Here is a 140,178-nt window from a genome sequence, read left to right as displayed (position 1 = left end):
GTGTTGCTCCGATACCCTAGTCCCCTAGGTGAAGTTCACCAGCGCCAGGAAAGACTCTGTTGCTCTCAAAGATCTGACGACAGTATCTCCTGGACTCTGTCTCGTAATTTTCTATATATTGTAAGACTGCTACGGACACACAGGAAACAGCCTCTCTCTCCTCGTACATCCAAACTCGAAATGAATTCATTTTTTTAAAGACCAATTTATTTCCTAATCTCTCTTGGAATCCAGAAAATCTAGGGTGGAGTTTTATGGGCCTGAGTGTCCAAGATCAATTGCAAACATTCTCCCCATTTCTGGTCTTTAACTATAACAGAGCTCTCTGTTGCCATGTGACCATACATACATACATACATACATACATACACACACACACACACAATACATACTAACATATACTAAGTGTTTTCCCAAAGCATAAATACCTATGATAAAGTTTGACTTATGAATTAGGCACAGTAAGAGGTTAGCATTACTTAAAAATAAAATAGAACTATATATCAGAATAAAACTTCCAACTTCTCTTGGGGTTTGGGGCTGTTATCGAGTACACTAACGATTACTTTCACATGGGGTTGAGGATTTAGCTCAGCGGTAAAGTGCTTGCCTAGGGAGCCCAAGTCCCTGGGTTCGGTCCCCAGCTCCGAAAAAAAAAAAAAAAGATTACTTTCACATAAGCACTGCAGCACAACGGTCATCCATGTGATAACCGAGATGACCTCTAAATATTGACAGGAAGGTAGTGTACACAGGATGGATACCCTGGACAAAATGGTGACTCGTGTTCTGCATGGAACAGAGCAGGATGGTGCAGATTCTCTTCGCACTACTCAGAGTGTGCGCAACTTTCAAACTTCAATTGTTTTTGGAACTTACCATTTGATATTTTCAGGCAGTGGTTGACCTCAGACAACTGAAACCACATCAGATTTAAGTTCTGGAGATGGTGGGGGACTGCTTGGAAAGTATTTGTGCTTAGCTCATACAGTTTAGTCACTTGTTAAGTAAGTGGGTGAATAATGTTGTGTGTTCAATGGCTGTATATATTCTTTAATTAAAAACATCATTCCCATTGTAGGTTTATTATAGGTATATATGCTTTGGAAAAACACTTAGGATTTATCAGTATGTATGCATGTATGGTTGGTTGGTTGTCAGGTTGGCTCCAGGGGTCTTTTTTTCTTTCTTTTTTTTTCGGAGCTGGGGACCGAACCCAGGGCCTTGCGCTTGCTAGGCAAGCGCTCTACCACTGAGCTAAATCCCCAACCCTAGGGGTCTTGAAAAGTGACCCTTAGGAATGGGTTGACTACTGACGATTGAATCCCCGGAGAACTCTTCACTGCCTAGCTGATTCACGTTATTCCTCTGAGATACCAAGTGGGTTCTCTATTACTTCTCATCCTGTGGCCTGATCTGTATGTAGGATTCTCCACCAAAACCTATGCCCTTTCTTTTTGTCCACTCTCAAGCCCTGCACTGGAACCTGCCGTGTTCAGAAGGTTGGGGCAAGGTCAAAGTGGGTTATGCTGTGCTATTAGGTGGAGAGGAGGTCTGAGCACAGTGGAGTCCTCAAGATGCCCTCTTCCTCAGGCATTAGCAATTGCTGAGGGTGCCCTATTTCCCAGGCTTTGTTAGCACTGACAGGACTTTGTGGTCCACATGCATTTATACTGCGCTTCCAGAGATGCTGAGATTATATGGCCTTTCTTTGTATTTACAGAGAGATACCTGGAGAAGTTGTGTTTGATTAGTTAACTGACACTGAGTGGAAACAGAGGAGAACAAGGCAGGCCATTCAGAAGCTCTCCTGGAACCTGAATGGAGTGAGGTTTCTAGGCTGAGGGATGTGGATTTATTTGGTGACATGAGCATCTTTTGAGATGCTGATGGGTTCTGGGGCTGGGGGCTAGGATTCAGAACCCCATTGCAACTGACTCTGAGCTTTGCCTCTTTGGTGTGTTGCCATTAACTCCTCTTTGAGCCATACACTGAGACTAGGAATATGCCACTAGATGGCACTAAGTTTGTGTCTCTGCACCTCTACTCAGCAAGGAAAGCCAACAGCAATGATGATAGAGTGAAGACATCCAAATCAACACCAGGACACAGTTTTTAGGGACAGTGAATGCATTCTTTTGGAAGAAATCCCACAACCTCACTGGACAGTTTTCCATGTCATTCGGTCCAAATCTCCCTCTCATTTCTACTCCCCAGAAGACCTAGCCACTAATGTCCCCGGTGTTTGACCCAGCAGGGCTAAGCTAGGAGGTTTAGCTCTATGTCCTGGATCCAGTCACAAGGAAAATATGCCCCCTACTCCTGCAGGGGGTGTGTCCCCATGGAAGGGTGTCTCGGTCTCTACTGAAAATTCAATTGTTTGTTAATTGTGCTTGACTTATTTGCTTGTAGGCAGAAGGAGCAGAGACTGGTTTGGGTTTGAAGGTTGGGTCGCACGTGTGTGTGTGTGTGTGTGTGTGTGTGTGTGTGTGTGTGTGTGTGTGTGTGTGTTGGGGAGGGGCAGCATGCCATGGTGTGTGCCTAGAGATCAGAAGACATCTTTATGGAGTTGAACATCTTCTGGCACTTGTACATGGGCTCCAGGGATCAAACCTGCTGAACGCTGGTGCCCAGTGCTCTTTTTTCTTTTTCCTTTTCCCCCAAATGACACTAGAAGTTCTCATCTGAGAGGACTAAAGGCAATACAAGACCTCATGTAGTGTGCATGGCCCAGTGTGACACTCAGTAGAAGCTTTCTCATGATCTCACTGCTACTCCTGAGGGATCCCAGTTCTGTTTATTTACATCTGTCACCTGCCGACCATCACAGGGCTTGTCATGTGGCTGTCCTCCTTATGTGCTTTTAGCAAATAATCAAACTTGTCACAACTAGAGCTCAAGCACATGGATTTTAACCAACTATTCTTTAATCGATGAAAATGTAAGATTTGTGGAGGATTCAGGTTATATTGGGCTAACTTGGTGGTGTATGCCTGTGGTCCCAGCAGAGGCAAGAGGATCAAGAGTTCAAAGTCACCCTGAGCTACATATTGAGACAAAGCCAACCTGGGCTTACAGGATACATAAGATCTTGTTTACCTTCTTCCCTGACAAAGAAGATTATATTATAAAATTCCCACTGTGGTTCTTGTTTGCTGTACCCACCAGAGAAGACTGCTGGGACATAGGTTTAAGCCAATGGGAAGTCCTTATTAGCCTGTCAGTGGCTATACTGGATGTTTGGGGTCCCACTGTAGTCCCAAGCTTTTGTCAGGGTGAACTTTTTTTTTTTTATTATTAACTTGAGTATTTCTTATTTACATTTAGAATGTTATTCCCTTTCCCGGTTTCTGGGCAAACATCCCCCTAATCCCGCCCCCTTCCCTTCTTTATGGGTGTTCCCCTCCCCACCCTCCCCCCATTGCCGCCCTCCCCCCAACAATCACATTCACTGGGGGTTCAGTCTTAGCAGGACCAAGGGCTTCCCCTTCCACTGGTGCTCTTACTAGGATATTCATTGCTACCTATGAGGTCAGAGTCCAGGGTCAGTCCATGTATAGTCTTTAGGTAGTGGTTTAGTTCAGGGTGAACTTTTAAGGACAAAAACCATGTTCTGGGTTGACACACTTCAGTTAACAAGAAAAGTTAGCCAGAAGAAGAACTACGGAAGCCAAAAAGCAAGGTTCACACATTTAGAAATTTCCCCGAACTATGGACTTTGATGGACTAGGTCTTTGTTTCACTTTTGGCAGGCGGTGCTGTCTGTGTGCTGAATTTTACAGCCGGAACGGCATCAGAGTCTGTTACACGTCACAGTTACAGTCACAGCTGAGGTCTGTGAACCTATGAAGGTCTGGGGTCCTGTCACAGTTCTGATGCTCTAACTGAAGGATACAAAATTAAGACGCAGCTAAAGGGACCAGAGCAGTGACTCAGCTTGCCCTTGTCATACAAACCGGGGACCTGAGTCTACCCCCAGGATCTAAAGAAAAGTAGAAGATTACAACTTCACAAAGTTGTCCTATGATCTGCATATGCACACACTGGCATAGCCCCTCCCCTGTCGTGCATACTTATAATAGTAATAGTTTAAAAAACCCTAAGAGTATACACAGAAACAAATACACAGAAAATGGCTAGAATGTGGAACCTGAGATGTTTAAATGAAACTGATCTTTTTTTTTTTTTTACCAGAGCTCCAGAATGAGCTTATGTCTGGACTTTTGCTGACAGTGAGCTGGGTCAAATGCTGGAAATTGGAGAGAAGGAGGCCAACTGTGTAGCACAGACACTGGGTGGGGGAGGAAGTTTTGAGGGTCTAGACAGTAGTGGGAGAGCACTGGGCTGCCTGGAGGTGGAGTTGGGGTGCCTAGACACAGAAAAGAGATGCGAAGGAGGCACATGCCATTGTCTTGGCACCATTTGGCTTTTGATACTTTTTCTCCTCCAAGTTGGAATAAAGTTGTATAATTAAAATCCAGAAGTGTTATGGCTGCGTCCCATACCCAATATAAGAGGTCTTCATATTACATCTCAAAGTTAGAGCCATCAAATGACTACATCATGAGGCCAAGGAACTCTCTCCCTAGGAGGAAGGTCCATTCCTGCACTGAACACTTCTAAGTGATATTGATACCAACTCTCCTCCTTGTTTTTGCTCAGGGCAGCTAGGGAAATTCCAGAACCATGGAGACTGGGTTTCTTCCCTCTTCCAGGATACCAGTTATACTTAACAGCTGCTTTCATATCTTAGCTTTGTGTTCACAATTGTCACCACTGCCATCAAACTACTATGCAATGACCCCTGGCTTTTCAGCCAGCACCCAGTCTGGTTGCATAATTGGGGTGTCTCCATCCATTCCCCCAACCCCCTTCCCCTGCATGCTTTCCCCTCTGCTTTTCTGCTATGGCATGATGCAGCACTAGGGCAAGACCCCATACAATGCCCCAGAACTAGGCAAACACACCTTGATGCGTCCTAGTCCTGTATTCTTGAGTGATCAACTCCTGGAGTGATTCAGAATGACTACCCTTGATCCCATTTTGCTTTGTGAGGTGATGAGCACATCAGGTGTTTGTCTGTCCAGCATCCAGCCCTCCGTTTCATGACAGCCAAAGAGTTTTCCTCTGAAGAACTATTTTCTCAGGGGATGTCATGTGGTTCTTCTGGACTCTGCCTCTTGCAAAAGTGCCCATATTGACCAGTATGGCCAGTCCAGCTTGGAGTGTATGCAGCTATTGGAACCAGGATGAAGCAGGATGGGGACCATCCATCTGGAGCTGCTGGACAATGTCTGTTGTCACCCGAGGAGAGGCTGCCTGAGAAGGGATCTCAGTCAGAGGACTGAAGACAAGAGGCTACAGGAGAGCTCCTGGGAGCATGGTTTGTGTTGTGTATCTAAACAGGACTGAAGCCAGGAGCTTCTGGTTAACCTGTAAACAAATTAACTCTTTTTTCTTTGGCCTAGTCTAGTTTAAGTGGCATTTCTGACGTTTGAACCTGAGGATCCTAACAGGAGCCCTTGAGTCCCCCACCCTTCCCTTCTGGGGTAACAAGTCATTATGCCCTCTTGCAGTGCTTACTGGGAGACCACCACACTCTCTTGTACTCCCCTCCCCCCTGCCAATACTCTGTCTGCCTCCTTCTCTGGGTGAAATCTGGCTTTTCCTTCAGGACACCAGCTCCTTTGAAGACTCCCAGAATACTATAGTTCTGTGATAGTCACTAAGACAGTCCCTTCATCATGAATGTAGGGTCCATCTTAGCATTTGCTGTAGTATATAGTAGAGAGAAATTGGGATTGGGGTTGAGAAGAAGTTCAATAACAACAGCTACAAGGGAAGGGGCATACAATGGGCCATTCTGTAGTGATTGAAAATTGTGATCAAGGGTCTGGGGAGGTGGCTTAACTAGTAAAAGTTCTCCCTTCACAAAAGCATGAAGACCAGAGTTTAGACACCCAGCACCTATGTACATGTATGTCCACCATTCTATAATTTCAGAACACAGGAGGGAAAATGGGGGATACCTGGAGCTAGCTGGCTGCTTAGACCAGCTGAATTGGTGAGCTCTGTTTGTGATTAAGTGAGAGATGCTGTCTTAGTAGAGAATCATATGGGAAGATTTGTGTTTCAATCTGACTTGCATACATACATCTAAACTTACACACACACACATACACACACACACACACACACACACACACACACACACCCCACATATACAGGGAAAATATGTTTTAGAAACATTCTTAATGATGTGGAGAAATACATTAAAGTAAACAAGTACAATCTTTACATACCAAATGGTTGCGGGATAACAGGGGAAGAAGGGGGTATCATCATGTCAATTTTTTGTAGCTACAAATATTATATTTATGGATTCAATTAACCTCGAGTGCAAACACAGGGGTGGGGGATTATATTTGCGTTGACTATGTAGTGATCTCTTCTTGTTATCTCTTAAAGGACACACTATGGCATTCACGTGGCATCTCTATTGCATTAAACATGGTGTCCTGACGTTCACAGGACAGTGAGCTTAGCTTATGGTCAAAACACTGTCATTTTCTGTAAGAGACTTGAGCATTAGACTGTACAGAGTATGCAGTCAGAGAGTTGTGATTGTTGTACATATACCCACCCCTCGAATAAAGGGATGACTTTATATGAAAGAATTAATCATTTTCAATGGTAGTATTATTAATCATTTTCTATTATTTTTATGTCTATATTTCAATGTTTACAATGAGAATATATTATACACAGTGTAGGAAGGAAACTAGAAGATATCTTGAGATGTCTGATACAGTATTAAGCATTTCATTCTTTTTTAATGATTTATTTCATTGTATGTGCTTTGGTGTTTTGCCTGCATGTATGTTTATGTGAGGGTGTCTGGTCCCCTGAGCTGGCATTATGAACAGTTAGTTATGAGCTGATAGAGGTGTTGTGAATTAAACCCAAGTCCTCTGGAAGAGCAGTCAGTGCTCTTAACTGCTGAGCCATCGCTCCAGATCCAAAAATTTTATTCTTATACCTGTCTTTGTGCTTTAAGTAGACATATTCCACCTTGGAGACTTCCTCTAAGGAAGTAATTGAAGGCATAAAATATGGTGTGTTAATATGACTGAAATAATCGAACATTCCGAAATGACAGAGTGTATCACTTTCTCCAGATCATAGGAAGACTCTTAAGCTTGTGTTATAGAGTGCCAGGCATGGTGGTGCATGCCTTTAATCCCAGCACTTAGGAGGCAGAAGCAAGCAGATCTGTCTTTGAGGACAGCCTAATCTACATAGTAAGACCCTATCTCAAAAGAAAACTGTGTCTATGAAGTTTTTTTTTTATAGCAAAGATAGCTTGTGAGTTACTGTGAGGTAAGAAAATGTAGATTATAATTACATGCTGAGTAACACTATTCCATTTTAAATGCTTATAAAAGCAAGGCAGCAAATGAATCTAGAGTACAGGTTATTTTGATTGGCATGACTCAGGGGGAACTGTAGGATACTCTTTTTATTCTTGTCAACATTTTCAGGTATGATCATTAGCCACTTTTGTAAACAGGAACAAATGTACAATTATTTGAAAACATGGCACACAGAGTTTATCAGTCTCTGGAGAACCTCCTAGGGTTGGGTGGAGACAGAGTGATAAACTACTGTTCTTCAGAGTCCCAGTGATCCCACTCCCACCTGAGAACAGAGCCTCCCCAAGCCACCCCTTATCATACAGAACATACGGATGCCAATCTAGCCTTGGCCCTAGAGCTCTTGCTCAGGGCTAAGATCCTTCCTCAGGTTGTCTACTACCTCGGAGAGCTAGAGCAGAGGCTTTTATCATCTCACTCCACCCAGGCAGCCCCACCACAGCAGGGTGAGAGAGAACTCTTTCCCCGTAGCTTAGTCAACATCACTGAACTCGAGCCTCACCCAGGTCTCCCCACCCTTCCAACAGAATGGTCCACCCAGCTGCTGCCATGGCCTTTCTTATCTCTAGGCCAAGCTGTGCCTTGAAGTGCCTTTGAGTCCCTTGAGCATCTTTCTGGGGGTGGAAGCAAGTTACAGAAGCAAGTTATAGGCTTGGCACACAGAATCAGCTGCCAGGGAGCAGGTGGCTGTAAGAGGACGGTGGTGTTAGGGAAAATCCCATCTACAGGTGTAGCAGGTGAAGCCAGGTCAACATAGACACTGACCAAAGCTCTGGAGTTTTTTGAAATAATAGCCTGTGTTCGAAAGCTGAGTATGGAAACCAGAAAGCCCCTCTACCCACGTTTCCTTAGGGATAGTGTTGGACTTACAGGCCACTTACAGCTATCTGTACGACCTTAAGCCTCATCCTGTTCATCAGTCAGTGTCCTCAAAAGCCCACTGTGGGTTTAGCCACTTTCAAGGGCAAGGGATGATCCTTACTCCTGGTGTCCTGTAAACCTCAATTTTCTTATCTGCAATACAGGGGGCTTGTCCAACAAGATCATAAAAACCCTATTTGCCTTCTTAACATGCTTCACTTGATGGGAAGGCTGGGGAACCAAGGCCCCTGGTTAGGACTATCCCATAAAGTAGGTGAGCACAGCCAGAAAAGAAGACAGAAAAACAAAAGACAGGGCTTACACCCTTGAAAGAAAATTGTTTTCTTACTAAGATTAGAACTTCACACCCTAGAAGGCTTCGATGGGTCCGTAGAAGAGAAAGGGGATGGAGACCTACCACACTAATCCTGGTGTGTGTTTCACCTTAGCTTTTGTATGGTAGGGAAAGGAGGGAAGGATTTGCATGTGTGTGTGTGTGTGGTGTGGTGTGTGTGTATGTATGTGTGGTGTGTGGTGTATGTATGTGTGGTGTGGTGTGTGTGTGTGTGTGTGTGTGTCCCCATGCATGCACGCATATCTTCATGGAGGGCAGAGTTAAATTTTAGGTGTCATTCTTCAGAAGTTAGTCTTTTATTTGAAAGTTCTTTACAATACAGTGATTTTTATAAAAGTTACAAAGTTTTCTATAAGACTTCTACTACTAAGTCTGTCTGTACCTATGAAGAAATGCTACTTAGTATGTTCAACAAAGACTAATACTATTAGCAAGTTAGGAATAAATAGGAAATTGACCCTGTGTTGCCTCTGTGTGCCTTTCCATTCTGATGGAGAATTACCCATATGTCTCTTTTTCATTTTTTAATTTTTGTTTATTTATTTGTGTGTGCACATGTGTATGCACATACCACAGCATGCATGGCGGGGTGTGTGTGTCAGAAAGAGTTGGTTCTCTCCTTATACTATGTAAGTTGCAGGGATCAAATTCAGGTTGTTAGTTCCACTGAGCCATCCCTCTGGTGCCTCCACCTTATATTTTGAGATAGGCTCTCTTACTGAATGAACCAGATGCCCAACATTTCATATGGACTGGATGGCAAGTGAACCCCTGGAATCAGTCTGTTTCCACCTTCCAGCACAGGGCTACGAGGATGGGCTACATGGTGGTTTCTCCATGGATGCTGGGGATTAGGCATCAGGAAAGAGCTAAGTAGTTAGGGCAAGGAAGGTGAGGATCCAGGTAGGGCTGGGTACTCATGGCCTCCCTGGTATTGTTCACTGGCTCTCTGGGGGCTGATGCCATTGTAGTATGAACACCATGTTGGACCAAGGCAGATAAATAGCTTACATCAACTGCTGAGTTAGATATGTGCACAAAAAAACAACTCTTTGCTTGCTTGTTTATATGTGTTTGTTCTTTTCCCAGAAAGAAGAGTCATGTGCCTTTCAGCTTTGAAATACCTCCTGGTTTCTTTGTGCTTCGTGGGTAATTATTATTTATAAAGATAATATGTGTTACACTGGTTAACCTATGGAAATGAACACTGACTATACAAATTGTTATTTGTAGTAATGACCAGACTATAATTCTTTTGTGGATAAATACGGGTTTGAACAATATAATCCCTACACCTAATTGCACAGTTGAGCACGCAAGTTATGGGTGCTACCTGCTTTCCAGAATAGTCAGCCAAGCTGCCAAAGTGCTCATTTAGCTCTCTGGTGGTGACAGCACAGAATGATGGCTGTGGACTCAGCATGCCATTCACGGTCATTTTCCTGGTGACAGGATACCTGGGTTTTCTTGAAACCCCACGTTGAGACAGGAGTCTTAACTGCCACTCCCTCTCCAACCATAGCTTTTACAGAGTGAAGCCACCACAGGAACAAACACTGGCTGCAACGTGTTGGTGTCAGGTTTTCACACAAGTGTGATGTCAGCAGGGCAGCTGGAGGAGGTTCCATGAAGCTTGGACCTAGCAGTTGAAAGAGACTTAGGTCACTGGAGAGTAAACACCCTAAAGATCTGGACTGGCACTTTGCGGGTAAGTAGAGGCCTGTATGTGACAGGCCAGAGCAGCATGGGTGTTGCTCAAGGTGCCTGAGGTCCCAGTGAGCATCTATCTTCCACCCTCTATCATGTCCTCCTGGGAGGACATACATGAATGTCGCCAGAATCATTTATGAAAGGTCTAACTGCTGCTGCTGCTGCTTGCCTCAAGAAAGTGGGGAGGAGGGGGTCAATGTCTCCTGTATCCTCATGCAAGGGACACACCACACTACACTCATTCCCAGTCCGGGCTGGGAAGATGCAGAATGCAGCTTAGAGTGGATCTTGGGGGTGGTACTCTTTTAGAATGACATCAGTTGAATCAGAAGCTGTCCCCTGACTCACTCCCATCACCTCCTCTGGATTTAGAGTCTATGAGATTAAACCATACTCTTCTGTGGCTTGACCCCTCTAGGCCCATAGGAGTAAGTACATCCAATCCCTTAATCTATCAGGGTACTGGGAATGGAACTGGGGTCTTCTGCAAGATTTTTTTTGGGGTTCTATTCCATCTGGGAGAAAAAGCATCTAAAGACCATTTGACTCTGAGGTCAACCAACAGACCAGTGTAAGGACTGGCTGTGGGTGACAGTCACTCAGAGAGCTGGTTGTTCCCAACCAAGCCATAGAGCTGCATTTTCTTCCCACATGCAGACTAACTTCATACATACATACATACATACATACATACATACATACATACATACATGGGACAGGAAGCTGATGTAGCCTGCAAACCCACCCTTTGACATCACCGAGTTGGAAGGTATCTCTTCTCCTATAGACCCAGAAGCAGCCAGCATGAATGGTAGGTTAGTTACTGTCCTGACTGCCTGACCCAAGTAGATATGAACAGGAAGGTCTAGCTAGACAGTTCTCTATGGTCATCTGGCAGAGATGCAGAACGCTCTCCTACTTGGAGTAAGAAAGTCTTTTCACCCTAGCAAGGCAATGGCCAGGGAAGACACTCTGCCTTGGATCCTGTAGCAACAAGCAAGGGGTGAAAGAAGCTCTTGGCCACAACTCCTAAAATCTACCCTGCTGTGAATTATCCCACTGTGTCAGCCTCCCGGTTGCTCATCAAATCCATCTGCTAAGCCTAGGAAAACGCTTGGCTGGCAACTGTCCCTATTGTCTTATCTTTCTCCACCTCCACGTTGTGTTTTGTTGTAGACACACTCATCGGGGAAGTAGATCAGGCCTGCCCAGCTGGGTTGCTTATCAGCTATGGCCATGTCTGCCGTCAAGGCTCACCCTGAACAGATAGCTAGTGAAACCCAGCGATGCTACTGAGGGCCACTGCTACACCGCAATCTGGAGTGGCCCAGCCACCTGTGGACCACATCTGATGGCTGGCCTCCTGCTCCTACAGATTGCTGGGGGTGGCTGATGAGCACTGCTGTCCCTGAGGCCCGGTTTCTTCTCCTGGGGCTTCCTGTTGCTCTGTAGTCAGTGGAAAGGCTCTGTTGTTATGTGACCTTTGTGGCCTTCAGGTTTTATTGATTGTAACACCTAACCCTGTTGTAGCCTGAAACCCCTCATAGCCCAGGGTCCCTACCTAAATCATTCAGTGAGGACAGAGCTCTGAGAGCAGGGAATTAGAAACAAAAGCCTCTCTTTAACTGTTTTGCTGTTTTCAATGTTATGTGTCTGAATGTCAATGTATGTGTGTGTGTGATAGTGTTTCCTGCCTTTAAACAAGTCTGTTCTCATTGGAGAGTAGTACATGCCCATCGTGTAACAAGTGGAATTTGAAGACACAAAAATGAAAACAGAATAATTTCTGTTTAGAACTGACAATATTTTGATGTATATCTTTGGTCTTTTTTAACAAATATACTCTGGCAAAAATAGTACACAGCCTCATGTTTGCATATTTCTCCCAGCTTTCCTCTTTTATATCAATCAGCGCAGACAAATTTTATAACAGTGAGACAGACAGACAGACAGACAAAATGTGTATATATGTGTACATTGCTAGGGCTCAAACCCAGGGTTTATGCATGCCCGGCCAGCACTCCACTATGAGGCACAGGTTCAGCTTCCTTTTTTATAGGACAACATAGACATGTGTTGCCTCTGGTTTAGCCAATCCCATATCTTTGATCTGTTAATTTGGTTTGTATTTCTCCCCATCCTAAACAAGGCTAGTTATTGCCAAACTTTGATGTTTTTCTTATTCAGTTGCAATACTCCTGAGGCCCCCACCACTGTTACCTTTAAAGTCTGTGGCGAGATTGTACCCCAGACTATGATGACAGTCGTATTGCTAGCAGGGTTGTATTGCTAATTTTATGTCAACTTGACACAGGCTAGAGTCACTTGAGAAGAGAGAATCACAACTGCGAAAACGCCCCCACCAGAATGGCCTGTAGGCAAGCCTATAGGGCATTTTCCTGATTAATGACTGATGTTTATGGGCCCATCCCTCTAAGGTGATGCTTTTCCTGGGCTTGTGGTCCAGGACTGTATAAGAAAACAAACTGAGCGGCCATGGGTAGCAAGACAGTAAGCAACACTCCTCCTTGGCTTCTAGATCAAGTTTTGCCTTCAGGTTCCTGCCTTGAGTTCTTGTTCTGACTTCCCTCAGTGATGGAGGGTGACCCAGAAGTTAGAAGCTCTTCTTCCCCAGGCGCTGCTGTTGTCGTTGTTCACAAACTTTATCCCAGTGAAAAGGCCCTAAGTGAGGCTGGGGTTGTCCTGGTGAGTCAATGTGGAGCAAATGTGTATGTGCTAAGGAAAGAGTGTCAAGAGCAAACATGTGGCATTTGTCACAGGCCAGTATCATTCAAAGTGCTTCCCACTGTTAACGGGATACTTGTTTGTATCTTAGTAAAGAGGACCAGAAGGCTCTGAGATATCCCACAGTCTCCTACTCAACGCCTCAACTTCCCATTCCCTAGTGCTGCCTTCATTACAGCTGAGGAACTTACAGGGACATCCTCTCTACCCTGAACCCACTTTACTTCTTTACTGCCTGCACTTTTCTAGAATGTTACACAGCTGGAATTATGCAATCTGTGTGCTTTTTAGATGAGCCTCTTTTGCTTGGTAAAAAGCATTTAGGTTTCCTCTGTGTCTTCTCAAGCCCTGAGAGCTCAGCTCTCGTTAGTACTGAGTAATATTCCATTGTCTGGTTGTAGCACTGCATCCTAACATATTTAATCCCTGTGGTACACCAGTGAGGTAAGCCTGTTGACTAGCTCAGCTTTAATATGATAGCTCGCTAAAGCATGTAGAAAGATAGCATCTTCCCTAAGAACACAGGGTTAGGAAAATGTGGATCACAGAGTCTTATGCAGCAATTCTCAACCTGTGGGTCATGACCCCTCAGATATTTGCATGGCGATTCAGAATGGTGCAAAATTACAGTTAGGAAGTAGCAACAAAACAATTTTATAATTGTGGGTCACCACATCATGAGGAATTGTATTAAAGGATGGGGTTCCCGGGATGGTGGAGGCACATGGCAGGCAGGCCTTAGTTCAACAGCCTTGAGAGTTTGGGTGATGGAGTATCTTGTCATGGGCATGCATGTACCATTTAAAACAAAGACAACACAAGATGCACTCTGTGCTTTGGGGGTTAAAATGACATGATTTTGTTTTAAAATTATCATTGCAGGGGAAGCACGGCTGAATAGATGATGAACGAATGACAGAAAATTAGCCCCAGTCTGAACTCACCAGAGCTTCTCTCTCTCTCTCTCTCTCTCTCTCTCTCTCTCTCTCCTCCTTCCCCTCTCCCTTCCCCTCCCCCCACCGTGTGTGTTGTGTTTGAGTGTATACAGGTACACTTTGTGTGTGTGTGTGTGTGTGTGTGTGTGTGTGTGTGTGTGTTGACTGGAGAACAGTTTTTTCTGGCATCTCTTACTGCCCATCTTCTCTTGCTTTTTAAGACCAGACTGGCCCAGAGGTCGCCCAGAGGATCTGTTTGCACCTCCACAGTGCTAGAATTACTCGTGTGCATCACTGTGCCCAGCTTTTTAATGTGGGTTCTGGAGATGGAGCTCAGGCCCTGGTATGTGAGGCCCTGCTCTCTCGTTTATTATATTTGGTTGAAGTGTTTCACCTAAGTTGAGATACATTTCAACCACTGGATGCTTTATAAACTCACCTTTCAGGAGACTTTCTATGCAGAAGTCAAACACAGCTGTACTGTGGCTTTCTCAAAAGCTTTGCTCATCCCCATTGGTCCAGGGAAAGAGTTAGAAAAGTCATACTTCCTCCTGTTGGATTTGTGGAAAAAGCCTTACAGGTTTGGTCCTTTTGGAGGGATGTTAATTTTTCATCATGGGGACCACTGTGTAAAAATAACTGGATTTGGGGTACTTTAATAGTGAGAAGTTAGATAACAGATTGCTTATCTGTCCAGACCTTAGGGAACATCCAGGCCAGGGCTGCTAATGGTCCGTCACTGTTCCTGCCCAGTGCTGAGCCAAGTCCTGTGGGGAACAGACAGGGAAGGTGCACTGTCTCTTTCTCAGCCATACCCTTTGCATGAGAGAGTGACAGGGCAATGAGGAGACCATGTCACTGGATGCTGATACTCCCCCATCTATTTCTATATCCATGGTCTTGGGCTCTGCTGTCCATGTTTCAAAGGGAGACTGACTTTTCATCTAGTGGAGCCCAACAGAGTCCTTCAACACCTCCCCTCAGCTTTACTGCCTGTCCAACGTTAAGAAAAGGCAGGCTGATTTGTATTTTGTCTGTGATTGAATTTGCCAGAAGAATAGCAGTGTAAGGGGATATGTGTAATGTACTCTGAAGTAATGTATCCTGGGAGAACTTACAGAAGACAAGCTCTTCAGAAGTGAGCAGCTGGGTCCATGGCAAAGAGTGAGTGGGAAAGGTGCTATCTTCAGGCTCTCTCGACCTTGTCTTTCCCTCACTCTGTTTCTTTATCTCCCTTGGAAGCCTGCTCATGGCCTTAGATAGCTCATCCAGCTTCTCTCTTCTATGCCAGGATTAAAGGTAACAGAATCTAGGTGCCTAGCCTTGGGTAAGTCACCTTATGAGCTTTGATCAGAGCCAACAACTTGCTCATTTTCCTGATCCTTTTAATCTGGAGCCAGCAAGGGAATGTGATCAGGTAAGACTAGGAATCCCCTACACCTACCCCTGCGTCTATTTCTTGTTTTGTTTTTTCCCCTTGTATTAAAGATAGATTCTTTCCCCATATACTATATCTGGATTATAATTTCTATTCCTCCCAGCTCTTCCCTGACCCCTTCCCTTTGGGATCCACTTCCTTCCTGTCTCTCATTAGAAAAGAACAGGCTTCTAAGAGATAACAACCAAAGATGACAAAACAAATTATAAGAAACAAACAGTGTCACATTAAAGTTTGAGATGACAACTCAACACTCAACAGGAGGAAGAGTCCCAGGAGCAGGCACAAGAATCAGAAACCACTCATTCTCTGTCAGGAGTCCCATAAAAACACTAAGCTAATAGCTGTAATCTATCTATCTATCTATCTATCTATCTATCTATCTATCTATCTATCTATCTATCTATCTATCTCTGTGTGTGTATGTATGTGTGTATATATGTGTGTATGTATGTATGTATGTATGTATGCATGCATATATGCAGAGGGCCTGGTGTAGACCCATGTAGGCCTTGTGCTTGCTGCTTCAGTCTCTGTGAATTCATTAGTGTCTTACTTAGTTGATTAAGAGGGCCTTGTCTTCCTGGTGTCCACCTTCTCTGGCTCTCATAATCTTTCTGCCTTCTCTTTCTTGGATTCCCTGAGCTCTGAGGTAAGGGATTTGATGGAGACCTCCAATTTAGACTCTCTCTGTCTGCATAATGTCTGACTGTGGGTCTCTGCATTTGTTCATATCTGCTGTCAGAGGAAGCCTCTCTGATGATGACTGGATAAGGCAATTATTTATGAGTATAGCTGAAAATCATTAAAATCATTTTATTAATACTTAAAAAAAAAGGCCAGTAGTCTGGTTTTGCCCTCAGTCTCTGGGTATGTGTAGTCTCTGGTTTTTGGTTCTCCAAGCAGTCTTGGGTATGGGTTCCTTCTTGTGGAGTGGGCCTCAAGTCAAATCAGACATTGGTTGGTCATTCCCACAAGTTCTGTGTCACCATTGCCCCAGCACACTTTTCAGGCAGGACAGATTGTAGGTCAAAGGTTTTATAGATGCCACTCCACATCTTGTTTTATCCTCCTAGGGTCCTGGCTCTAACAGTGGAGTCACCATGGTCTTTGTATGCAGGGCACCCCATCCTCAACCCTGGAGAACATCTGACAGTTGTTGAGAGAGAGAGAGAGAGAGAGAGAGAGAGATAGAGAGAGAGAGAGAGAGAGAGAGAGGCAGAGCCCTGTGCATCAAAAGGATGGACCTGACTCAGGCTTCCCAGGGCCTCAGGGACATTAGCCATGGGCAGCTAGTGTCATGAGTCCATTGCTATTGTGCACACATATGCATAGGTTGGATAGAGACAAGATGGACCTTGATAAAGACAAGTTTATCTTATTTATACTGCAGACATGAGCAGACTCGTCCTGTGTGTCATGAGAGCCCTGAAACTCTCTCCATTCATGAATGTCCTTTCCTACTGAGATTCTTCAAGGTTTTACCAAGGGGCTTTCCCCTTCCTTATCCTTGGCTTGGAAAATCCTTTACAAATGGTTTCCTCACCACGGCCAGTCAGGAGTCCATCCTCTCCCTGTAGATCACCCTGTAAAACACATAAATGGGGCCTAATGGCCAGACTAATGAGGAACTAAAGCCAGAGTTCACCAATCCCCAAGATAGATCAGCCGCAGATGCATTCAATCCTCAATGCTTTAAACCTCGGGTGCATTTGTTTCAAATAAGAAAGTATTTAGAACATAGAATGAGAGTCTCCAATGTATTGCGTCAGTCAGGTGGATTCTGCAAAGCTGTGTTAATGTCTGTTTCACCTTTGAAGGAATAATAAGCCATTTTACAAAGATTCCAGGAAGAGATACTACATACATCAAAAGTCTAAAATATGTGCTCAAATGAAGAATTTGGAGGAATCAGGAAGGAACAGATAACATCGAAGGGGCATGTAAGGCTACCTGCAATTCAGCAAGCATCTTGTCTGGTTCTTAAAAGAAGACAAAGGTCTGAAGAGAAAATACTGGTAGATCAAAGTTGGCGTTGTAGCAGCAAGAACTTTCTAGAAGTTAGACCTGTAGTTATGTGCTGCTTAAAAACAGATCCTATGAGCATGGTAGTCACACAAAACTCCTCTGCATAAAGATGTTCCCAGACGTCCTTTTTTGTGCTAGGACTCTCTGAAGCACAATGAAATTGCCCAATGTATTGCACTAAAAGCAGCTCTGTTATTAGGTGACATAAGAGAACATTGAAAAATGGTGAGAATCAGGGGCATGGTAAGCCAGGGCCTCCTTCAAGAGAGCCACCAGGGCTGGACAGCTACTAGGAGAAACACTACCACAGCACAAGCAGCAGATGAACTCTTTTCTCTGAGATCTAATTCTAGAAGCTCAAGATAGTGAAATAGGCTAAAACTTTCATGCACTCTTAGAAACATTTAGGCTTTTGTAAGTTTATAAATGCAAAAGTTCTAAGTGAATAATTAAAAGCCATGGTAATAGGTCTAGTTTACTTCCAATATTTTGCATGTCTTTATCTTCCACCCTGTTTTGGGTCACATTTTCTTCAGCTCTACCAACATTAGTACATCTTCTATCTCCATCCCCTTCTCCCAGTTCCCTTTCACACAGAATGTTTTTAATCTGTGCTTTGGTGGCAGGGTTTTGGAGCACACAGAGAAGTTTTATGTCTGGCTACCCTTCACATGTCTACATTGGTACCTTGGCTAGTCTAGTCTGGTTCCTCATGTTTCTCCTCTCCTCTCCTCTCCTCTCCTCTCCTCTCCTCTCCTCTCCTCTCCTCTCCTCTCCTCTCCTCTCCTCTCCTCTCCTCTCCTCTCCTCCCTTCTCCTCTCTTCTCTTCTCTTCTTTTCTCCTGTCGTGTCCTGTGGTGTCCTGTTGTGTCCTATCGTGTCCTGTCCTGTCCTGTCCTGTCCTTCCCTCTCCCCTTCTCTCTTCAAGTGATGTTCCCAGATATCCTGGTTTGAGTAAGGACTCTGATGTACAATGAAATTGCCCAATGTGTGTCACCTAAAGCATCTCTGTTATTAGGTGATGTATGAGAACATTGAAGAATGCAAAGAACGAAGGGCCTCCCTTAAGAGGGCCATCGGGGTTGGGCAAGTCATCAGGGCTGGACAGCTACTGAAAGAAACACTACTGAAGGGCAAAAAGGAAAAAATAAAATAAAATAAAATAATGAACACTAGATGGACTTAAATCAGTATATGAAGTTCTATTTAAAGTCTGATTTTTAAAAAGTGGCTTGTTCCTGAAATGGTGAACCGCCAGAAAAAGCTAGAAGCCCGTCTCAGTCTTCAGACTAGAGTAAATTTCCTAAATAAAACTATAGACGTATACAGAAATGGTATGGGAGGACATTTATGCAATCTTTGCATGTAAAATGTTCTTCTCAATCTTTCCATTAACTATTGTATATTGATGTGTGTCAGTGTGTGTAAGTGCTGGCACACATATGCCATAGCACATGTGTGGACCAGACGATGAACTTGGGCGTTAATTTCAACCTTCTGCTTAGTTTGAGATGAGGTCTCTTTTACAGTTTCTGCTGCCTACATAAGACTGGCTTGCCTGAGCACCTCCAGATTTTCCCCATCCGCAGCTTACATCTCACCTTAGGAGAGCTAGGGTTCTAGATGAGCTCCCTGTGGTTTTTCACTTGTGTATAGACTCTAGGACTTGGACCTCAGGTACCAATGATTGGGTGTCAATTGTCTCACTCAATGAGCCATCTTTTCAGTTAAAACTTTCTTTTTTAAAGCATTTTTCCCCTCAGGTAGGGTCTTCTTGTGTAGCCAAGAATGGACTGGAATCTATGATCTTCCTTCCCGAGTTTTTTTTCCTTTGTGTACACATTGATTTTATTGTAACAAAGCAACTTGTACACGGCAACATTTAAAATGAGCATCTTTTTCCTTCCAGTGAAAACCGAAAAAGAAAAAAAAAGAGGAAAAAAAAGGAAAAGAAAAAAATTAAAGATAAAAGTTACAACAGAGAATGCCAACTTCAAATAAAACCCTACAGCTTCTGCTGATTCTCCCACTGAGTGGCAGGGCTCAAGTCTTCATCAGGAGAGAGTTTTATTTTAAGTGTCACCTTAAACGGCAAGGATGTCTGTTAAACGTCACAATGAAACGTGCCAAAGGAGAAGCCATGTTGTCAGATGCCCACTACCCACCCAACACCTCAATCCAACCCTTGCTCACTGTCTATACCCCCCCTTTTTCTTTTTTTCCTTTTTATTAAACAAGAGAAAGTAGATAGATACATGTTGGTAAATGCTAACTGTCTATATTCACATAGAGACACAGTGTAATCTCTGAGCCCAATATACAGAGAAAAGAAAAAGCTAGAACTCTATGCACTACTACACAGGGGCCTAGTACCCTCCAGCCTCCAGCAGAGCCAAGGGAACTGGAGGGCTTTCCTTTCTCCCCACAGAGCATGGTGGTGGTGTTGAATCCACAGTTTGAGACAAGGATAAAAATGAATTTAGAACAGAAACGTGAAGATTCTTTTCCTGTTGTATTTTGCTCAAGGTATTTTCCCCCAAATTAGTTGAGAACCATGATGTTGAGACTTCAAAAACAGGGCGACTGAGCACAGAGGGACTGGGAGGAAAGGACTGCAACTCACTCCCAGGGACTGGGGAAATTTAAAAAAATAAAAATAAAATGAAAAAGAAGGTTGGATCCATCGGTCTTCTGTGCTAGTCATCCTCCCCTTCATCCTCCTCTCCCTCCTCCCCTTCATCCTCATCGTCATCTTCTTCACCTTCATCCTCATCTTCTTCTTCATCAATATCTTCCAACCCTTCCTCCTCTTCATCATCATCATCGTCATCCTCTGCCTCTCCTTCTTCATCATCCATCATCAGAACAGTCAGTAAACCAGGGAAAGGAGCTCTCTGGCTCTTCACGCTGCCTCTTCCTGCTGGCCTTATTCTGCATTTGACTTGAGCGTTTTGTCAAATCCTTTCCAGATTTCCATTTGACTTCGGTGGACTTTGAAGATGGGTCACCACTCTCATTCAGATGAAATTCTTTGGAGAGAACTTTATTTTCAAAGTAAGGATTTTCATCAAAATAAAAATCTATTCTGTAACCTGATTTAATGTCTTCAAATTCTGTTACTTCAACTCTGGTCAAATAATGCAGGGCCTCCTCGTCTTCCTCCCCAAGCAGTGCAGACACTTGTGGATGGCTGACAAATGTTGTTACCCAAAAATTTGGGATTTTGGCGATCAATTCTGACCTCTTCTGAAGAAAAAATGGTTGGCGGAGTTTGTTATATTTTTGTTCTACTTTCAAAATTTCCTCACTGGCTTGTTCATTAAGTCTGTCTATTTCATTTTGTACTTCATCAATATGTTCAATTGCTTCTTGCTATTCTTTTTCTCCCTTCGGCAGGCTGGAGAGGCTGACTTGTCCTCCATCTTTGGGGCAGCAACGGGTCTGGGTTTCTCGGGCTGAGGCAGGATCGCAGATTGCCGCTTAGGGGCCATGGTGCGAGGGAGGTGGCCAGGAGATGGAGGCCAGAGCCCTGATGTTCACAGCAGGAGGAAACTCACAGGAACTCCCTTCCCGAGTTTTAAAATTACAGATGTGTGCCAAGAATGTCTCCTCTGAAAACCAAATCTGAAATGAAAATTACATATATTTAATTAAAAGATTTCTATGTAAAAAAACCTCAGTTGACATAAAGGTAATTTGTACGTCAAAAGGGGAAATATTAAGAATACCACACAAACACTTGTTGCTAGTTTAGGCAAGGGAAAGTGGACATCCGTGTCTTGACTTGTAGGTGTGAACTGACACTGTTTTTAGATGTGTACCTGGCAATGTAGCTCATGAACTTTGAAACTTTCAGGATCTGACAAAGAAGCTCCAATTATAGGCATGGTTTTCCTCTTTCCCTTCATGTGTACATTCATACATACATACTTACTTATGTATTTAAATATTAATTATTTATAGAGTGTGTGTCTATATAGTGATATGTGTGCGCGTGCATGTGTGTGTAGTGATGTGCATGTGTCATGGTGCACGAAAAGAGATCAGAGGACAATGTATGAGAGGCAATTCTTACCTTTTATCACAAGTGCTCTGGGGATCTAACTCAGCAGGTCATCAGGATCAGCAGCAAATACCCTACCCATCTTGCCAGCCAAGGACATGACTTTCTAAAAAACACAACAACAAAATGGTCTTTAGAGCGATATGTTAATGTTAGCTGTAAGAACTTCTGCCCCAGTACATTTATGATGATTTGAAACTGGAAGCGAGGTTGGCGTCTAAGAAAGGTGATATTGAAATCAGTCTTGACCCAACCATGGAATGCAGTGGTGTTTAGGGCCCAATGCTGAGGAAGGAAGTCTGATGTTGTCATGGATACCTGACTGAAGCTGTTGGTATAACTGTCCTCTATTTATTGTGTTCCAGTTATTATTTTGACATGGAGTCTCCCTATATAACACAGACAGGCCTGTAACTTGTGATCCTCCTGCCTCAGTCTGTTGAGCACTAGCATGTACCACCACACCGAGCCTCATTTGTTGTTTAGTAATAAGTTTGGAGGAGAAGTGAGATTTGAATGGTTAAAGAACCAAAGCAGAATGGGGCTTCAGGGGTCCTTGGTACCTTAGCTCATCTGATGTAACCCTTCATTGAGGAGCAGTCTCTCACATGGAGCAGACAAGGTTAATAAAACTCGTTGGCACAATCTCTCTCTCTCTCTCTCTCTCTCTCTCTCTCTCTCTCTCTCTCTCTCTCTCTGGGTCTGGGCTCTGTGAGGGAAAGGCCTGTGGGCAGGAGGGCTACCTGGAGGTTGTAAGGTAGCACTCCTGGCAATGTCCAGTCATCTGACTTCCCTTCTCTTTCAGGCCTGGGGCTGTTCAAGACACTCTTCTGTGAACTCATTCAAATACCATCTGTCCCACCCTCCAGTTTACAGTAAATACACATTCTGGTACAGTCTGGAAACTGGCCAATGACCCCAGGTCAAGTAGTGAAAAGTAGCAGAACTTTCTTAATGTACTATCCCCACCCCCCACTCCACATCACAAACACAGACGTACACACATACTTGTACACTTTTATGCATCTTATAGAGAACCTAAGAACTACTAATGCCTGCTTTCTTCTCTTTGCCCTCCGGGCCTGTCTTCCTTTCCCTCCTCCCTTTGTTCTCCCCTCTCTATCTCTCTCTCCCCTCTTCCCTTTCTTTTCTTTTGTTCCTTGCCATTCACTTACAGGGAGGCCAACACAGTTTGGTGAATACAAAATTAAGAAATTGAATGTTAAGTACAGGGCCTTGAAAGACATCAGGCAGGTCAAGGACCTGAGGTTAGCTTTGCAAGCTGCATGACAAACCTGCCTTCTACACTGGCTGTGGCTTTTGTCATGTGCATGAATTTCCTTTCGGTTTTTCTAACCTATACGGGAATTCTAAATTATATTACATATTGTTTTCCATATGCTAAATTTGATATAAATAATATTCTCATTCTTTTTGGATACAGGGACTCACTATGTAACTCTAGCTGTCCTGGAACTCACTATGTAGATGAGGCTGGCTGTGAACTCAGAGATCTGACGACCTCTGCCTCCAAGTGCTGAGATTAAACAGATGTGCTACCACTCCCGGCTCTCCATTAAGTTTTTAAGCAACTTGTTTTCCCCATTCAGGGGAAAATTTTATTCAGGACGTTTATTCTTATGGATATATTTAGCTACTCTAGTTTTTCAAATTGCCATATAGGATCCCACTATGTGACTACCATAATTTACCTATTCTCTTGGTTCCATTTCCAATAAGAACAGTCCTTTGTAAGACGAGAAAGCAGACTAACCAGATCCACAGATGCATACTCATTCCCACTGTGGAGCAGTGAAGACAGCCTCATATTGTTGTAAGACTAGAATAAAATTGGGTCAGTCAAACTCAAGTGTTAAAAAAAAGTTCCAGAAACATACCAGCTGTGATGAACTCAAAAACCTAGTCCCAAAGGCTCAGGTAAAGCACTTGCCTTGAAGAAACTGGAGCCTGATCCTCAGAGCCCACCTAGAACCAACAAGCATGGTGGCGCATACTTGTATTGTAAATGCTTTCATGTTGGGATAGCAAGATGTGGGAGGCTGGGGCAGGAGGGTCAAGAGTTTGAGGTTAGCCTGGGACATATGGAGTTTCAGGCCAACCTAGGCTACATGACTCAATTTCAGGAAAGGATGAAGAGGATAATTTGGGTTTTCTCAAGCATATGATACACTCTAGTAGGAATTTAAAATAGAGGCACAGGAAGAGACAGAGGGTGTTTACTGACGTGCTGTTTGTGGTAATAAGAAATTGTAACCATATATTACATGTCTCTGTGCTAGGCTGTTTAACGCCTGTCTCCTCCACTGGACTGTGGGTTCCATGACAGAAAGCCTGCTTGTTTATCTCAGTCTTATGCTATTTCCGGGGTCTAGGATATCAAAACAAGTAGGACAAACAAAAGGAAATTGAAAAATTAATCCATCCTAGCTACTACTCAAGTAAAATCCTTTATACCCATAGACTGGAATACTAGACAGCACACAAAGGACACATACAATTACATAAATACAATTTAAAATTCTGACAGCAACTATACCTATATCCCGAGTGGTTGGTCTTGTGGGTGGAGAAGGACTTGGAATTATGGTAGTTTATTCTGTGAATAAATGTCTACTTCTTAAAAGGTGATTGCATTTATGTATGTCCTGCTCAATTAAACCTATTTTTAGTATAAAAGGAAGCCAGGAGAATGAATATTTATAGACATATTTCTTGAGAATAAAACAAATCATAATTTTCCCATCATGTTTTTTCCTATAAAGTTTTCTAGATTTTTTCCCAGTGTTTTGTCTATCACATTTTTGCAATAATAAAAAAAAGTTCAGTTTGAAGAGATTATTAAAAATTTCAAACATTCTCAAAAAACTAGCGCAAGATCACCTTAACCATTTCCACTCTGTCTCCTGCCGCTTAGTTCACAGAACTGTGCTTGCATGGGGTGCCAACTTTCACTGCAAAATTATACAAGGCCCAGTGTTTAGAAGTATAGAAAAAAGATCTCAAGATTCATTAGCCAATATTGCCTCCCCACATCCCACCTGCAGTCAAATGTTCCATTTTATTGCCTACCAACCAGCACACTCCGAAGATCCAACCTAGGATCGTATGATATTCACTGAGCGGACCTACTCTCTGGCTATGGCTCCCCTCAGATAACAATAGGGTTTATCCTTTGACCCTTTTATTGGCGTCAGATTTCAGGGATTTGGGAGCAGAAATCCTCACAGAGATTCCCTCCAGCCTGCCTCTGCAGAACAGGCATTTCTAAGGGCTGGTGATCACTGTCTACCATTGGTCTCTTCTTCTTTCTCTCCACACCATCATGGGCTCAAAAGGTAACACCGTGGATTGCTCATAAAATACCTAGAGGAAGGGCTTGCACCAGGATTCTCCAAGATGAAGGAACTCAAACTGTGGGCATTTCCTGTGGCTTTCTCAGGTAATGGCTGCCAGTAATGCGCCCCGTTTTGTGTGGAGACATGGCAATGAAAGAAACCCCAGGAGCAGGCAAGGATTTCTTCTCCAATCTAGTCTGATCATAGGTGAATATCAGTATTGTTCCTGGCCATTATTTGTAGAGGCAGGAATTATGCAGAATTAGAGGGTAGCCTTGTATCTTTTCAAAGGCTTAATCTCAGGCCCAATTGACCCTCTGAGGTGCAGTTCAGTCTAGGGCCAGATGCTGTGTAGATTTGAGACATCTGTAACTTTGGCAGTAGCAAGGGTGGTGGTGGGGCACTGTGAGTATGACCAAAGACTTAGGACAGGAATACAGTGCTGAAAGATGGAGATACTCATTCAAGGCTTGAACATCCCATGAGTAAGAAGCATGTTTCCTTCTAGATGCTATAGATGGGTAGTTGCAGGGGGGCTAACACATCACCTGGGGACATACAAAGAACAAGCCCAATTTTTACCACTCTGTGCCTTCAATTAGCCATGGTGTGAGGAATTAGCTTGATGTCCTTTAAGACAATGTCACAGGGTTGATCATTCACAGTAATCAAAGCTCATTTAAGAAATAAACCTTACCTTCTATTTTCCCTTTCTAGGCTATTTTTGCCCCCAGCTTGGCAGTGGGTGTGTTCTACCAACCAGTCCCTCCCTGCTTATCCAGACGCACCTGCCACATCTTGCTGCACACATGTGCCTCTGGCCTGAGAGCGGAATCCACCCTCTCCCTAATCAAGCACCAAGGATGAGCGAGTGTGTGGGAGATAATTGTGGCTGGCCTCTCACTAGAGGAACCTCTACCTCCTGTTATTCACTCTGGTGTGTGAACATTTGATGGTCAGGCCAGCAGCTCTCTCATGTATTCAAAAAGGGCCATTTTAAAAACTGTGATAGGCTGTTCTGGGTACTGTCAGCCAGAATTAAGCTCAAAGATAAAACCTCTGAACTGAGCTGTCTTCTGGCTCCTTTACTGCCCAGAGCCTTAGGGTGTATCTGGCTCCTGGTTCCAGCAGCTGAATGTCCCACCTGTCTCCAGGCAAGGTCTCACTGGATCCATGCAGCTAGACTGAGTCACCACATTAGCATGGGTGACTCTTGTGCTCATACATCCAAGTTGTGCACAACAAAGACAGAGCTGGGCCTCAGGAAGGGAACTACTCACCAAATGAACACTCTTGTTCAGCACACACCACAGAAGCCTCCTTCAGCCTGTAGCTACCTAGTTATTTTTTAAAATAAATTTTATTTCATTTAATTTGTACGGGTGTTTGCCTACATGTATGTTTGGGTATCATTTGTGTTCCTGTGCCTGGTGCCCACAGAGGCTAGAAGAGGCTGCTGGATTCCCTGGAGCTGGAGTTACAGAGAGTTATGAGTTGCCATGTGGGTTCTGAGAATCAAACCTGGACCCTAGAGGAACAGGTGATGCTTTTAACCACTGACCTGCCTTTTCAGCCCTTCACTTTTTTTAAAGATATCCTTGACATCTTGGGGTTGGAAACACATGTTATTTAAATTTGTCTAAGCTGGATTCCCAAGAAGTAGGAGCCTGGTAGCTGTCACCCTAGCTCAGCTCAGGCTGTACATTTTGAAAGTGCTCAAATACTATTTGACAAATGAGTGAGCCGCTCTTGGGTGTTGCTGAAGATGGTTACTTCCTTCTGGGTATTTTTTGCAAACCTTTTTGGTGACTGCTGATACACCATACAGAGTAACACTGCAGACTTTCTGGATTCAGCGGCCTGCTTTGGTGGGTGCACTGAGAAGACTTCAATTTCCATGGTGTGGTTTGTGCTCCAGATTTATAGTTGAGACTAGAAGGCAAGGCCAGCCATGGGTTTACAGAGAGAACCAAGTCTCTGGAATGTGGTGATGAGGAGGAGGAAGAGAAGGAGGAGGAGGAGGAGGAGAAGAATGTGTTGATGATTCTTTGTAGAGTGGCTGTGAACTTACAATTTTCTTATCTTAGGCTAATATGATATAATTTTTAGTGATAAAATACATGTGGCACAGCTATGACTTTCACATTCTAAATGTATAGTAATGGCACTAAGTACATTCACATTATGATGCAACCACTCCCATCAGTCTGTCCAGAACATTCCATCACATCAATCTAAAACTGTTTACTAAACATCAAGTGCTCATTCCCTCCCTTCTCAGGCCTTGGGAGCGACAACTGTTTCTGTGCTTGTGACTCTGACTCTTCTAGGTACCTCATGTAAGTAGACTCAAAACATTTGTTTACAAAGTGTTATTAATTACCATTATGCATGATTGCACTATGTGGGTATGGTGGATGTGCCAGGGCGAGCGTAGCCTTCCTGTAATGCACATCGAATGTCTTTGGGGCCCCACAGCTTCAGAGCTTCCCCTCCCAGAGGAATCACTAGATTTGAAGTGAGGACTTGAATTCTCACATCACCCTTCAAAGGCGCTGATTGTTCATAATTTCCATAATTTCTATTTGCCTCTGTGACTTAAGTCTTTGAGTTTATGTCAACTCACTCATCTCTTTTTGAGAAAGAATTAGCCTCAAACTAAGATGACCTGTACCTGCTCTGGGTACAACTTTCTTTTCTGGACACTTCACTCATGCAGTATAATAAAAAATGCTTCCCCCCCCTTTTTTAAACAAAATATCATTGATTCAATCATTAAACATCTTTTATTGGTTGTCTAGTGAAGGCAATCAATGTAGTACCTTGGAACTTGACTTCTGGACCCAGACTTCCTAGGTCAGGATCTAAGTTACATCCTTAACCATGTGTAACGTTCCATAGGCTTTTTTACTTCTTAGGGCTTCTGGTTCCTTATCTGGCCCACCTCATTGTGCTATTGTGCAGGTTAAATGATCTGCTGGATTGAAAACATCAAAGGGTTTGGCCCTCCATAAATGGGCTATTTCACTGCACAGATAGGGCATTGGCCTGGGTGCTGGAAATGACAGCCAGCCAGGTTGACCAGCAATAGACCCTTTGTGGTTTGCAGTCTAGTGAAATGGCTAGGCTAGTAAGAAATTACATGACAGCTTGGATTTATGCATAGGCAAGTGTGTAATTAAAAGATACATTTTTGTGCAAAGACCTCGGTCAGTTGCACTCGAGCAAATCTTAGGATTAGAGAATTATATAGTAAAAATGAACAATTGTTAGGTTTCTACGTGTATAGACCTTAGAAAATGTCAGTGAACCAAAAGAATCTTTTCCCCAAGAAGCTAACATTGTTTTGGTGTGGGGCAGGCAGCAGCAAACAATAAACATAGACATTCAAATTAATGATGTATGAATCAAGAAATGCAACTGTGTTGTATGAGAGGCTTTACTTAGTTATTGTGTGTGTGTGTGTGTGTGTGTATGTGTGTGTGCTTGTGTAGTGTATGCATGAGTGGAGTGTTTGTATGTATGTGTTGTGTATGTGGTAATGTTCCTGTAGTGTATGCATGGGTGGACTGTGTGTATGTTTGTGTAGTATAAGCATGAGTGGAATGTGCATGCGTTTGTGTAGTGTATGCATGAGTGTGCTATGTGTGTGCATGTTTATATAGTGTATGCATGGGTGTACTGTGTATGTATGTTTGTGTAGCATATGCATGAGTGGATTGTGTGTGTATTGGGTCATATGCCCAGGTATGTGTATATGGAGGTCAGAGGTTGATGTTAGATCTCCTCTTTTATCACTATATTCTCCTTTCCCTTCTTTTTCTTCCTCTTTCTTCTTCTTCCTCTTCTCCTCCTCCTCTTCCTCCTCCTCCTCCTCCTCCTTCTTTTCTTCTCCTCCTCCTCCTCTTCCTCCTTCTCCTCCTCCTTCTTCTCCTTCTCCTCCTCTTCCTCCTCTCCCTCCTCCTCCTCCTCCTCCCCCCCTCTTCTTATTTTCCTTCTTCTTTTTCTTCTTTTTGAGATAGTCTCTGGCTTATCCTGAAGCTTGCTGATTGGTTAGGCTGGCCATCAAACTCTTGTGATCCTCCTGTTTCTGCTCCCAGTTGGTTATAGACACACTTTTGACATGAGTTTGGGGGATCTAAAGGCAGGTTCCCATGCTTTCAGGGTGATCACTTTACTCAGTTCTGGTGTTATGTTGAACTCATGCCAATTTGATTCTTGATAGATGGGGTGAGTGTTTTGTGTGAATAGATTTGAGACTGGGGGATGATTCCAGGGTGTTTGTTTGAGCTACTAGAAGCAAGCCTTGGAGGTTAGAATGGCTTTCTAGGGGAGGCAACTTCTGTACTGGAAGTGGAAGGGGGATCTGTATCCACCTAGCTGAAGAGAGGCAGGAGAAGGGTCCTAGGGCTGGACACCCCACAAAAAACAACAGCAGCCCTGTATGGAGTCCCACCTATTCAGAAGTTCTTCGCCCTGCGTATCACGCTCCTTATGTTTGGATTGAAGTGGAATATCATATATATTTAAAACATATTTATTATGCTTTTAAACAGATGTGTGTATGCACATGACTATGCATGTGGATGTGTGTGCCTGTGCATGTGGAGGCCAGAAGACAACTCTAGGTATTGCTCCTCAGATGCTATCCACCTTCTTTGAGGCAGCATCTCTTTTGAGCCTGGAGTTCACTGATTATGTTAGACTGGCTAGCCAGAGAGCACAAGGAGTTTCTCTTGGCTCAGCCTCCCTACCACTGGGATTCTTAGCACGCACCACTATATGCCTGACATTTTTTATATAGTTTCTGGGGATCAAACCCTGGATTTTATCAAAGCCCTTTACTAAGCAAGCTATTTTTTTAGTCTGTATATCTTATTTTTTTTTTGAAGATTTAAAGACTCTTAACATCCCAAGAAGCATCATGTCCTCTAAGAGGCGTGTGAGTCTTAAATCCGTGACGCTTTCCAATAGTTGACCATGAAGACCAGACTAGAAGAGGGTGTCATCCCTTGGAGCTAGAGTATGGGTGTGGGGAATTGAGTCACCACAACACCCCCCCCCCCGTCCCCGAGATAGAGTCTCACTATAATCCAGGCTGGCCTGGAGCTCTTTGAATTTATTCCATGTGGGCCTTAACCTCAAAATGTTCTTCCTGCCTCAGCCTCAGGAGTGTAAGGATTACAGCTATGCACCACTACCCTCTGTGAGACGGTTACCATAGTTAACCTTTCTTCATCAACCCTGCTTTGTCAGAAGGTGACATGAGTTCCTTTGCCTGATATCTCCTGTGGATTCACAACTGGTCCTCTAGTAGCAGCTGAAAGCTGGGAGACACATGCTATAAATAAATAGATTCTACTGACAGAGGATACCAGTGTGAAAGCCACAGAGACAGTTGTAGGGGCTAACATCCCTGATCACCAGGGGACAGCTCCTCACAAGGACAGCTCTTAGAAGTAGAGGTGTCTCTTTACTAAGTCCTGGTATTGCCTCCAAACCATGTGCTTCTGAGTTTTCTGCCACTCTGTCTTCATTCTCCTAAAGTGTACCCCTTCTATGCTCAGCTGTCTGTCTGGGGCACTGGAAATGGTGTACCTATGCTGTCTGGAATACTGTAACTACTGATTGTCTTATTCAGGTGGAACCTTTGTGTAAACCATCTGGGGGAAGTCAGCCAACATGGCTGCACTCTGATGTGCTGTGTACTTGGCTGGAGTTGGCAATAGGTGACTACTGATTTGTTTAGAGCACATATCTGAGACAGGACTAATGACAGCAATAAAAGAGTCTGATCAGCCTCAGAATTTGTTACAGAAGTGAGGATATTGACCAGGTGGGAGTGGCTCACATTTATAATTTCAGCACCTGGGAGGCTGAAACAGGAGGATCACAGAAAGTTTGAGGCCACAGAGTGAATTCAAGGCTAACTTGTGGCTATAAATGTAGATCTTGATTGAAACAAAACAAAATAAAACCAATACAAAACAAACGAGGAGTGAGCAAGGGAAAGAGTTGGAATCTGTAAAGTTTGGTACCAGCAACCTTGTTTGTACTCCTGGACAAGTTACTTTATTTGGATCACTTTTGCTGGCCTACAAAATGGGATACAGAGAGTAGATGATATGCGAGGTCTCGCACAGGTCCTCAGTTTTGTAACTTCATGTTATCCTAAGAGACGTAGCCTCTTAATTACCTTTTGTAATAGAGACTTTGGAAGAATCAAGTATAACATTTCTGTATTGTCTCTCCATCCTTATTCGGAGCATCTAGACCTGAGTTACAGCATGGTGTTTCTGCTACGAACCATGGATACCTGCAGTACTTTTAGGCTATCATACAGGAATGGAAAACTCTTTACCAAAGATGTTCTCACTGCATTAGGAATATTTCTTGTTGACTCAGTGTGTGTCCAGGGAGTGGTTAGACATACCTGAACCATACCATAGAATGAAAGGTGTCAGGATCAGGGAAGAGACAGTGTCACGTGTCAGGGCTCATCTCTCTACTGAGATGTCAGAGAAGTTCTAGGGAACACGTGCCATGTGTCTAGTGTTGGGACTGGATGTTGACTGCCATTTTGATGGGTAGAGTTGTGTACAGGCTTTTATTTCTAAGATGTCAGGAGATGTAGGGAGATGATGGAGGATAAAAGGGAAGGAATGGCTGGGATTGTGGTGACCTACGTCCTGGCTTTCTCAGGACCCCCAGTGTATACTTTCTGACATGAAGTGATCAATGAGGGCATTTTTTTATTCCCAAGAGTAGCTCCATTTGGGGGTTAAGTTCCAGACTCAGTGTGGCCCCAAGGGATGCTGTTTCAGAGGCCAGAGACACATTTGGCTGATGAGATCTGAGGGGCAGAAAGGGAGAACCAGGAAGTCCATGCTTTTGGATGGTAAAAGCAGGTAAAGTGTGGGGGAAATGGTGCTGGAAGGATGTGGTACCCAGGCTGGTGATCCCAGCTACTTGGGAGGCCAAGACAGGAAAACTTAAGGTCAAGGTTTGTCTGGATAGTGAAGTGAGCTCAAGGACAGCTTAGGTAACATGCAAGACTGTGCCTCAAAATGAAAACTCAGAAGAGGCCTGGGGATTTAGCTTAGTGGTAGAATACTAGCCTTCTAAATGCTAGGCCCTAGGCTCAGTCCTTAGTATTCAAAGGGGAAAAAGTAATGATTGTGGAGAAAGGTGATATATTTAGTCTGAAAACAGAGCTGTAGTGGGTTGTGCACTGACTGAGCCCAACCCTAGGTCAGCATTTTTTTTAAGGGGATAAGGGTAAGAAATACTAATCAGCATTGGATCCCAAGGACTCCTGGATTCTGCCTGTACCTCACTGTTCAGAGCTGACTCATGTCCCTCTACATTCACACCCAGTCAGAACCCAGGAATGTGACTTTGGGGTCTTTGCAGGCATAATCAAGTTCTCATGAGGTCATAGTAGGATAGGATATGCCCTATGTCCAGTGTGCTGATGCACTTACAGGAAGAGCTAAAAAAGCACAGGAAGAAGAGTGCATCGGAGCAATGTGCTTGTGAGTGTAGTATTCACCATGGCCACAGCATTTGGTAAAACTCTCACATTTTGGTTACACAATTCTCCAAACCCAAATGATTTGGCTTCCAGATATGATAAGATATGGTAAGACTCTTGCCTTCCCATCCTGTTGACCCCCTGTCACGGCTGCCGCAGATGTTTATACATCCCCTGACATTTTATTTTAATCCATCACTCACATTATGCCATAGTTAATCATAGCAATGGCCAAACATGGAGAGGGGGAGTTAGTTCCTTTCTCCTGTTTCCTTTCTGTTGTATAACTACCCCAACCTGTAAGCAGAGAGGGGACTGTCTGGTTTCTTAGAGACCTCAAGCCTAGGTGGAGTGTTTTCCTGGGACTGTATAGTCCCTCTCCTTCATGATTCAACTCTTACCAAGCAGAGTTGCTGGGCTGAAGTGTCCTTCTTTTGTTTCTCCTTCCTTACTTGTCTCATTCATGGGCCACCAATCCTCTAAAACACCTAGCCGCTTCCCTTTGGCACTTTTACTCATACAGTTATCAACCCTGTGACTAAAAGGTTCTATTAAGTCACAATGTCTTGTGTTGTACTGTGCTATTGTCCTGGCCAAAGTACCACACTTGACAAAGGCTACTGTTGGCCAGAGGAAAGCATGCTTGACTGTCAAATTCAAAAGAACTTTGAAAATTTTCTCCAACCCAATGGAAAATGGGCCAAGTGTCCCTGTCAGCCTTTGTGAGTCTTTGTTCCACCTTTCAGGTCCTTCTGGTCTGACTGGACAGGTTCCCTAAGTCTTATTCTTCTCTTCTTAAATATGGACACCCTTTGATTTGCCTTTCTCCTTGGATTTTCATCCTGGAGATGTGACTTCTCACCTGCTATTGTCCCACCTCTAATGACAGCACCCTTTCCCCTGTCGCTCTCCACCTCCCAACCTGAGGAGACCACCCTCCCCAGGCCGGGCACTAAGGTTTAACCTACCAACCTCCCTTCCCAAGTCTCTGTCTGTCTCCCCCTGCCCTCCATGCCTCAGACCTGTTCTCTTCAACAGCTCCTCCTGACAAGGCTTCCTCCATTCTTATGCTCTCTAAGGTCACCTTCCTTAAAGGCCTCGTGTTTGTCCACATTCCCTTTTATGTTACACACAAAACAGAAATGTGTTTGAACCTCCTTTTCCCCAACCCAATGCTTATCACAAATGATGTCAACATCTTACCCAGTCCTTTGACCTGACCCAACATGACATATTTCACCTTGAGCACCAGCTCATAGCAACTCATGCACACGCCAACACTCCTCATGCCCAGGGTGAGGATTATAACCCCGTTGGTGCTGTGACAGTTTCAGACACCCACTGGAAGTGTCATGCAGTTCAGATGAATTCCTGAATGGCTGCATGGCTCCCAGCAAGAAAAAGGCTGATCTTAAGTCAGTCAATTACGACAAAAAAAGCAAAGACATTCCTCAGGGAGCTGATGAAAATCCAGCTTTCTTTTTCTCCTGCTTACTCAAAACCATGACCAAAGACACTGGTTTGCGCCCTGATGGGAGATTATATCTCTGCCTTCATTTTATCTCTCTGTCGGTACCCGCATTAGGAAAGAACTCCGAGTAGTAGAGGAATGCCGCTCATACCCTCAAAAGGACATTAGAAAATAGCCTTTAAGGTCTTTACCAACAGAGAGGAGTCTCTTAATCTTGAACACATGAACAAGATCAGGCAGAATACCAAATGCTGGCAGTAGCCTAACTCCAGGATTCATAGAGGATAACTCAAAACAGGGGCGTGACACCCGCCCCTCTCAGGGCTAGCCCACCCAGGGCCTGCTTTAAATGTGCTCAAAGAGGCCACTGAGCAAGAACCCACCTGGCCTACAACTGCTGCTCATCCCTACTCACATGAGAACAAAGGGAGAAAGGTTGCTGTCAAGAAGACAAGACATCGCATCCCAATCCCAAGACTAAAGCTCCGTGAATTTTCTGAGTGACAACCAAGCAACTGAATGGGCCCTTGGAGGTGCAACTTTCAAATGCCCCTCACTCAGTCTGGGGAACACTGGCCATAGCTGGTAAGGTTATTCCTTTTTTATTTCATACAAGAGTGAATTGCTCAGTTTTATCAGAATTTGCTGGATATCTCTCTCTCTCTCTCTCTCTCTCTCTCTCTCTCTCTCTCTCTCCCCCTCTCCCTTTCCCTCTCCCCCTCCCCCCCCCTCTCTCTCTCTGTGTGTGTGTGTGTGTGTGTGTGTGTGTTGGGGGGGTCCTTCCTCTATGATGGGGGTGAAAGTCATTCCCAGTTAAGGCTAAACAGACTCTTCAATGACTATGTAACCTTTTGGGTTATCTCTTTCCCTGATCCCAGTTGTCCAACCATTCTCCTGGGACATGGCATTCTGGAAAGGCTCCATGCCTCTCTTATCTTTCCATTACAGAGTCCCTTCAAAGTAACTTACTTCTTTTTTTTTTTTTTTTTTTTTTGGTTCTTTTTTTCGGAGCTGGGGACCGAACCCAGGGCCTTGCGCTTCCTAGGTAAGTGCTCTACCACTGAGCTAAATCCCCAGCCCGAAGTAACTTACTTCTTACTACTTTGAATCAGACCTTACTGGTCCCAGGACATCTTCACTGCTCTTTATTCTCCATTCCTCCTCTGGTCTCGGATCCTGCCTACCACACAGTCACTACCCGTCAAACCTCTATACTGATTAAATTGTAGGACCCCTTTGGGTTGCTTGTCTGTTTTGTTGTTGTTGTTCCTGTTGTTTTGTATGCAAGGCTCAATACCTTCTTACCCCTCAGGGAGTACCCCTTACTGGCCTCAAGGAGTTTAAACCTGTAATTTTCCGAGGCCTTAAAACCTATGTTTTAGGACTTATCAACTCTTCCCAGCACTCCTGTTCTGGCATTCTGGAAGCCAGATAGCTCTTGTCACCTAGTCTAATGCTTGCCTGATTAACCCAGCTGTAAATTTCATTTCCCCTGGTCATCCTCCATCCTTACAGCCATCTGTCCCACACCTCCCTTCCACCGTCCTTGCCCAGGCCTGGATTTCATAGATATTTTACTATCCCTCTTCCCTGTCTTTGTCAAGACCTTCCTGAATTCACTTGGACAGACTCTGACCTCCAAATGTCCACATAGAAAACCTTGGCAGTCCATCCCATCTCTTTGATCTTTAAGTTCTCCTCATGATTTGCTAAGCTTCAACCTCCTCCCTGCACACTTCAACATGTAGACAACCTTCATCTCTGCAGACCCTCTTCTGGCCTGTCTTCACAGTGCATCTCCATCTTCCTTAATTTCTTAGCTGATACTCAGGGATACCCAGGTAGTCTTCTCCCAGGTAACCTACCTTGGCCTGTTGTAACCTCCTCCTCCAATGGCACATCTCAAAGCTGCGAGACTATAATTCAGGACATACTCCATCCATCATAAAACAAAAAACAAAACAAACGGAAACAACAACAAAACTGAATGGGAATCTTCTCTCCTCTCTGAGACTAGTGGGTTACTTTTTTATATGGATTTCCAACTTTGGGGTCTTAGCCAAACCAATTTATCAAACTACTTGTAGTACTCTCTCAGAAACTCTGAACCTCTCCACAACCTATTCAACCTACTTTCTCCAAACTTAAAGAGACCCTTCTGACTTCTTCTGCAGCCCTGCCAACCTTTTGTTCTGTTTGTACACTTAGCCTTAGGTCTCTTATGTCAATTTTATGGAGAAACACCCCCAAATATTAGCCCACCTGACTAAACAGTTAAACTTAGTTTCATAGGATTGGCACTTTTGCTTAAAGACACTCAGAAACTCTCGCCTTAATGATCCAAGCTCTCAGAGTCACCCTCTAACTCATTGTACTGTACTGTACTGTGGAGACAGGCCAGAAGAGGGTCTGCAGAGATGAAGGTTGTCTAACAAGTTGAAGTGTGCAGGGAAGAGTTTGAGGCTTAACAGATCATGAGGAGAACTTTCAGGTCAAAGAGATGAGAGGTATTATGCAATCCTTGGGGAAGGACTGTCAGGGTTGTCTGAGTGGACATCTGGAGGTCAGGGTCTGTCCGAGTGAATGCAGGAAGGTCTTGATAAAGACGGGAAGAAGGATAGTTCGCCACTGTCTCTGCCTACAGCAATCTCCTTGGGATCATAAGTCGCTGATCTGTTTTGTTTCCTTTTCAAGTTCTGTAGATGTAGACACTCCTTTTTATCTCTCCACTGCTACCAGTCACCTTTCAAAGGTATGGAACTCTTAATCCAGCCATCCTCCTTCCTGCATAGTCTTCCTAAAGGAGACTTCATCCTCCTGAGGACTCCCACACTTGCACGGCTCCCTTGACTCTTTGCTCCCCACTTTTAGTCACCAGTAAGATGCTCTTATTGTTGGGGCCTCTAACTGGGTCATTGACGGGTCCACTTTTTAAGAATTTATTTTTATTATTTGTAATTGTGTGTAGCTGTGTGTGCGTGTGTGTGTGTGTGTGTGTGTGTGTGTGTGTGTGTGTGTGTGTGTGTGTGTGTGTGAATAGAGGTGCCTGTGGCCTGTGGAGGCTTAAGGCATTAGATCCCCTACAGGTGGTGTTTCAGGGGGCTTGTAGCCTGGGGTCTGGGAACTGAACTCTGGGCCAGCAATGTGCTCTTAGCCATTGAGCCATTGATCCATCGAGCCATTGTCTCTCCTGCCCCATGGGAGGAGCCCTTTTAAAGAATCCTATCAAGCTGAAGGTTGTGACTCTGTCACAAAGAAGTTCAATCTTTCCCTTCCCCCTCCTCCCACCTCATGACAAGCAGAACTCATTGCTCTTCTCTGCCACTCACATTAGCATGAAACCAAAGGCTAACTAACATCTACCTCAATTCCAAAGATGCACTCCATGTCCTAATTCTCATGCCACAATTTGAAAAGAGAGAGAAGCTGTCTGCACTCCCTCCCCCACGTCCCCCCCCCACCCCAAGAACTCCTATCATTATTGACGTTTTTCAAGCTGCCTGGATGCCTCTGACTGCCGCAGTCCTCTACTGCACAAGTCAGATAGCCAAAGGCAACTCTTGAAGCTGACACCCTTATTAGACAGGTAACACTGGCCTCCGCCCCGCATTCTTCCAGCCCTCTGGAGTCTGCTCATCCAGAGTCTGCCTTCTTTGTTTGTTCACTCTCTGGTCTTTCCAGCCCTTGTCCCCTCTCAACATATCCACTTCCTGTGTGTGCATGTATGGTGGTGGTGGGTGGGTGGGAAGTGGGTGCAACCATCCTCAAAGATTCTTAGGAATCCCATCACCCTCTTTTCTGTTCAAGTATGGGACCTCCTTTCCACCCTACAAGATGTGGGATATTCGCTTCTGCTCACCTTACTGGAAGCCTACCTCTACCTTCCCCACCTTGTCACAGACCTTCCACACCACGCCCCCTTCCTCACTCACCAAGCCCAGGGACATTTCCTGGGACAGAACTAGCAGATGGACTTCCCCCACATGCTGCCCTCCCAGTGTCTGCTCTGCTGGTAGATGCTCTTTCAGGATAGGCGGAGGCTTTCCCCACGGGGTCTGAGAGGACACAGAGGCTGCTCACACCTTTCCAGTTTCAAATCACCCCTTGCTTTGGTCTGCTTTCATCGACACTGTCTGACAATCAGCCCAGTTTTTTATTTTTAAGGTAATTCAATGCTTGACTACTTAACTCCCTTAGGCATCAAATACTGTTTTCTCATTCCCTGTAGACCTCAGTCCTCAGGGAAGGTGGGTCAAGGCTTTTCTCAAACAACACTTAGCTTGTGGTTGAAGTCAAACTGTCTTGGCCAGCTCTTCTACTGTTCTTTCTTTCTTTTTTTCAGGTTCTCTCCAGTAAAGCCCGTTGACCTCAGCCTCTTAGGATTCAAGCACAGCTGGCCCATTGCTACCTTCTCCTTAGCACCCCATTCCCATTTCTGGATGTATGGACTACTTTAGATCTAACCAGCCACATTCTGCCAGCATTTGGCTCACAAACACCTCCCTAAAATCATACTCATCCTGAGTCTTCTGGGAAGGGATCTTCCCAGGTAATTGTGACTACTCAATTCAACAGCAACAAAAGGTAAAGGGCATCTCTCACTGGCTGCACTACTCTGAGTTCAGAAGGGCTCGAGATCCTAACTTGAAAACTCAATCCTTCTGGTGACCCTCCTATTTATGCTCCTTCTCTCCCAGGTCTGACCTCTCACCTCATACCCTGCGGAGCCTGCAGCCACCCTGACTTTACCAGCCACCTCTGAACACCCCAACTGAACAAGTTTCAGGACTCAAGAGTCCACGGGATCAACTTCTTTTCACCCCACACTACTGCTGGCCACTCCGGAAGCACCATGACACACCTTTGGGTCCTCTGTTTTGTCCTTTTCCCTTCCTCCTTGTCCTATCCCGAGAGCTGGATGCCCCTTATAAACCTCACTCACCACATCCTACGGGATGCCAACTCTTCCCTGTTTCCCAACTGCTGGGTCTGCTTGTCCACCCAAACCCAACGGTCCCTGGCAGTCCCAGCCCCACTGTCCACTTGGACAGACACACCCATGAAGCTTCACCTTACCTACTCAGTCAAGGCCTTCCCTGGCTCTTTTCCCATTAGCGACCTTGAAAGACGCCTCCGTCTCTTCCACCCACTGATTGCCTCCTATCCCTTCCACAATCCTGAGAGAAGGGCGATCACTTTTCTTCAACTCGTCAGCTCAACAGGCATATTTCGGATCATCACCCGGATAACCTCTGTGATATATCCTGAGAAGGACCGTTTCTTCGAATCTGCCCAGCGCCCTCTCTGGGGACCACTCTTTACTGAGACCGTCCTCAGGTCACAGGCCCCACTCTGCATATCCCGCTTCTTCAAGGTCTCAGCTTATGCCACTTTTGTAGGCAACCTCTCTGCTTCTCTCTGCAACTACACCCTTCGTATTTCACCTTCTACCAGCCATGAAAACCTAGATCTTTCCATCACCCATCCATTCAAACAGGCAATGAAAAGGCCCAATGCCAAATGGAAAAACCCACTCCGTTTCTCCGGGCCCCCCTCCCTAATCTTCTCAAAGCCCTCTTACCATCCCTGCCCAGCAGACAAATACTGCCACACCTCCCCGGCCACTCCCTGGATGCGCTGTCCTCACGCCCCCTCTAGCACCTGCTATAACCTTACCTTATTTGAATCAGATAACTTAACCCATCCTGTCACCATGTCAGTGGACTCTACCCATTTCAAGGCCAAACTCCAGGGGCGCAGAGACCCTTATCCTCTCTCCCATTATCAGCCTATCCCGGGAGCTGCCCTGTCTGGACAGTATTCAGTCTGGGAGAATGAGATCACTATCCAAGAAAACTGGGGAGTCACCTCCAACATTTTCTCACATCTGCTCAGCTTCTCGTACATCTTCTGTCTCAACTCTTCAGGAGTTTTCTTCCTCTGCGGAACATCGACTTATGTCTGCCTCCCAGCCAATTGGTCCGGTGTCTGTACCCTTGTCTTCCAATACCCGGATATTGAACTCCTCCCCAATAACCAAACGGTGCCTGTCCCCCTTTTTGCTTCAGTTCTTTCCTCGGCCTCAGTTCTTCGTCCAAAGAGGTCTCCACACCTCCTCCCCTTCCTTGCAGGCCTGGGCATCTCTTCTGCCCTTGGTACGGGTATAGCTGGCTTGGCCTCCTCAACTCTATATTTCCAACGGCTTTCTAAGGCTCTCTCAGAAACCCTGGAAGAAATAGCTGCCTCTATTACTACCCTCCAGAACCAAATAGACTCGCTTGCGGGCGTTGTTCTCCAAAACCGCAGAGCTCTGGACCTCATCACCGCCGAAAAGGGGGGCACCTGTCTCTTCCTCCAGGAAGAGTGCTGCTTCTATGTAAACCAGTCTGGAATAGTCCGGGATGCGGCAAGGAAACTCCGAGAACGAGCATCTGAACTCAGCCAGCATTCTGACTCTTGGGGACAGTGGCCTGACCCTGGACGCTGGCTGCCCTGGCTGACTCCCTTTCTGGGACCTCTTCTCTTCATCTTCTTCCTACTGACATTTGGGTCTTGTCTTCTGAATTGTCTAACCCGTTTTGTGTCGCAGAGACTTGGCTCCTTTGTCCAGGACACTGCCAAAATGCAGGTGGACAGCATCCTCCAAAATTTCCAATATAAAAAACTGCCTCAAGACTCCCAAGATGAGGACACTATTCCTATGTAACAGGAAGAAGTTGTGAGAGCACCAGCTATACCCTTCCTTCTACCCAGTCAACCAAATCCATATCAGGAGTGTCAGCCGTGGCCACATGTTTGTATCAGTTTTGATCCCAGAAACTATAGTAATTTGGCTTCCAGGACTAAAGTTACTTATTTTTCTAGATCTGAGCTCCTTCTGCCTTATCAGTAGCCCCCCACCCCAGACATAGCCTCTAGAGATGTTTCTCTATCACCTGACATTCTTTAATCCATCATTCATCATTACTACTTAACTACTCTTAGCATTGGCCAAGTGGAGGCCAAAGAAGGAACGTTTTCAGTGTCCTGGCTGTAAGTGGAGAATGAACTCTCTTATATAGAGATCTCTGCTCCTCAGGCCTGTTCTGCCACGGAGTGGCTTGCTCCTTTGTCTGTCTTGTTTTCTGACCTCACATGAAGTACATTGAGGGGGTAGGGAGCTTCCAGAAGCTGGAAGGGGGTCAACAAAGATCCTCTATGACAGTTTTCAGGGAGAGAAAGTAAGACCCCACTCTCCCCTCAACCTTAAACTTTACCCCTCAGAAGATATAATAAACATGTTTCAAGCTGTTAGCCTAGCAGAACTTTGGTATAGCAGGCTCAAGACACCCGAATCAGCTCTGAGCCTTAGGTACAGTAGGATATTCAGGTGGAGCTCTCTGGGAGCACATGAACCAGGTTTGGAGAGTACTGGCTGAGATAAGATGTATAACTGAGTTGGACTTGGTAATTGGGATGGGCAAGAGGACCACAGGGAAGGGAGGAAAGGAGAGGAAGGAGAGGCCGAGGGATGAAAGAGTGGAAGGTGAGAGAGGAGTTCAGAGGTAGGAGTTCATGCTGGGGATGTTACCAGAGTTGTTAGGAGCAGAGCTGGGGCCCTGGCAGCCCTAACAAGCTAACAACAGGCCAATTATTGTCACAATTAATAGTGAAAAGCAGAAAAAACACATTATTCAATGTGGCTACCTTGGGAAGAGGAACAAAGAGGTCTGTGAAGCCCCTCTCTCCCCAAGTCCATGCTCTGGATCCTGACATGAGGTTTGGGTTTAAAGAGAAAACAAGAGGCAGGCATAAGGAAGCAGATCTGTCCAAGGCACAGCCCCTCCTCCCATCATTGTCCCAGTCTGGTCTCTTCTTTGGCAAGGTGGTCAGAGTTGTGTGAAATCTCTTCCTAAGAGGTACATTCCTCCTAACCAGCCCCAGCTTTTTCCTTCAAGGAGCACAGCATTTAGGAATCTTTTCAACAGCCTAAAGGCAAAATGGAGAGGTATAAGTGCCCCTTTAGAGCAGGAGGCAGGTAAGGCCTGGGAAGGGGGTTAGGGGGGAGGGCCTGACTTGGCATTGAAGTCATTGGTGAACCTTCTGAGATTGAGGACCTACAGAAAACTGCAGCAGTTAAAAATGACTGTGCAGAAGTTTAAAAAGTGTGCCTTAAGGACTGAGGCAGATGAAGTGACTCAAGGTCTTCAGGACAGTGCAGGGGAGGGGGATTGGCAACTTTAAAGGGTGAAGCTGGAAGAGAGATTTTATTAGGTAAAGGAAGCACCTGCATGCTTGTGGAAATGGGCTGGGAAACGGAAAGATTACGGAGGTTGAGCTGACACAGTGAGCAGATGGGGGATGGCCCATGGTCCACCATACTGTACAAAGACACATGGAGGACTTATTTCAGCCACAGTCCATCGTTACCTTGTCTCCTCCTAGTACCAGCACTGTTTTGCTATGTTCTTTGGCCACGCTGGGCTTTTAGCCTGATAGAGGTTTGGCTCTGGAGTGAGAGCAAGGACAACAGCAGTGGATATATGCTACTTCAAGCTGGTGTCTTCAGGCCATGCAGCATGGGAGAGGGCACCCCCATGAGCAGAACAACAGCTTTATCTTTCAGTACTTGAGCTTGGCTGATGTCATACGTGAAGTCACATGTCATGGTGACTTGTGCACTTGAGTGGCTGAGTCGGGTAAGGGGCAGGCTCCTGAGAGGTAGAGTGGGTTAACAGGGTTAACATCAACTACTGACAGAATCCTCAACCCCTTCCTGTCACCAGCTGCAATCAAAGCCCGGAAACTGAGGCAGTTATGTCTCACCTCTTCATTTTGTCTGTTTCTTCTTTCATGTCCTGGGGAAAGTTATCCCTTAGGGAAACTTATCCCATAGGTCAAGAGTCTATAAAAAGTACTGTTTTTGGAAAAGCAAGGGATTCTGGGGTTATAAGGACAGATATGTGCAGTTGTGAGAACTGTATATGTTTAGAGGTGTTTGTGGTCTTCTTGATACATATACACTTGAGTTAAAATTAGCCGACAAGTGCATGCTTTCATTCTTGATCTACTGGTATATTTTATTTAGTATGTGATTAAGTATCCATGGCAGTGGCCTTCAAAGGAAGTAGGCAAATTCAGAGGCCAGAGCCCTATTGTCAGTAAATGGTGGAAACAGAGCTGGTACATGTCTCTGAGGCAAAGTTAGAGGCTGTGCACCCTGCATGCTCAGTAACTTCCTCTTTCTAAGCTAAGCTTGGCTTCCAGTTGACCTGGAGCAGATGGCATGCTGATGTCTTCGGACCTTCAACAGTCAGGAACTTTATGCAAGACTCCACCAGAATCAGCAGCTTGTGTCTCTGAACCTGACCCTGGAGAGAATATCATCACCTCGGCATCCAGTTTTCTGTTTCTGAGCTCCTTTCTTTCAAAGAAAGTGCTATTTTCTCCTGTGCAGGGTGTGTCTAAAACAGGGTTCTAGAACTGGAATGTGGACGTTGTCCCAACAGGCCTTCCTCCAGAAGTGGAGGAGCAGGGCTGGCTGCTGGATTGCCATGTCCAGTAGTGAGTCCTTCACCACTGGGCCCTTCTACTGCTATGCATGGTATTGTTGGAGGTGTGGAGAGCAGACTCCAGGCTAGGCCTCTGAGGATAATTCACAGATGCTCACGGACAAGATGGTTTCTCGAGGGAACAGTTAACTCTCACATCCCAGAGGGTGAGGGATCAAGAGGCCATATATGATACTACCGTGAAAGGATTGGGTGGCTGCCATCAATTCTGCTATCAAAGACTCCCAGCAAGCATATGTCTGGTGGCTAGACATTGCAGTTCTATTGCAGAGGGAAGCCACTATCCTCCTGAGTGTCTGCTGCCTTCCCAGGGAGCAGAGAACGGCAAGCAACAGAAAATGGATCTGGTTGCACTTTCTGCTTTCCGGATCTCTCCAGTTCTATCGACTGGCAGAGCAGCACATCTAAACCCTTGGCTGCAAGTGCATCTTAGAGATGTGGCCACAGCAATACACTGAGTATGAGATTAACTTTGAGCCCACAATCCATCATAGAGAGGGGTAGGAAAAAATGCTGAGCACTTGTAGTAAACCCAACACAAATTCGCAATTGGTCCTGACTTGAAATTATTTTCATATTTTGACTTTTTTTAAAAAAAGATTTATTTATTTTGTGCATGTGAGTACATTGTAGCTGTCTTCAGACACACCAGAAGAGGACATCAGATCCCATTACAGATGGTTGTGAGCCACCATGTGGTTGCTGGGAATTGAACTCAGGACTTTTGGAAGAGCAGTCAGTGCTCTTAACCACTGAGACATCTATCCAGCCCCTATATTTTGACTTTTTAAAGATATATTTATTTTGTAGTGCATATGAGTATATTGTAGCTAGACACACTAGAAGAGGACATTGGATTCCATTACAGATGGTTGTGAGCCACCATGTGGTTGCTGGGATTTGAACTCAGGACCTCTGGAAGAGCAGTCAGTGCTCTTAACCGCTGAGCCATGTCTCCAGTCCTATTTTGATTTTTAACATTTATTTTTGTATGTATTTCATATGTAAGTATTGTATTTATATCATTTCCCCTTCTTCGCCTCCCTCCAACTCCTCTTGTGTTCTCTGCCGTACATACTTCTCAAATTCATGGCCTCTTTCTCTTTTTTGTTAAAAAGATTTATATATTTGTGTATCTTACGCATATGGGTGCTTTGCCTTTGTGTACCTTTTAACACCAGAAAAGGGCATCAGACCCTATTGTAGGCTGTTGTGGGTTGCACACGAGTGCTGGGAATTGAACTCAGGACCTCTAGAAGAGTAGCTAGGACCCCTAACCACTGAACCATCTCTCCAGCCCTGTCCTCTCATTCTTTATTATCGTCATACATACACATGTGCGTTTATAAATACACCCTGCTGAGATAACTTAGTGTTGCTCATATGTGGTTAGGAATGACCTCTTGGAACTGGATAGCCTATCAGGGGGCTCATCCCAGGAGAAGACTGATTCTCGGGTGGAGCCTTGTGAGAATTCTCCCATCCGTGCCGGAATGTCTACAGGTGCTGTCACTTTTCAGGTCCTATTTAGTCAACGACATGGTTGCCATTTCCTGGGTGTTGCTTCCCTGTCATGTGGAAGACATAGTCTTCCAGTAGATGTTCTTGGTCCTCTGGTTCTCATAATCTTTCTGTCCCCTCTACCTCTATGTTATGTGAGCCTTAGGTGTAGGGTTGTGTCATAGATGTATCAGTTTAGGTTGGGGCACTCTGAGGTCTGTTGTTCTTTGCAATTTAACAAACTGTGGCTTTCTGTAACGGTCTCTCTGCTTCAAAGAGAAGCTTCTCTGATGAGGGGTAAGAGCTACACCATAGCATTTTTTTAAAAGAAAAATTCAAACATCTTCTGACTCCAAAGATTATAGTCATATTTTCATTGGCAAGAATCTTTTTTTTTTTTTTTTGGTTCTTTTTTACGGAGCTGGGGACCGAACCCAGGGCCTTGCGCTTCCTAGGCAAGCGCTCTGCCACTGAGCCAAATCCCCAACCCCGGCAAGGCAAGAATCTTTAATTTAAAAAAAAATTAATTTAAAAATTTAAAAATTTCTAAGAACACTCCTTGTCACTGAAAGATTCAATTCCTTCCACCAATGTCATGGTTGCTGGTTTCAGATGGTTTCCTACCCACTGGCATGCGGTATATATACGTCCTTTTTATTTTTAAATCACAGAAATAATGTATTAACTGAAACTTGAAAAAAAAATAGTTGCTTGCCATCCCATCACTACGGCAAGTGGTTTCCCTTTCCTTTCTGTGCACAGTCATTTTGTGAGTGTAATGACCCAAAACTGTGCTTTGCTTTTTTGACCCAGCAGGGCATGAATCATTTCCTTCATGATTGCCCAATAGAATCACAGTTTTTACGGGGTGTGTAATATTTCACCAATATACATCGTTGTTTCTTCATTTCCTCTCTTACAGAATGTTTAGACAGCTTGTAAGTATTTGCTACTACAAAGAATGCTTTCAAAAAGTTTTATATGCATCCCGGGTCTGTCTTCATGTCTCAAATCCAGAAGTGGGATAGGGAGTCCATGTGTATTGGTTGAATATTTCCATTTTTGTACGTATGCAACAGGGTCTCACCCTGAGCTCAGAATGATTTGGAACTCATCATATAGCACAAACTGGCCTCATACTAGTGGCAATCCCCTTGCCTCAGACTCTTGGCTGGTGGGGTACATCCTGTGAGTACCAACAACTTCTGATCAACAGTTCTTAAAGCACCACTTTTGTCAGAAGCAGAGCCTTTGTTAGTGATCTGGTATCTACTTTCCTAGTCTCAGGATTCACCTGGAAGCTACCAGTACAGCTTCAGAACACTGGAAAATGGTGCCCTTGGTCTCGACACCTTTATTATTCTCTGCTGAATCCCTGAGGGCTGCTTGGGATGTGTTAACCTGAAGCTTGGCAGGTACAGTGTCTACAGGGTCTTCTGCATCCCTGCATCCCTGCATATCTCATTGCCCAGCCTTGCTGCTCAGAAGTCTTTACACAAGCGAAGGAGGCCCTGGCACTGCCCTCAGCCTTGGGATGATGTCCTAAATGCATCTAAGAACAGAGCAGCCCATAAGCAGGCAGACCTCTGCTTTTTGATTTCTAGTTTTAACTGCAGATGGAACAAGGCAGTACTAAGTTAAAATAAAGTATCCTGGACTCCAATTCATTGAAGAGAGTCAGCAGGGATGGCTTTAAGGAAAGGCAGTGTTGCAAAGCTTCATTCAGTCACTAGAGCACTCTTGCTGTGACATCAGCTAAAGATCTTACAAACCCCAAGAAAATGACCCAGGGAGCTGCTTAGTGAAGGGTTCTTTCTGTTCCTGCCACTATTGTCTTGATCCATCCTGGATAGGGTGGACTTGGATCTTTAAAGAATACGAGCAACACACACTTAGCCCCTTCGTGTTTTCAGAAGAGAAACGCACCTTCCAATCTATGAGGTTCTCCCCAAGCAAAGCTGACTAGAAGCGGGGGACCTTGACTACCTGGAATGTGCCCTAGTGGAGCACAAAACGTGCACATATCCGGGTGTATCCTCGATTCTAGATTCCTACGACCACTCCACCGTCCAACCACTCTGCTTCATAACTGACATTCCCAGTAACAGCCCTCATCTCCTACCAGATCCCCAGCCTTTGGAATGCTAAAGCTGATTAGCGTCTGCAAACCCACCAGTTCTGGGGACCCCCTTCTCCTGATCTTACAGCTCTGCGCATATCCCTTCTGCTGACTCTCCCCAGGGACCTGACTGTCCCTTGCAGATGGTCACCACCCCTTAGGTAGTACAACTTCCCGGGACACCCCAAAGTCTGCTCTCGCCCCCGTCCGGTTGCTTGGAAATGTGCAGCGGGCAGCGACGTCACACAGAGAGGTGGGTGCCCTCTGCTCGGCGCACCAATAGCGCGGCCACCGCCGGCCTCTTCTTCTCCAGCTATTGGTGCTTCTGGCTGCTCGGCTCCACCCCAGCCCGCCATGGCGTCAGCCGCCGCAACCCGGGGGAGGAGGTTCCCACTTTAAGAAGTGAAGTTTTCCTCCCCCTCCCCCTCCTACCCACCTCCTGCCGCCTCCCGCGCCCCACGGGGCCGCGGATGGAGCTCCGCCGTGGCGGCGTGGGGAGCCAGGCTGCCGGCCGGAGGATGGATGGGGACTGCCGCGATGGCGGCTGCGGCAGCAAGGACGCCGGGTCGGAGGACTATGAGAACCTACCGACCAGTGCCTCGGTGTCCACCCACATGACAGCGGGAGCGATGGCCGGGATTCTGGAGCACTCCATCATGTACCCGGTGGACTCCGTGAAGGTGAGGAGCGCAGAGGACTGTGGGGGAAAGGAGCCGGGAGAGCAGCCACAGCAGCGCGCGCGTTTGCATCCCGCGCAGCTCCAGCCCGGGGCAGAGCCACGAAGCCACGCTGCCGGTTCCCCGGGGCGCGGCGACAGGCCGGGACTCTCTCCCGGATTGGGTGCGTGCAGCCGGGGCTCCGGGAAAGCGTACCGTGTCGCTCCTTCCGCGATGTCTCGGGGGAGTGCCCCCAGATCCCGCCAGGGAGTCTTGCACTTCTGACGCCGCCGCAGTCTCTGGGGGACAAGTGGCGAGCTCTCAGTGCGCGGAGGTGACTGTGGCTCTGAGCTGTCCGACCGCGCGGGCACTGCACGTGCGCCGCTACTGAGGGAGCTGGTGGCCGGGAAGCGCTTGCGGCGCTCCTCCGAGAAACTTACACCCCCCACTCCCCGGCCTCCTCCCCTCCAACCCGCTCCCCGGCCGCGCGCCCTCTGGCCCCGGCGCGTGCCTGCTGCTCTGGGGTGGTTTAGGGGCTGGGGAAGAGCCAGCAACGCCTTTTCGCCGTTTCCCCAGGCTCCGGGCAGCTCTTTGGGGGATACTGGGTCAGCGACACTCTAAAGTGACACCTCCCTTCCCACCCAGTTCTACTAGAAGACAGTGGGGACAAACAGGGATCTTGGCTGTCTTTCGCTTGCTGCGACGTGGACCTGCAGACTTGTACTGTACGGCTGTGGGTTGTGTAATAGGCTTCCAGTTTGACCTGGTCACTTCCCCCAGGTAGTTTCGCATGCGCTTCTGTCAAGAGGCGGCTTGAACAGGTGAGATTTGTTAGACCCAGAGCTGCCTGTGCTGGACCTAGAGAGGCCCCACAGGAGTTGCAGGAAGTAATACCTGTACTGATACTGCACTCATAGAGCTGGAACACCGGGAGAGACTACCCTGGGAGTTAACATATGAATAAACCGAGGTGCAAGGAGTAGAGCGGAGAAACTTCCTCTGAGTCTCAGCCACTTGAATTCTGGGCTGCTGTTGCCACTCTGCTTTGGGGAACTTGGGAGCCTCACTAGGTGGCAGTTATTTTGTAAGGCAGGGTGCCAGGTCTGTACACACGGAAACTACCTTTTCGCTGATGTGGGCCCCACCTGAGCAGGTATGAATATCTGGGTTTTCTCAGAGGGGGCAGTCAGTGGCTGGACAGGCCAAGTCCAGTGAGCATGATGCTGGGCATGAGGCCAGCTCACTGCCAGACCTGAGTCATCTTCACCTCTGTCCCTCTACTGTCCTAGTGGGGAATCATGCAGTGCTCCTTGTCTGCCACTGTTGAGGGGGGGCACGGGACTTGTTTTAGATTTTTAAATCACCTTAGAAAGAGCTGGAATTAGTACAGGAAAGATGGATCAAATGTAAGGACGTTTTCTGCAGTCTAATGTATCTTGGTTAGAGACGGGAAAGTTAGGAGCTATATATGAACAGGTCACAGATCTGGAGATGACATTCCATCGAAGGAACCCTTCCACCTGTGAGGACTGGTGTCCCTTTGCTATGAGTTCTAGTTCATAACACTTTAGCTTACTTTGAAGGTTAGAGATAATTATTGTGCCTTTCGGTTTGACAGTCCAGGCATGTCTCTCCACATTGTAAGTAACACACTTTATGCTTACTTCTCCCACTTTCCCCTCCTACCTGTTTTGATTTAGACTCCCCCTTTGTACTTAGTATTTTCAAAAAAAATTTCCATCTGTGGATAGACAAACATAGGCTATAAGTGTGTGTGTGTGTGTGTGTGTGTGAGAGAGAGAGCGAGAGAGAGAGAGAGAGAGAGAGAGAGAGAATGTGTGTGTGAGCTGTGAGGCTGTGAGTGTATGTGTGAGTGTTCTTGAGTGTATGAGTTGTGAGCATAAACGTGAGTGTGTATGTGAGAGTGAATGTGTGTATATGTTTGTATGTTTATATGTAAGCTTGTGAGAATGTGTGAGCTGTGTGAGTACATATGTGAGTGGTCTTGAGTATATGAGCTGTGAGCAAATATACTGTGTGTGTGAGAGTGAGTGTGTGTATGTATATATGTATGTGTGTGTATGTATGTATGCATGCATACATATATGTATGTGAGAGAGTGTGAGCTGTGTGTGAGAGTACATGTGTGAGCGTTCATGAGTGTGTGAGCTATAAGCATATACTTCACACTGTGTGAGGGTGAATATGTGTGTGTGTGTGTGCATGTGTGAGCGTTCATGAGTGTGTGAGCTATAAGCATATACTTCACACTGTGTGAGGGTGAATATGTGTGTGTGTGTGTGCATGTGTGAGCGTTCATGAGTGTGAGCTATAAGCATATACTTCACACTGTGTGAGGGTGAATGTGTGTGTATGTGCGGGTGCGCTATCTTGAGTTGACACTCAATGACTTAGCAAGGATTCACCTTATGAGATTTGCTTGTAAAATGAAGTTTCTCATTGCCAGTCAGCAGGTTCTTCTAGTACTGAGGCTGATCCCATAAGCCAGTCAGTAGTGACCCTCTGGACTCTCTGCTGTTCTTAGACTCACAGGTTGAGGGTGTGAAGTTCCTTCTGTGTTTCCCCTGGAGATTTTTTTGGGCAGCAAGGATTTTTTTCGTTCTTCCTAGTTTTCAAAGACCACAAAAAGGCACAGAGAAAGTTAGTGTCACAAGCCACATGACTCCAAGTAGGCAGCAGGTGAGCCAGCGTCTCCCAAGATCATCACAGTTGTCTGTACCTAACCTGAGGTGGCAGGGCCCAAATATGCTCTAGTCATGGAAACAATTCATGTGGGAAGACCACAGCTGCGTCCATCTTAAAGATTTTGAATGATGAAGACAGAGTAATTGAGTCAGGAGGGCGGGCTTGGCTCATAGCCCTTTAGCTCACTGCTGTCTGCCTCAAGCAGGGACCCGAGCCTTTGTTTTATTGGGGAAAATGGGCAACTCCTTCACCTTTAGCCCCTCCTCCTTTGTATGGCACATCTATTTTCCTTTGGTGTTAATTATTACAGCTGAAACGAAGGGCATGTAAATCATATCTTGGAAAGAAGAAAAAGATTTCTATGATTTTTTAAAAGGCATTCATATTTTTTTTGAACTTGTAAATTGTCCAGTGTGAGTATTGAGTCCACCTGCTTTCTTTCAGATTTGCTATCTGAGGATGTGTAAGCTGTGGGACCCAGGGCGGGTCCTTTGTAATCAAAACCTGCTGATGTCCTTGGGTTTGTGGTCTTCCGTACAGAAAGAGGACTTATGGATGAATCTCATGATCAAATACTGAAGTTGCTTTTTCATGAGGTTCTGTCATTTCCCGATGCTACTTTAATGTCCAGTGTCTTTCAAACTGTGGGTTCTGATGTATTAGTGGGCTAAGCATTTGGAAGACAGATTGGTGACAGTCTGGTATATAAGCAGATATGATTTGGGTAGGAAGAAACACTGTTGAAGTTCTGTTTGAGTCATGTACCCCAGGGACCATGTGAAAAAGTGCATCTGGCCAGGCCAGATAGTAAATGTAAGGACCTGCAATGAATCCTGTGCTTGGACGATGAGATGGGAGGATGGAGAAGTTGAGGTCAGCTTGAATTTCATAGGGAGTTCATTCAAGGCCAGCCTGAGGTACTTAGCAAGACTCTATTTCCACACAAAGTCTGAGCATCATAGAATCTGATGGTCTGCAATTTCTCTCCCAGCAGCAATAGCCTGAGCTTCCTTAAGTTCATATTGGGAAGACTTGCATCAATTTCTCTAACCTTCCCTATTCCCTCTAGTCCTCACAGACTTGTATCAATTTCTCTAACCTTCCCTATTCCCTCTAGTCCTCACAGCTGCCCCATGATTGTAGCAACTGATAGAGGGATACCAAGTCAGGGATCTAGGATGCCCGGGTGTCTGCAGACTCTTGTCCAACTGCGGCTTCTCTCTAACCCAGGCTTGGCAGCATGTCCCTAGAAGCCTCTAACTGGTGGTGGCAAGCGAGTATGGTAGCTTAGACTGGTCCGTGGGGTGGAAGCAAGAACCCCACGTGGTCAGGAGTGCTGGCGACTGTAGGGAACATGCCAGGTGGGTGGAGGAGGAAATTCCATCCAGATTAGGCAGAGACCATGCAAGTCAGCTTGGTAAGCACAGGGAAGAAAGGAAACAGGAAAGATTTGAAGTGGGGAACTTCTGCTGACCCTTTCACAGCCCTTCTTTGAGTGACTTGTCAACAAAGCCCTGCTCTAACCCTTGCTGGGTGAGCCCTCTGTTCTCCAGGCACTGAAATGGCCAACACTGCTTACCTTACTGTAACTCCTCAGGGGGCCCTCATGGGTGTCTGTGGGGGTTGGGGGTGTCTTAAGCATGGATACAGGCTAAGCATGGATACAGCCTTTGGGGACAGTCCTGGTGAGGCAGGTGCCAGGACACCCCTCAGCCCTTGACTTTTTCCATTTGACTGGGAGGGAACACTGGCAGCTGCCAGATTCTCCTGCTCCCAGTTCCTCAGGCTTTAGAACAGAGTGTGGGACAGCTGATAGTGCAACTTCAAGGGGCCACGAAGTCCCAAATTACTCCATTCCCTGGAGCCATATGAGATAGTACTTTCTCTCCCTCTCTCTTCCTTTCCCTGCCCTTCACCGAGGAGCGCTTTTGGATAGGTGAGTATTAGGCAGACAGACATGGAGTCAAAAGAGTTCTCTTCAACTAAGTTCTTCCGTTCTTTCATGACACCCGGGTGCACTCTGATAACCAGATCTGCTGTCTGCATCCCTTTGCAAAGTTGGGACTTGACCCACACATATTCCCCTTGTCCAGGAATGGAGGGAACAAGCTGGGGGCGGGGTCACAAAGGTGGGAAAATAACACTCAAGACAACAGTGAGTAGCAAAGGGGTGTGTGTGTGTCAGCATTTAAAAAATAATCAAACGACCTTTATTTTTAAATTTATACATAAACTTTAGTTAGTTTCTTTATTTATTTAGACAAAATCCCTCGGTGTAGCCCTACCTGGCCTGGGACTCACAGAGTCACTTGACTCTGCCTCCTGAGTGCTGGGATTAAAGGTGTGCACCACTATACCTGGTGTGTAAGTTAGGGTTACAATTGCTGTGATTAAAAAACGACCAAAGAAACTTGAGGAAGAAAGGGTTTATTTGGCTTGCACTTCCACAGCACGGTTCATCGCTGAACAGGGACTCCCACACAGCAGGAACCTGGAGGCAGGAGCTGATGCAGAGGCTATGGAGGGGTGCTGCTTACTGGCTTGCTCCCATGGCTCGCTCAGCTTGCTTTCTCATAGAACCCAGGGCCACCAGCCCAGGGATGATGCCACCCACAATGGGCTGGGCCCCCTACCCCATCAATCACTAATTAAGAAAATGCCTCTTATGGGGACATTTTCTCAATTGAGGCTCCCTCCAGATAACTCAAGCACATCTGGTCACTTTAGCCTTTTAAAATGGAGTGGCATTTGAGGTCTTTAAAGTTTTTATTCATCGTGGTAGGGTGCATGTGTAGGTGGAAGTCAGGGGACAGTTTTGTGGAGTCGATTCCCTCCCTCCACTTTTAAGAGAGTTCAGGGCCTAGAACTCAAGTCATCAAGCCCTTCACCTGCTGAGTCATCTTGCTTACTGTGCATTTGGAGTTTAATGGTGGGGGTGGGAGTTAATAGACTCTTTCTTAAGTCACACAGGGGCAAGCGTTCAGGGCTTCAGGGTGTGTTCTCCAAACTTTCTACTGGTCTTTATTGGCTACGTTTTTGCCACCTTTACCATCTCTTCTTGGATGAGGTTTTTTGATTCTTACAATAATCTACTTCAGGCCCCTAATCTCACTTTGCTTTGCCTTGGGCGTGTGTGTGTGTGTGTGTGTGTATGTATGTATGTGTGCACGCGCATATGCGTGCACGAGTTTGAGTGCATGTGTATGTATGTGTTTAAATATTTTTTAAAATTATGTGTATGTGTATATGGCTGTGTGGTTATGAGTGCTCATGGGGACTCGAGGTGTTGGATCCCCTGGAGTTGGAGTTACAGATGATTGTGAACCACCTGGCATGCATGCTGGGAGCCAAACTCTTGTCCTCTGAAGCTCACCTGAAACATGCCCCCCCCTTTTCTTTTGAGACAGGATAGAGATGGACCTGAAAGTCACTAGGTAGACCAGGCTAGCCTCAAACTCCTTTCAATCCTGCTTTTGAGTGCTGGGATTACAGGTGTGAGCCACCATGCCTACTGAACTTTTTGCCTTCTGGTTGCAGGTAACTAACTGCCTTTCCTGGCTCACTGGGTGAGCTATCCTCTCCTCTCCCTTCCCTGCCTCTTCCTGCTTCTCATTAAGCCAGTAAGGGTTTCTCTGGAACCCCAGTGCTTCCCAGTCTTTTCCTATCTCCCCTTTTACTCAGCTTCCTCTTTGGGAGACATTGATGTTTGTTCTTAATCTGAAGCAGTCTGGCCCCACACGGTGCTCCCCAGGGACATAGCACCTGCAGCCCTGTGGTTTGACCTTGCTATTTCCTGCTCTGTCTTTGGTGAACTCAAAACTCTCTGAAGCTCAGTTTATTTTGTCCTTGGAGTTGGTATCCCAGGGTTCTGCTCCCCATGGCTGAGTTCTGATTTACTTATCTGTAGAGGAAAACCCTAATTTCTGTCTCTCCTTCCCTTTGCTGGCCTCACTGTTTCCTGAGGGCTTCTCCCCTCATTTATACTGTGGGAATGTCTGGTTGACATGGTCCTCTGTCAGGGAAGGCTACCTTCATTCCCTTTCTTTTTCTATCTCCCTTTGCTGTTCTCCTAGAAGTCCGTCTCTTCCTATTGGTCAGGAATTCTCATGACCTTTCACCTGTCTGCCTGGCAGTGGGCTCTGTTCTTACCTGTGTAATCTTGACATAGTTTCTTAGCTTCTCTGTGCTGTTTTCCCACGTGTAGAAAGAAGACACTGTCCCTCTTCCAAGGACTCGACTCTCTGCAATCTACTTCTCTACAGATCTCTATGGATTTACCACCTGACAGTGCATGTGCCTGTCGTGAGTGTGTCTGTGAAGGCACACAATGCATGCATACACATGTGATATCATTGGCCTGGAATTTGGTAGTTCAGCCAGGCTCCAGGGATTAGAAGTACACCACTATACTTAGTGTGCTCTTTCCCTTCCCTTCCCTTCCCTTCCCTTCCCTTCCCTTCCCTTCCCTTCCCTTCCCTTCCCTTCCCTTCCCTTCCCCCCTCTCTCCCGTATGTATGTATGTATGTATGTATGTATGTATGTATGTATGTATGTATGTATGTATGTATATACACAAGATCTCACTGTGTAGTCCTGGCTTTTCCTGGAAATCAGGATAACCTTGAGTTTACAGAGATCAGCCTGCTTCTGCCTCTCCAGTGCTGGGATTAAAGGTGTGGGTTCTGGGGCTCACATTACAGGTCTGTTAGGACAGCTGCTGTCTGGCCTAAGTTTCTTTGTCTTTGCTTCTTTGTACTTGATTCTAGAAAGCTGCTCTGTCCACTGGGCAGCTGAGTCCTTGGGTAATTCAACATTGCCCCCATTGGTACTCAGAGCTCTGGGTCTGTCCTCCCAAGGCCCCATCAACTGCTTTTCTCATCCCTTCCTACATTACAGAGAAGCCAGGACCCCAGACGGCCTATTTTCCTTCACACTCTCTTGCTGCCCAACCCCCATTATAAGGGAACAGGGCTCTCTCTTCCTCTAGGGGAGTTGATAGTGGTGGAGAGGTGTGAGGGGAGGTGTGACTGGTATGAACCACCCAGACAGCAGGATTGAGTCCTGACTCTACACCCAGGGCACATGACTTAACCTCACACTTCAGATCCCTTCACAGCAGACTGGGGAGCATTAATGCCAGACCCACCTTGTAGGGTTACAGGAAGGAAAAAAAGTGACAATGTATACCACATCCCTTCCTCGTGAAGCTCTCAGTAAAATGATCTTTCTTTCTTTCTTTCTTTCTTTCTTTCTTTCTTTCTTCCTTCCTTCCTTCCTTCCTTCCTCCCTCCCTCCCTCCCTCCTTCCCTCCTTCCCTTCCCTGTCCTTCTCTTCCCTTCCCTTCCTTTCCCTTCCCTTCCCTTCCCTCCTCCTCCTTCCTTTTCCTCTTCTTCTTCATTTTTAAGACAGGGTTTCTCTATGTATTCTCTATGTAGTCTTGGCTGTCCTGGAACTTGTTCTATAGAACAGGCTGGCCTTGAACTCCAAGATCTACCTGCGTCTTGTGTTTCTGCTTGGTGCCCCCTACAGCCTCTCCTGGACACAACCTGTCTGGATGTCACGATCATTGGCTCAACCCCCCTCTTCCCTATCTCAGTGCCCTTCTGAGAGCCTATCCCGAACCCTGTGGTGTGGCCCCTTCAGCTTCTTTCTGGCCTCTGCTTGTGTAAATGGAAGACAAATGTATCTTAGTCCAAGGTGTGTTATGGCTTCCCCATCCCTGCTGTCATGGTTTAGGGTCTTGTCCATGGGCTTGGCTTCCTGGTCTCCCTACCTCCCTTCTATTTTGATTTTTGATTTATTTTTTATCATTTCCTCCGAACTCACACTGTGCCATTTGCTATATAGTGTTTAGATGTTATCTGCAGTTACAGAATTCTTTATTGCTTATTTATTGCGCATTAGACTATCAGCTTCCAGTGGGAGGGGCTTGTGTTCCTTCGGTCTTTGCATTTCTGTGACCTGAAACAGAATAGGTGCTAGGAAGCCTTTGGTGTGTGAATGTCTGCTGTCCGATCTGCGATCTGCGGAGATTGCCCTTCCGGTGCACCTGGCCTCAGAGCCCTCCGAGTTTATCATCTGAAGTCAGAAGAGTGGCATCACATCTGCTCAGACGCTGTGACAGGGATTCCGGGCAGTATGATTTTCAATAGGGAGGTTCTCTGCTGGGGCTACCCATGGTGTTTATGATAGTCAAAGTGAGATCCTGCTGTAGAGGTAAGGTTGGCTGCTTGATGTGGGTCATCTAGCTGGTTTTCCTGGTGCTAGTTAGACCCTGGAGCATGGGGGATGGGAAGCAGCCCTGCCTTCCTACACTCCATATCCAGTGACCCAGGGCTCTCCACACCTGGAAGCCCATTCACAGACAATAATGCCGAGTGTGGCTTCCATGGACTTCCCTCCAGCGTCCTCCCACTTGCCCACCAGATTGGGGCCCATAAAGGCATTCCTGGAATATTATTGGCCTGGTGAGTCAGGTGAATGAAGGTGGGACATGGCAGTTATAAAGAGTTACAAAAACCCAGCCAAAGAGAAGTGAAACAAATGAATATCTCTTGTAGTGAAACAAATGCTAGCATTGCTTTTGTCTTATTCTATATTATATGGAAATCATAATTTGGCCAAAAAAAAAAGAAAAAAAAAGAGAGAGACTACCTTAGTAATTTTGTTAAGGTCCCTTCCTTTTTTTTTTTTCATTTATTATTCTTTTTTTCATAGAACCTGGGAGTAGCTTTGTCCTTGTGGTGATTTAAAAGAATTGCCCCACCCCCCACTGGCTCATATTTTTGAATTCTAGGTCTCTAGATGATATGTCCTTATAAGAGGAGCTGTGTGTGTTGTTGAGGGTGGGCTTTGAGATTTCAAAATTTCACTACAGGCCCAGCCTCTCCCTTTCTACCTCTAACTTTTGGATGAGAAAAAAGCTCCCAACTACTGCCTCAGTACTCGCCTGCTTGCCTGCCAGCCTGCCATTGTGCTCTCTGTCACGATGGCCATGGACTCACGGTCTGAAAGCCCCAATAAACTCTTTCATAAGTTGCCTTGGTCATGGTGTGTCTTTACAACAGTGGAACAGTAACTAAGACACTTGTCACAAAACTGTCCCTTCATCCGGCTGCTCATCTTGCTTCACATTTGCTGACCCCTCTCCTCCCATACCCTGCACTAAACATCAAGCTGCAAAAATAAGAATTCCTGGCCCTTATTTTCAAAGTAGGCATGTTTCTTCCCTGTAACTAGATTCTAAGCAGGGTGAAGGGCTGGCTCCCTTTAAAGAGAAAACTCTTGTCTCCATGTGTACAGTAGCCCCCTTGATCCTGGGGGAGGGTGTGGTGGTGTAATCTAAGATATTCTGCCTATATCTGGAAACACAATCATAAAGAATACTGCACACACACTGTTTTTCCCCATTGGCAATACCTGTGATATAGTATAGTTTATACATTTTACACCTGAAGAGGTGAACACTAACCAGTGGTAAAAACAGAACAGTTATAATAAGACACTGTAACAAGTTATTTAAAATCTTATAAATATGATCCCAGCATCCCGGAGGCAGAGGCAGGAAGATCTCTGAGTATGAATCTAGTCTGATCTACAGAGTAAGTTCCAGGACAGCCAGGGCTACACAGAGAAACCCTGCTTAGGAAAACGAACACCCCCCCCCAGGCCCCTGCAAATAAAAATCATCAACAACAAAAACATGAATCATTTCTGGCATTTTCCATTTAATATTTTCCAAGCACTTTGACTACACGCCCCAACTCCCATCCAAGGCACAGAAACCTTAAAAGTCAATACTTTCACTTGGGCTAGAAGGTGAGGTGGGAGTTGTCGGATTCTGAGCGGCCACACTGCTGTTCTCTTGAAGGTCTGGAGGTTAGAACAATGTCTCCTGGCTTCCTTTGGGGACATTGTTAAATAAAGAAAATCATAGTGGATCCTGACTGCTCCTACCCTGTGATCTTTAGTCATTCTAGAAGGTCACATTGGCTTACAGAGGTGCCTTTGAAAATATTCACTCACCCTGTGTGTAATCCCAGACAGCACAGGATACTGTTGGCTTAGTCACTAAGGGACCATAGCCTTAAACTGGTGTCTTCTTGGAGAGAAAACAAAACGTGTTGAAATTGGGAGAAATCCCAGACTGCTTAAGGCAACAATTGCATAACAGATTTAGGAAATGTCTGTTCTCTAATGGTCAAGCTTAGCCCCTGTCCCAATGGTACTTCCTGTGTCTGATGAGCTCTTGGGTCCATCAGAAGTGGCTGGGCAGAGCCTTAGAAAGTTCCATAGCTTTGTGTGGCTGTCCACACAGTAGGTGCTGCATGCTGTAGCTGGAGGAAGCCCCTGATCCTGTAACTCCAGTGTGCTGATGGTTTTTATTTCCTGGGACATCCAGAAAGGGTATTTCTGAGATGTAGCTATGGGTGGGGCCTCAGAAGAGGTGCCTGTCCTGCGTATGCCAGTGTTGAAGCCATCAAACCAAGAAGACAGCCCTTTAGTGTTTAGTTCTTGGTCTTGTCATTATCCAGCTTCAGTGTTGGGCAAGTCCTTTCTCTGAGCTGGTTTTCTCATAGAACCACATATGAATCTGCTTTTGCTTTTTGACAGAGCTGTTGGGAGGCTCAGGTGAGATCACGTGAGTTAAATGGATTTTGTCAGCCTTAACGTACAAGAGTTAGAACAAGTTGTATGTAGCTTGTCATGTACAATGTGGTTAGCAATTGGAGAACTTCAGGCTTGTATCTAGGGATGGACTCAGCTCTAGGACCAGAAAGAACCTGACTCTACCTATCCAAACCTCCTTGTGCCATACATGTCTATACAATGGGGCTAAGAGTACACATTTCACAATGTGGTCTTGACATGGTGCAGGGCATGCTTAGAGCAGAGCCTGGCTTTGACTCATGCAGAAATAACGATGCACCATGGCTATTTCTAAAAATCGACTTGTCAGAATGCCAGTCTTTCATTGGCTGCGTGTTACCTGTCTATTGGCTGGTCTTCCTGATACGATGATCACTGTAGCCTGTTTGTATTGGTTTTTGCCTCTGTAATTCCATCCTTTTAACTGTCCTTCTGAGGCGTGAAAAGGGAGGTCCTGTTTCTCATTTCATAGATGAGAGAAAATAGAACTTCAGAAAAGTCACATTCCCTGGGCATGGGCCTTCTTTGACTGCAGAGCTGGGTTGAGAGAGCTGAGGCAGGGTGACAGGTAGATACAGTTTGGGATATAGACATGGGCATTAATAATTTGCATCCTTGTTCTGGGTTCCCATGGATGAGCAGAAAGGGTTGACATTGTGATGAAAGCAGCTGCAATCTTGGAAGGGCAGAACTGGAGTCCAGGGGAGTCCCAGTAAGAAGTCCTTTCATAGAATTCGAGGTTCTGATTCATGGCTAGTTCCTCAGTCATATGTTCTGGGGAGGAAGAGGAAGAGAAGGAGGAGGAGGAGGAAGAGGAAGAAGAGAAAGAGGAGGAGGAGGAAGAGGAAGAAGAGGAAGAAGAGAAAGAGGAGGAGGAGGAAGAGGAAGAAGAGGAAGAGGAGGAGGAGGAAGAGGAAGAGGAGGAAGAGGAAGAGGAGGGAGAGGAGGAGGAGGAGGAGGGAGAGAAAGAGGAGGGAGAGGAGGAGGAGGGAGAGGAAGAAGAGGAAGAGGAGGAGGAGGGAGAGGAAGAAGAGAAAGAGGAGGAGGAGGGAGAGGAGGAGGAGGAAGAGGAGGAGGAAGAGGAAGAAGAGGAGGAGGAGGGAGAGGAAGAGGAGGAAGAGGAGGGAGAGGAAGAGGAGGAGGAGGAGGAGGAGAAGGAGGAATGTTTATATGGCCATAAGACAGTTTTGGCTGTCTTTGACTTCTCTCTCTGAAACACACTGCAGTTTTGGTGGCCCTTTCTCCTTTCACCAGGCTGCTTTGGGACTTGGTATATGGATCTGTTTGAGGCTGGTCTGAGAATTTTTCTTTCCACTACAGTGTAAAAGTGACTTGTTTGGACTTGTTAGCACTGTGTTAGAGTTCCGTGGTCCACTAGGGCTGCAGGCTTCTCATCCATAATTGGTAAGTATGGGCACGCTCAGCCTGTCTTCCACTTGATCCGTTTGTGACAGCCCCATATTTGAAATGGGCTTTCATGATCGTAGTGCACACACTGTAGTACAGGCTAGTTTCTGACGCCCAGTCTTCCTGTTACAGCTCCACAAAGTTCTGAGATTATGGGTATGTATTATCACACCATGCAGAGAACACAGCTTTTTCTATCCCTCCCTCCCCTTCCTCTTTCCTAGTGTAGGTGTTGGTGTCATGGCATATGTACAGAGGTTGAAGGACAACTTTGGGTGCTGATTCTTACCTCCCCTCTTGTTGAGACAACTTCTCTTGTTGATCACTGCATAGGCCAGGCTAGCTGGCCCGGAACCTTCCATAGATTGTGTTGTCTCCACCCATCTTGCGGTAGAAGCCTGAGATTGTGCACAGTACTGTGTATGCCTTTATGTGGGATCTGGGGATTAAAACTCAGGTTCTTGCTTGCATGACAAGTGGTTTTTCACTGAGCCACCTCCTTAGCCTGGGAGCACAGCCTTAAAGCTCAATGCAGGTTGTTCCACCATGATATCTATTGTTAAACTGGGCTCTAGGGAAAGGGGTGTAGCCAGACCTGTGTTCATGTAGGACTGTAGGATTCCCTGTGGCTGTGGCCTTGGGCTTTGACCTGTTAACCCAGTTGAGTCCTCAGCTGCCTCCTGGTGTCTTCAGCTGGGACACAAGGGAAGAGGAGGTGACCATCAGAATGCACAGGGTTGTTGCTCAGAAACACTCTATGGACTTCTCATTGCATAGCCTTTTCCTGATTTCGAGTCTGCCCCACGGAGCACCAGGCAGATGAGTCTGGGGATGTCTTGGGCAGGGATACACCCTGAGATCATTTGGCTTCTGTACTGTGTACTGTCCTGATTTCTAAGCTTCTTTGTCTGTGTAGAAATAGGTACCATTGCCTTAGGGTCTCTTGACCTCCCTTTCTTTATGGTTTTGGCTGGTATTTGGCATCAGGAACTGAAGGTAAGGGGGTGAGTACTTATTTGTGGGGCACAGACTTGCCCACACAACCTCTGACTCAGCCATGGCCCCAGTTCTTTGTCTGGACATGGCAAAGCAGTTAGAAGTGTCTGGATTGAAAATGCTAGGTGACTGGTGGATAATTAGCTTTTAAGAAGTTGGACACGAAAGGATGCTGCCTTTGTGTGTGTGTGTGTGTGTATGTGTGTCTGTCTGTCTGTCTGTCCTGTGCATGGTTATGCAAGTGAGCTGAGAGCATCTTAATGAAGAGGTGGATTTTCACCATATCTGGTTTGGTTGGTACCATAGTCTCCAATCTGTTACCTCTAATTTATGTCCCTCCTGGGAAGACTGAAGGGCCTCCATGAAGATGCTTCAGGCCTTGGTTACCATCAGGCTAAGGTACTCATTGTGAGATAGATGCCTCTCCCATGAAGTCTGATGCCCAAGAGGATAGATGCATGTTACATCAAGTCCTCGAAGACAGATGAACCATTCTCAGGAACTTTGGGCTTCAAAGAGAAGGAAAGGAAGGGTCTTTGAGGTCTTGTGCAGGTTCAATAGGATCTCAGTGTGTGTCTAAGCTGAAGAAGTCATGGGTGTTAGAACAGGGATGCATGTATCTTTCCGATGCATCACAGCAGGTCCCGCAGAGAGCAGCTCATCTCGTTCCTTCTATTCATACACATGATGGACACTGACTCCCATCTCTCCTGGAGGCCAATCTAGCAACACGTGCATGAACCTACTGATCAGAAGAGTCTGTAGCTGTGGAGTTCCCTGGCACAGGAGGCCTTGCTGACTCAGCTTGTTTTCTGGGTGCTGTGCTTAGGAACGGACCTTTTTCTATGTCTAGCCAGTGCCAGGTAGTTACTCAGAAGAAACGCTAGAAGGAAAGATTTGGTCTGGTTGTAGTACCAAGAAAGTACCAAGATTGGAGATTCTTTCTTCTGCATCCCTTCTTGGATGTGCATGTGGTATGCGTGTTTACATGTGAATGGGGACATATGTGTATGCCAGATACAAGTGTGTTTTATGGAGGCTTGAGGTTGATGTCCAGTGACCCCCTTAATTACTCAATTATATACTGAGACAGGGTCTCTCAATTGACCCCCAGAGCTTTCTGATTGATTCATATAGTCCAGCTAGGTAGCCTGCTCCTGAGGATAGCTATTTTCACCATGTGCTGGAGACACACATGTTATAGGTGGACCACTGTGTCTGTCTAGCATTTACCTAAGATTCGGGGGATCTGAACTCTGGTCCTCATGTTTGTACAGCAAGTACTTTGCCTGTAGAGCTGTTTTCCCCGCAGTCCTAGAGCACCCCACTCAATGAAACCATATATCAAGCCATTTTCCCCCTTTGGTCTCTTAGCTTTTCCAGAACATCTGAGTATTAAGCACTTGTGCATGCCAGGAAGGGAAGAGGGGCTCCACAAACTCAATTCCAGCATTATTGAAGATTAGCTGTGTGCATCTTAGAGCTTTGAAGGGGTCAGCTCAGAAATGGCCTTTAATTCTATACAGGGCAACTCTCATGATCTGTGAGTCAGACCAACTCTTAGCTACTTCTGACAGACCCTTTCAAATTTGGATTGGAGTAGGAGAAGTTGAAAATGCACTATGCTATTATGGGATGCATAGTGCCATGACTACCGGAAGTGGTGGGCTCTGTTGACCCTCTCAGGTTTGTGAGCAGCGACACGCCTTGCTCTTTGTGTTTTCCGACAGTACTGTCTTAAGAAAGTTCCTGAAATTCTCTGTCAGACCCTGGAATCAAAAGTTCCTGCAAAGCTGGGCTGTCCCCAGAAGCTGCTGCACAATTGAGAACAGATGTCTGCTCTCAGAGTGACCAGGACGAAGGAACCAGGAAGCACAGGGCAGTGCCTTTTCATCCTGTATGGAGGGTCTCCAAAGACTAGAAGAGAAGTCTGTGTTTACTTGCAGTGCAAGGTGACTAGGGGTGCAGGGACTGAGCAGCAAGTGTGACTCGAACTCATGGCCTCTCTGTGCCTCGGGACACTGTGACTTCTAGGTGCTCTGAATATGCTTGGCCAAACATTCTAACCAGAGCCCCCGAGAAGAAAGCTGGGAGGGAGGATCGCTTGCAGTGCATTCTGGGAGAGGAGCCAAGTGCTCATGTCCCTTTTTAGGCCTGCCTTGTCCCTGGATTCCAAAGTGCCCGCCTTGGAATTGTGGTTCATTTTGTGGTTCATCACTCTTCAAGATTGTAGACCCTTCGTTCAAGCCAGCTCCAGAGTGTTGAATGACTCCAGCCCCCCCACTCCCACGAACCTTGGGGAGAAAGTCCCAGAGGTTTCTGGAGGGCTCTGTTTACAGCTTTCTGACTCTTTCCTGCTTGGGGACCTTTCATAAGTTCATCACCAGGAAGCTGAGTCATGCAGGGGTCAGCTGGCGTGATCAAAGATCACCCGGCACTGCTAGCAACTCACATAGGGTTGTCTGGGCATTTGCGGGGAGCAGTGTAGGAATGACAAAGAAGATGAGCTCAAAGGTTCCCTTAGCATGGCCCCTCTGGGGTGGGCTGGGTAGGGTGGCAGGCTGCACATCCTGGAGGTTGCCCATCAAGAGCCGTTGCCCACTTCATTCCCCTGATTTCTTTCCTTCTCTGAATTCAAGGCCAAGGTCAGAACCAAACAGAAACACAGTACAGAGGATAAAACGCCTCTGCCCGTCTCATGTTTGGGGTTCAGCTTGCCCTCTCTGCCCCTGCGCCGTGCTCTCAGGCTCGACTCCTGATACGTAGGAGGTTTATGGGAAACCAGACCCCTCACTCACTCATCCACCTTCCCATTCCACACCCTGTGTGCCTGAGCCCATTTCTTTTATTTGTGTGTGTGTGTGTGTATGTGTGTGTGTATGTGTGTGTGTATGTGTGTGTGTGTGTGTGTGTGTGTGTGTATGTGTGTGTTTACAGAGGCCAGAGGATAATCCTGGCCATTGTTCCTCAGGTACTGTCCATCTTGTCTATGTCTTCTATGCATCTCCGGCTTCACTTGGTGTAGTTGCTGGTTTGAGTCAAGGTCTCCTTATGTAACCATATGCTTGTTTCTCCCTCATGTGTACTGAGATTAAAGACCCGTGCCACTACGCCTAGCATTACCTTGTCTTTTTGAAACAGTCATGAGGCTATGCTATTTGGCCAGGTCTGCTTATCTTCCCTTCCTCTGTGCCCGGAGTGCAAGAGTTGTTTTTAAAATGCGGATTCTGAGGCATCTGACTCATGTCCTTTGCAAGTACTTTATCAATGATCGAGCTGTCTCCCAAGCCACACACAACTTTCTTTTGCTTGCATATCACCTGCTTTACGGTCAGTCTTGGTGTCCCCATGATGGTTCCCCACAGATCTAAATTAGGTGCCCTGCCTCTGATCTGATAGCACTTCCTATTTGGGCATTCAGAGCTTGGAAATTATTTGAGTGAACTGGAGTTTTTTCTTTCTCCCTTTTTCGATAGTAAATATCTCAAAGACCAGAACCCCACCGATCCTGCTGCCCCCAACCCTGCTGCCCCCCAGACCCCCAGAAGTACACTAATGGGTAGGGTAGTTTGTGGAGAGATCTCTGGCAGAACAGCTTGTCATTTTCCCTGCTGGGACCTCTGCAAACCTGACGTCATTGTCACCCTGGCCCTCATCTTCTGTCAGTCCTGGGAACCCTTCTCTAAGTTTTGCTTTAAATCATACACCCTAGTTCTTTCTTTCTAGGGAGAAGATTTTAGTCAGGGTCCACTCTCACCCATAATGGAAGCTTTCTGCCGTGTATTTGCATCCAGAGGAACCCTAAGTCTGTCTTGAATCCGGGGCTCGGCTTTGATGATGCTCGTGGCCTTGGCTGTTTTCCTGTGAGATGTGCCCCAGACTCTGGAGCACACAGATTCATTGTTGATAGCATGTGGGGCTTTGTGCATGTGGGTGAAACCCAGTTGGCCCCTGACTCCTTGGGCCATTGTTACAGTGTTTTAGTGGGGCACAGTGAGCAACAATGGATAATTCTCACAGGAGACAGACGCACAGATGCATCACCTGATATAATTATAAGCAGAGGAATGAGCCTGGCGATGGGACTGCTGTGAATTCTGCTTTTTCTCCTTTGTTTAATGAGCTAATTACCGGGCACACTTTAGAAGGTGTGGCCTCTGTGAGGGGTGTGGAAGCCGGCAGGACCGCACCCAATTCGCAGGCATGCACCGGGTGCCTGGCTCCCAGTCCGGTGTACATTTCAACCGAGCTGTACCCACTGAATCCTGGGGCCCCTTCTTTGTCTGGTATCAACACCAAGAGTTGTGTCGTAGGGCCACTAATCTTGTCACACACTCCCCACCCCCGGTCTCTCACACAGACACATAGATGGTTTTTGTCAGTTCCCTCGTGCCTGAACAGCTGGGATGTGTTCTGGGCGGTCGATGGCTGGGGTGGCAGGAGGCTGGCACATACTGGAGAGGAAGTGCTGTGTCATCAAGTCAAGTTGGCTTGTGGAAGGAGTAGGACTCGGCTTTTGTGGCCTAAGCATTTTGTCTTCCTTTGCAGGAGCCTGAGAGGCCCTGGATTTGGCCTTTCAGAGACTTCCTCTGTGGCAGGCTCCTGGCTTGGGGCAGTGCTCAGGGGGTGAGTGGGTGGGGAGCAGGGGTGGGTGGGGGTGGGACCTGACACTGGGGAGACCCAGGGCAGATGACAGACAAGACAAAGGCCAGCCCCTGGAAGGGCTGCAGGAGACCTCAGGAAATTCTGATTGCAGACTCTGAGATACATCCTTGGAGCAAACTGTAGGTTTCATCTTTTTGAAATTGAGGCTAGCTATATATAGAATATGTTGTTTTGCCCTTTTAAAAACTTTTCTTTGTGTATTCATATGTGGGGTGCATGTTTTTGTATGTGTAGGAAGAGGCAGAACCAGCTCTGAATGTTGTTCCTCAGGAGCTACCCACATTTTTTTTAATTTTAAAAATATATTGTATTTACACACACGGAACATGTGTGCATATGGAGGTCAGAGGACAACTCTTCTACCACGTGAGTTCTGGGTAACAAACTCAGATTGTAAGGTTTGGTGGCAGGCATCTCTCTACATGTTGGGCCATCTTGCCAGACCACTTTTGTTTTTTTTTTTAAATGTGTATGAGTGTTTTGCCTGCATGTATGTCTATGTTTTTGCACCACCTGTATGCCTGGTGCCCACAGAGTTCAGAAGAGGTCATTGGATATCCTAGAACTGGAGTTGCACATAGATGTTGGGAACTGAACCCAAGTCCCCTATAAGACCAGCCAATGTGCTTAACTGCTGAACCACCCCTCCAGCCGATCACATTGTCTTTGGAGAGAGGGGGTTTCCCAGAGAGCTCCCAGGGTCCACTTGTCTCTACCTCCTTGCCTCTGGGCCTGACTTGTGCATAAATTGTGGGGGTTGCAGTTGAGTCTTCCTGCTTCTTTGGCAAGCACCTCACTGACTGAGCCATCTCTTTGCAGGCATACCCTTCAGCAGTATTGAGTACCTCTTATTTATGACGTAGCTGGACTCAGACGTCGTTTCATCTTGCAAAACTGAAACCTGCCTCTTAAATAACAAGTTCCTATTTCTCCCTCCCCCAGACCCTGGCACTCCCCATTTTGCTCCCCATCTCTTTTAAATTCCACTCCTTTGAGTGCCTGACGTAACCAGAATCAGAATAGAGCCGCTTTTGCAATTGTCTTATTTCACTCAGCATACGGTCTTCCAGGCTCATCCATAATAGAACAAGTGTCAGAATTTTCACCCTTTTAAAGGCTAGATAGTATTCCATCGAATGGCTAAGACCACAATGTTTTTTTTTTTTTTTTTTTTTTTTTTTTTTTTTTTTTTCCGGAGCTGGGGACCGAACCCAGGGCCTTGTGCTTGCTAGGCAAGTGCTCTACCACTGAGCTAAATCCCCAACCCCGACCACAATGTTTTTATCTGTGGTGGACAATGGGGCTCTTTCTACCCATCCACATCTCTCTCTGAGGCTCTGTTTTTAGTTTTCCTAGGTGTAGCCCTACTCCCCACAGGTGGAATTGCTAGATCCTTGGGAAGTCTGCAAAGAGCTGCCTTGGTGTCTTTTTAAACCTCCTTACTAATAATAAAGAGTGCCTTTGAATGAGAATGACCCCCATAGGCTCATATATTTGAATGTTAGGTCTCCATTTGGTGGAACTGTTTGGGAAGGATTAGGAGGTGTGGAGCTGATATGGAAGAGGTGTGTCAGTGGGGGTAGGATTTAAGGTATTAACAGCCCATGCCAGGCTGAGTGTCACTCTGTCTCTAACCTAAGGATAAGCTATAAGGTCTCAACTACCGCTCTAGCACCAAGCTTATCAGCATACCAAGACACTCCCTATCCTGATGATTGGCCCTCTGAAACTGTAGGCAAGACCCCAATTAAACGCTTCCTTTTATAAGTTGCCTTTGTCATGGTGTCTCTTCACAACAATAGAATAGTAACTAAGGTGCACAAGGGTTTGCGTCTTTCCTGGTTTTCAGCCCCTCTACCCCGTTGACTCTTTCTGACAGAGTCTCATTATATGTCTCCCTGGCTGGCTCTGAGCTTAGACACTTCCTGCCTTAAGTGAAGCTTCCCAAGTGCTGGGGTTTTAGATGTGTACCATCATGCCTGTTTTAAGTTTTTTGAACAAGTGGAGTTATTTTTTTTAATACAGGTATTTTAAAGCTGCAAATATGTCCAATGTACATTAATGTCAGTAGACTTAACCTCCTTCAACCAAACACTCCTACACACTGATACACCATTGTTTATAGCCAGTGCTACCTGTTAAATAGGTACTGAATGTTTCCTTAGAGACAGTGTAAGCCTTATTTGTTCATACAGCATCTGGTGAACAAAAGCACCAGGAATCCACATGTCAAGCTCCTCTGCTGATCGCTGAGTCCCTGACCTGCACAGGAATTTAGGTCTGCTTGGAGGACTTTTAGTTTGGTAAAGTGAGTCTCACCACATTAACATTAGCTTTGGGTTTGCATTCCTAGACTATCTCAGAGGCCAGAACCCCTGCCTCCCACCTCAGGGCTGTGGAGAGAGAGGTCTAGGTCCTCTGGGTCCCAAGGGGCATGGGCAGGGGAGAGAGGTCCCTTGTGCTCAGTCTAGTAGCTGACCTCAATCCACACCTGGCTCTACCCTGGCTCTATTTTCCCAACACTCCAGAAGGCATTGAGAGAGGCCCAAGGCTTGCCACAGAGGAGAGCTTGCTTATAACAGACCACACAACAGTTTTAGGGTGTCTTGGGACTCAAGGACCCTTTCCAGTCCTAGGCTGGGACTTCAATAGGTATAAAGGTGATCAAGGAGGCCAGGTGAGTGAGCTTCCTGGAGCACTTTTGTTTGTGACTTTTTTAGCCCATGTAAGCTGATATTAGTGACAGCTCCCCATCCCCCATGCTAGTTAGCTGTCCAAGTTTCCTTTGTTACATAACCAGGATTAATTTAAGCAGTTCTTATCCCTTCATTCAGAAGCAAAAGGGAAGAGGGGTGACTGTAGGAGAGTCCGTCATTCCTCTGGGCCTTAGCTTTCCTTCTGTTTAGTGGGATGGCAGAATGGATGGGTTGCCTCAGGTGTGCTGGCGTCTGCAGACGGTGTTTATGGGTGGGTTTGCTCCCACCCTACGCACTGCCCTAGCTGACCAATATGCTTCCGTTTCCTCTTTCTTCATCATGGGAAGCACAAGCACACACAATGGGGTGCTCTGCAGGTGAGGTAGCTAAAGGTTAGAGAGGTGACATAATTTACCAGGTTACAGAGTTGAACTGGGACTTCAGTGAGTGGAGAGCGGAGGATTGGGTCATCTTTGTCTCCTTGGATCTTGAACCAGGTATAAGGCCTCAAATCAACTTGCAGCTAATGAATGAGGAGATCAGCGGGTCGATGAACTTGTAGCTCTTCCTGTCAGGAATGAAGATATTCTAGGGAGCTGAGCCTGCCCCTCCCTTTGGCTGTCAGACTGTTGAGACAGTGAAGCCTAAGGTATTGGGATTCTCCCCAGGGGTCTTATGCTGAGAGAAAGGAGAAAGCTGTTGACTGCCCTAGCTGGAGGGTAAGAGGTTTCTCACTGTTCTGACAACTTGTCAGGCCACCTTGCAGGAGACTGGAACCGAGGCAGTAATTGACAGACTTCGCTGAAAACTGCTTACATGTCTTCCTTCTGTTTAAATCTAAACGCTGAGGCAGGACCCCAAAGATGGGAAAGGGCATTATTTGACCCCCACACATTCTTTTCCTTCTGCTTTTCACAGTGTCTTTGACTTTTTGCAGACGGGTGCCACCTAAGTTGCTGGGTCTTCTTAGGGTCTGACCCTAACTCAGGTAAACTCCCAGCTCTTTCCCATGTCCCATTGTCCTCAGCCTTGTGCTGAGTGCCCCAGAGCGTGTATGAAGCCTCTCCTGATCCCATTTCTGTTTCATCCCACCCCATCTTTAAGGCACTGATATGTTTACTAGTAAGAGTGTCCTCAGACAGCCTGAAATTCCTTGAGAGCCGTGGCTGTCCCTGAGAGACTTTGTGTGGATGGCTGAAGATTTCCAGCAGACTCTGAGACTATGTTTTGTTTTCCAGCTAAATGCAGTTGGAGGACTGGCAGAGGGTCTGGTCCCTCAGTGACTCTCTTACTTCAGCAGAGCAAAGTGGGAAGTCCATGGGAACTCAAATAAAAACTCTCTCACAGCATCCCCCCCAACCCTGCCCATAATGGCCTTTTGTGGTGCTTGCATGGGGACTCTTCCATGTAAATTTCTTTTTCATCGTGGCACGCCAAGCTTACCTATATTTTGCAGAAGTAACATGCTGTTTCTCCGGTTTGTCTCAACATCTTGTCCTTACTTGTGAATGGAGTGTTTACAAGCTGTTCAACCCCTCAAAACTGGCTGAGTCAGTGGAAGGCCTCAGAAGTTCACTTTATTAGCAGGGAGTTCAACTGTGTCTCTTGTGAGCATTATTAGCCTTTGAATACTGGACTGTTTGGAATATCCTGTTAAAACAATGTTGAAATTGAACTGCTGCTCTTTGGATCCTGGTGCTGGCAAGGTGGGCAGTGTCATAGTCTCCTTACTGCCAGGAAGCTCCTCGGTCACCAGTGGGATAAAGAGGCATAATAAACCATATAAGAAAGCCCTTTTTGGCATAACCCTGAATGTCAGTCCTTTTGGAGATGTTCCTTATGCAAAGAGAATTGTTCTTGGAAAACATAGGGGGTGATGTCAAACATCCAACTCCTGCTTCCAGAAAGCATGGCAAAGTGCAGCTCCTCAAGAGTGATAACAAGATCACAGTGTTTGTGCTCAGGGATGGCTGCTTGAACTTCACTGACAAAGACAATGGATTTGGTCGAAAAGGTCAGGCCTTAGGCGATATTGCTGGAGTCTGGTTTAAGGCTGTTAGAGCAGCCAGTGTGTCTCTTTTGGCCTTGTACAAAGGCAAGAAGGGAAGATCAAGACCATACATTTTGACGTCAGAAATACTGATAAATTACATATTCTGGGGGAAAAAGGAAAGAAAAGAAATTGAACTGCTACTGTAGCACAGTTGGGAAACAGGTCCTTTACGGGGAGGCTGGGACAAGGGCTCTGACCTACTGAATGGATTGAGGCTTCTGATCCAGGAATAAGTCTACTACCATGGGAGTGGGTGAGTTCCTGATAAGACTGGGTTGGGCTGGTTCTACTGTCTTGCATGCATTTGGCTTTCTGACTTCCATCATGTGGGAGTCTTCCCCAAATTATCAGGATGTGCTCTTGGATTTCCAGGGCCATGGCACTGTGATGCCCATGAACACTGCTGGTGTTATACCCAGAGGTGTTCCATTACAGCACAAAATATGCTGACACAAATACTGATTGAGGTCCATGCTTTCATGCTTTCAGATACCCTACCTGCCCCTGACCTCAGGGAGTATCTGGCTTAGATTCTTTTTCAGGAGACTGAATGGTGGTATGCAGTTGATCCAGCACTATATTGTGTTCTGTTGGAGATCTGTGGTCGTGAGGTCTATTCGGGAAGTGGCTCAATACTTAGCTGGTGAGGCCATTGGTGCAGGCCCTGCATAGACAGAGCATGCATAGACAGGAATGCCTGGACTTGAACTTGGGGGAGCTTTGGGTGGCTTTGATAGTCATTGTTTTTTTCCTATTCCTCAACACTGGGCACAAAGGAGATGGCTGCATGTAACTTAGTGTGACCATAGAAGCAGAGGACTCTGGGGACAGCCAGGAATTTGGAGCCATGTTGCCTGCTGTCTGGCCCTCTACCTTGGTTTTCCCATTTATAAAATGGGGATGGGTAGCCATTCCTTTTATTGCTTTTATTATAGTATTTTTGGTAAATAGAGACAAGAAAGGCTCGGAGTTTAGCACTGACAGAAGCTGGAATAGGCTGCATCCCTGTTCAGAGTGGGAAGGAGTGACCTGTGTCTCAGGTTTCCCTTCTATCCCTCAGTGAGGTCACCATTGGACCCATGAGATCCCAGCCCTGTTATCTGGTATCCTGGGAGTTTGATCCACCTGAGGAGTAGAGGGCATTTGATCCTTGGGGTGTGCCTCATATGGGGTGTTCTGAGAATGTCCTGAATAAACTGAACTTGGGCCAGGCATGGATTCTTTTATCCCTTCCTGCTTGCCGTAGGACCTTCTAGAGAAAGGGAAGTGCCCAAGTCCAGCTCCTGAGGTCAGGATGGGAACCATATCCTATACTACTGTAAGCTGCTGCCCTAGGTAGAGGGGAAGCCTGAGCGGTGTAACGTTATAGTGGCCACAGCTTTGGACGGAACAGGCAACCTGTTTGGGGATCCTGAAGGGCAGGCTCCAGTTGTATGTGGCTGTCTCTGGATTCATCTGTCTAGCTAAATGTCTGACATTTCCTGCTGTCGATCCTCCCACTGTTATAAGCAGTGTATAGTCATGCGTGGAAAGTCACTTGCTTACATTCCAGATTCATTGGCTAGATTCTGGTCCTCCTCTCCATGGTCTGATCCTAACCGCCTTTCTTTGGGCCATTTCCAGATGCCCGTGTAATAATGATCCAGCTGTTTCTCTGAGTCTTGTTCTGGGGGTCCTGCACACCATGCCCCAGCCACACAATCTTGTTTCCTAGATAGCTGCACAAATCCAGGTGGTCCTATTTTTTCTAAATACTCCCACATGTCCATCTCCCCATCTCAACTATGTCATTGTCTCCTTACCCTCCATGATCGCACTTTCCTTCTATTTTTCTCAGGGTAACATAGTCTAAACAAATTAAGCAGTACAGAAAGAACTATAATGACAGTTCTGCTCTGACAGCTTGATGCTCTGTCACTTCCTAGTGGCCCCTTTCTTGCTACCCTCCACCTTGAAGGTGTGTTTTTGTACCTTGGTGCGCTCCACTGTGGCCATGGGAGGAGAAGCAGGCTTGATGCTGTGGTTCCTTCAGACTACCTGAGGAACTTTGTTACTCTTGCCAAGGTGGAATTCCATCCAACACATGATGTACTTTGTCCCCAGAAACAGTAAGTGTCTTGGCTGGGGGTCTAGCTTAGTCAGTAGAGTGTTTGCGTGGCAGGCATAAGACCCTGGTTTGATGCTTAGCACAGCAATGGAAACAAAGCAACCATACAAAACTAGCAGTAATTCCTACAGCACACCTTGGAGGTTTAAGCATTGTTCCTACAGGGTGAGCGGCAGCTGGGAGGATACTTTGTAATCATAGGTAGCTAGAAATGTGGGACTATGGAACAGTGAACATAACACTTCTGAAAATGGGGATCCCTGGGGTTCATGAGTGAACAGTGGAACCCTTCAGGGACCATACTTCATCCTGACTTCCTTCTCCTCTCTGTATCTAATGCTGTCCTTCTAACTGGTACAGCAGGTGGACTAGCCTTTCTGCTTGCTCCCAATTAGGGGTGTTTCAGGAGGGGGCATTTCAGCATGCATGGGAGGTCTCTGTTCATACAGAATATATGTTCTGGAACGCTCGTTGTGTGTGCTGTTTGAGAAGACAGTAGTGACCACTCTCGGGGAAGTCATATTCTCTTGTTGATCAATAAACATCCAAGGACACAGTTTTTCTCTTGGTTAAATATACACATATGCATGTCTGGATAGGCAAGTATGTTCTCTGTCTGTGGTTTCTAAGGATGATATAAAATCAAAGCACGGGTGATGAATTACAACAAAGTGTATTGACTTGTGGGAAAAGTACTGTAATAAAATTCTTTGTATGTTGATTTTTAAAAACTAACTTAAAAAAACAAACCAGCAAAGCATGAGTTGGAGTTCAGAGCTCGTGGGTAAAGCTGGATGTGTGTGGCACATCATAAATGTCAGTTTCTCCTTCAGGACTTAGTGTACACTTCACCCTCGGTTAGTGAGGGTGTGAGAATGGTACTGGCAGGCCGTATTTTAAACAGGATTTTAAAGGAGCAGGATGATTCCATAAAAGCTTCACTATGAGTCTGTCTTCTGTGGAGCAGCATGAAAAGGGTGTGGGTTCTAATTTAGGGATGCTGGTGAGTTAGGGATGCTGGTGGATTAGAGGTACTGGTGGTTTAGGTGTGTTGTATGGTTAGGGGCATTGGTAATTTGCACCTGAATTTTGAGTGCTTTCACTGCTTGTGCTGTTCCTTGTGTTTTGGAGTTCCACATCTATAGTATGTACTTCAGAAGGATTCTGGAAGAAGGGACATGGCTCTCCAAGGCCTGGGTGAATACAGTTTCACTTGAGAAGACTTCCCACAGAACAATTGTCTAGAGGAGACTCCGATGACCTTGGGCTTGTGATCTGCAGTGGGATGAGTCAGTGGGCGGTCCTGGGGACTGGGGAGCTCCTAGGCCCCATCCTCTGTATTGTGGGTGGCTGTGGGTGGCAGCTGGCCTTGTGTGTCTGCAGAGCTGCCTTGGTTCCTAGTATGGAGGGAACACAGTACAGTGTGTGTGTTTGTGTGTGTGTGTGTGTGTGTGTGTGTGTGTGTGTGTGTGAGTGTGTGAGAGGAGAGAGCGAGAGAGCGAGAGAGCGAGAGAGCGAGAGAGCGAGAGAGCGAGAGAGCGAGAGAGAGACTGGATATAATAAAGTTTCTGCTGCTTGCTGACACCGGTAGACAGCTAGTATGGAAGTTGCCCGTCTGATTTTATATTCCTGAGCTGACCCTAGCAGTAGAAGCTACGGCTGTCCGACCTTTTTCTAGCATTTCCTGGGTGCCTTTCCTTACTTCTCTTTTTCAGGGAATGTCTAGAACAGGGGTACACAGGTTGTTGGGCATTCTAGGATCAGCGTTGGTCCCTGGGGAAGCTGGATGTATGTTCATACCAGGCCCGCACCCTGTCTGTATCCCTATTCTTGGCTTTCATGTTATCTTCTGATCCTGGCAGTGCCACCCACATTTTGAACTAGGGAAGGTCCTCTCCCCACCCTTTGTTCAGAAATTTGAGCCGGGAGGTTGAAAGTCACCAGCTCCTCTGGGTTGTTGGGCAGGGAGTCAGTGGCTTAGCGATGACACACTGGTGCATAGGCTGGCATGGGCCAGCGTCCTGAGCAGGCTCTTTAGGGAGATCTGAGGCCTCCCTTCGGGGCCTTTTCTCTTTTGGGGGTTGAACCCAGCTTCCACAGTCCCCACCCATCAGAAGATGGAGAGGGTGCTTTTGGGGTCCCAGTTTCCTATTTAAATACAGGGTTGAACTCCTCGGGCTCTTCACCTCTGGTTATATGATCCATAAGCTCACCTGGGACAGCACACACATTTTCCACTCTCCTTCCTCCTCCCCCTCCCCCAGGGAAGAGAACAGACTGGGCTTACCTGTCTGTCTTGCCGTCCTGGGGAGGGTTTGAGAAAGAGATGGTCCCTCTCCCAATCTCTCTGGAAGCTTATGGAAGGAACCCCACCCATGCGTGTGTTATTGCCCTCTTGTCATCCCTCTTATACCTTGCACCTGGTTCCCAAGGGGACCTGAGCATGCCACACTCGGAATGACAGAGCTAGGCCAGAGCCCCAGAGCACTCTGCTATTTGCTGCCCCCTTGAGAGTGAATGACAGAGGTGTAGGAGGAGGCTAGGGAAAGCTCAGGTGCAGAAAGACATGCAGTGCACTTGCTGCTGCTCAGGGCTCCCTGTTGTCTCCACACTGCTCCCTGCTGACTGTTCTGGGCCTTCCTTGTAGGGGCTGCCTCAGGGTCTCCGACATAGGCATACTCCCAGTGTAAGAGCCTTAGAGGTCTGTCTGTTGGCCCCAGCTGTGTTTTTACAAGGATGCCTGGCCAAGTGTAACTGCTTGTTAAGTGAAAAAAATCACTCGTGAGGCCAAGAACACATGTTTAGGAAGTGCCTGGTTAAAACTAGCTAAACGAGTTTCTTTCCTGAATGGCTTCTCAGAGCCTGCCACATGCTGCTCTGTGTAATGAATTTCTAAGAGGTAGAATTACAGTCCAGCCATGGGAATGGAATGGAAGGGAAGGCAAGCTCAGTCCAATGCAGGGGCTGACATCCAGATGGGATGGTTCAGCAAATAAAAGGCTCTTGCCATAGAGCCTTGTAGCCTGAGGTTGATCCCCATTTCACACTTGGCAGAAAGGAGAGAATTAATCCCTTACAGGTTAGCCTCTCATCCTCCCGTGTGCAGCACAGCAAATGCTTGCCCACATCCATACCCAAATACACACAAATAAACATAAAATTTAAGATGATGATGATGACAATATAACCCAGATGACTGAATTCTTTCTTGTGTGTGTGTGTGTGTGTGTGTGTGCGCATATGTGTCTTCTCTGCATATTCTTTGTTGTAATTTGTTCATTTCCTTCATTCTCTCCCTTCTCATGTCTTTATTTTAAAAATTATAATTTCATATATAATAAATAAATATATACCATTTTTAAGCTAGGGCTGGAGAGATGGCTCAGTTGTTAAGTGTACTTGCTTTGCAGTCCTGTGGTCTGGAATTTAGATTCCAGCATCCATATAATAAGGCAGTCATTTTGTGCATGCTGCAACCCCAGCTCCCTGGGAGATGAGACAAGATGCTTGGGGCCTGCAAACCTCCAGCTTGAGAATATTGAGTCTCCCAGGTTCAGGGAAAGAAGCAGTCTCAAAGGAATAGGTGTCCAACAATAGATGACAATTCCTGATACCCCTTTTGTGGCCTCTGTGCATTTCAAACACACCTACCTAGACAGACAGACAGACAGACAGACACACACACACACACACACACACCCTTTTACCATTCTTACCATTTATTATACACAGATCAGCATCACATGCACTCATGTTGCTGTGTGGGTATGGCTGCTGTCAGTCTACGGAACTCTTCCTACTGCAGAATCAAACTCCTGTGCCCATAAAGCACCAATGTCCACCATCCACTACCCCCACCCCTGGCTACCCCTCTCTGCCTTGCCTGGATGGATTTGACTAGGGTAGGCCCTCCTATTGGTGTAGTGCTCCGTAGAGTGGATAGCCACATTTTTGCTCATCCTTCATTCTTTCGAGTTGCTTTTACTCACCTCTTCTCCTCCTCTGACCCACACGATAGAGAACACCAGCTTTTTCGTTTATATTTTATAGACAGTTCCCCAAAAATCTTGAAAACAAGCGGTTGAACTGATTATATTCTCTGGCATCCTTCCGCCTCACTCCTTACCCACCTGACTCCAACCTCTCATCTGAAGCTACACCAACATTCATGTCAGTTTCTGAGCATCTTCTTTTGCCACCTCAGTGTTTATCCTTTTCCTTCCTGTCACACGTCCCCCCAGCACACAAACTCCATTGTCTTTTTCCCTTTCTGTGCCATGGCCTGGGTGGTTACTCTTTGCAGGTTGGTGAGGGCCTGACTGGCCCCACTCCATGCACACAGCCAGCCGCTGTACTCCAGGTGAGTAGCATCGAACTTTCCCAGGACTGAAGCATCCACCAGAGTACAGAGATGCCCAGTTGGCTTTCTCTCTCTTAGGTGGTTGGTGCAAGTAGGTTCTGTGGGGTTTAAATAAGCATCACACCTTTATCAGAAAAGCGGGTGGGAATGGATGCAAGGTCAATCCCAGACTTCCCCGAGAAGCATTAGTGTTGATTCTACGATCAAGGATGTGTGTGTAAAGGAAGGCCTTTGGGATGATCTTGCATGTATAAAAGGGGTGAAGGATATATGGTGATTGACTGACAGCCAATTCAGTGTTCCCCCAGAGCTCTCTGGATGGTTATCACAGCTGAAGACAGGCACATTCAAGGGTAAGCTACCTCAGGTTGATTCAGAAGCCTACACTATGGACCCCACTGTCACCCTGCTTGACTCTGTGCCCACTGCTGTCCGTCAACCACCTCTCACCTCCCTCCTCAAAGGACTAGAGGTGAGTCCCATACTGCTGAGGATGGGATTTGAAATTATCAGTGGCCTGGACAGGGCCTAAAGGATCCTTCAATGGGTCTTCCTAATCAGCAGTGATTAGAATCCTCAGAGGAATTTAGGAAATAAAAACATTTTGAATTCATGTGTGCTGAGATGGTACCCATGGTTCTTGCCACAGTTTCTCCCAGGTGATTCTGCTAACACCTCCCTCTCCCCTCCCCCACACCCAGTTTCACTCCTCTCTTTCCTTTTCAAACCAAACATGTTGGGGATCAGGTAAGTTACATCACAAATCAGAACCCACTCCCGGAGGCAGCACCTGGTCTAGCCTGAGGCCTCGCCACAGCTATTCCTAATGCCTCTGTTTTCTTACCTGTTTGCCCTCAGTTTTTAGGCCAGTCTCTGCGGTTTCTGTCTACTCTGGATACAAGGGCATCCTCAACCATACATGGTGTGTGTAAACCCTAGCAGGACCCAGGCCCTATGACAGAAACCAGAGGAGGTGGTAAGCCAGTGTTTCATTCTCTGAGAAAAGGCACAAGACAGCAACTCTCTTTAGAGGTGTGGGCCTGGCCAGAGTCATTCTCTTCCATAAGCCCAGACTCTTCAGGGCTTGTTCTGGAGGGGATACCACAGCTTGAGGAATAGTGGACATCAGTTAGGAGTGGGTAAAAGGTGGCAATGGTGAAGGATGGGTTTAGTCTCCAAGAACACAGTTCTTGCTCAGGGAGGTGGGCTTGGGTGATGGAGAACCACCCGCTGCACCATTAATTCATCCATCCATCTGTTCAGCAAATATTTGTTGGGTACACAGGATTAGTACATCTTCCATGCCTGAGTCTTTGCAATGAATGAGAGCTAGAACCCAGAGTAAGGGTGGTAGTGTCTCAGCTCTCTGGTAGATTATAGCCTATAGATCCATTTAGTCCTCTTCATAGACACCCCCCCAACCCCAGCGACTTCTTTATCACTAAGTATGGAGATGGAGCTAGACACGATGTCATCTTGTTTCCCAGCCACTCTCCCAGGGATCTGACTCACACTTAGAAGATGAACTGACTGACCAGGGTTGCAACAAGAGCCTTGAGATCTGAATTCACCCTAGTCCTAGGCTGCCAAGGCCCGCCTGGGGCTGCAAACTGTGCATTGCACCATCTGTTATGCTGAGATTTTAGCTTTTTGTCACTGACAGCCACAGGACACACGGCCTGGTGAAAGGCAAGACCTCATTTGCTTGAAACTTTGATTTCAACCTTCTGGAAGTTCGTCCCTGACAGCTTCTTCTGTTCCCAGGGATGAACGCTTGCTTAACTCTTCTCCCTGCTTTTGTCTGCTTATAATAGACCCTCCAATTGAACCAGAAGCTAACATATAAACCAGGGACTGTCATTCTCAGGGGTTTCCAGATGCTACAGCCTCCTCAGGGTGGGCCAGAGATGCTTCCCTCAGCCTGTGGGAGGGAAAGGAGAAGTTCTGATAAGGCTGCATTTAACTTGGCTGTGTTGTTGTTATTATTATTATTATTATTATTATTATTATCATCATCATCATCATCAAATATATTTATTTATTCACTTTACACACCAATATCAGCTGTCCTCCCAATACCCCCTCATGTAAGCCCTCCTCCATTCCACTAAGAAAGGGAAGCCCTCTCTGATTGTCAACCCTCCATCCCACTACCACCCCCCCTACCCCATACTCCCACCCATCCATCATAACTTGTCTGTTTTAACAGGAACACGGAGAGGCATCCTTCCTACCTGTTTCTATGCGGTGCTGAGGACTGAATCTAGTACATGCTGGACAGGTGCTCTACCACTGCTCTGTAGCCACAGCTTTGTCATTTTTAATTCTAGACGGGGTCTCACTAAGCTACCCAGCTTCTTGAACTCATTATATAGTCCCAGATAGATGGTCTTGGACTTTGGATCTTCACTTCTTAGTCCCTGGAGGGGCTAGGATTACAAACCCGTACCATTAGGCCTGCTTTTCCTTTTCCTTCTTTCCTCCCTCCTTCCCTTCGTCCCTCCCTCCCACCCTCCATCTCTTCCTTCCTTCCTTTCCCTATTAAGCATTAAAAATGCATTTATTTATTTGAGGAACTGATAATTGTTGCAACGGCCAGTGGTAACTAATACTTCTGTTGTTGGTTGGGTCTTGGTTGGCAAGAGTATGCCCATGTTCTCTGCAGTTTTAGAGTCCAGACTGTTCTGAAATTTGAAAACGGTTTCTAATTGAGGCTACTGTTTTTTACAGTGTTCACCGGGTGAGGGATGGGGAGAGGGGTTGAGGGTGGGAGTTGATGCTCTGTTTTGGGGAATAGAAGGGAAGTACTACAGTGGCACCCAGGGCCCTTTGTCTCATTGCCAATGCATAGATTAGGTGCTATATATGATTTTGCTTGGGAATTAAAGGATACTGCCTCCAAAGGTTGAAGATCCCCCCACCATAGGCTGGGGGTGGGGGTGGGGCAGCTTGTGAAGGAAGGGAAGAGAGGGGAGGAAGAAGGAACATACATTCACCATTTGGCAGGTGTTTCAAGTCTCTCCTACTGAGGTGATAAGCAAGACTCTCCAGAGGAAAAGACCAAGAAGGGTGGGTACCCAGATCTCTTTTTCTGTCTCTAAACTAGGGGTTACTGGAGAACTAGGCTAAAAATCATTTGTTTTAAGTAACTGGCTCACATCACTGTAGGGGCTGTTCATTCTTAGCCTTCATGGCAGGCCAGCAGGCTGGACAGCTACCAACACCACACTAGTGACCTGCACAGTCAGGGGCAACTGAGTTTAAATGTTAACCTTATCTAAACAAAACAAAACACAACAAATATTAGAGAATCATCTAGAGTACACTGATGTTTGATCAGGTATTTGGGTACCTCAGCCTAGCCTTTGGAGTATGAAACGAACCCTCCTATCTGCTCAAGTGCTCTTCAGACCTGGATAGTGTCGGCAGGCAACAGAGCCAGGTAAGCCCTGGTCTCTTCACACACAGACAATTCTATGCATAGGGAGCAGTAAGAGGATGGCTTCCTCAACTTAGTGTTACTTTACAAAACCATACTGTAGAAGATTCTTAAAGGGGAAGATATGGGGGAGGCCCAGAGGATCTGGCACATATAGCCTGAGGAATAATTGTCAGGACACAGGTTCAGGTGAGGAAGGATTCATAAGACTTGAAACCAGAGTAGACAGGAGGAGGATGATAACTCACTTGGCTCTCTCCAGACCAGCAGCTGCAGCCAGCTGTGCAGGATAACTACAGAAAAGATGGGGCTGGAGAGATGGCTCAGTAGTTAAGAGGACTGGCTGCTCTTCCAGAGGATCTGGGTTCAATCCCTAGCACCAACATGGCAGGCAGCTCACAACCATATGTAACTCCAGTTCCAGGGGATCTGACAGTCACACCGATGCACATAAAATAAAATAAATACAGAAAAATGTGCGCCTGTACTAAACAGGTGCAGACCGTTAGAGCTTGCCATTGGCTCCTGAACAGAGCACTCTCATAATCCCTATAGCATTTCTTTCGGTGATGACAGTGCTTCATGTTGTTTGATTTTGGTTGGTTGGTTAGTTGGTTAGTTGGTTCCTTTTGTTCTTTGAGACAGGGTCTCATGTAGCCTAGCCTGGGCTTGAACTTGCTCTGTAGATGAATGTGACCTCCAACTTATCATCCCCTTTCCTTCGGCAACACCTTCTGCATCCTGAGTGTTGAGACTGCAGGCATGCCCAACCATGCTTGGTTCATGTATGTGGTTCTTGGGCTCAAACCCAAGGCTTTGTACATGATAGGCAAACATTCTGCCAATGGAGCCACATCCTCAGGCCTTTACACAACACCTTTGATACATCAGATATCATCTGGAGATGTGTGCATGGGTCACAACTGTTATAGCATTTTATAAAAGGTTGAATGTTCGTGAATCTTGGTATCCTAAGTGGGGACTCCAGGATCTGCTCTTCTCCAGAGACTCAAGAACCCAAGTTTGTGAAGGGGTTTTGAAGGCCGAGGGTGGCTAAAGGCTCTACCAGAGACCACATAGCTTACCTATGGCAGGACTCAGCAGGGATCTCACTCAGTATTCCATTCTCCCTCTCCTCATCTTCACCCATCTTTTCTACAAGCTGTGAGGCTGTGCAAATTCCGAGTTGTGGAGACTGATGGAGGAGTCCGTACATTTCTGTCTCACCACTTTGTTTCCCTTCTGTTCTCTGGGTTGTCCCTTCCCCCTTATCATACCTATCAACTCCCCTATTGATATATATTTTCTGTCTCCCGCAGACACGGATGCAGAGTTTGAACCCAGATCCCAAAGCCCGGTATACAAGCATCTATGGCGCCCTCAAGAGGATCATGCACACTGAAGGCTTCTGGAGGCCCCTGCGGGGCCTGAACGTGATGATGATGGGTGCGGGGCCTGCGCACGCCATGTATTTTGCCTGCTATGAAAACATGAAAAGGACTTTAAATGACGTTTTCAGCCACCAAGGAAACAGCCATCTAGCTAATGGTATTTTGAAAGTGTTTGTCTGGAGCTGGGAAGCTCTTCAGTGCTTGCTCCCTGGGGCTTCTTCCCCGGGACCCAGCAGCCTTCTTCCTCGGCTGTTTGCTCAGGAACAGAGGACTCTAGGGTCACTTGAATGTGCACACACGTTTTTATTCAATCCCTCTTTCTCTGGGGGAAGCTGGTGGTAGATGTGTTTTGATATTTGGTATTTATTATTGTGTGGCCTTTTTCTTTTCTTTTCTTTTTTTTTTTTTAAACACTCAACAATTAATGATCAGTCATAGGAAAAAATTTCTTTTGAATGCTGGATGCAAAACAAAATACAGAAAAGGACAGCTTCTTTGAGACTATTTAAAAACTGGTACAGCAGGTATCTCCAGCACCAGGATCTAACTAAACTTTGAAAGGTCAAGACGGTTTATGCTGACAGAGGACTCCGAGCCACTGTGGAAGGCCATCCCCACTTTAAGCTTCAGGAGATTCGGGCCTTTGATCCCCCCAGCCTCCTCTGTGTGTCTGAATCGCATCTTTCTGCAAGCCAGGGCTGAACTAGTTTGCTGTGGTTGATCTAGGGAGGGCAGGTGGATGGAGATGGGGCATTTGTGGGGCAGCTCTTATATAAGGCAGGAGTCAAGGGACTGGACCAAGTCTTAGCATAGGGTGGCACTTTAATGGGCTTTTCAGTGGGTGGGAGAGGACTGTGGATAGCAAAGCAACACAAAATAATGTTTATTTTGACAAAATTTACTCTAAGGAATGAGGATGTGATCAGCAGTAACTCTCTTCTTCTTTGCTTTTTTATCCTACCCAGAACAAAGCAGTAGCCCTCCTGTCAGCCACCCTTAGGCGCAAGCATACCCGGCCATTTTGCTGACATCCTTTGGCCTTTCAGCTGGTGACCATCCTTTGAATTTATCGCTTCAGTCACCAAGAGCCATGCCCCCATGATTCTGAGAGGGTGGCAGACCCTCATCTCACCCTTGAAGGAGACAGGAGACTTGACAAAACTCAGCCCCCACACCAGGGTCTGCCCAGTGCTATCCCTGCAGCACTGTGGTAATTGCTGTGGTCACTGTCACCTTTCTGGAGATTATTGTGTGTATGTCTATGTCTCGGTGCCTACCTGAGAGGTGGCCGGTAGCCTGTCCCTCATACTGCCCTCTTTCTACTGGGCACTGTAATGATAGCTGCACTGCTGTGACAGGCGCTGGGAAGCCAGAAGCAGAAATTCCAGGGCCAATTCAGGCTTTCAGAACCTGGCTGGAGGAGACTTCAGGGGAAGTTGTTTATTCACAAGGCCGGTCTTAAGGATGCTTGGACGCCAGCTAAGGCAACTAGCTGTATGCACGATTTTATCCCTCTGAGTAGCTTCAGCTTAAGGGCACAGAGAGCGATCTGTACCCAAAGGCTGGAGACAAGGGAGTACAAATCTAGCCAGTGGGAAAGGCCTGAGCTCTAACTTTTCCTGAGGTTGATTGATAAACCACAGGAGTCTCTGAGGTTTAGATGTGATAGTGCTCTGGATAGCTGCCCTCTCCCTATTGCTATTCAGCGTTTCTGCCATCACTTAGAGATTTTCAAGTTTGCTCACCGTGGCTGAACTGCCAGGCAACGTTGAGCCTTAGAAAGCTAAGTCCAGAGTTTTTCTGACTTAAGTTCGTGGGACTTCCCAGAACGACAGGTGACAGTGGGTAATTTTCTGGAGTTTGTTTTGCAGGGATAGCTGGGAGTATGGCCACCCTACTCCACGATGCAGTAATGAATCCAGCAGAAGGTAATGAACGTTCCATGGTTCTAGGGAGGGGCCGTGGGGAATAGGTAGAGAGGCTGGAGGAGCTGGGGGAGGAAGGTGGGGCAAGGGCTGGCTTCATAGGAGCCTATAGGAAGACTGCATTTCTCATACATTGCTGGGGATCCCCAGAAAGCCAGCAAGCATTGGGGCTCTAGAGTGTCCTGCTGTGGAGATAGCTAAGTAGAGCTGTCTGCCTCCCTGCAGCATCCTGGGAAGAGTTAGAAACAAATCTTTAGGCCCTGCCCCAGGCCCACTGGGGCAGAATATCTGGAGATTGCTTTGCGTGTTATCACAACCTGTGTGTTCAGGGGTGTGCACAACACACACACACACACACACACACACACACACACACACACACACACACACACACACCCCTGACCCTGTTAATTGTCTCTAGTCACAGATAAATCTAGAGGGAACAGTTCCCATCTCACTCATTGTGGGTTGCATCACCCAGCCCACTAACATAGAATCTCACCATGCAACCCAGGATGCCCTGAAACTCTCTCTGAGGCCCAGGTTAGCCCAAACTCTGAACCTTCCTGCCTCAGCCTCCTGAGTACTGGGATTTTAGGCACATCCAGCCAATTTTTTTTTCTTAATTTGTGAGATGATGGCAAATTTTCAGAAACAGTAACCATATAGGATTATTAATGTGGCCATTTTGAATGGGGCTACCTTACTTCTTTTAAATTTTGAGGGTCCTCATAAAATAAGGCATAATTTATAACCCACTTGGCATCCTTATGCCTGCTTAAGTCATCCCTGGCTTCCTCCTAGGGTTCAGTACAGTGTAAGTAGATGCTGTGTGACATCCCTTAGGGAATAACACTAAGGAAAAGATCTGCTTATGTTTGGTACAGACTCTTTTCTTTCCTGGTTATTTTCATATACAGTTAGTTAAATCTGGGGATACAGAATCATGGTATAGAGGGATTGACTAGCTGTATAGATCTTAGGATTCTTTCTTTTTAAAAAATATCTATTTATTCAGGGACCTGACAGTGACAGTCACTTGGTCAATGTTAACTAAGGGAAGAGTTTGTTTAATTAAACAATTAGAAAAACAACAAGGTGGTGTTGTGTACTCAGGCTAGTCTTGAAATCTCCATCCCTCTGACTCAGCCACCAGATTTCTAGGATTATAGGTAAATGCTACCATACCTGGTGTTAATGTTTTAAAAAGCTTTTTATGTGGATGGGTGTTTTGTTTGCATGCATTTGTGTGTACCTGGTACCCACAGAAGCCAGAAGAGGGGATATGGGATCCCCTGGAACAGGAGTTGCAGACAGTTGTGAGCCTCTCTATGGGTGCCGGGAATCAAATCCAGGTCCCTTGGAAGAGCAGCGAGTGCCCTTTACATGGAGCCACCCATCCTTCCGGCCCCCACACCCTGGAGTTGGTGTATTTGTAGGACTTACATGGTGCTCATCTCCCTTCCCCTCCTTGGCATGACTCTTGACTCGATTAGGTCCCTATTTAAAGACCCAGCGTCTTGGCAGTGTGTAGGGACCACTGAAACTCTAGGGAATACACTTTATTCTCCCTGGTCCTATGAACCATCAGTGCATTTTGCCTTAAAGCCAAGGAGACATCACTCAATTGGGCAGATGTAATTCTAGTGTTGGTCCCAAGGTACTGTGATAGAGACTAAAATCAGAGAAGATAGATCACTGAGAAATCAGGGATACTCTTGTAGGTCAGTGTTTTTTATTTTGAGACAGGTTCTCACTATGTACTCTTAGCTAGCCTGGAACGCCCTGTGTAGACCAGGCTGGCCCAGAACTTCATAGAGATCCACCTGTTTGTGCCTTCTAAGGACTGGAATTAATGGCATGTGCCACCATGCGTAGCCTAGGGACAAGGAGAGAGGGAGGTATTTGCAGGTAGTTTATGGAAGGCTAGGACTTCAGAGATCAGGCCAGCTAATGGAACCCGAAGTGACCGCCTGATTTGGGAATCATTTCTCATTCAAGCTTCAGGCAGGACATTGTCTAGTAGTGCCTATGTTTCTGGTGCAGAGTCACAAAGTTGAGGTGGGCAACCTGGAGCTGGCCTTCCATGGCCTCTTAGCTGGGGCTATACGTGTGCTGTCTTAGTACCTGTGACAGGTGCGTATTCTAACATGCTTGTTTCTCTTTATTGGTTGGCTTCCCATCTCACTCCCGTCTGGGATGGGGCCAAACCACCCACCCATCTGCTGGTTGCTCATCCCCCACCCGACACAGTGGTGAAACAGCGATTGCAGATGTACAACTCACAGCACCAGTCAGCCCTCAGTTGTATCCGGACAGTGTGGAGGACCGAGGGGTTGGGGGCCTTCTACAGGAGTTACACCACACAGCTGACCATGAACATCCCCTTCCAATCTATCCACTTCATCACCTATGAGTTTCTGCAGGAGCAAGTCAACCCTCGCCGGGACTATAACCCACAGTCTCACATCATCTCAGGAGGCCTGGCCGGTGCGCTGGCTGCAGCTGCCACCACCCCGCTGGATGTCTGCAAGACCCTCCTCAACACGCAGGAGAACATGGCACTCTCCCTAGCTAATGTCAGTGGCCGGCTGTCAGGCATGGCCAATGCCTTCCGGACGGTGTACCAGCTCAACGGCCTTGCTGGGTACTTCAAAGGCATTCAGGCTCGAGTCATCTACCAGATGCCTTCCACCGCCATCTCCTGGTCTGTTTATGAGTTCTTCAAGTATTTCCTTACGAAGCGGCAGCTGGAGAATCGAACTCTGTACTAAAGGAACAGGGCAGTGGGAAGTGGTTCCGGCATCTTTTGTTCCAGCTCCATGCTCCTGTCCTTGCACCCAGGTCTTGTCCTGAAGGGTGCTTGCGCCGGGTCCTTCGTTCCCTGGTGCCTTGGAAAGGGAGGACCAGCCTCCACTGACCAGCATGCTGTCTGAGGGGACATCCGAGGTGGTGGTAGGCAGGAGAAACTCAGGGAGAGGGAGAAGTTGCTTTTTCTCCTCCTTCCCCGAGAGGAATGTAGCTTTTCTGCCTCACTGTGGCCTTCTCACTAGATCTTTAGATCGCACCGAAGAGGCAAACAGTGACACAGTAAAGAAAAAGTTTATGTACATAAAAGTACCATTACCCAGTCTGAAATAGGTGGATAATGTTTATCCTTTATTTTTCTACATAGAGATTTTTGAAATTGTGTGTGCTTGTGTGTGTCCATAAATAGTATTAGAGTTGGGAATGATGGGCCTGCTTTTTAAAAAAAGAAAAAAATAAGAGAGTTGAATTCTTCCTTCATGAGAAGTAAAACAAACAACAACAACAAAACCCCCAAGGAATAAAAGTAATAAATGGCTTTATGTGGCCTGAAATTGTGTGTAGTCCCCTCCTGTGGGAGTTTAACTTGAATGTAAAATAATAAATACAAAGTTTATGTTTTGAATTTCTCTTTTCATGGGGAAAAAGGTACGTTGCAAACAAATCAAAATAGTCTTATCACTTGGAGCTTTTTTTTTTCTTTTTAAGTAGTCACCCCGAGTGCCTTTCTGTCTTTTCTAAGACTTCCGGGACCAAAAATGGGGTCCTAGAGCACCTTCCTCCCTCTGTGGACTCCCCCATTCAGATCTCAGCAGCCTGGTTGTCACAGTAGAATAAGAATGGCTGGCCTTAACCTTCCCTGTGAGTGACGTGAATGAATGCCTACCTGGCTAGCTCTTAGCACTAGAGATGCCACCGTCTGCCTAGCGAGTCCATGAGACAGTTCCTGCCTTTGTCTTAGGACTAATTTCTGCAGCAACCTCCTTCCTGGGCACTTCTGCTAACCTGGCCTATAAGTCTTTTTATTAGCCCCCTCTTGACCCATTTCCCCTGCAGTCTAGGGATTTTGAGTATCTCTGGCACTCATCTGTCTCCTGCCCTGTTCCAGCTCTGTGACTTTAGCATCATAGCCTCTTACTGCACTGAGGCTAGCCCTCCAGCTCTGTGACTTTAGCATCATAGCCTCTTACTGCACTGAGGCTAGCCCTCCAGCTGAGACTGAAGCACGCTCTGACCCTCTGCCCCTCCAGAGCTGCTCAGCAGCCTTGTGTCTTCTACATCCTCTCTGCTTTGTTTTCTGAAGTACAGTCAGATCATCTCTGAGAAAACACAAGCCTGTGTTGTCCAGTCTCCCATCTTCACAGAGATGAGAGGATTGTCTCAGTTTCCCTCTTCTGACTGTCTATTAGGAAGCAGGGCTTGCTTTTCCCTGGCCCTGTTTTCATTTGGAAGCCATGGTTAGCATGCTTCCTCACTGGAAGCTTAGACCTTGAATTCCCATGGAACGTCATACTGCCTGGGAAGAAATTCAGCTTGTACTTGGAGAATTTTCACCTTTGGGACCATGTACCATCCAGTGCCCATGGATGCGGGTTTTTGGTTTTGTTCAGGCTGTGAGAAGTTACACGCTGGTCAGCTGACTTTTCTTTTCTGAGAGAATCACCTCTCAAATGCTTTCCTGTGCTCCCTGAGGGCCTCCTGGCTGGTTGCAGGTTTCTGTTTTACTGGTGTTCTGGGCTGGCTGGTGTCCTGTTATCACTTGATAGAAAGAATAGAAAATGTTTCTACTCTTACCCTGCTAGCGTTGAGTAGTGTTAAATCCTATACATGGAGAGGGGAAGTCAAATTGTAGAGTCTAAAGTAAACTTTAAGTCAAACCCTAAACTGTCCCCACACCACCCTTTGATACACGGGTGGCTAATCCTGCTGCAAAAACAAGACTTCTCTTTGGATTTTCTTTACAGCTATCTAATACTTGGCTAGTCTCTTTGCTTAGGGCCTTTTAAGGTAGGATCAGGACTTCAGGACTCTGTGGGGTTGAAGTCCAGGGGTCCTGTTCTGGCTATGCCCTCCCCATGATGATTGGTGGGTCTGCAGGAGGACAGCTTTTTAACCTGTGCCTCCCGTCCAGTCACCCTAAGATTGAGCAAGGGATGTGTCTGTGGAAAAAGTTAAAAGTTGGGAAGCAATCAACAAGAGTTCTGTGGTAGCCAGTACCCCCACTCCTTAGTTCCACAGTTGGAATTCTCCTTGACCTCATCACATTTTAGCCTGTGTGTTGATTGTAATTTTTGACATTGTAAATTTCTAGATAGGAAAATGCTTCCCCTGCCCAGTGACCAGATTAGGAGAGCCATAACCTGGGTACAATGATAATACTTTGACCTGTGTGTGTGTGTATATATATGGTGTGTATGTGTGTATATGTGTGTTCAGGTTATGTGGCAGCCAACCATATTAAATGAGTGTTAATTTATTATAGACAAATATTGATCTTTTTAAAATGGGATGCTCTTAATTCTTGAGTTTTTAAAGAATTTGATTAAATAGAGCTACTTTTACATGAGCTTGGTCCCCTCTGTCCCCTCTATCTCATGTCTTAGAACCATCACCCTCCAATGTCACCCCAGTGCTTTATCTCCAACATACTGCTATGCCACTAAGGTTTTATTTAACTTTATTTATGGATATGTGTCTGTGAACAACAACTGTGCCACTGCTGGGTTGCACAGTGTGTGGGCTAAGAGTGGCCCAATGTTGCTTTTTGAATGTCTTAAAATGCGGCTTTTGGGTCTGGGGAGCAGTGGTGTGTTCACATGTGTGGGTGTCTGGTGTGCTGCTACAGTTGTAACACTGGAGCTGGAGAAAATAAAGAATCGATCCTGAAAGCCTTGTGGGGTCTTTGTGGGGATAGAGAAGGGGCAGGCAAATGGGTTCACAGGAGACCTCATAGGAACTAGTTGAATTGGAAGCTGATCGTCTTGTCACCAGAGGGCGCTCGTGTACAGTCTACTGCCTGGAGGCCTCCTACTTGGATTTAATATCTGGAGGATGGTTCCCTCACCCCCATCCCACTACATCCCTTTGCACATACCTCTGTGGAGAGTCAGTCAGGAACCTATTATAGAGAGAGCCTCAGTCCACCAGAGTCCACACTCCCAAAATATCACAACCAAAGCCAGTGAGTAGAACTTTCCCAAGAGGGACAAGTGAGAAAGCCTGAAAGGAAAAATGTTTGCTTTGAGAACTCTGGACTCTATCCCCTGAGCCAAGGCCAATGATCTTCTCAGTAGGACTGCTGAGTCTCTACCAAATGGTACAAAGTTAAAATGGAGGCTAAGCCGGGGACACAGGTGCCAGGTGGGTAAAGGGTGCTGGGGAGAGAGTGCCAGGGAGCAACTATCTGACTTGTCTCTTACCCATAGCCAACTCTGAGCTACATGAAGTCCCTTGTGGCTTATAGCTGCTGCATATTGGTGTCGGATGTGTGGTGGGTTCAGCGTCTACTCATTCGACCCAGTCTGCTTGCCTGCCTCAGCTGGCAAACACACGGTAACTGGTGAACAGAATTCATGCCAGAACTGTGGGATGGAAGCGTGAAATGTCCTACCCTCATAGGCCATGCTGTCTAGTGGACTATAATGAAAGCCAGCCCTGTTGTTGCAGGCCTGTAATGCCAGCTACCTGGGAGGCAGGAGGTGACAAATTCAAGGCCAGTATGGACTATAGTGACATTAATAAAGACACCTTGAGTAGCTTAGTGGGGGTGGGCCACCTGGCTTTATTTAAAGCACCTAGCATTCTTGCTGAGGACCTGGGTTCAGTCCCCTATACCATAGGTGGCTTACCCCCATCTGGAACTCTGGTTTAGGGAATCTAATGCCTCTGGCCCTTATGAGTCTCGGCGTTGTCGTGCACGTAGCCCTCTGCACATAGACATAACTGAAAACAATTTTAAAATCTTTTAAAAGTTTAAAGTGGACGGGTTAAGCTGAGTGAGTGCTTGCCTAGCATGTATGAGAGATTCTGGCTCAGTCTTCAGCGTCTCACTGACACACTTCAGTACCCTTCTCTAAGATGGCAGTGCTCGGTGCTGTGGAGGTTACAGGTAGCCTGTGTACCTCTTTGTGTTCTGGAGGTTGGATTCACTGGTTCTCTCCAGCCCATGGGGACTGAAGCTGCTCTGACCTGACTCCCCAGTGCTCATATTGTATTTCTTCCCATGTAGGGAATGTATGCTGGACCTTTGCAGTCTGCTCCAGTGGGGCTGTATTCACTACAGAAACTAGCAGTTTTACAGATCTGGGCATCTGCCTCCCTGAGAGCTAGCAGTACACCAGGCTGGCCCCATAGCATGTGTTTGGTGTGAAGTATGATTTTTGTGGAGAGGGATAAGGCTGGTTTTCACCTTGGGGCCCTGGTTAGTGCCTCTCTTAGCTCCTGGCCTTTTTCCTAATACTCAGAGCCCTCTCCAGAACCCAATTCCTGCCCCAAAAAGGTCCTTGAAAGGAAGGGTTTTCTTTTCTCCTCAGCCAACGTCTCCTGTGATGACCTTTAGTTAACTGCTTTCCTAGGAAGAACTCAACACTGATCCATAAGAGGAGCCCTTGGTAGGATGGATGTCTCAGAGGAGGCTGTCATTCTCCCAACGCTGTCCACCAGACATAGCTACGTGTGTGTAGGATAGGGTGGGGGAGAGGATTAGAGGGGGTTATTACCAAGTGTCCTATCTGGTCTATCTGGTCTAAGGCTGAATCAGAAGTCTTAGAGTGGATGTGAGTTGGGAAAGGAAAGCCTGGGACAAAGCCACATTGCTTTGTAGAGCTTTGTCTATAATAAGCTATGGTAAACATCTGGCTTGCAGTTTTTTTTAATTCTAACACAATTTTGTGTATATGTTGAGGAGTTGGGCAGGTGTCTATGGAGTCCAGAAGAGAACACTAGATTCCCCTGACGCTGGAGTTACAGACAGTTGTTAGCCACCTAATGTAGGTATTGGAAAACAAACTGAGGACTCCTACAAGAGCAGCATGCACTCTCACCCACTCTTTCTAGCCTCTAGGTTGTTTCTTCCTGCTGTTTCTCCCCCTCAGGCTCCTCCTACCCCCTTCTTTTCTTCCTCTTCATCTTCCCCCTTTTCACTGTGACAAATGTCTGCTAAGACAACTAATGATGGAAAGATTTTGACTTATGACATAGGGGGATGTGATCCATCGAGTCAGGGAAGGCAAGAGTGTGTGAAGGGCTCGCTCACTTCTGAGAGGAAAGGGCAACCAGGGAGCAGAGAGATAAGAGAAGAGCAAGAAATAGCAAGCAGAACTCTTGGTACCACACCTATCCCCTTCTTACAGGTAGGCTCTACCTCCCAAAGATTCAACAACCTCTCAAGAATGCCACCAGCTGAAGATCAAGTGTTTAAAGACTCATTTGTTGGAGACATTTCAGGTTCAACCCATAACACTGCCTTTGCAAGAAGTTTGACCCTGAATTACCAAGTTGTGGAGAGATGTCATTGGAGAAACCCATGGCATAGAAGTCACGGTGGTGGGGTTGGCGAGTGTCCTCAGTAGTTTGGTAACATAATGAATTTCCTAATGCCTAAGAGGCAGGCAAAGAAGACTGGAACTGAGTGTTAGAGACTGAGTTGCTGAACAAAGTTCACAGGCTGGTGCTTTGGGAGGTGAGGCTAGGTGAGAAACACCACTGAAAGGAAGGGAGGATCTTACTTCAAGGACCAGCAGGCAGCAGCAGAGGAGCTGAGACCCAGGCATAGCATAGGCATAGCTACTTGGAGAGGTTCTGGTATCTCCATGCTGAGCCATTGTTATTGGAAGCAGTGTCCTTGGATGGGCCATAGCAGTCACACTCTTGTCCCTAGTCTCACATCTAAATATTACAGAGCCACTAGAGATCTCTGACATTTGAACTTGCTCCCCTCTCAAGAGAATACCTCACCACCTTGCTGAAGGGTGATATCGGTTGACGGATGCTTTTAGCCTGGCCCGACAGGCAGGCATTCATATGCTATGCTTTAACCGTGACCCTTCACTTCCCCTGATTGCACCAGTGGATAGACTGGGCTGAGATCAAGTTCCAAACATGCCTTTTATTTAGGTAGCCCAGGCTGGCCCCCAACTCATGATCCCTCTGCCTTTGATTTCAGAGTGCAGGGGATTACAGGTGTGAATCACCACCTAGCTTGAAAAAGGTGTCTGGTTCTAGAGGAATACATGGCACTGTGGGAATGATTATTTCAACATTACTTCATATTCATGTCCCATATGTTCTGGGTGGGGCGTGGAGGCCACAAGAACAGAAAAGGGATGGAGGAGGGGCAAGGAAATAGGGTGGGGAGAACCACAAAACACTTCATTCAAAAATATCATAGTGGTATCTAACATATGTTGACTAAAGCACATAATTTAGATATTTTTACTCTGTGTTTGAAGGTTTCTTTTGCCTGTATGCACACATGTACAACACTTGTATGCCTGCTTCCCTAAGAAATTAAAAGAAAGTTGGATGGTTGTGAGTCACCATGTGGGTGCTGGGAAAGGAACCTGGGTCTTTGCAAGAACAAATGCTCTCAGCAACTCAGACAAGTCTCCACCCCATATACTTACTTTTATACTCCACTATGTTCATAGCAGCCTTATTTATAATAGCCAGAAGCTGGAAAGAACCCAGATGCCCTTCAACAGAGGAATGGATACAGAAAATATGGTACATCTACACAATGGAATATTACTCAGCTATCAAAAACAACGACTGTATGAAATTCATAGGCAAATGGATGGAACTGGAAAATATCATCCTGAGTGAGGTAACCCAATCACAGAAAAACACACATGGTATGCACTCAATAGCCATAATAAGTGGCTATTAGCCCAAATGCTTGATTTACCCTAGATGCACAGAACACATGAAACTCAAGAAGGATGACCAAAATGCAAATGCTTCACTCCTTCTTTAAAAGGGGAACAAGAATACCCTTGGGAGGGAATAGGGAGGCAAAGTTTAGAACAGAGGCAGAAGGAACACCCATTCAGAGCCTGCCCCACATGTGGCCCATACATATACAGCCACCAAACTATATAAGATTGATGAAGCAAAGGAGTGCAGGTTGATAGGAACCGGATGTAGATCTCTCCTGAGAGACACACCCAGAATACAGCAAATACATAGGCGAATGCCATCATTAAACCACTGAACTGAGAATGGGACCTCTGTTGAAGGAATCAGAGAAAGGTCTGGAAGAGCTTGAAGGGGCTTGAGACCCCATATGAACAACAATGCCAACCAACCAGAGCTTCCAGGGACTAAGCCACTACCCAAAGACTATACATGGACTGACCCTGGGCTCCAACCACATAGGTAGCAATGAATAGCCTAGTAAGAGCACCAGTGGAAGGGGAAACCCTTGGTCCTGCCAAGACTGAACCCCCAGTGAATGTGATTGTTGGGGGGAGGGCGGTAATGGGGGGAGGATGGGGAGGGAGATGTTGGCCCGGAAACCGGGAAGGGGAATAATAATCGAAATGTAAATAAGAAATACTCAAGTTAATAAAGATAAAAAAATTTATTTATTTGTTTTATGTAAGTACACTGGACACTGTCATTGTCTTCAGACACACCAGAAGAGGGAGTCAGATTCCATTTCAGATGGTCGTGAACCACCATGTGGTTTCTGGGAATTGAACTCAGGACCTCTGGAAGAGCAGTCAGTGCTCTTAACCACTGAGCTATCCCTCCAGCCCCCATATATTTATTTAAAAAAATTAAAAATTGACCAGAAGTGCTCATTTGACCAGAATTACTCCTGAAAATGAAGTCTACTGATATGACAATTTAGAAAACTCGAAGGATTCACCAGCACAGTCCACTGAATTTGTATGGCATTCTAAATATGAATTCTTTTTCCATTAAAATGTCCAAGTTGTTCTGAGCCCATTATTTCATGTGGACAGCTTGTGGCTTGTCGGATGATAGCTTTGCCTCTGGGATGTTACACACTGAAATCGTATTGTCCCTGATTTTCATGGAAGCGTCTGTAGTGTGATCTTTACAGATGAGCATTCCTTCTCAGTGCTTGCCATGAGCAAACCCACAGAGTGTCAGTGGAAGAGGTGATTCATCCCACAGATAAGAGCAGAGAGTTTAGGGGATTTGGAAATGTGTGCACTGTACATATCAGAGCAGAGTATTTGAGATTTTTCTACTTTTACCTTTTCATTAATCCTTTGTGAGTTTCATACCCTGCGCCCCAATTCTGCTCATCCATGCCTTTTTTTTTTACTTTTAATTTTTTCCATCTTTATTAACTTGAGTATTTCTTATTTACATTTCGATTGTTATTCCCTTTCCCGGTTTCTGGGTCAACATCCCCCTAACCCCTCCCCATCCCCTTCTCTATATGTGTTCTCCTCCCCATCCTCCCCCAATTACTGCCCTCCCCCCAACAATCACGTTCACTGGGGGTTCAGTCTTGGCAGGACCAAGGGTTTCCCCTTCCACTGGTGCTCTTACTAGGCTATTCATTGCTACCTATGTGGTTGGAGCCCAGGGTCAGTCCATGTATAGTCTTTGGGTAGTGGCTTAGTCCCTGGAAGCTCTGGTTGGTTGGCATTGTTGTTCATATGGGGTCTCAAGCCCCTTCAAGCTCTTCCAGACCTTTCTCTGATTCCTTCAACAGAGGTCCCATTCTCAGTTCAGTGGTTTAATGATGGCATTCGCCTATGTATTTGCTGTATTCTGGGTGTGTCTCTCAGGAGAGATCTACATCCGGTTCCTATCAACCTGCACTCCTTTGCTTCATCAATCTTATATAGTTTGGTGGCTGTATATGTATGGGCCACATGTGGGGCAGGCTCTGAATGGGTGTTCCTTCTGCCTCTGTTCTAAACTTTGCCTCCCTATTCCCTCCCAAGGGTATTCTTGTTCCCCTTTTAAAGAAGGAGTGAAGCATTTGCATTTTGGTCATCCTTCTTGAGTTTCATGTGTTCTGTGCATCTAGGGTAATTCAAGCATTTGGGCTAATAGCCACTTATCAATGAGTGTGTGTGTGTTACCATGTGTGTTTTTCTGTGATTGGGTTACCTCACTCAGGATGATATTTTCCAGTTCCATCCATTTGTCTTCATCCATGCCTTTGCATCTGCCCCCTGCCCTGGCAAGTGACTGCCGAAAGACAATTAAAAAACAAAAATAAAAAACATAAAAATCTCGTTGTGGAAGCTGTAGTGTATCTCAGTGTGTCCCAGAGTCTACCCTTTTGTCCACATGTCTTTACTTGCAAATGTTCATTGCAATGAATCGTTGGTCCTGTTCGGGGCCTCTGGCTTCCGAGACACCATCAATACTGGATGGAGCCCTGTATTGATTGATATATGGACTCCTCTCAGATATCCTGTTGTTGCCCTGTGTCATGGAGATCCTGTAGCTTTGTTTCTGCAGGACAGACCCTTTCGTTCACTCAGCAGTTCATAGATGAGGTAGATGTTAGGATCAAAGCCCAGTATCTGGGCCAGGGTGGTAGGTGAGTTGGTCAGACCACTAGCTCTCCTACACCCATGACACCAGGGCCAGCTCTCTAGCACAGCTCCACTGGCCTCTCCAGGTGAGGTGCAGGACCAGCTCTCCCAAGTGCTGCAGCTGGTAAGGACCAAGTGCTGCAGCTGGTAAGGAACAAGGCCAACTCTCCTACTCTCACGATCCTGGGCTAGCTCTCCAGACTCTTGCAGGTAGTAAGGGGAGAGGGCATCTCCTACCCCACCTCATGGCAGACCAAAGAAGTGACTCGTAGTTGAAGTTTTTTGTTTGTTTGTTTTTGTTTTTTAATTTTTATTAGTTTTTTATTTACATTTCAAATGTTATCCCCTTTCCCAGTTTCCTATTCATAAGCCCCCATCCCATTCCCCCTCCCCCTTCTTCTATGAGGGTGTTTTCCCTCCCCAACCACTCCCTGTTCCTGGCCTGACATTCTGCTACACTGGGAGGGTCCAGCCTTGGCAGGACTAAGGGCTTCTCCAATTGGTGCCCAACAAGGCCATCCTCTGCTACATATGCAGCTGGAGCCATGGTTCTGTCCATGTGAACTCTTTGGATGGTGGTTTAGTCCCTGGGAACTCTGGTTGGTTGGTATTGTTGTTCTTATGGGGTTGCAAACTCTTTCAGCTCCTTCAATTTTTTCTCTAACTCCTCCAATGGGGACCTCATTCTCAGTTCAACGGTTTGGTGGTAGCATTCACCTCTATATTTGTCATGCTCTGACTGAGCCTCTCAGGAGACAGCTATATCAGGTTCCTGTCAGCATGCACTTCTTGGCTTCAGGAATATTGTCTGGGTTTGGTGGCTGTTTGTATATTGGCTGGATCCCTAGGTGGGGCAGGTTCTGAATAGTCATTCCTTAAGTCTCTGCTCCAAACTTTGTCTCCATATCTCCTCCTATGAATATTTTTATTCCCTCCTTTAAGAAGGACTGAAGCATCTGCACTTTGGTTGTCCTTCTTGAGCTTCATGTGGTCTGTGGATTGTATCTTGGGTAATTCGAGCTTTTGGGCTAATATTCACTTATTAGTGAGTACTTACCATGTGATTGGGTTACTTTACTCAGGATGACATTGCCTACGAATTTCATGAAGTCATTGTTTTTAATAGCTGAGTAGTACTCCATTGTGTAGATTGTCCACATTTTCTGATCCATTCCTCTGTTGAAGGGCATCTTGGTTCTTTCCAGCTTCTGGCTATTATAAATAAGGCTGCTATGAACATAGTGGAGCATGCGTCCTTGTTATGTGTTGGAGCATCATTTGGTTATATGTCCAAGAGATGTATAGCTGGGTCCTCAGGTAGTACTATGTCCAATTTTCTGATGAATCTCCAGACTGATTTCCAGAGTGGTTGTACCAGTTTGCAATCCCACCAACAATGGAGGAGTGTTCCTCTTTCTCCACATCCTCACCAGCATCTGTTGTCACCTGAGTTTTTTATCTTAATCATTCTGAATTGTTTGATTTGCATTTCCCTGATGACTAAAGATGTTGAACATTTCTTTAGGTGCTTCTCAGCCATTCGACATTCCTCAGCTGTGAATTTTTTGTCTAGCTCTGTACCCCATTTTATAATAGGGTTATTTGGCTCTCTGGAGTCTAACTTCTTGAGTTCTTTGTATATTTTGGATATTAGCCCTCTATCAGATGTAGGATTGGTAAAGATCTTTTCCCAATCTGTTGGTTGCCGTTTTGTCCTAATGACAGTGTCTTTTACCTTACAGAAACTTTGCAGTTTTATGAGGTCCCATTTGTCGATTCTTTTTTTTTTTTTATTAACTTGAGTATTTCTTATATACATTTCAAGTGTTATTCCCTTTCCCGGTTTCCGGGCAAACATCCCCCTCCCCCCTCCCCTTCCTTATGGGTGTTCCCCTCCCAACCCTCCCCCCATTGCCGCCCTCCCCCCATAGTCTAGTTCACTGGGGGTTCAGTCTTAGCAGGACCCAGGGCTTCCCCTTCCACTGGTGCTCTTACTAGGATATTCATTGCTACCTATGGGGTCAGAGTCCAGGGTCAGTCCATGTATAGTATTTAGGTAGTGGCTTAGTCCCTGGAAGCTCTGGTTGCTTGACATTGTTGTACTTTTGGGGTCTCGAGCCCCTTCAAGCTCTTCCAGTTCTTTCTCTGATTCCTTCAACGGGGGACCTATTCTCAGTTCAGTGGTTTGCTGCTGGCATTCGCCTCTGTATTTGCTGTATTCTGGCTGTGTCTCTCAGGAGCGATCTACATCCGGCTCCTGTCGGTCTGCACTTCTTTGCTTCATCCATCTTGTCTAATTGGGTGGCTGTATATGTATGGGCCACATGTGGGGCAGGCTCTGAATGGGTGTTCCTTCAGTCTCTGTTTTAATCTTTGCCTCTCCCTTCCCTGCCAAGGGTATTCTTTTTCCTCATTTAAAGAAGGAGTGAAGCATTCACATTTTGATCATCCGTCTTGAGTTTCGTTTGTTCTAGGGATCTAGGGTAATTCAAGCATTTGGGCTAAAAGCCACTTATCAATGAGTGCATACCATGTATGTCTTTCTGTGATTGGGTTAGCTCACTCAGGATGATATTTTCCAGTTCCAACCATTTGCCTACGAATTTCATAAACTCGTTGTTTTTGATAGCTGAGTAATATTCCATTGTGTAGATGTACCACATTTTCTGTATCCATTCCTCTGTTGAAGGGCATCTGGGTTCTTTCCATTTTCTGGCTATTATAAATAAGGCTGCGATGAACATAGTGGAGCACGTGTCTCTTTTATATGTTGAGGCATCTTTTGGGTATATGCCCAAGAGAGGTATAGCTGGATCCTCAGGCAGTTCAATGTCCAATTTTCTGAGGACTGATTTTCCAGAATGGTTTTACCAGTCTGCAATCCCACCAACAATGGAGGAGTGTTCCTCTTTCTCCACATCCTCGCCAGCATCTGCTGTCACCTGAGTTTTTGATCTTAGCCATTCTCACTGGTGTGAGGTGAAATCTCAGGGTTGTTTTGATTTGCATTTCCCTTATGACTAAAGATGTTGAACATTTCTTTAGGTGTTTCTCAGCCATTCGGCATTCCTCAGCTGTGAATTCTTTGTTTAGCTCTGAACCCCATTTTTTAATAGGGTTATTTGTTTCCCTGCGGTCTAACTTCTTGAGTTCTTTGTATATTTTGGATATAAGGCCTCTATCTGTTGTAGGATTGGTAAAGATCTTTTCCCAATCTGTTGGTTGCCGTTTTGTCCTAACCACCGTGTCCTTTGCCTTACAGAAGCTTTGTCGATTCTTGATCTTAGAGCATAAGCCATTGGTGTTTTGTTCAGGAAATTTTTTCCAGTGCCCATGTGTTCCAGATGCTTCCCTAGTTTTTCTTCTATTAGTTTGAGTGTGTCTGGTTTGATGTGGAGGTCCTTGATCCACTTGGACTTAAGCTTTGTACAGGGTGATAAGGATGGATCGATCTGCATTCTTCTACATGTTGCCCTCCAGTTGAACCAGCACCATTTGCTGAAAATGCTATCTTTTTTCCATTGGATGGTTTTGGCTCCTTTGTCAAAAATCAAGTGACCATAGGTGTGTGGGTTCATTTCTGGGTCTTCAATTCTATTCCATTGGTCTATCTGTCTGTCTCTGTACCCCATTTGTCGATTCTTGATCTTAGAGCATAAGCCATTGGTATTTTGTTCAGGAAAATTTCCCCAGTGCCCATGTGTTCGAGACACTTCCCCACTTTTTCGTCTATTACTTTGAGTGTATCTGGTTTGATGTGGAAGTCCTTGACTTAAGCTTTGTACAGGGTGATAAGGATGGATCGATCTGCATTCTTCTACATGCTGACCTCCAGTTGAACCAGCACCATTTGTTGAAAATGCTATCTTTTTTCCACTGGATGGTTTTAGCTCCTTTGCCAAAGATCAAGTGACCATAGGCATGTGGGTTAATTTCTGGGTCTTCAATTCTTTTTCATTGATCTACCTGCCTGTACCAATATCATACAGTTTTTATGACTATTGCTCTGTAATACTGCTTAAGGTCAGGGATGGTGATTCCCCCCAGAAGTTCTTTTATTGTTGAGGATAGTTTTCCCTATCCTGTTTTTGTTTTTGTTTTTGTTTTTGTTTTTGTTTTTGTTTTTGTTATTCCAAATGAATTTGAGAATTGCTCTTTCTAACTCTATGAAGAATTGAGTGGGAAATTTAATGGGATTGCATTGATTCTGTAGATTGTGTTCAGCAAGATGACCATTTTTACTGTATTAATCCTGCCAATCCATGAGCATGGGAGGTCTTCCCATCTTCTGAGATCTTCTTTAATTTCTTTCTTCAGAGATGTGAAGTTCTTGTCATACAGATCTTTCACTTGCTTGGTTAGAGTCACACCGAGGTATTTTATGTTATTTGTGACTATTGTGAAGGGTATCATTTCCCTAATTTCTTTCTCAGCCTGTTTATCCTTTGAGTAAGAGGAAGCCTACTAATTTGTTTGAGTTAATTTTATATCCAGCCACTTTGCTGAAATTTTTATCAGGCTTAGGAGTTTTCTGGTGGAACTTTTGGGGTCACTTAAATATACTCTCATCTGCAAATACTGATATTTTGACTTCTCCTTTCCAATTTGTATCCCTTTGACCTTCTTTTGTTGTCTGATTGCTCTGGCTAGGACTTTGAGTACTATATTGAATGGGTAGGGAGAGAGTGGACAGCCCTCTCTAGTCCCTGATTTTAGTGGGATTCCTTCAAGTTTCTCTCCATTTTGTTTGATGTTGGCCACTGGTTTGCTGTATATTGCTTTTACTATGTTAGGTATGGGCCTTGAATTCATGATCTTTCCAAGACTTTTAACACGAAGGGGTGTTGATTTTTGTCAAATGCTTTCTCAGCCTCTAGTGAGATGATCATGTGTTTTTTTTCTTTGAGTGTGTTTACACAGTGGATTGTGTTGATGGATTTCCTTATATCGAACCATCCCTGCATGCCTGGGATGAAGCCTACTTGATCATGATAGATGATTGTTTTGATGTGCTCTTGGATTCGGTTTGCAAGAATTTTATTGAGTATTTTTGCGTGGATATTTATAAGGATAATTGATCTGAAGCTCTCTTTTTTGTTGGGTCTTTTTATGGTTTAGGTATAAGTGTGATTGTGGCTTCATAGAAGGAATTGGGTAGTGCTCCTTCTGTTTCCATTTTGGGGAATAGTGTGGACAGTGTTGGTATTAGGTCTTCTATGAAGGTCTGATAGAAATCTGCACTAAATCTATCTGGTCCTGGGCTTTTATTATTGGGAGACTTTTAAGAACTGCTTCTATTTCCTTGGGAGTTATGGGACTGTTTAGATAGTTTATCTGATCCTGATTTAACTGTGGTACCTGGTACCTGTCTAGAAAATTGACCATTTCATCCAGCTTTCCAGTTTTGTTGAATATTGGCTTTTGTGGTAGGATTTGATGATTTTGTTTTGAATTTTCTCAGATTCCGTTGTTATATCTCCCATTTCATTTCTGATTTTATTAATTTGGATACACTCTCTGTGCCCTCTGGTTAGTTTGGCTAAGGGTTTATCTATCTTGTTGATTTTCTCAAAGAACCAGTTCCTGGTTTTGTTGATTCTTTGTATAGTTCTTTTTGTTTCTATAGTTCTTTTTTGGTTGATTTCAGCCTTGAGTTTGATTATTTCCTGCCATCTACTCCTCTTGGGTGTATTTGCTTCTTTTTGTTCTAGAGCTTTTAGGTGTACTGTCAAGCTGATAATGTGTGCTCTCTCCAGTGTGTTTTTTTTTTTTGAGACATTCAGAGCTATGAGTTTTCCTCTTAGCACTGCTTTCATTGTGTCCTGTAAGTTTGAGTATGTTGTACCTTTACTGTCGTTAAATTTTAAAAAGTCTTTACTTACTTTCTTTAGTTCTTCCTTGACCAAGTTATTGAGTAGAGTGTTGTTGAACTGCTGTGTGTCTATGTGTTTTCTGTTGTTTTTGTTGTTATTGAAGACGGGCCTTGTTCCATGGTGATCTGATAGGATGCATGAGGTTATATCAATCTTCTTTTATCTGTTGAGGCCTGTTTTGTGACCGATTATATAGTCAATTTTGGAGAAGGTACCATGAGGTGCTGTGAAGAAGGTATATTTTATTTTGTTTTTGGATGAAATGTTCTATAAATATCTGTTAAATCCATTTGGTTCAGCTCTATGTTCTGTGTTCATGATCTGTCCATTGATGAGGGTGGGGTGTTGAAATATCCTACTATTATTTGTGTGAGGTGTAATGTGTGCTTTGGCTTTAGTTGGGTTTCTTTTATGAATGTAGGTGCCCTTGCATTTGGAGCATAGATATTCAGGATTGAGAGTTCATCTTGGTGAATATTTCTTTTGACTAATATGAAGTGTCCTTTCTTATTAATTTTGATAACTTTTGGTTGAAAGTTGATTTTATTTGGTGTTAGAATGGCTACTCCAGCTTGTTTCTTGGGACCATTTGCTTGGAAAATTGTTTCCCAGGCTTTTAATCTGAGGTAGTGTCTATCTTTGTCACTGAGGGGTATTTGCTGTATGCAGCAAAATGCTGGGTCCTCTTTACATCCGGTTTGTTAGTCTATGTTTTTTTTCTTGGAGAATTGAGTCCATTGATATTAAGAGATATTAAGGAATAGTAATTGTTGTTTCCTGTTACTTTTGTTGTTAGAGGTGGAATTATGTTTGTGTGTCTCTCTTTTGGGTTTGTTGCAAGAATATTACTTTCTTGCTTTTTTCTAGGATGTAGTTGCCCTCCTTGTGTTGGAGTTTTCCATTGTGTAAATTTGGTTTTGTCATGGAATGTCTTGGTTTCTCCATCTATGTTAGTTGAGAGTTTTGCTGGATATAGTAACCTGGGCTGGCATTTGTGTTCTCTTAGGGTCTGTATGACATCTGCCCAGGATCTTCTGGCTTTCATAACCTCTGGTGAGAAGTGTGGTGTAATTCTGATAAGTCTGCCTTTATATGTTACTTGACCTTTTTTCTTACTGTTTTTAATATTCTTTCTTTGTTTTGTGCATTTGGTGTTTTTACTATTATATGACAGGAGGAATTTCTTCTCCGGTCCAATCTATTTGGTGTTCTGTAGGCTTCTTGTATGATTACGGGCATCTCTTTCTTTAGGTTAGGAAAGTTTTCTTCTATGATTTGGTTGAAGATACTTTCTGGCTCTTTAAGTTGGGAGTCTTCACTCTCTTCTATACCTATTATCCTTAGGTTTGATCTTCTCATTGTGTCCTGGATTTCCTGGATGTTTTAGGTTAGGAACTTTTTGAGTTTTACATTTTCTTTGGTGATTGTGTCAATGTTTTTTATGGTATCTTCTGTCCCTGAGATTCTCTCTTCTATCTCTTGTATTCTGTTGGTGATGCTTGCGTTTATGACTCCTGATCTCTTTCCTAGGTTCTTTATCCAGGGTTGTCTCCCTTTGTGCTTTCTTTATTGTTTCTATTTCAATCTTTAAATCCTGGATTTTTTCAATTCCTTCACCTGCTTGTTGTGTTTTCTGTAATTCTTTAATTTTTATGTTTCCTCTTTCAGGGCTTTTACTTGTTTACCTTTGTTGTCCTGCGTTTCTTTAAGGGAGTTTTTTAATGTTCTTCTTAAAGTCCTCTATCATTATCATGAGATGTGATTTATAAATCCCAATCTTGCTTTTCCGGTGTGTTTGGATATCCAGTATTTGCTTGGTGGGAGAACTGGGCTCTGATGATGCCAACTAGTCTTGGTTTCTGTTGCTTAGGTTCCTGTGCTTGCCTCTTGTCATCAGGTTGTCCCTGGTGTTAGCTTGTTTTGCTGTCTCTGATAGTGGCTTGACCCTCCTGTAAGCTTGTGTGTCTTACCTGTTTTCTTACAGCTGGATCTGGCTGCACAGAGCTGTAAGCTGCAGGAGCAGGCAGAAACCTGAAGGATCCTGTCCCAGACTGCTCCTGGGTTTGTGTGTCCTGAGGCCTGCAGGCGGGTTGCTTATAGCAGAAGAATTGGTCTTACCTCTGCTATCAGTTTGTGTCAGTGCTCCTTATTGGAAATTTTCATGTGGTTATGCATTGTTCTCATTGGGCTAGTTAGTACCTATGGAATGCAATTTTATATTTGCTTCCCAACTCAATCCTGAGTTTCTACTTCTGGCCACAAGGTGGTATCTGATCTTCATTAATGCTGAAGTAGTCTTTTGTAGCTCAACCTGGAAACTCACCCAACACCGGACCCCCCCCCCGCCCCCTTTTCTGTTTCTGTACCTGTTGCACCAGAAAGAGTTCCTAAATAAAGTTTGGTTAACTTGCTTTTGTCAAGGAGACTGGTATTGGGTCAATCTTATCTGTGGTAAGATATAAATATGTACTTTCAATGTTTTTAGTTCATCTTTGACTATCTTTTGCAATCTTTTTTTTTTTTACAGCCTAGAGTAGAAGCATATTGTACTTTTCCAAATGCCTGTTCTAGTGTGCACACTGGTTAGCTTGCAAGTGGGATTTTGCAGAGGAGCCTTCTCATAAGCTGACATCCCACCTAGGTATACACAGGGTACACACATGAGATGTCCACTGAGGAAGCACATGAGTCTGGTTGTCTCAGTTCTAGACTTGTGTTCAGATAAGGTCTCTAAATCCATGAGGATTGCATTTTTTAGATCTACTTAGTTTATGCATATGAGTATTTTGCCTGCACATGTGCATGTATGCTATGTACTTACCACAGAGGTCAGGAAAGTGAGTCAGATCCCTTGGACTGGAGTTACAAGGGATGTCTGTAAACCATTATGTGGGTGCTGAGAACTGAACCTGAGTCTTCTTTCTCCAGATCGCTGCCCCATAAGGGATTAAGATCAAGAGGTGCTCCCATATTTTTTCATGGTAATGTTACCTCATGGGAGTAAACCCCCAAGTTCATGGACTGCATAGTTGGGAAAGGTTTCACAGGGGGAGATGTAGGTAGTGATGCTGGTTTAAAATAGTGGATGTGCCACACTCTCTGTAGTGCTGGGATTATAGGCAAGTGTTAACCACCATATCTATCTCTGATCTGTATGTTCTTGGAAAGGAAATTTTGGACAAGGACATATAGATCAGGGAGAGCAAACAGCTTCATGTTACAAGCAGGCCTACGTTGACAGAGCATCATGTAATCATTGAGACAGGCTGATCTTTTTTTGTTTGTTTGTTTTTGTACCTGTGTATTTTCCCAGGTATGTGTGTACACACATGGGAGTCAGGGGACAGCCTCTGGTGGTGCTCTTTGGATGTTGTGATGGCTATCCTTGGTTGTCCACTTGACATAGGTGGAATGAGGGAGCCTCAACTAAGAAATTGCCTCTATCAGATTGTCCTGTAGGCTTATCTGTGGGACATTGTCCTGACTGCTAATTGATGGAGAAGGGCCTAGACCACTGGGTAGAGCCATCCTGGGCAAGTGCTCCTGGGCTACATAGGAAGTAGGTGAGCTGAAGCCAGAGGCCAGGCAGTAAGTAGCTTTTCTCCCTGGTTTTGCTTTAACCTTTTGCCTTGAGTTCCTAACTTGGCTTTCCTTGATGAGGGACTGTGACCTACTATAATATGCCCTTTCCTCCCCAGGCTGCTTTTGAACATCGCGTTTATCATGACAAGAGAATGCAAACTAGAACAGTGGTTGTCCACCTCGTTTTTGAGACAAGTTCTTTTACTGGCCTTAAACTTGCTGCTGGGCTTGCTGGCTGGTTGAGCCCCGTACTGTCCCTGAATTGGGTATAGAGGTGTCAAACCTTGCCTGGTTTACTAATATGGTTCTGGGGTTTCAACTTTGCTCATGTGGCAAGTGCTTTATGGGGGAGCTATCCTCTTAAGCTCCCAAAATGGCCAATCTTTTCAACTAAATGTCAGGAGACAAAGCTGTGACCTTCTGATGTAACTGCAGGAGTTGTGACTTAGTTAATTATGGGCTTTATAGCCATGAGACTTGGGTCTGAATGGTCACTTTCTGGTATAAGAGGCTTTGGGCAAGTTGTCATGAATTTCTGTGCTTATTTTCCCTCTGTGCACCACAAGGATAATAATTCCCAGCTCAAAAGGTCACAGTGAAGATATGATGAGCAGTACAAGTACAACAGATCGATCACAGGTGTTAGAACTCTGGCTTCTATTTGATTCAAAGGTGTGGGGCCACAGTTGGTTGAAGCACAGTGAGCTGACTGGGCCTTGAAAAGAGTCCATTTCTGGATTCCTGTGTGCAAGGCTGCTGTTTGCATTGTGCACTAGAGGTTTAGTGCTTAGAGATAACAGTGTTACAGAGGAAAATAGGAACATTTGAATGCCAAAAAGAAAATAGCTGGGTTTCAAACTGAATACAGACAAAATTCCAAATCACGGATATGTCATGGTATATCATGACAATGCATATCAAACATTTTATCAATTTGATAAAAATGATAAGAATTATACAGTCACAAAGAAATTCTATTTCATATGAGTAATGGGTAAAATTTAAAGTGTTGGTTTGCTATGAGATGAGGACTCAAAAGTAGGAGACCCACAGGCATACAAAGCTCATAGAACAGTTGTGATCTTATGGCTGGTAGAGGTCAGTGAATTATTTTGGTTTCCCTGACCTAGGCTTTTTCTTGGACCAACAGAAAACCGGATGGCTTAGGGTCAGCAATAGGCTATTCATGCAGCCATCACAAATTTATTTATAAGCAAAGAAACTTATGCCATTCTGAGGCTAGAAAGTTCAGGGTGACCAAGTGTCCAGCAGATTCACATCTGATAAAGGCTTGCATAGATGGAACTCTCTGGTCTTCATGTGAGAGGAAAATGAGTCTTTTTTAGCCCTTTTCTGTAAATGCACTAGTCCCATCCATGAAGGCTTCACCTCCTTACCTTATTTATCACCTTCTTTGACAGTTGGTTTTGACTGTCGATGTTCACCTCTGGGTGTATCTGTGGGGGTGTTTCCAGAGAGAGGTGACATATGGGATAGTGACTGGGGGTGATGAGAGAGAGTCACTCTGATTGTGGGCAGCTCTGTCCAATACACTAGAAGTCCAGAAGGAGAAATTTGGGGGTTGTCAGTACATGTGTATATTCTATTCTTTTTGGGTGAGTAGGTTGAACCTTCTCCTGGTGGAGGGTGGCAGTTAAGAGCACTTACTGCTCTTACAGAAGACTAGGATTCACTTCCCAGCATGCACTTGGTGGCTTTAGGTTTAGGGGTTCAAACGCCCTCTTCTGGCCTCCTCAGGCATTACACACTCATGGTGCATATACGTACACTCAGGCAAAACACTCAAACACATAGACCTTTTAAAATTGTAATTAAAAATTCAGTAGTCACTGATCTCATCCAGAAAATGAAGACAAAAAAAAAAAACCCCTAAGCCACAGTAGTATCCATTGTTTGATGTCCTAACAATCTAGCAATTTCTTTTTACTTATTACATATATTCTTTAAGTGTAATTTTCCCCAATGGAGTTATGGTTCCATTTTTCCCTTTAGGGAAGCTGTGTTCTATGGGGTAGAATCCTGATGAATCTATGGGGGCTACTGGGTGGAAGACACAGTGAGAAGACTAGAAAGAGAGAGATAACTGTAAGACAAGTCTCCTAGAAATGGTTTGACATTCAGCAATAAAGTGAATGCCTACCAGCCCCCAAAACAACTTTGTGCTAAGACAGACTTAGGAGCTGGAAGGATTGGCAAGCATGTGTGCTCATACCTATTTGTGGTTCAGGAGAGCTCTAGGCTGTTTCTTTACAAAAAGAGACTTCAAATTGTAGAAGGAACCAACCTGGGCTTGCTTTATGAGGCACTCCCTGGCCATTTATTCTGCTGTGTGATTGGTAACAATGAGATTTGCATCCATTGTTTTTCCCATGAAGTTATTGAGCAAAGTGAGGAACACCCTCCTTGGAGGGGCCAAGGCAGAGGTGTCTTCCAATGTTTGAAGAACCACTGAACCTGAAACATAGCTCGGGCTGAGGAAATGTGTCCAGGATGTACAGAATGGCCAGGTGGAGCACCTGAGCTAACTTCTGGCTTAGAAAAAGCCAGGAATAGGAGTGGAGAGTTTACCTGGTGTATTGAACAGGTGTCTCCGACATACATCGCTGAGCACGGTTCTGAGACAAAGGTGACTTCCTCTTCCTCTTGAGCCTTGTGTTTGCACTTGGCATCTGGGCAATTCTAAAGCTGGCTGGCTGAGAGGAAGGATGTGGCTGTGATCTGGCTCCCTGGGGCTCAGTCCCAGTGACCTCACACTGTGAACACAGTTTGGAAAATGTCAAGGCACTTGTGCTCCATTTCCAGTGTCCTTGTTGCTCATTCTGGTCCTGTGGGGTTTCCCCAGTGAGAGGTCCTGGGTAGTAAAACTGTCCAGCAGGACTCCAGCTCCTTTTCTTCTGGACATAGAGCTCATATGAACCAGACCAGGAAATCTAAATATATTTTATGTAGATAACAGATGTAGTGTATATTCTAACCTGGTTTACATTGCCAGAGTTTCTAATATCACATTGCAAGGTGAGTTCCCTTGGTGACTTTTTAGATATTTAAATTTAGGTGAATTCAGTCAACATTCAGCTCTTAGATATTGTGCATATTGTTTTAAGAGATGAACATATGAAGTAGAAAATTTAACATAACTTTAAAATTTTTATATTTGCATAGGAATAATTCACAGTTTTGGTCTTAGCTCTGTATTTTGAAAATTAGATTAAAAGTTATCTAATTACCACATTATCTAAGGCACACAATTGCTGTCACCTCTCAAAACTCCCTTTTGCTGCCTTGGCATTGTTAATTATTCCTTCTGGCCTTCACTCTGAGCAAACTGTCCTCATTCTTAACAGTCTTGCCTGTTTCAGAATGGTATGTGATGTATAGGCTATCAAATATGCCAGTTTATTAATCTAGTCTGTAATAAAAACTTATTTGTATTGTTCCTGCTTTGCAGTGATTGTAAGTACAATGGATCCAGTCATGGACAAGTAAAATTTTGTGTCCACATATGTTTTCTTTTTTTGTATTTATTTTTATGTGTATTTCTGTGTTTCTGCATGTTTGTATGTGTACCATGTGCATGCACTGACTGTGGAGGCCAGAAGAGGGTGTTGGATCCCCTGTAACAAAAGTTATAGGCAGTTGTGAGCATCCACCATGTGGGTTCTGGTCCTCTGCAAGACCAGCAAGTGTTCTTCACTGCTGAGAAATCTCTCCAGCCCCAAGTTTGCTTTAAGAAAAAAAAATTGACTGTGTGTATCCACTATATATGGTTGTGCTACCTAAGGACGTTTTTGTACATTGAACATGTTCCCTCTGCCTTCCTCCCGTTTCCAGTTGGTTGCTCTGGAGTTTACCTGCTACTCGAATGTCATGCAAACTCACGAAGATATTCTATGCATTTATATAAAATCAATCAGATTTTGTATAGATGTTCAACTACATCTGAGAGGAAAGTACATTTGTCTTCCTGAGACATGCTTAATTCATTTAATATGATCATGTACAATTGTATACATTTTCTTGCGAACAACATAAAAGATTCATGGTTTGGACATTGATCCATTGATCTCCATGTCTGCCTTTGTGACAGTTCTGTGCTAGTTAGTCTAATTAAGAGAGTAGGCACAGTGATACTTCTCATCATATTGTTTTCTTTAGAATTGCTTTGGCAATCTGGGGTCCTTTATAGTTCCATGTGACGTTTAATATTTTTTCTGCTTCTTTAAAGAATGATGCTGGAATTTTGATGGGATTGGATTAAATATAGTCATTTCCCATGATGTTACTTCTTTCGATACTTTTTTGTATTCTTGGAAATATCCTCAGTTTACATACAGGATGGTGACATCTCTCAGCCCAAGAGAATTGCTTCCTGTTGTCCCCGGGGCTTCCGTGGGACCTCTGGAGAAATTAGCAGCCATTCAAATTGATGGTCTTATCGACCATCTGCTGTTTGTGGGGCTGTTTTAAATATTTTCCTCATATTTGTTTTTTTTTAATCAGTTTAATTACAGCTTGTTGGTTTTCACTGAGTTTGTGTTGGGTGTCATTGAAACTTTTAAATGTATAGAATGCTGTCTTTTAGGAAGTTTTTACCCTATTTCTTTACATTTTGGTTGTGCATAAGTCCCTCATATTTTATTCTGTGATACTAATGGCATGGATTTTAGAATCCTTGTCTTGAGGTGTGTGTGTGTGTGTGTGTGTGTGTGTGTGTGAGAGAGAGAGAGAGGGAGAGAGAGAGAGAGAGAGAGAGAGAGAGAGAGAGAGAGAGAGAGAGAAAGAGAGAGAGAGAGAGAGAGAGACCTGGGGAAGGGGAGACGGAGAAGTAATAAGAACCTCAGGTATCATTTGCAGGAGCACTGGACACCTCCTTTGAGGCAGAATTTCTCCTTATCCTGGAGTTTACCAATTACACTAGCTTGACCAATGAATCTCAGGGCTGATTTTGTCTCTGCCTGTCCTGTGCTGGAATTAGGAGTGCATACCACTATGATCCATTCTCCACACTAAATGTGAGCTCTTTCAATATCATCCACAACCTTCTTAGGCATGATTTCTTTCTTTTTTTTTTTTTTTTTTTGGTTCTTTTTTTCAGAGCTGGGGACCGAACCCAGGGCCTTGCGCTTCCTAGGTAAGCGCTCTACCACTGAGCTAAATCCCCAGCCCCCTTAGACATGATTTCTACCTTTCATATTTTTCCTCTCTTTCTTTTACTTCACCTCTCTCTTCTTTCTCTCCTCCTCCTCCTCCTCCTCCTCCTCCTCCTCTCTCTCTCTCTCTCTCTCTCTCTCTCTCTCTCTCTCTCTCTCTCCCCCCTAGACTGGGAAATTACTGTTGATCAACATCAGGTTCATTTATTCTTTCCTTTTGATTTTAGCATCTTGAATCCCGCTATTGGGCATGGTGGCACACACCTGAAGCCCTACACTTGAAACATAGTAGCAGGATATACTGCAAACCCAAGGGCATCCTGTACCTACAGTCAAGACAGGGAGGGAGGAAGGGGAAGGGAAAAAATGAAGGAAAGAACTAGTTTTACATTCTTGTTCAAGGCATTTATCTAATTTCAGAATGTAGCTCTTGTTCCAACAGTTAAGACACCTCCGGATTGGCATCTTTTAGTCCTCTCTTGAAAATAGGTGCTAATTTCCTTGTTGATACTGGGTAACGTTACGTAGTATCTTGAGTCCTTGGAATGCTTTGTTGTGAGCTTGAGTCACATTAAAATCCTCTGTTGTTCTTGTTGTTGTTGTTTAAGTGGACAACCAACCTGATTATGTTCCTAGTCCAGGCTCTGTTCAGTGGAGGAAAGGGATGTCCATTCAATTGTCAAAGCCTTTTTGTTGCTCAGTCTGAACCTTTGCTCTTATGTATGGGACCCAACTATTTAGTCTTGGCTGCGGTCAGTGGACGTTTTAATCACTTTTAAACTTTTTCTTTTAATCACAGTTCTGCCCTCAAAGCCTTTACTGTACTTTCTACTCAGCTCTGTTCCACACCTAGGAGACTGATCCAGTGATGAGACTAGGGTTACTAGTGCTTCACAGAGTTACAATTATTAATTCTCTACTTCTCGTCTGATGCCTGTGGATTTCTTTTTAAAGATTTATTATATATGAGTACACTGTAGTTGTCTTCAGACACACCAGAATAGGGCTTCAGATCTCATTACAGATGGTTGTGAGCCACCATGTGGTTGTTGGGATTTGAACTCAGGACCTCTGGAAGAGCAGTCAGCACTCTTAACCACTGAGCCATCTCTCTAGCCCCTGCCTGTGGATTTCTGTACCGGCTTCTTCTGGCCAGAAGTATGAGTTCTCGAAGAGTCTTAGCCTCTCTCCTACTGTGATGTCACACAGTTGTATGCAACTAAACTACCATGGATACAGAGTAGAGAAAGGTGGTTGGAAGTTGTTCCCACACTTAGTATATCAGGAACTTCTTTCCCATGCTTTGTAAGTCTATGTTACTGGTGTCACTGTAGTGGTGGTAGAATTTTGTGACTGAAGCTGGTGTCAGCACAAGGTCTAGAAGAGAGAGGGAGAGGGAGAGGGAGAGGGAGAGGGAGAGGGAGAGGGAGAGGGAGAGGGAGAGGGAGAGGGAGAGGGAGAGGGAGAGGGAGAGGGAGAGGGAGAGGGAGAGGGAGAGGGAGATATATTTTGGGGGGATCCTTTTGTTCTCTAAGCTGTTCTGAGATAAGCAGTTTCTTGGTGTTTGTGCTACCTGCATCCACTGTGTAGTTCAATCAATGTCCCCCCATCCCCCGTAGGGCCTTAGTATTTGCTGGCAATTGCTCTACCACTGAGCTAAATCCCAACCTCACTGGCCGATCCTTATGTTTGTCTTTCTTGTCTACCTGTTATACGGACTTTTCAGAGCCCACAGGGAGTTGTGTCTATGTCTTGTAGAATTGTAATCAGTGGGAGAGAGTAACTGTACCCAGGCCTGGAATCCTTAGGCTGCTAATATTTGCTGGACAGGCATTGTCTGTCTGTGCTTCTGGTTTGGGCTTCTTAGAAAAGTATGAAACTCCCACTGTGGCTGCTTCTCCCCTGCTCCACACTTGCCTGAGCACTGGGAAACACTGACACCGCTTTTTCTGGAAACTGCATCAATCAACAGACCTATGCCTCATAGCCCTGCTAGCCTGGGTCAGGGCGAGGAGGAAGCATTTCTGATTTCTGTCTTCTCCAGTACTCTCATGTTTGTAATGCTTGGAGCCATTTCTCCATCACCCACATTTCTACTTCCTTTAACTCTACGTTCCATCACACCCCCTGGAAACAAAACAAAACAAAACAAAACAAACTAGCACACCATAGTTCCTTCTCACAATAGCACATTGACCTTCTGGACTTAACTAAAGTTGAGTTTTAACCCAGGGACACTTAGTTCCCTTACGTCTTTCCAAGAAGGGGTTGTTATTCATCTGTGGCTTCTCTCCACAACCCTGTCTTCCATAGGCAAATAAACCACCAGAAGGGAAGGCTCAGGTGCTTTCTTTTTATTAATTTTTTTCAAGTTGGCACACAAAGATAATTTTCCTTACGGCATATATCCATATATATGTATAAGTGTGTGTGTGTGTCTATATGCACACACATATAAAATGCCACAGCCTTTGTCCTTTCTTATTCGTTTTCCTCCCCTCTGCCATTTCCTATACCCCATGCCCCCTGCCTCCTATTTTAGCCTGCTTTCTTTCATCAGATACCCCCTTTCTGTTTCCCTTAAGGGTTTTTCCCCCTTATCTCATGGTCAACTTTCCACGCTCATGACATAAAACCATTTTAGATACACATCACATTTTCTTTATCCATGAATCTGTTATTGGGCATGGTTGGTGCCAGATCTTAAGTTATTATGCATGGTGTGACAAGAGCATGGTGTGACAATAGCTTGGATGTGTGGCACGGTTGACTCAGAGTCCATCAAGGCATACACCCAGGAGTTTTCAGCTGAGCCACATGGTAATTCTATGAGCCCTCACACAGACTTCACAGTGCCGTTGCTGCCTTTCACTCCCACAAGCAATGACTATTTTTTCCACTCATCCTCACCAGAGTTCCTATGTTTTTTCCTGATGATTGCCATTCTGACTCAGTAAGAGAAATTCTGAAGCAGTTACACTTGCATGATGATGTCACAATGAAACCATTGGTTATGTTGATGAAAAACGGTTCTTATTCATGTTTGCCTGATGTTTAAGGATGCTGAACATGTTTTCAAATATTGATCGGTTTTCTTCTTTTGAGAATTCTCAATTCAGTTCACCAGCTCACTTATGGGTTGATTGGTCTTTTTTTCTGTTTGCTTAATTTTTGAAGTTCTTTTATACAGTCTGGAAACTAATCTCTCATTCCATCTGTAGTTGACAAAGATTGATTTCTAATCTGTAGGCTGTCTCTTCACTTTGGTGATTAGCCCCCTTACTGTGCAGAAGCTTTTTAATTTCATGTGGTACTATTTATTGATTTATTCCTGTGCTAATGGAATCCTTTTTAGACAGTCCATACCACTGTAAACATTTTGGAGTGTTTGCCTTTGCTTATAGGTTATTAAGTAGTTAAAACCTCTTATACTGAAGAGTATCAAATGGTCCTTTCCCCTTTAGCATTTGAAAATCAAGTAACAAAAGCCATAAAAAATTGAAACTTTAGAAATCATGTAGTGCATTAGTGGCAGTTCTTCTCTGGCAGTTTTGTGGGGCTCTGTTGTAAGTTTACCTGGGCTGAGTGATCTGTAGCTGGACGCCTTTTCTGTCTCTCAGTCTCCTTGTTTGTGACAGATCTGTTTGAGTTGTTGGTCTCTTCTCTGTTTAAATGTGGTGTTTCAGATGAATCTAGGAATTCATCTATTTCTTTTAGGTTTTCTTTCTTTCTCTGTGATGAACTAATATTATTTATTTATTTATTTATTTATTTATTTATTTATTTATTTATTTATTTTGCTTCTTATTCACTTTACATCCCATTCACTATCTCCCGAAACCCGCCTCCGGTCACCCCTTCCACAATCCTTCCCTCCTCCTCTTCTTAGCAGGTGGTAGTCCCCCTGGGTATTCCCCCTCCCTTGGCATTTTAAATATCTGTGAGGCTAGGTGCTTCCTCTCCCACTAAGGCCTGACAAGGCAGCCCAACTAGTAGAACATATCTTACATACAGTCAACAGTTTTTGGGATAACCTCTGTTCCAGTTGTTTGGAACCCACATGAAGATCAAGCTGCACATCTGCTACATATGAGCAGGGAGGCCTAGGTTCAGCCCGTGTATGTTCTTTGATTGGTGGGTCAGACTCTCAGAACCCCAAGGGTCCAGGTTAGTTGACTCTGCTGGTCTTCCTATAGAGTTCCTGTCACCTTTGAAGCCCACAATCCTTCCTCCTATTCTTCTGTAAGAGTCCCCAAGCTCCATCCACTGTTGCTGTGGGTATCTGTATCTGTCTGAGTCAGCTGCTAGGTAGAGCCTCTCAGAGGACAACATGCTCCTGTCTTCAAGCAATACAGAGTGTCATTAATAGTGTCAGGGATTGATGCTTGCCCATTGAATGGGTCTTAAGTTGGGATGGTTATTGGTTGGCCATTCCCTCAGTCTCTGCTCCATCCCCCATGCCTGCATTTCGTATAGACAGGATGGTATGTATTCACTTATAAGTGGATATTAGTCATAAAATACAGATATCATGTTCCACTCCAAAGACCCAAAGAAGCTATACAAGAAGGCCCAAGAAAGGAAGCTTCAATCTCAGTTATAAGGGGGAATAAAATAGTCATAAGAGGCAGTTAGAGGGAGGAAACTGGGAGGGAAAGGGGATGGGAGGGAAATGGGGGGATTCAGGATCAGGTATGGGGAAGAATAGGAGAGATGACTAGATGGCCATGAAAATGAATAGAAATCTGAAACTGACAGGGGTGAGGAAATGGGGGGCATCTCCAGGATGAGACAGAGACCTGTGATAAGGGAGGTACCCAAAAATCAATAGGGGTGACCTTAGCTATGACCCACTAAATCTGGGTTATTTGGAATCTGAAGAGGCATATCCTGTAACAGGAAGCCCAATGAAGCAATAAAAGCACCACCTAACAAAACTTTCAACCCAATTAAAAAAATTAATGTATGTGAGTACATTGTTGTTTTTGTCAGACACACCAGAAGAGGGCATTGGATCTCATTACAGGTGGTCGTGAACCACCATGTGGTTGCTGGGAATTGAACTCTGGTCCTCTGAAAGAGCAGTCAGTGCTCTTAACATCTGAGCCATCTCTTCAGGTCCTTCTTTTAGGTTTCCTACCTGAATCAAGTATAGAGTTTTTGAGCTATTTCCGTATAGTATTCTGCATTTCTTTGGTATCTGTTGTGATGTGTCCCTGTTCATCTCTGATTCTTTTATGTTAACTTATGTCTCATCTCTTGTTTATCTTTGTGAAGAACCATCTTGGGTTTGTTGGGTTTATTATAATTAAAGGAGATGAGAGTGTATATTTATACTGTTGATGGACGTAAAAGGGAAATACTAGAAGGATGCACTCAACACTGGTAAGACTTGGGAGAAGGGCCATGTGGCGGTTTGAATATGCTTGGCCCAGGGGATGGTACTATTAGGAGGTGTGGCCTTGTTGGAAGAAGTGTGTTATTGTGGGCATGGTTTTTAAGACCATTGCCCTTGATGCCTGGAAGTCAGTCTTTTCCTATCTGTTTTTGGATAAAGAGGAAGAACTCTCAGCTCCTGCAGCCCCTTGCTGCCTGGATGCTGCCATGGTCTCACCTTGATGATAATGGACTGAACCTCTGAACCTGCCACCCAGCCCCAATTAGTTGTTGTCCTTTATAAGAGTTGCCTTGGTCATGGCGTCTACTCATAGCAATAAAACTGTAACCAAGACAGGTTAAAGCCAAGAGTGAAGAGAGACTTCATGGGTGTGGTTGAGTTAAATGATAAATCCTTTTTGCATCTTAAAATGTTGTTCTTGTTGTTGGAAAGCATTCAGTGAAACTCCGTTGGAAGTGTTTGAGTCTTTAAATACGCACTTGTTCATAGGAAATTGTAAAAAATTCACAGTAATTACAAAGAGTGTCCTGCCAACACACTGAGCACAGAGCATCTGGATGAGTCCTGGGGCTGTGAATGGAGAGAAGAGATGTCACAGTTGAACCTAATCTGTAAATGTTCTACATTAAAGATGGGCCAGAGATAAGAACAAGCTTGTGTAAAGTGCCAGAACTCTAGGAGATGGGAATATGATGACAGTTTGGGGAGTTTGGCATCTGCCCTTCACAGGGCTTGGGAGAAGCCATTAGAGCTTTTCAGGTCAATCACCAAAATCTTTGGGAAGTTGTGGGGTTCTAGTGCTTAACTATATGCAGAGAAAGGCTCTGTTTGGTTTGTCACAGTCCAATAGTCATCTTAGAAAGAAAGTCTCCATTGAAGAATTGGCTAGATGAAATTGGGTCGTGGGCATGTCTGTGGGGACTATCATGATTTGATGATTGAGGGCCCAGCCCATTGGGGGAGGTAGCCTGGGAGTATATAAGAAAGCTAGCTAGTGTTCCTCCATGGCTTCTGCTGGAAGATCATGCTTGAGTTCCTGCCCTGACTTCCCTGCGTGATGGGTTGAGACTCAAAAGTGTAAGCTAAATAAATCTGTCCCCCATTCTTTCATTTGGTCAGAGTGCTCTATCACAGCAAGACAAACTAGAAAGAATCCCTAAATGGTCAGTGGAAATGATGCACCCAAACATCTACTGCAGCTCAGAAGAGGATATGGGAGCCCGGTTTCAATAGTGACTCAACCTCATCTTGAACTGCATCATACTCTATGGCCATTCACTTGACTGAGGCTAGCAGAGCCTTTTTCCTTTGCCTGAACTGTGCTTCACTGAAATGTGTCTTCATTTCAACATATGAATAAAGATCACTATATGGGATTTGCAGAGAAGTAGCTATTCCATGAACTTCAGTGTAACCAAGAACATAGCATTAATACATAAGAAACCATGCTAGATACAATGTATTTAAGACAAATGAAATAAAAGCAGCATTTAGATGCCAAACACCGAATCATTCAGGGGAGTTGGATTTCCTGGGTGTATGAGAGCTTGCCTGCTTGAACCCACAGCAATATTCGTGAAGAGCTGTCCTGGTAGTTAGTTCCAATACAGTAGTTCCTAAGGACCTGTTGAAATTTGTCCAGAGGACAATTTGTTTCTGGCATCCAAATCATTTTTGCTTTATGGTGCCTGTATTTTATGGCTCTTCTACCTCTTCCTTTGTAATTGGTTTGTCAATGTACCTTTTAATTTGCTGATAACTATCTACAGTGGGTTTGGGAACAAACAAACCCTTTTAACAAGGCTGCCATGTCAACAGTCCAACAAATTAACCCCAACTAAGTCTATGAGTTTTTCCTCCTGGAAAATGTTAAAATGGCAAACTGACTATTCATAGCTCTCCCTCCTTATTCTCAACCTATTTTCTGATCCTTGATTCTCTTACAGAGAATTCAGACATCAAGTGGCTGGGGCGATGACTTGCCTTACAATCATGGGGACAGGGCATCAATCCCTCAGAACTCACAAAAGGAGAATCCTGGTACAGCAACAGGCTCTTGCGATCTCCATGCTGGTGGGCAGAGGCTGATGAGTCTCTGGGGCTCACTGGCCAGCCATTGGCATCTACCTGGTCGAGTTCCAGACCAGTGTGCTAGAGTCCTCGTTGATGGATGGTACTGAAAGATGGGCCTCACATGAGGGTTACATGAGGACATTAGGATGAGGTTTCATGGTGGCACTGGTGCCTTTATAAGAGGAGGAGAAGAAAAGCTGCCTATGTAATGCGCCCTGCAGCATGAGGCTCTCATCATTTTCTTGACCACCCAGCCTCCATAAATAGGAGCTAGGTAAGACACAATTCTTTGTACGTGGCCCGAAGAGTGGCCTTTCATTATGGCAACAGGAAACAGACCGAGACACAGACTAAATACATTTTAAAATTCCTTTCTTTTGACAAGCTACCAACATCATAAAGAGGGAAAGTGTAATCAAGAGTGTTGCTGGCCTTAAGAAAACCCCCAAATGTGATCTCATAGCTATTGTACGGTGTTCATCAGACCAGATGTGTCTTTGGACCTGAGTGTGGCTAGGAAGGTCTGAAGAAGGTGGGCTCTAGTCCCTATAGTTTAGTCCTAGCTCTACAGACAGATCATAACATATGGGCAGAGAGAAAACGTGAGGGTGCAGATCTGTGTCAGGAACTCAGCCAATGGGAAGGTCTTTGGGAAGCTTTCTATGGGATGTGACCCCCCCAACCCTCACATTGGGGCTTGAACTTTGGTTCTTGTGTTTGAAGGTCCTTATTATCCTGGGTAGGTCCCCCACCCCCATTTCAACTCCATCCATGTCATCAAATGATTTTGGAGTGTGATTTGTGATTGTCATTTTGTTTGCTTGCATATTTTTCTTCATCCGTTGACTATCGTAATGGGAAATTGAAGAAGCCAGAACTATAAATTATACCCAGTTGTCATATGTTACTGCCACGAGATTGTTATTCTTGGCATCTCAGATTCTCTGTTTCCTTCATGGTTCATACTCTGCCAACCTAATGTAAAACAGAACCTTAAAGTAGGGGTTCTCAGGGTCTGGAGAGATGACTCAGTGGTCAAGAACACTGACTGCTCTGCCAGAGGTCCTGAGTTCAATTTTCAGCAACTACATGGTGGCTCATAACCATCTATAATGGGATCTGATGCCCTCTTCTGGCATGCAGGTGTACATGCAAATAAAGCATACATACAATAAACAAATAAACAAGTAAATATACATACAATAAATAAACAAATCTTTAAACAAAATAAAACAAAAAACAGGGATTCTCAACCTGTGAGTCACGACTCCTTTGGGGATTAAACAATCCTTTCTAAGGGGTAGCATATCAGATATTTATATTACAATTCATAACTAGCAAAATTAGAGTTATGAAGTAGCAACAATAATAATATTATGGTGGGGGGTCATCACAGCATGAGGAACTGTATTTAAAGTGTCACAGCATCAGTAAGGTGGAGAACCACTTGTCTTAAAAGAAGAAACCAAACAGTGATTTGCAACAGTTTTGCCATCAGTGACTCAGTCCATCTTTTTTCTCCTTTGCACAAACTGGATTTTAAGACATCACCATGCCTCATGTACTGAAGGCTGGCCTCAAGCTCACTACGGGGCTGAGGATGGCCTTAAACTTCTCATTCTGTGGCTTCCACCTCCTGGGTGATGGAATTGTGAGTGTGTGTCACCATGTCCGGTTTATGTGGTGCTGGCGATCAAACCTAGGGCTTTGTAAATGTCAGGTAAGTACTCTATCAATTGAACTATATCCACAGTCCAACAGCCTAAGTGTTTAATAATTAGCAAAAATTATTTTTGGACATGCCATTGCCAAGCAAAGTTTTCAATTAGCATGAAATACCTGTTTGGAAGTCACCCAATTTAGTGAAAAGAAAAAAACAAAACAAAACAAAACAAAACAAAAAGCAACCCGCCTTAACCAGCATGTATCAGAACTGACTGTAAGCCAAACACTACCCTAAATGCCTTGCCTGTATCCCATCCTGTGAAGGACCCCAAAGGACGTTGGGACATGATCAGATACAATCATGATACATTCATGACTAACACAGAGAAATAGACTGGTGCTACCTACTGTGCTTGCAACCTAACCAGATTTTAGTTTTAAAAGCTGTGCCTGGGTCTGGACTGACAACTCAGACAGTAAAGTGCTGGTCTTGCAAGCTTGAGAACCTGAGTTTAATCTCCCATCCATCCATCCATCCATCCATCCATTTGCGCAGAAGCAGGCAGACATATGAGTTCAAGACCAGTCTGGTCTACAGAGAGAGTTCCAGGACAGCCTGGGCTATTATATAGAGAAACTCTGTCTCAATAAACAGATAAACAAACAAACAGACAGACAATTCAGGTCATGGTGCCACCTTCTTGTTCTGGGGGAAGACAGAGACAGGCAGACCCAGGGGTCTTGCTGTTCAGTTCTTCCTCAGCGAGCTTCAGGCTGATGAGGGTGGACAGCACCTGAGAAGTGACAATTGAAGTTGCTTTGTGACCTTTGCACGTACAAGCACACACACACTATGCTTGCACACATGGTTATACTTGCACTCACATGCATTTGAACACACACACACACACACATGAGTGAGTGAGGTGAGTGAGAGAGAGAGAGAGAGAGAGAGAGAGAGAGAGAGAGAGAGAGACCTATTTGAAAGGGAAACATTCCTGCTGTCCTAGCCTGTGATCCTGCAAATATGTATTCAGGACATCTGTGGTAGCTTTGTTTACCTAACTATTTCTAATGGATCCAAGACAGTGGGACATGTAAACCCGGCTCTTCAAGCTTTCTCGGGATGGGTTTCTGGCCCAGTGGACCATAACCACTGCTTCAAAGAACAGGATTTCCTTGAAGTAAAGTCTGCTGAGCACCAGGCAGGGCACACAGTATTTCGAGCGCTGTACATGCAGCCATTTCAAACTGCTTTTGCCAGAGCTCTCAGAGCTCCAAGACAGGAAGTCCAGCAATTACTCAGTCTGAATATCCGTAAACATGAAAGCTGAGCGCCCCTTAAAACAAATGAGAATGGGATCAGGATGATTCTTCATGAACAGTAAATAGATAAAGGGCAAGAAGATGTCGGTTTAAAAGAATCTGTGCAGCCAAACCAAATACACTGGGCAGCAGTCATGACAACTCTGATGGCAATCAGGTGAGGCCTGAGTTTCTGATCATGCATAGAGCCAAATCTCACCGAAAGTATGACAGTGTCCTAAGACAGGATGAGCTGACCCAGGGCAGCTTACCTTGTGCTGTGTTGTCATGTTTTACAAAGAGTCACCTCCTTTCCAATTGTGTTATGAATATGAGATACTTTACCACGAAGGCCCTCTGCAGCTCATGTAGCTCTCTCCTGCGGTTGTTATTATGAAGATCTCCACACTGCATCATTTAAAATGCATGGACACGTTCTCCCACTCCCTCTCCTTACTCCCTCTCTGGAGACCAGTCTGAATTTAGGGCGTGTTCAGTGCCAACTCTCCATCTAGAACTTTCTTGACCATGTACTAGCTTCTGCTGTTGACTGGTGGTGCTTGACCATCTTGAAATCTGCCAATGGTGTCCCATGTCATCTGTGTGGCTTTTCCACTGTGTGAATCTGTCCTGGTGTGGCATTATCTCACCATGTTTTCCTCAATCCTTCTTAAAAGGATGCCAGTCATTCTGGATTAACCACCCGCCTTGCTCCGGCGTAGTGTTATCTTACCTAATTACATGGGCAAGGATCCTGTGCTCCAAAAGGTCACAGTCTGAGGTTCTGGAAAGGCAGGGAGAAGGTTTTCGACATACTTCTTGAGACATATTCAAATCCATCATAGGTCTTGCCTTTTCAATAGGTTCTTATCACCAGGTGTGGTGGTGCATATCTGCAATCCTAATAGCAAGAGGCCACGAGGCAGGAGGATCATGAGTTCAAGACCAGCCTAAGCTACATTGTGAGACCTTATCTCAAGTAACAAAAACAAAGACATAAGTTGGCACCAGCCAATGACCTTTCCATCACTGCTTTGTATTAGCATTGCCTCTAGTTCTCCAGGCACTGAACAGTGCTTGCTCCTCCCCACCACCCCACAGCTCATATGCTGTCTAGACGATTTGTTACATGTTACTATATATTTTGTATCTTGACTCTCAAGATTTTCAGGTGCTGGTGGCTTGAACCAGGCCCTTGAGCTCATAGGCCAACACCCTACCTCTGAGCTAAACTTCTAACTGAAGTGTTTACCATTGTATTATTTGGTTTTGTTCCTGGTGCTGCAGATTGAATCCTGGACCTTGGGAATGCAAGGCAAGTGTTATAATTTCCTCCTGATTTGATTGCAAACTGTGGTAGGTGAAGGGTTCTTATTGAAACTTACTTCTCCTTTGGCTCTTGAAACAGCAATTTCATATAGACAAGGAGCATCTGTCTACATAGCTTGACACGTTCCAAGCTTCTCACACATTTTTCACCCCTGTTCTTCCCAGTTGCCCTGTGTGATCATGTGGACTGCTGACATAGCCCATGCTCACATCGAAGACAATGAGGTGACGTGACAAGGTGATGAGAGAGGTGGCTGGGATGGCTGCCAGCCTCCTTTCATTGAAAATTTCTTCTTGTTCCTTTCATTCCTAATGACTAGATTATTAATGAGCCAAGACTCCTCTGGGAAAACAAAACAAAACTCCCCCTTCTTGTCAAGGTAGAGAGGAGAGAAAAGGGGAAAACACACAAGGATCTAAAACCCATCTTCTTTGTTAGCACAAACAGGCTGGAAGCAAGGCACAGAGCCACTAGATGCCTCCTGCACCCTACATCAACTCTCAGTCTCTCTGTTTGCTTTTGTCTTTGGGACTGTATCACCTGTAGCCCAGGCTACCCTCTTTATGCAGCCAGACCTTGAACTCCTGATCCTTCTTCCGCCACTCCTGAGTTCTGGGATCACAGATCTGTGTTACTACAACTAGTTTCTTTGGTGCTGGATATGAAACCCGGGAATTCATGAAGACTAGTGCCCCTCCCCCCTTTTACTACATCACAACGACAAAACATGTCTATGTGGCTTAAACTTAAAGATTGTTGTGAACAATTCTTTCCCCGTCTTTCTTTTCTGGGAGTCACCAGGAGAGCTAGAAAAGTTGTGATTTGCTCATGGGAAAAGAGGGGAGTGAGAGAATGAGACCAGGAGGAAAGGGCAGTAGAGAGAAAGAATGAAGAATGAGAGATACTGATGCTAAGAAGAGCCAGTCGGCAGTTCTTCTCTAGGAAGCTGGCAGCACATAGTGTGACTGCAGCTGCCTGCTAAATCCTCAGGGGCATATCGTAGCCAGGCTTTGTGACCTACAATCTCTCTTCTTTGCCTTCAGACTCTCTCTGTTCCTATACAGTGAGCACCACTTATCAGTGACTGTAAGGTATATTGAAGATCTAATTAGGTAGATGGAGGAGAAGGAGGAAAGGGGGAGGGAGGGAGAAGAGCATGTAAAGGAGGAGAGGAAAAAGCATTAAGCAGAGCAATTTAAGCTGCCTAGAAATACATATTCATTTTATATGAGTGTGCTGATTTGCTAAGAATGGCACCCATTGGTCCATATATTTGAATGCTTGATTCCCTGTTAGTGGACCATTAAGGGAGGATTAGGAGATGTGGTCTTGTTGGAATTGGTATGGTTTTGTTGGAGGAGGTGTGTCACTGGGGATAGGCGTTGAGGTTTCAAAACCCATGTCAGATGCTCAGGCTCTGTCTCTCTCCCTCTCTGCCTCCATCTTGCAGATCAGATATAAACTCATCTACTGCTCTCTCTGAAGTTGTAAGCAACTCTCTGATTAAATGCTTTCTTTTGTAAGTTGCTTTGTTTATGGTGTCTCTGCACAGCAATAGAACAGTAATTAAAACAGTCTGTGCATGCGTGTGTGTGTGTGTGTGTGTGTGTGTGTGTGTGTGTGTGTGTGTGTGTGTATGTTTTTCAGGAAAGCTCTCTCTGATCCTGGTTACCTGGAACTCATTTTGTATCTGATATGGACTTCAAATTCATGGTGATCCTCCAACCCAAGTTTCCAAAGTGCTGGGATGGCAAGTGTAAGACACCTTTCTCTTTGGTAGTATGCAGAGTAGTTTCCAGCACCATGACTCTAATTAGTAGGGTGAAGTGTCTAGCTTCACAGCAGCTTGCTTCCCTGTATACGATGACATCAGTGAGTGCTATCTTGATCAGTAGGTACAGAAGACAGGGTGTAGAGAGAAACCAATAGCTTTGGCAATAGCCAGTGATGTTTGTTGAGAGTTGGGGGGAATCCATCCTGGCACTGGGGATTTTGCCTGGTGGCATGGGATGTCTAGATGGGGCATTGCCTTCCTCATTACACGGCGATCACCCACAGCATGCAGGTATAAACCCTACAATCTACAACAGTGACCTGCCTGCAAGATATACTGATATAATAACCGCATAAATACTATAGAAATAACCACACTTTGGTTAAATTTAAGGCCCACTTCATGAGATAGACTCCACACCCGACACTCCTAAAGTGGTCAAAAATGCAAAACTAGATAGATTGTGGGTCTATGGAAAAATTAATACCTTTATTCTGCTAAAGGAACATAGCAATACAATGACCCCTAATGACATCCTGCTATACCTTACAGATCAGTGCTTCACTCAACCGTTATCAGAGAAGCTTCTTCTTGCAGTAGATGGGAACCAGTAGATGCAGGCTCCCAGCTAGTCAAAGTGTGGAGAGTAAGAGACACTGGAGCACTCAGTTCTAAATAGGATGTCTTCACCAAACCTTTCCCCTCAAGGCTCAGGAATCTATATGGAAGAGAAGGTGGAAAGATTGTAAGAACTGGACAGGACCAAAAACACCTATAAACTCACAGAGATGTTGGCAAGACTCACATGACCTGCAAACGTTCAAGGCAGATGGGTCCCCAGCATGGAGACAGGGAGTAGACACAGAGGTCCACTCCTAACTATGAAGCTTTTTGCAATTGATAGCAACTTGGAAAGGGAAAAGTCAGTCTTCCACAGTAGAGTGTCACTGGGTATATCAGCTACACTCCAGGGCAAGCCCCGTGACCAGCAGTAGGTGGCCAACACAAAATGAAGTCTATGGTTTCTATTCTCTCTCTCTCTCTCTCTCTCTCTCTCTCTCTCTCTCTCTCTCTCTCTCTCTCTCTCTCTGTGTGTGTGTGTGTTGTGGACTTTTAATTTCACTTGGGAATTTTTCTTTTTGTTTTATTTATTTATTTATTTATTTATTTATTTATTTATTTTTGTTTTCTTTGACTTCCATTTTCTGATTTTTTTGAAAGAGGATGAACACAGTTGGGTCAGTAGAGAGGATGTGGGAGAAGTTAGGAGAAGGGAAAAACATGGTCAAAATACATGTGAAAAACATTAATAAAAAGCCCGAATATGAGTCACCACACCAGTCTTAAAAGTGTTCTCTGTGACATGAGAGGACAAGGAGACACATTTTTGAGACTGTATGACCTGCTGAGCTGGCCATTTAGTCCCTCAGAGGAGTGATGAGGGGCAGGTTTGGATAGTCTCAGTTTGCAATAAGATTTCAGCTGCCGGGAGTCCACCTGGCACCTTTGTCTGCGTTGGAAACAGGGGTCGCCTCTTACGCAACTGTAGCCACAGCAGCCTTTGCCAAAATAACTCTCTTGCTCCAGTTTGCCTGTGAGGCTCCTGGCTCTTGCTATTCTTCAGTGTCTTTGAGAAGCACAAAGTACAGTGCAACCCTGACTGAAGGCAGAACTCTCCTACTACCCTGTCTGCTTCAAAGACATAGCATGCTCAACCAAGCCAATCAGGTTATTCCCCCTTCGCCTTCTTTGGGTAGGAATATATTTTCTGACTCTGCCAGAGTGGTGTGTAGGAATGAGCTGATTCATTTCTTGGTTCTCTGTTCTCCAGAACACTCTTAAATCTGTTTCTCTCTGTGACTTTTTTTTTTTTTTTTGGAGTTTTTGGAGTTTTTGGCTTCAGAGATTCAGACTTTACATTGCTTACTCCCCCCACAAGTTAAATGATTAAGCTTCTAGATACAATTGTAGGGTTATTATGTGATTTTTTTCCAGTCCTTTCTTTCTAGTCAAATCTTATTCCTTCTTCTGGAGGAGGCCAGAAGTACAAGCCAATCGCCAAGTCCCTGTGACTTCCCAGGTTACCGTTAATCTTGGTTGCTGAGTTTCAGCGCAGTGTAGGACTGGAAGGCTCTCTCAGCTCACCCATGTCAAGGCTGCTCTCCACTTCTGGTCTATTGTTGGGGAGACATACAAAAATGCTTGTCTTCCCAGCATTCCTGGATTATTCTCTTTATAGCTGGTAAAGGTCAAGGCTAGGAGAACAATGGCCCCAATTAGAAGAAACACCGTAAACAAACTTTCAAGGGTCAGTTGTTCTGGGCTTCTGTGGATAGGCTCCGTGTTAGCTGTTCACTATCTTCTGGGAAGAGGGCTTCTCTCAAGGACAGTCAATTCTGTCTTCTCCAAATAGCAGATTAAGAGGTGCAACAAAGTAGCCTTCAGGGATGACTGGTCTAGTAATGTGGATGGCTGCCACCACAAAGCAGGGAGATCCAGCCTTTGGAGGATTCTTCTAGTTTTAAAAGTCCAAGATTCTGAAATAATGATGATTTTTCCATTTATGTCTGAACCAAATTAAAGGATTTTTTTTAATCTGAGGAGTTTTTGGAGGTAGATTTAAAAAAAAAACACTTCATAAACAATCTATCACTGTCAAATGGTGGTGGGGCCACATCACCTAAGTTTTCCTAATTCAGCAACTTCTTGGTACCCATTCTAAGAAACTCACATGATCTTAGGCAGAATAATATTTCTTAATTATGCTGCCTTACCTTCTGAGCCAGAGTCTTTCACTGGACCTGGAACTGGCTGGTCAGGGAGTCCTGGGGATCCCCAACTCTGCCTCCCCAGCAGGGGAATTACAGACATGAGCTCCTGTGTTTGGCTTTAAAAAATAATTATTATTACTATTATTACTGAGATTATAATATAATCACATCATTTCTCTCTTGCACTTCCTCCCTTCAAACCTTCTTATATACTACTCCTGAATCTCTTTCAAATTCATGGCCTTTTTTTTTAAAAAAAAATTAATTGTTAACATTCTCTCTCTCTCTCTCTCTCTCTCTCTCTCTCTCTCTCTCTCTCTCTCCATTCCTGTCTTCCCACAGCCCCCTTTGTGAGACAAGTTCTCATTATGTAGGCCCCCACTGGCACAGGACACCCTATGTAAACCAGGCTGACCTTGAACTTGACATGAATTCTCTATTTCTTTAGATTCTTCTGTCTGTTTCTTCTATTATAGAAAATTAGATATTGCACTCTTTATTACCATAGAAGTTTCTGCTGCTCCCTTCTACTAGTTTTTGCTGGTACATTTTTGGTGGTTTCTCCTTTAGGTGCATAACTGTTTACAATGGCTAAATCTTATATCAGATTCTTTAGTAAATCATAGTGGTCCTTGTCTCATTTTCTCTTGATGTAGTCAATTTATGCTGTCAGCAGAGCTGTCTTTATTTTCTTTTGGCTATTGTTTGCAAGGAATTTCTTATTCCCTCCTTTCACTTTCAACCTATTACTGCATTTGGATCTCAAACGAGCCGTATAAACAACATGTCGATGTATCATGTTTTCTCCTTAATTCAGTTCTATCAATCTCTGTCTCTCTATGCATCTACCCCCATCACCTGCCATGTTCATGTGTTTGGTGAAAATAGGAGAGTGCATATACATTCATGGGGAGACCAGAAAACTACCTTGGGTCTTGTTCCTCATTTGCCCCCTGTCCTGATTTTCGGAGACCAGGTCAACTATTATGCTGGCTGGCCAGTGGACCTCAAGTTCTGCCTGACCCTGCCTCCCTAGCACCAGGGTTGCTGCAGCACCATCATGCCTTGCATACACTTTAAAGTGGCTTCTGGGAGTCAAACTCAGGTTCTCATGATGATAGATAGGCATTCAACTAAATGAGTTACTTCCCTAGTTCTGTCTCTGTTTTAAGCCAACCTTGCTGGTCCAGGCTGACAATCCCATCTAATGGGGAGACTACAGCAGAAGGATTGTCCATTCAAGGACTTGCTATAGTCAAGAGTAAGTCCAAGGGTAGCTGGGGCTTCTCTCTCTCTCTCTCTCTCTCTCTCTCTCTCTCTCTCTCTCTCTCTCTTTCTCTCTCTCTTTCACAAATATAAAAAAAATAAAAAGAAGGTGCTGGGACAGAACTCACTGGAGGAGCACTTGCCTAGCACCACATATGAAGCCCTAAGTTTAATCTCCAGTAAAACACACAATGAACACACATACATATTAGCTATCAATCCTTCTGCTGTAAAGCCCTATGTGTTTGGCAAATGTACCTTGTACATATCTACTATCACAGTATCACAGAAGTTTTCCTGCCCTAAAGACCCTCTATGATGCATTTATTTATCCTTCCCTGACTTCCATCTGCCAATCACTGCTAGCCTCTGACCGTTTGCCTGTCTTTCCCAGTGTAATGAGAATCATATGGTCCTTTCTTTCTGCCTTTTACTTAGTGATGTACATTTAAGTTCTGTTGGTGTCTCTTCATGGTTTGGTGGGTCATTTCTTTTCATAGTTTAATAAAAGTTGCGCCAGATGGATGCACTGTGGACACACGTTGGAGCACCATAGTTGCTTCTGCTCTTTGCAAATTAAGGATTAAGGCGGTAGAAACGCTCATGTATGTGTTTTGGTGCGGGTGTGAGTTTTCAGATCTGTTGAATAAATCCCCAGGAGTCTAATGGCTGGGCCTCATGGTCTAGCTTTGATGAAGATGCAGAGCAGCATCCTAGGATAATGGTACCACTTGCACTCCCACACACAGTGGATGAAGTTCCTATTCCTTCATCCCCCATCTGTCTTTGGTTTGTCATCCTTTTAGATTTGAGCAGTTCTGATAGGCACATAGAAATGTCTCATTATTGTTCTGCTTGGCAGTTCTCTACTGGCAAGTGATCTTCAGTGTTTTTTTTTAATGTGCCTATTTGCCATCTGTTTATCTTTGGTGTGGTGCCTGTTCAAGTGTCCCTTACAAATGGACTATTTATCTTTTTACTGAATCCTGAAGATTCTCCCCATATTTTGAACACAAATCCTATCATGTATGTGATTAGAATATTTTCTCTCAGTCTTTGGCTTTCCTCTACATTTGTTAGCATTGTCTTTTCACAGGGCACACAATTTTAATTCTAATACAACATGGTTTCCCCCCTTCACGGATTGCTTTTTGATATTGTATCTAAAACTGAAACCAAAGGCTGTATCGATTTTCTTCCAAAGATTCTGTAGTTTTGCATGTAGGTCTATGATTTATTTTGAGTTAAATTTGGTGAAAAACAGAAGCTCTATGGCTATAAGCGCCCACTCTCCCTCTCTCATTGTTTCAGTTCTGTGTACTAGAAAGCCCCTTTCCACAGAATTACCTTTATTGCTCTTTTGCTGAAGAGCAGCTATTTATGTGGGACATTTATGTCACTCTGTGTGCTGTTCTGCTGTCCTGCCTCTGTTCTTTTTCTAGCATTTCACTGTCTTGGTCACTGTCACTTATATTCAGTCTCAAGGTCAGGCGACATTAGTCATCCCACTTTCTTCTTTTGCTCTTCACTCTGTCACTGTCTGGGATTTTGGGTTCCCATTGTATTTTACATTTCCTGACTCATCAGCTCAAGCTCAGTTTCTTGTGGTCAGACTTTAAGTTGATCATTTGTTGTACAGTAGATTAAGCTGTATTAGTTTCATGCCTGTTGCTGTGATAAAATATCCTGACAAAAGACAGTTGAGGGAGAAGGGCTTGTTTTCCTCACACTTGCAGGTGCCAGTTCATCATAGTGATGAAGTCACAGAGGCAGGAGGATGAAACAACTGGAAACATTCTATCTTCAGTCAGAAATAACAATGGATTCATATCTGCCGCACCCTCACTTTGCTTTTTCCACTCTTAGTTTAGAATCCCTGAGCAGGGAGTGACACTTCCCACAGTGGGCAGGGTTCCTGCCTCAATTAACATAATCAAGATAATCATCCAAGACATGCCCACAGTTCAGCTAGAATACAAATCCCTCATTGAAATGCCCCCTGCCCAGGTGATTCTAGACTGCGTAAAATGGACAGAAACTAGCTCTTACATCGCTAAAGTCATCATTAGACTTGCTTGAAAAGTCTTTTTTAGTTACTTTAACTTTTCCTTTATGGAAGCCTCCCTACACTGAATTTTACATGCAGTGCAAATAAATTATTACTATTATTATTGGGTATCAGATTTCTTCCTAGAGGAAAAATAACATTGCTTGTAAAACATTTTGATAAGCTGCTTAGGACAGAAGGAGGGGTGAGCCAACGTTCCCCCACCACCACCACACATACATATACAAATTTACATTCACAAAATGGTGGCAACATCCCCACTGGAACCAAGTATAGGACTCTGGTCTCAAGGAGAGAATTAAGAGAGAAGCACAGAATCATGAATACTTTGTATAAAAGCCTTATTACATTTGAGGAATCAAGAAACACAACTTCACTTTTGCTCCAACACTGAAGAACAGAACCAACCTTTGAGTGAGCAAGAGGAATTAGTCATCTTGTTGAGGGACTGGATTTTATCATAGCATAAATAATAGCTTGAGCCATCTGGGCCCCTTGTGCACAAGGTCCTGAGCGAAGGCGGAGTAGGCCCTTCTGGTTGTTGCCCTCACAGAGAGCTGAAACCTGGCTCTGAGAAGCAACTCCAGTCCTGAGACCTGAGGTAAGACCAACTTTTCTGCTCCAAGTGACCAGCCTGGTGGACTCAGGACACACAAAGGCAAAATTCCTCTGGGACCGTGCACTTCCGGTAGCTGGGGCCCAAACCTCCCTGATCCTGGCCAACAGCTCCCTGCTCCCAAACCCCATGGGAGAGAGAGCTCACCACCCAGACAGGTGGGCACTCCTGAGACTGCAGGGCAGGAGAGACCTCCAGTACTGCCCACCCTTGCCCACATCCCTGACCCAAGAGGAAACTGTAGAGGGCCTCTGAGAACAGGAAGATGGGGCACTCAATGCTGCGGTCCAGACCCTGCCCGGATCTGAAGGGACCAGTCAAACAGCTCCCTGCACCCAAATCACGTGGGAGGGAGAGCTAGACCTTCAGAGGGGCAGACATGGCTGAGAAGCCAGAGGAGACTACTCTCTGCCCACATTTCTAGAGGAAAACACTTAGCGCCATCTGGGACTCCTGTGCACATGGTCCTGAGAGAGGGTGGGGCAGGCCCTTCTGGTTGCTGCCCTCATGGAGAGCTGAAACCCAGCTCTGAGAAGAAATTCCAGGCCTGAGACCAGAGGTAAGACCAACTTTTATGCTCCAAGTGACCTGCCTGGTAGACTCAGGACACACGCCCACAGGAACACCTGAAGACCGGTAGAAGGAATGACTACAGGCCTGAAAGCAGAACACCCTGTTCCCATAACTGGCTGAAAGAGAACAGGAAAACAGATCTACAGCACTCCTGACACACAGGTAAATAGGATAGTCTAACCACTGTCAGAAATAGCAGAACAAGGTAACAACAGAGACAACGTGAGGGCAAGAGGCAAGCGCAGGAACCCAAGCAACAGAAACCAAGACTACATGGCATCATCAGGGCCCAATTCTCCCATCAAAGCAAACACCAAATATCCAAACACACCAGAAAAGCAAGGTCTAGATTTAAAATCACAATTGATCTTGATGATGGGGGACTTCAAGAAAGACATAAAGAACTCCCTTAGAGAAATGCAGGAAAACACAGATAAACAAGCAGAAGCCTATAGAGAGGAAATGCAAAAATCCCTGAAAGAATTACAGGAAAACACAATCAAACTGGTGAAGGAATTAAAAACAGAAATAGAAGCAATAAAGAAAGCACAAAGAGAGACAACCCTGGATAGAGAAAACCAAAGGAAGAGATAAGGAGCCGTAGATACAAGCATCACAAACAGAATACAAGAGATAGAAGAGAGAATCTCAGGAGCAGAAGATTCCATAGAAATCATCAACACAACTGTCAAAGCTAATGGAAAATGGAAAAAGCTACTGGCCCAAAACATACAGGAAATCCAGGACTCAATGAGAAGATCAAACCTAAGGATAATAGGTATAGAAGAGAGTGAAGACTCCCAGCTCAAAGGACCAGTAAATATCTTCAACAAAATCATAGAAAAAAACTTCCCTAACCTAAAGAAAGAGATACCCATAAGCATACAAGAAGCCTACAGAACTCCAAATAGATTGGACCAGAAAAGAAACACCTCCCGTCACATAATAGTCAAAACACCAAACACACGAAACAAAGAAAGAATATTAAAAGCAGTGAGGGAAAAAGGTCAAGTAACATATAAAGGCAGACCTATCAGAATTACACCAGATTTCTCACCAGAGACTATGAAAGCCAGAAGATCCTGGACAGATGTCATACAGACCCTGAGAGAATACAAATGCCAGCCCAGGTTACTGTATCCAGCAAAACTCTAAATTAAGATAGATGGAAAAACCAAGATATTCCATGACAAAACCAAATTTACACAATATCTTTCTACAAATCCAGCCCTACAAAGGATAATAAATGGTAAAGCCCAACATAAGGAGGCAAGCTGCACCCTAGACAAAGCAAGAAACTAATTGTTCTGCAACAAAACAAAGAGAAGCACACAAAGATAATCTCACATCCAAACACTAATATAACAGGAAGCAACAATCGCTATTCCTTAATCTCTCTCAACATCAATGGACTCAATTCCCCAATAAAAAGACACAGATTAACAAACTGGATATGAAATGAAGACCCAATATTTTGCTGTCTATAGGAAACGCACCTCAGAGTAAAAGGCTGGAAAAGAACTTTCCAAGCAAATGGTCTGAAGAAGCAAGCTGGAGTAGCCATTCTAATATCGAATAAAAACAGTTTTCAACCAAAAGTCATCAAAAAAGTTAAGGAAGGACACTTCATATTCATCAAAGGAAAAATCCACCAAGATGAACTCTCAATTCTAAATATCTATGCTCCAAATACAAGGGCACCTACATACATAAAAGAAACCTTACTAAAGCTCAAAGCACACATTGCACCTCACACAATAATAGTAGGAGATTTCAACACCCCACTCTCATCAATGGACAGATCATGGAAACAGAAATTAAACAGAGACGTAGACAGACTAAGAGAAGTCATGAGCCAAATGGACTTAACAGATATTTATAGAACATTCTATCCTAAAGCAAAAGGATATACATTCTTCTCACCACCTCATGGTACTTTCTCCAAAATTTACCATATAACCAGTCATTAAACAGGCCTCAACATATACAGAAAGATAGAAATAATCCCATGCGTCCTATCAGACAATCACGGGCTAAAGCTGGTCTTTAATAAAAATAAGGAAAGAATGCCCACCTATACATGGACGTTGAACAATGCTCTACTCAATGATAACCTGGTCAAGGAAGAAATAAAGAAAGAAATTAAAGACTTCTTAGAATTTAATGAAAATGAAGGTACAACACACCCAAATTTTTGGGACACAATGAAAGTTGTGCTAAGAGGAAAACTCATAGCTCTGAGTGCCTGCAGAAAGAAACAGGAGAGAGCATATATCAGCAGCTTGACAGTACACCTAAAAGCTATAGAACAAAAAGAAGCAAACACAACCAGGAGGAGTAGAAGGCAGGAAATAATCAAACTCAGAGCTGACTGAAATCAACAAAGTAGAAACAAAAAGGACTATACACAGAATCAACAGAACCAAAAGCTGGTTCTTTTAGAAAATCAACAAGATAGATAAACCCTTAGCCAGACTAACCAGAGGACACAGAGTGTGTGTCCAAATTAACAAAATCAGAAATGATAAGGGACACATAACAACAGAGCCAGAGGACATTCAAAAAATCATCAGATCCTACTACAACAGCCTGTATTCAACAAAACTGGAAAATCTGGAGGAAATGGACAATTTCCTAGACAGATACCAGGTACCAAAGTTAAATCAGGAACAAATAAACCATTTAAACAACCCCATAACTCCTAAATAAATAGAAGCAGTCATTAAAGGTCTCCCAACCAAAAAGAGCCCAGGCCCAGATGGGTTCAGTGCAGAATTCTATCAGACCTTCATAGAAGACCTCATACCAATACTATCCAAACTATTCCACAAAATTGAAACAGATGGATCACTACCAAATTCCTTCTATGAAGCCACAATTACTCTTACACCTAAACCACACAAAGACCCAACAAAGAAAGAGAACTTCAGAACAATTTCCCTTACGAACATCGACGCAAAAATACTCAATAAAATTCTTGCAAACTGAATTCAAGAGCACATCAAAACAATCATCCATCATGATCAAGTAGGCTTCATCCCAGGCATGCAGGGATGTTTTAATATATGGAAAACCATGAATGTAATCCACTATATAAACAAACTGAAAGATAAAAACCAAATGATCATTTCATTAGCTGCTGAGAAAGCATTTGACAAAATTCAACACCCCTTCATGATAAAAGTCCTGGATAGAACAGGAATTCAAGGCCCATACCCAAACATAGTAAAAGCCATATACAGCAAACCAGTAGCTAACATTAAACTAAACGGAGAGAAACTTGAAGCAATCCCACTAAAATCAGGGACTAGACAAGGCTGCCCACTCTTTCCCTACTTATTCAATATAGTTCTTGAAGTTCTAGCCAGAGCAATCAGACAACAAAAGGAGATCAAAGGGATGGAGATTGGAAAAGAAGAATTCAAAATATCACTATTTGCAGATGACATGATAGTATATTTAAGTGATCCCAAAAGTTCCACCAGAGGACTACTAAAGCTGATAAACACCTTCAGCAAAGTGGCTGGGTATAAAATTAACTCAAATAAATCAGTAGCCTTCCTCTACACAAAAGAGAGACAAGCCGAGAAAGAAATTAGGGAAAGACACCCTTCATAATAGTCCCAAATAATATAAAATACCTCGGTGTGACTTTAACCAAGCAAGTGAAAGATCTGTATGATAAGAACTTCAAGCTTCGGAAGAAAGAAATTGAAAAAGATCTCAGAAGATGGAAAGATCTCTCATGCTCATGGATTGGCAAGATTAATATAGTAAAAATGGCCATTTTACCAAAAGTTATCTACAGATTCAATGCAATCCCCATCAAAATTCCAACCCAGTTCTTCATAGAGTTAGACAGAACTATTTGCAAATTCATCTGAAATAACAAAAAACCCAGGATATCTAAAACTATCCTCAACAATAAAAGGACTTCTTGGGGAATCACTATCCCTGAACTCAAGCAGTATTACAGAGCAATAGTGATAAAAATTGCATGGTATTGGTACAGAGACAGATAGACCAGTGGTATAGGATTGAAGACCCAGAAATGAACCCACATACCTTTGGTGACTTGATTTTTGACAAAGGAGCCAAAACCATCCAATGGAAAAAAGATAGCAATTTCAGCAAATGGTGCTGGTTCAACTGGAGGTCAACATGTAGAAGAATGCAGATCGATCCATGCTTATCACCCTGTACAAAGCTTAAGTCCAAGTGGATCAAGGACCTCCACATCAAACCAGATACACTTAAAGTAATAGAAGAAAAAGTGGGGAAGAGTCTTGAACACATGGGCACTGGAGAAAATTTCCTGAACAGAACACCAATGGCTTATGCTCTAAGATCAAGAATCGACAAATGGGATCTCATAAAACTGCAAAGCTTCTGTAAGGCAAAGGACATTGTTAGGACAAAATGGCAACCAACAGATTGGGAAAAGATCTTTACCAATCCTACAACAGATAGAGGACTTATATCCAAAATATACAAAGAACTCAAGAAGTTAGACTGCAGGGAGACACATAACCCTATTAAAAATGGGGTTCAGAACTATACAAAGAATTCACAGCTGAAGAATGCCAAATGGCTGAGAAACACCTAAAGAAATGTTCAACATCTTTAGTCATAAGGGAAATGCAAATCAAAACAACGCTGAGATTTCACCTCACACCAGTAAGAATGGCTAAGATCAAAAACTCAGGTGACAGCAGATGCTGGCGAGGATGTGGAGAAAGAGGAACACTCCTCCATTGTTGGTGGGATTGCAGACTGGTACAACCATTCTGGAAATCAGTCTGCAGGTTCCTCAGATAATTGGACATTGAAGTACCTGAGGACCCAGCTATACCTCTCTTGGGCATATACCCAAAAGATGCCCCAACATACAACAAAGACACGTGCTTCACTATGTTCATAGCAGCTTTATTTATAATAGCCAGAAGCTGGAAGGAACCCAGATGCCCTTCAACAGAGGAGTGGATATAGAAAATGTGGTACATCTACACAATGGAATATTACTCAACTATCAAAACAATGACTTTATGAAATTCATAGGCAAATGGTTGGAACTGGAAAATATCATCCTGAGTGAGGTAACCCAATCACAGAAAAACATACATGGTATGCACTCATTGATATGTGGCTATTTGCCCAAAATGCTCAAATAACCCTAGGTGCACAGAACACATGAATCTCAAGAAGGATGACCAGAATGTGAATGTTTCACTCCTTCTTTAAAAGGGGAACAAGAATACCTTTGGGAGGGGATAGGGAGGGAAAGTTTAGAACAGAGGCTGAAGGAACACCCATTCAAAGCCTGTCCCATATGTGGCCCATACATATACAGCCACCAAACTATATAAGATTGATGAAGCAAAGGAGTGCAGGCCAACAGGAACCAGAAGTAGATCTCTCCTGAGAGACACAGCAAGAATACAGCCAATACATAGGTGAATGTCAGCAGCAAACCACTTAACTGAGAACAGAACTTCTGTTGAAGGAATCAGGGAAAGGAGTGAAAGAGCTTGAAGGGGCTTGAGACCCCATATGAACAGCAATGCCAACCAACCAGAGCTTCCAGGTACTAAGCCACTACCCAAAGACTATACATGGACTGACCCTGGGCTCCAACTGCAAAGGTAGCAATGAATAGCCTAGTAAGGGCACCAGTGGAAGGGGAAGCCATTGGTCCTGCTACAACTGAACCCCCAGTGAATGTGATTTTTGGGAGGAGGGTGGTAATAGGGGGAGGATGGGGAGGGGCACACCCATATAGATGGGGATGGGGAGGGGTTAGGGGGATGTTGGCCTAGAAACCGGGAAAGGGAATAACAATTGAAATGTTAATAAGAAATACCAAAGTTAATAACGATGGGGGAAAAAATAATAGCTTGAGATAAGTTCATATGGCTCTCAAGGGACCTCAGTAAAGATGGCATGTACATTTTATCATCTCCATCACACCAGTATCTCCCTCACACCAGCATCTCCATCACCACAGCATCTCCAGCACACCAGCATCTCCATCACACCAGCATCTCCATCACACCAGCATCTATATCATGCATCACAGTAAAAGACTGCTATTAAACAACTATGTGAAACTCTTCATTTAGATCGGACAAATCTTAGTTGTTTTTGTCAGAGATAGAGACACAGCCCCACCGTTAAAAGTTCGCATGGCTCTTACAAAGAACCAGAGATCAATTCTCAGCATCCATTTTGTATGCTATGCCACTACCTAAAGTTGTCAGCTTTTCCTGAATTCCTCTGTGTAGTCCAACATCAGGGGATTTTTTTCTCACATGGGGCATTGGCATACAATCCTCTCCCAGGCGTGGGAAGGCCAACTGAAAACCAATCAATACATGTTTCATTTTTGTTTTCTGTATAAATAGTTGTCTTATCTGAAATGACCTTTTACCAAGAGCTAATAGTCATAAATTTTGCAGCCAGACATGTTTAGAAATGCCTCTCAGCTATTTTTGTTGATTTATTTTCTTTGTATTTGTGCAATTCAGCTTAGGGCACAGAGACAAGCAGCTCTGGTCTCTGGTCCACCCACTGATGATTTAAACTCAGAGGACAGAGTCCTTCTCCTATGGGAAAGGCCTCAGTGGACATGCATGGAGGTACAGCTCAGCCAGGAGAAATTACTCCATCTGGGAGATGTGTTTGCATTTCTCTTTGTGATGATAACTTTTGCTGCATTTTCCCTTAAGTATTTCTGAAATATCCACATACCCACAGTCTTTTCTACAGCATGGTGATTCTATGCAAAGGAGTATTGGTCTTCTGACATATTAAATGCTCACAAAAAAAGGAAAATTTGGGGTATAATTTGATGCCTTGATAGAATTTTATTTGGTTGTTACAAAATCTGTAAGGATGTGTATAATTTAGAAATAAGGAGGGTGTGAAAGGCAGGCAGAAGAGCAAACTTTGTCTTCAAGGGATCTCTAGTGTGAACCAGCAATTCTTTGTGGATTGGTATGTGCTGGCTTTAAACTTTAGAAAACCTCTATGAATGAGGTGCTCTTTTCCCTGAAGATGAGGATTCTGAGTCTCAACCAATCTAAGGTCACATAACTAAAGTGAAGCTACAACCAGGGCACCCCATTGCTCCAAAGATACAACTCACATTTGATGCATTATACCATGTTATATGCAGAGAAGCCTATGTTATTCCTAGCTCAGTAAGGGACTTAGAACAATAGCAGTTGAATATACATATTATAATCTAGTAATATATGGAATTAGCAGTATATAACACAATGGGTCCTTGCTTTATACTACATATTTATTTTGCAATCAAATAAAATACCAATGTGATTGAATCTATATGAAGTTATTTTTGTCCTCTGCCCTCAGAACCCCGGGATGACTCCCTTCTGAGTTGGCGAAATTATCATTAATGAACCAGTACAGATATGTCATCATCTCTGCACATCCTGCTTCTGCAACAGCAGACCTCTCAGGATATTCATTTTCCAGGCAACAAGATACATGTTCCCACTACTCCTAAGAACTCCAAGAGCAGACTGTAATCATGAAGGCCTAGAGTGTAATGCAAAGCAATTAGACAACCAGATTTACTTCCCCAGAGGCAGAACCAAACTTGTATGACACTTAGAAATAGAAAAAGTTTTTCCTCTCCTCAAGTCTTGAAACTCTGTTTGTATTTTCCCTTTTCCTTCTATTCTAATCATAAACACAAAACCATGTTGGGTCTGTTGAAATTTGCAGACTTACTCATTTTAAGAGTAAATGATTCGTTGTGCTTCATTCATTATTTTTTCCCCAGAATGTTCTTGTCTTTCTTTCTTTTTTCTTTTGCTTTTAAGGGATTTTATTAGACTAGAGGTGAACCTTTAAGATTCACAAATGGATTTCTGGAGATGAGGGTAGGAGTGGAACTAGAGATGTGAGGGGAAAGAGAGGAAATATGTATGATCAAATGTATTGTATGCAAGAATAAAATTATCAAGGAATTCATTAAAAATTATATTATTAAAAAATAAGAGGCTGGAGAGATGGGTCAGTGGTCAAGAGCACTGGCTACTCTTACAGAAGACACTGGTTCAATTCCCAGTATACACATGATTGACTAGTAACTGTAACTCTATTTTCAAGGGATCTGAAACCCTCTTCTGGCCTCTGTGGGCACCAGGCACATAAGTAATGCACAGATATGCATACAGGCAAAGCATTCATACCAATAAAA

General features: G+C 44.8%; 2 protein-coding genes, 1 long non-coding RNA gene and 1 pseudogene across 8 annotated transcripts; 3 read left to right on the top strand and 1 right to left on the bottom strand.

Moving 5' to 3' along the window:
* Positions 1-19,312: 19,312 nt before the first annotated feature.
* Set-ps13 (Set nuclear proto-oncogene, pseudogene 13) lies at positions 19,313-20,995 on the bottom strand (annotated as a pseudogene).
* A 16,696-nt stretch (positions 20,996-37,691) lies between these two features.
* On the top strand, positions 37,692-44,616 carry Synb (syncytin b). 2 transcript variants are annotated; one of them, XM_039093147.2, is made up of 2 exons: positions 37,692-38,512; positions 38,626-44,616. In XM_039093147.2, exon 2 carries the CDS (start codon positions 38,781-38,783, stop codon positions 40,632-40,634), a length of 1,854 nt encoding a protein of 617 aa, XP_038949075.1. In that variant the 5' UTR covers positions 37,692-38,512; positions 38,626-38,780; the 3' UTR covers positions 40,635-44,616. The 2 variants fall into 2 exon arrangements, with proteins under 2 accessions (XP_038949075.1, NP_001019410.2); NM_001024239.2 differs by lacking the exon at positions 37,692-38,512 and having other exon boundaries at positions 38,781-40,650.
* A 2,806-nt stretch (positions 44,617-47,422) lies between these two features.
* Positions 47,423-89,844, top strand: Slc25a37 (solute carrier family 25 member 37). Of its 5 annotated transcripts, none has more exons than XM_063274297.1 (5): positions 47,423-47,778; positions 80,400-80,462; positions 82,152-82,380; positions 84,095-84,153; positions 86,321-87,581. In XM_063274297.1, exons 1-5 carry the CDS (start codon positions 47,569-47,571, stop codon positions 86,405-86,407), a joined length of 648 nt encoding a protein of 215 aa, XP_063130367.1. In that variant the 5' UTR covers positions 47,423-47,568; the 3' UTR covers positions 86,408-87,581. The 5 variants fall into 5 exon arrangements, with proteins under 5 accessions (XP_063130367.1, NP_001014018.1, XP_006252328.2 ...); XM_006252266.4 differs by having other exon boundaries at positions 47,450-47,778; positions 84,095-84,151; positions 86,402-89,844; NM_001013996.1 differs by lacking the exon at positions 80,400-80,462 and having other exon boundaries at positions 47,429-47,778; positions 84,095-84,151; positions 86,402-87,340.
* A 22,479-nt stretch (positions 89,845-112,323) lies between these two features.
* On the top strand, positions 112,324-118,021 carry LOC120097025 (uncharacterized). The gene is made up of 2 exons (XR_005494075.2): positions 112,324-112,417; positions 117,630-118,021. It is a non-coding gene; the product is annotated as an uncharacterized LOC120097025 (long non-coding RNA).
* Positions 118,022-140,178: the final 22,157 nt, after the last annotated feature.

Source organism: Rattus norvegicus, chromosome 15, assembly GCF_036323735.1.
Source record: "Rattus norvegicus strain BN/NHsdMcwi chromosome 15, GRCr8, whole genome shotgun sequence".
Lineage (NCBI taxonomy): Eukaryota > Metazoa > Chordata > Mammalia > Rodentia > Muridae > Rattus > Rattus norvegicus.
This window is presented reverse-complemented; position numbering and strand designations above follow the sequence as displayed.

What these genes read in the sequence shown, in the direction of transcription:
- Synb (XM_039093147.2), top strand. Translation starts at nt 38,781, where the DNA reads ATGACACACCTTTGGGTCCTCTGTTTTGTCCTTTTCCCTTCCTCCTTG.
- Slc25a37 (XM_006252266.4), top strand. Translation starts at nt 47,569, where the DNA reads ATGGAGCTCCGCCGTGGCGGCGTGGGGAGCCAGGCTGCCGGCCGGAGG. An exon ending in ACCCGGTGGACTCCGTGAAG is followed by an intron (nt 47,779 to 80,399) that starts GTGAGGAGCGCA and finishes ACCATTTGGCAG; the next exon opens with GTGTTTCAAGTCTCTCCTAC. An exon ending in AAACAGCCATCTAGCTAATG is followed by an intron (nt 82,381 to 84,094) that starts GTATTTTGAAAG and finishes TTTGTTTTGCAG; the next exon opens with GGATAGCTGGGAGTATGGCC.